Source organism: Rhinichthys klamathensis, unplaced genomic scaffold (genome assembly GCF_029890125.1).
Source record: "Rhinichthys klamathensis goyatoka isolate OS25496 unplaced genomic scaffold, OSU_Roscu_1.1 h1tg000786l_1, whole genome shotgun sequence".
Lineage (NCBI taxonomy): Eukaryota > Metazoa > Chordata > Actinopteri > Cypriniformes > Leuciscidae > Rhinichthys > Rhinichthys klamathensis.
In genome coordinates, this window is record NW_026607183.1 from 273,977 (window position 1) to 403,577 (window position 129,601).

At 42.3% G+C, this 129,601-nt stretch overlaps 3 protein-coding genes and 1 pseudogene across 9 annotated transcripts; 3 read left to right on the forward strand and 1 right to left on the reverse strand.

The window, feature by feature from the left end:
* The first annotated feature begins 27,801 nt into the window (after positions 1-27,801).
* si:dkey-23k10.5 (GTPase IMAP family member 8) lies at positions 27,802-34,609 on the forward strand. The gene is made up of 5 exons (XM_056243365.1): positions 27,802-28,000; positions 31,509-32,195; positions 32,608-33,435; positions 33,517-34,179; positions 34,258-34,609. Exons 1-5 carry the CDS (start codon positions 27,970-27,972, stop codon positions 34,404-34,406), a joined length of 2,358 nt encoding a protein of 785 aa, XP_056099340.1. The 5' UTR covers positions 27,802-27,969; the 3' UTR covers positions 34,407-34,609.
* Positions 34,610-40,171: 5,562 nt separating this feature from the next.
* Positions 40,172-46,712, forward strand: LOC130077927 (NLR family CARD domain-containing protein 3-like; annotated as a pseudogene).
* Positions 46,713-47,987: 1,275 nt separating this feature from the next.
* Positions 47,988-84,706, forward strand: LOC130077916 (NACHT, LRR and PYD domains-containing protein 3-like). 7 transcript variants are annotated; one of them, XM_056243335.1, is made up of 14 exons: positions 47,990-48,175; positions 48,483-48,541; positions 50,570-50,808; positions 51,035-51,130; positions 51,310-51,405; positions 71,777-71,872; positions 73,073-74,863; positions 75,724-75,897; positions 82,206-82,379; positions 82,526-82,699; positions 82,795-82,968; positions 83,054-83,227; positions 83,592-83,765; positions 83,989-84,706. In XM_056243335.1, exons 3-14 carry the CDS (start codon positions 50,789-50,791, stop codon positions 84,188-84,190), a joined length of 3,345 nt encoding a protein of 1,114 aa, XP_056099310.1. In that variant the 5' UTR covers positions 47,990-48,175; positions 48,483-48,541; positions 50,570-50,788; the 3' UTR covers positions 84,191-84,706. The 7 variants fall into 7 exon arrangements, with proteins under 7 accessions (XP_056099308.1, XP_056099307.1, XP_056099304.1 ...); XM_056243333.1 differs by lacking the exons at positions 51,310-51,405; positions 83,592-83,765; positions 83,989-84,706 and having other exon boundaries at positions 47,988-48,175; positions 82,795-83,220; XM_056243332.1 differs by lacking the exons at positions 51,035-51,130; positions 83,592-83,765; positions 83,989-84,706 and having other exon boundaries at positions 47,988-48,175; positions 82,795-83,220.
* Positions 84,707-106,760: 22,054 nt separating this feature from the next.
* gmnc (geminin coiled-coil domain containing) lies at positions 106,761-109,780 on the reverse strand. The gene is made up of 4 exons (XM_056243337.1): positions 109,577-109,780; positions 109,189-109,271; positions 108,987-109,103; positions 106,761-107,800 (listed from the first exon to the last, which is right to left on the reverse strand). Exons 1-4 carry the CDS (start codon positions 109,740-109,742, stop codon positions 107,006-107,008), a joined length of 1,161 nt encoding a protein of 386 aa, XP_056099312.1. The 5' UTR covers positions 109,743-109,780; the 3' UTR covers positions 106,761-107,005.
* Between the last annotated feature and the right edge of the window lie 19,821 nt (positions 109,781-129,601).

A 129,601-nucleotide genomic window follows, 5' to 3' on the forward strand; every position in this document is an offset into this window, starting at 1 on the left:
TCACAGAGGAAGGTCCCCTGGTGGAGGCTGAGCCTCCACGTGTGCATGAAGACCCAGTCCCCAACACGTTAGACAGAACAGAGCCAAATGAAGAGACCAAAGAACCAGCCAGAAGGAGTAAGCTGAAGTGGCCGAAGTCAAATGAAGCAGAGGCATGGCGCAATTTGGACTTGGACCTGATCAAGACCCTAGAGGGATCACTGCGAGGAGGGGGCGAGACTAAGCTTAACCTGATTGGAGACATAATATACCAGACCTGCAAAGACAAGTTTGGCGAAATTGTCCCCAAACAGAGGACCGCCAGGAGAGAGAAGGGAAGGAGGGAAAGGGAAATCCTCCAACTTGTGCAAAGGCGTCGGCAACTCCGCAAGAACTGGAGGAAGGCAACCCACGCAGAGAGAGAGGGTCTGAAAGTCCTGTGGGAGGAGGTCCGGAAAAGGCTAGCCGGGCTTCGCAGAGCTGAACGCATCCGCAAGCGCAACCAGCGGAAGCAGAGAGAGCGAGCCAACTTCTTCAAGGATCCCTTCAAGCATGCCAGACAACTATTGGAGGAAAAGAAGAGTGGCAGGCTCGAAACCACCAAGGAGAAACTGGAGCAGTATGTCAAAGAGCAGTACAGTGATCCACAAAGGAGCGTCCCTTTAGGAACTCCAGGATACGTGCCCCAGCCGGCAAAGCCAACAGTTGAGTTCAACATCATGCCCCTCAAGCTCAGCGAAGTCAGGCAAGTCGTGGAGAAGGCAAGGTCCTCTTCCGCACCTGGTCCCAATGGGGTCCCCTACAAGCTTTATAAGAACTGCCCCAAGGTACTAGAGCTACTATGGTATCTGATGAGAACTGCCTGGAAAAAGCAAATAATTCCATCTGAGTGGCAAAGAGCGGTAGCAGTCTTCATACCTAAGGAAACGAACTCCAAAGACATCAGCCAATTCCGGAACATTGCACTACTGAATGTAGAAGGAAAGATCTTCTTCTCAGTGCTAGCCAGGAGGATGACTAACTATCTGCTCGAGAATGGCTATGTTGACACCAACTGCCAGAAGGCAGGAGTTCCAGGTTTCCCAGGATGTGTAGAGCACTCCACTATGATCTGGGACCAGATCCAGAAGGCCAAGCGGGAGAAGACCGACCTGCATGTCATCTGGCTTGACCTTGCCAACGCGTACGGATCAGTTCCGCATCAGCTGGTCAACTATGCCATGGAATTCTTCCACATGCCCACCTGCGTCAAGAGCCTGGTAGCTCAGTACTATAGCAACTTGCAGATGTGTTTTTCCCTCCAGGACTTCACCACCGGATGGCAGCGGCTCGAAGTAGGAATTGCGATGGGGTGTACTATTTCTCCAATACTGTTTGTAGCAGCCTTTGAGATAATCCTCATCGGGGCAAGGCAAATGGTTGGGGGGATCAAACTGCCAACTGGCAAGAGGCTTCCCCCACTGAGGAGTTACATGGATGATGTCACCAGCCTCCTTCAGACAGCAGCATGCACATCAAGACTGCTGAAGAGGATGGACGAATTGATGTCATGGGCAAGAATGAAGATCAAGCCCTCCAAGTCTCGGAGCTTGTCCCTCAGGAGAGGAGTCAGAAATGACAATACCATCTTCGTCATTGGAGGGGAAAAAATCCCACTTCTATCAGAGCAACCGATCAAAAGCCTGGGGAGGCAGTACACTGCAGACCTATCTGACAAACAGATGGGGAAAACCGTCATGAAGCAGCTCTCCGACGGACTGGCAAGGATCGACCAAAGCCAACTCCCTGGGAAGTTTAAGGTCTGGTGCTACCAGTTTACACTCTACAGGAGGGTGATGTGGCCCCTGAAAATGAGTGAGATTCCCTCATCAACTGTAAGTAAGATGGATGGAAAAGCCAACTCATTCATCCGAAAGTGGTTGGGGTTGCCACGGTGCCTATCTGAAACCGGTCTATTTGGAAAAAACATGCTGCAGCTGCCACTGCAGTCCATACAGTTGGGCTACATGCAAGAAAAGACCAGGTTGGTTCTCGAGCTGAGGGAGTCCACAGACGAGTCAGTAAAGAACGCAAATGCCAAGGTTCCTACTGGCCGCAAGTGGAATGCCCAAACCGAGGTCGATCAAGCTGTCGGTCGGCTACAACACCGGGAGATCATGGGCAGAGTTCAGGTAGGAAGAGCAGGTCTAGGATGGGGAGAGACGCCACGCTTTTGGTCCAAGGCCAATCGCAAGCAAAGGAAGGAGATGGTGGTAGCAGAGGTGACGAGGATGGAGGAAGATCGCTACAAAATCAAGGCCGTGGCGCAGCGTCGACAAGGAAGCTGGACAACCTGGGAGGGAATCATGAACCGGAACATCAGTTGGTCAGACGTGTGGAAGATCCCACAGGCAAGACTTAGTTTCCTTATTCGTTCAACCTACGACACGCTTCCCTGCCCTCGGAACCTCCACCAGTGGTTTGGAAATGAAGAATCCTGCGTACTCTGCAATGCTCCCAACGCAAGTCTCCAGCACATCTTGGCAGGCTGTAAGATCGCTCTCTCACAGGGACGCTACAGATGGCGCCACGATCAGGTCCTGAGAAAGCTAGCCGAAGTACTTGAGGAGTGTCGACAGGGTGGCAACCAACCACCATCAGCAGAGGACCCCACCATCTTTGTGTCGGAAGGAGGGGTAAGGAGAAGCACCAGATCAAGAGAAACAGCAAGGCTCTTCTCCCCCAACCAGGAGTGGGACATGAGAGTTGACCTAGATAAGCAGCTCCGGTTCCCCACGGAGATAACCACCACATCTCTCCGGCCAGACATAGTGGTGTGGTCAACCAAGGCGAGATCGACGCACCTCATTGAGCTCACTGTACCACTGGAGGAGGGGATCGAGGCCGCCTTCGAACGGAAGAAGGCCAAGTACTCGGAGCTTGCTGCCGAGTGCCGGGAGGCTGGCTGGAAGACGACCATCCACCCAGTGGAGGTCGGATGCCGAGGTTTCCTTGGGGTGTCAACCATACGCCTCTTGAGGGAAGCAGGAGTGGCCGGAGGGAGGCTAAGGAGGGCAACAAAGGATCTGGCAGAGGAGGCAGAGAAAGGTAGCTTTTGGCTCTGGCTGAGGAGGAAAGATAGGTGTTGGGGGAAGAACATCTAACCCCAGATAACAGCAGCAGGGAGAACAGCTATCAGCTGCAGGGGGTGACAGGGAGACGTCCCTGTCACTGCTCCGCCACCTGGAGACGTTCCAGAATTAAAGGAGCGAAACGTCGGTGAACGGTGGTTTCTGGCTGATGACCCTGCAGCTGACCCATGGGCACTGGAGGAGGTGCGACAGGCAGCAATGCCCAGCAGGTGGTAACATCTTCCTGTGCAATTACTATTGGTAACGACGGAACTTGCGACCATAGTTGGCTAACGATGCTTTCGGGAAACGCACCCCTGAATAGTTATGCTCAGAGTGTCTCCCCCTCGATGTAACCCCTCCCCATTAAGCTCTATGATAATGTGATTGTGAAGGTATGGGTGATACAATCAGGCTGATTGGATTACCATCTATACCTGACACTGTTATGCTGATGAGATCAGGGCTGGGGAATTTCCGGTAACGAGCTGAATCCTATGCCTCATTTACATGCTTTGTTTGAAAGTGTTTACACCTCTATGTAACCCCTCCCCTTGTAAGGTATATGAACACAAAGTATTTTGCCTTTAGTTAGACTTGTCTAAGATTTTTGGACAAAGCAGTACTACAGCAATGCAACAGCAATAAAGAATCCTGCTTAAAAAGATACAACCGAGTCTCCTGGTCTTCGCTTCTGAGTTTCCTACACTTTAGAAGAAAAAGTTCACAACACTGGAAATGAAATAGGAACGTCAACAATGGAGCAGCTCTCAGCTCTTCAGGCTCTTCCAGATAATAATCTGAAAAAAAGTCAAGTGAGTTTCAATGGGATAGTTGACCCAAAACTAACTTTTATCGTTTACTTAACCACAGGAAACTCAAGAAATTCAAAACATTTTTAGAGGATGGTGAGTCATATTTTCAAGCTCAAAAACATTACAAAGTACCCAACTACTCCATACAACCAAGTCTTTTCTTAAGCCATAGTACAACTTATAAGAAACAAGACTGAAATTAAAGTAGTTATTTGCAAAAAAATCTATTGACCTGTACACTCAGTATTAATTTTATATATTTTAGAGATGTAATTTATTTGTCACTTGTCTTTGTCTCGTCTTTCAGTTTATCCATTTGGAGATCTGAACCTTTCACAGAAAACAATAATGATCCTGGTAATTCTCAGGAGCAACATTGATCCTGCTCCACATTTATATAGAAACTACTTGTACATCTGACACAAGTTGAGAAAGATTCACATTGGTCACAAGAATCAGCATTGAACTTTTCAGCATTCATTATTTTACTTTAAAACAACCCATTATGGAGTAGCCTTTTTGAAATATTTACATTCATAAAAGAGAGACAAAAGTGACCTGATAGATTTGAGCTCCTCTAGCAAACCGTAAAACATTTTAAAGTTTTCAGTTAGCACAATTTACAAATGCATGTTATAAATGAATGAATATACTGAAGGGCACGTGAAAATTAATGTATTACAAGGGTAATTTTTTTGAGTTATATAGTTTTTTTAATGTTTTTTTCTTCTGTGGTTATAGTTACCTGTTTTGGTTTCAACATTTTATGAACTTAGTCCAATAAACTAAAATGCTAATGTTACTTAAAGTGAACTCAATTCACATATGCATTAATTTATGTGATGGCCTAAATGTGTGTCATGCCCTAAACGCAATTAGGGTGCGAATCAAATAAAAAGTCCAATATGTGTTTTACACAGCCCAGGCTCATTGGAAAAACATACCTGTGGCAACATTTTTGCAAAACACAAAATATGTTGCGTTGTGCACATTTCACAACAGTTTCAAAGTGAATGGTCCAGTGAGTGGTGCTAAAAGAGTGTTTATTTCAAATCAAACGGGACTACACATTTATGGCAATTTTACCCACATATAGGCCTATTGCATAAACTAAAATGGTATATCAATTCATTCTGTTATTTGTTAACAGTTGATAATCATCATTATACAACGTTTGTTTTTGGTTAGAAAAAAAGAATCTTGAAACCTAAAAATGTATTGGTAAAAAAAAACCACATTGCTTTGCTTATACTGTACATGTCTTTTTATATATTTGTATTTTTTTTAAACAACTCCGTCCTGGTTTCCTCTAAAGAGAGCATAACATATGGATAATATAAGCGAGTTAGGAATTTAGCACTTCTGATTTCATCGTCCTGAAGTCAATGTGCCAATTGTGAATGGGGTTTTGGTTAAATGGCAGAAATAAGGTTTGTGGTGAACAAGCACAAGATATTTTAACGTTTTATTCCATGACATTAAATACATCAATATTAATCCACTTGAGATTTTTTTTTTAAGCTGTTATGTGTCTTGGCTGGGGAAACCCTGAGGAAAGGGACTTTTTTTTTTTTTTACGAGTATTACAACAATAAGGGTTTACTACACAATAGTTTCTGGCAAAACACGGCAATGGAGAAGAGTTTCTTGGTACCAAATACAAACCTCAATCAGGCCACAAAAAAAAAAAGATTTATTTGGTGATAAACGGAAAACATCCCATATAAACCAAGCACTGAATTGATCTGTAAAAGAACTCCAGTAGCTACAAATTACGCAAAAATCAATCTTGTGACGACTGACATTGGCCACACCGCTAATGCAGTATTACTAGTGCACTTTTCGGTTCGGCTTCAGGGTTCGACTGCAGGCTTTGGTGGTTCGGCTTCAGGGTTCGGTGGTTCGACTGCAGGCTTTGGTGGTTCGGCTTCAGGGTTCGGTGGTTCGACTGCAGGGTTCGGTGGTTCGACTGCAGGCTTTGGTTGTTCGGCTTCAGGTTCAGCTGCAGGCTTCACTGCATGGAAACAGATAGTCAGCTTTTGTCTGTCCTTTCAGCAGCATTCATACATCAACTCAAATCATGAATAGAAAGTTTTCCTTAGAGTAAATTGTAATTTAATGCATTCATCTTTTTTATTTTATTCATTTTGTAAAGCTATTCTGTGCTTGAAACTGCTATGAGCTGAATTATGGTAGGCCTACTTTTGTCATGGAGTAGGATATGATAAGTATAAAAGACAACCCAAAACCCTAATTTAATTAAAATACCTGTATATGGATCCATACACTGACGTTCACATCCATTGCTACAGCATTTCTCATTGTTCAGACAGTCACTGTCATAGTCACACAACTGGGCACACTCTCCTGCTTCTGGTTGGGCACTTGGACACTCTCCTGGCTTTGCTGTTATACAGACATGTCAGTGAAAACATCACTGAACGCTAAAAGGTCTCATTTACCGTTTAAATAGTGAGTGCGGGTATGTGCTGTCAAAATTAGTGCGTTAAAGCATGCGATTCACTCTCAATTTAACGTTAAAATTTAACTAACGCAGCATCCATTTTTTTTCTGTCATCCTTTGGCTAGAGTTACATTATATGATCACGCTCTTATTCATGCAAATGCTTTTATTCAAGTGGGACACAAAAGATAACACGCTGTTTCTGAATGTAACTTTTCGTGCTTGAACAAACAATTATGCCAAAATGTCCGTTGTTTTGTCGAGTATGCTCACAAAAGAGCAGTCTTAAATGAACTTAAAGAAAGAGTTGTAAGAAAATGAGTTGTCAGTTCTGCATCATGTGCAGCAGTGACAGGTCTTAAAGTTACAGCAGCCTAATAAACCAGTTGCTGTGATGTCTGCCATTTATGTTAATCAAAGAACAAAGGTAACAGAACATTGTAGCTTTAATAAGAATTAATCTACATTTAATTTATGTAGTTAAGACTGTAAAGTGTTTGACAAACTTATTCAACTGAACATTTCCTACCCGTTAGACCATTGGTAAATTACACTGGTTTGGGTTTATATGAAGATTGTTTTAATTTAGTTGTTATTTTTTAAAGCCTAATAAATGTTGAAATGTATAGCTTTGTAATAGCTACTGTAATGTTGAATGTCTATTATTGTTTAAAAATAAAAATCTATTTCACAGAGACATCAGTAGCCTAGAGTATCCGTGATACTGGCCTTCATTCATAAAAAGATGCAATGAAAACAAATATTTTAAATATGGCCTTTAAGTTGTTTCTACATTAATTTGGAGAGTAAATGTGAAATTACAACAATATAAAAATATTACTATAAGGCGTTTAATTAAATCACAATTAGCCTACATAAAAAAAATATGCTATTAATTAGTTTGTTTTTAATAGATTGACAGCACTTATATAGAGCCTATAGAAGAAGTTGTCAGATCAGAGTAGGTTTTACAAGAAAATACTAGTTCAGTCTTTCTACTTCAAAGTTTCAAGTTTAGGTCAATGAGATTTTGCAATTATTTGTGAAATTTACTAGCAATTTCTGAGTGAAAACTTTATTTTCAGTGTTTCCTTTGGAAGACCAATTGAAACTCACTGAAAACAAGCGGCACGCACGCGGACCCACGGGGAAACTGACAGCATTTGTGTCCTCCAGAGCAGTCTCCATCACAAGAACATCCTTGACGGGACGGCACGACCTTCAGCTTCGCCGGACACTGACCGGACACAACAGAAGAGGATTCAAGAGGATCTAGGGGACATCAGGGAGTGCTGTATTAGTTACAGCATTTGTAAGTCAGGGCAGGGGTCTTGCAATATGCATCTCAAACTTGAAAATATTAATATATATCTGCTTCAAATCAAGTAGAAATACCATTTATTCACTAAACTGTGTCAATTAGTTTCAAAGAGCGCTGTTATAACCTACCCAATAGGGTGTGGAACATATAGAAGACAGTTCATAGGTTTTCCATAAATTTACTATCGTAACTAAAGGTACTGTACCTAAAACAGAAGTCTCATTTTGAAAGGTATCTTCTTCCGGCTGTATGAAGCCAAAAGATCCAGCGTCTGTTGTGCTCAAACATGCAGACAGCCACAAAACAGCACTTAACGAGCAATACACCCGAGCTGTCATCCTCTCGACCTGCGATCTCAATGAACTCTGCTGGAAAACGCGCTGAATTAGTGTATCAGGAGGAATATCGACAAACACACAAACCTTCACTAAAATCAGGCCGCTGAATCCCGCAACATAGATCGCTATAAAGGATATTTGAAAACGCGTTTTTAAAGATCCAATGTGGTCTGGGTAAATAACTCCTGATCAAACTCACCTGCCTGTAGCTTTGAAGACCTTGATTAGCTTATTCAGGTGTGTTTGATTAAATTTGAAGGAGCAGAGCGATCACGCCAGTTCGGTATGCACCTTTGAAGTTGGTTCGCAACCCGCCATAAAACCAAAAGAAGAAGAAGAAGAAGATCACGCCAGTTGTCTAATATATCGTAAGGAGATGACTGTAGTTAATCCACGTGGACAGGACACTATGAACTTGCCTGTGTGGATAGAGAAGAAATATCAGAATATTCTCAGCAGAGTATGTGATTTTGTTTTTAATTCATCGTGAATCTGAGATGTGAACTTGAAGTAGTGCTCTTGTCTGCTGTAGGCTATAGCAGAAGTGAATGTCAGCAGTGAGGTTTTTATGAAAAGGAAAATGGAAATGTGAATTATTTAAAATAGAAATGTTTATTAACTTTATAAATCTTTAATGTCTTTTTAAAATTGAATGGCACATTTTCACATTTACAATGCAAGACAGGGAGCATAACTATCATGGCACACCCCACATCCAAAAAAGCAAGACTTCAATGCTAAATATTTTGACTTAAGTATAGAATTTTCATGCAAAACTAATCAATAACCAAGCATAGCAGACTTATGATTTGGGAAAGCTGTTAATAATTGGCCTATGCTGTCTATTTATCAACTGAATAATTTTAAAGAAATGGATTTTTAAATGGATTTTTAGCAAACAAATAGAATGGCAGGCAAGGATCAAAGGGTGAAATGCAGGTGAGAGTGCAATCAGTCCCAAGAATGAGGGCCTATCCAAATGAGAAACAGTCAATATTCGGGTGATGGCTTCCTCTGGTGGTGCAAAGGAGGCGGTGCAGGATCCTCACTTGTAACATATATGCTGTTGGTATGCTAATCCAAGATCAGCATAGACTAATAAGAATAAAGTGTCTCTTGTGCTTGTGAACTGTATTTGTTTTAATCAAGAGCTCCAAAGAAATTTAAATATTTGCATAATATCAGGTGTCTAAAGATTAAGATCCTAGTCATTCAATGTGTCTGAAGAAAGTAAGATTCCTGTCTGATGGGGCAATGTATCTCTGGTATCCTACTACCACTCCATCCTCTGGGTCAGCATCAGAATTTTGCTTATGGAATATATATGTATATGTATATGATATTGTTAGAATATTTCAAAGTGTAAAATAAGTGGAAATATTAGATAGAAAATTTCAGTAGTTCTCTGGGAAGTATTAAAAAAATGGTAGTTATTGATTAGTTAATAGTGAAGTACCACTTTCATCTGTGCGCTATTACTTACTAGTTCGTTAATCAGAGTTTCTTGTTAGTTAATAATACTTACTAGATTAATATTGTGTTACTCATTGTTCTTGTGTAGTTATTCATTACCGAAAGAACCGTATTCTAAAGTGTTACCCACTTTTGTATACAAAATCATTTGTATAACCACAGATTTACTACAAATACAATAGTTTAAAATATGGTTAGTGTAGCAAACTAACTACAATAACCATTTTTTTGTTTTATTTGTAGTAAAATGATGGTTAATTTTTCGTAAGGTAGGATAGCATCAGCCTCATCTAGCTCAATTTCTGTAGATTATGTAACGTTAACATTCATGTCATACAGGCATACAAAAACACTGAGTGTAGTTTGAGTTTGGTTTCATTTCATATCTCTTTTTGTGATTCACATTAGTTCATTTCAAACTTGACTGAGAATGACCGCCAAGCAACTATGTGTGTAAAGAGGTCTTTAAACTCTTCTAGTAATTGATTCACAGTGGGAACTTAAGCTGGTTGGTCAGACACTGCACAGGCTTTTTGAAGAATTCCAAGTTCTGTTGCGGTGTTGTAGCTGAGAACCAGAGTGACCATCAGTCACGTAGAATGTGGTTACTGTGTCTTTGTTGTTAAAGCTGATTCTGGCTTGAAATTTTCCTTTTAGTGGAAAAATGCGAAAATCTTTGCATCAGATGGTTTTAATGTGATGTTGCATTTTAGTTTGTGTCATCAACAATATTTACGGATTGCATCGATGATGACCTTCACTGGCACTCCACTTGTGACTGAGGTTGTAGCGAATTTTGAATTGTTTGTATGACATACATAGTCTTCATCTGAACTCGTTGACGCTTTAGGGTGTGTTTTGGATGCTTGTTGCATGCTGTGCAATTGTTGCATGTCGTGCTTTCAAACATAGTCTTTAGTTTAAAGTTCTCTTACGAGAGGTTCTCTCGTATTGCGTAAGTTTAGCTTACGCTACGGGTAAAGTTCATCTTTGCTCGAGATACTGAAGCCAAAATTATCCTTAATTTTGTATATATTGTCAACGCAGTGCAGCAGCTGCAGACCTAGAGCAGGCCGTGCTCATTGGCTGCCTTTCGGCAACTGCAGCAGCCTACCAGTGAGCCTGGCGTGACGTCACGCCCAATGGTGGCGCTTCGCGCCCACTACGCGTCACAACCCGCGCGAAGGGGTGTGGCTTAGCGTATAAAAACGGGGCTCAGAGGCTGCCACCCTGATTTTTCATCTCTTCAGCGAAGCTCTTCATTTCCGCTGGATCCGAGGGAAGCCGCCGCCGTTGAAACCAGCAACTGCAAGCAGAGGAAAGCGCCTGAGGAAGCCGGTCGACTTCTCGCCGCCTTCAGCCTTCCGTGCCAGCAACGCTATCCGGCGACAATATCCTTTTACTGCTCTTGTCTGTTTCTGTGTACTGTGCGACACACACTTCTACTAAAAGAGCACGAGCGTTCTTTTAAGAATGCCTCGCACGTCCTGTGGCTCGTGCCGAGCCCCGCTCAGCGCCGGAGACCGCCACGTGATTTGCGCTCTCTGCCTGGGCCAGGACCACGCAGCCCTCGCACTTTCGTCGGGAGGCTGCGTCCACTGCGAAGAGCTGTCCGTGGCGACCCTGCGGGCTCGTCTGGAACTCTTCAACGCTGAAGCTGTCACTCCGCCCTCCATTTCGCCGCGCAAGAAGAAGCGCCGTGCTCAGAGGATGCCGGAGCACCACGCGGAAGACAAACACTCGCCGGACAGGCTCCCTCGAGTGTCTCTTTCGCCTTCCCCTCCCCCCCTCACCGACGCGCAGATGCCGGCTTCCGCCCGCACTGCTGTTGCTTCAGAGGACGAGGCGGACAGGGGCGCCGCGGGCAACAGCTGTTCCATCCTGGCCTCGGACAGCGAGGAATGGCCTGGATCTCTCCACTCCTCCTCTGCTTCCATCTAGGAGTCCGGACGGACACGTTCGGGTGTGGATGCCGAGCTGATGCGTCTCCTGGTGAAGGCCGTCGACCGCCTCGGCCTCGAGTGGTCACCGCCCAAGGAGCCCGCGCTTAACCGCCTGGACGGCTGTTTTCTTCAGCGCCGCCATCAGCCACCGGCTTCAAGGCCTGCTCCTTTTCTGCCGGAGCTCCACGCCGAACTCTCTAAATCGTGGAATGCACCTTTCTCTGCGAGGCTCCACTCCAGTTTCTCCCGTGGCGCTCTCCCACGTGGACGGCGCCGCCGAGAGGGGGTATGTTTCCATTCCCCAAGTTGAAGAAGCGGTAGCAGCGCACCTTTGCCCGCCCTCCTCTGGATGGCGCTCAAAGTCTGCACTCCCCTCAAAAGCCTGCAGGACCACGTCAGCTCTCGTTGCCCGCGCCTTTTCCGCCGCCGGACAAGCTGCTTCCGCCCTGCACTCTATGGCCGTTCTGCAGATCCTGCAAGCCGACCTCCTCCGTGATGGGACGAGAAGGGCTCGGATCTAGCTGCGATCGCCGATCTAAGGAGCGCGACGGACCTTTCCCTCCGCGCCACGAAGACCGCAGCCCAGGCCATCGGCAGATCCATGGCTGCACTAACCGTCACAGAGAGGCACCTCTGGTTGACGCTCGCAGACATGAGGGAGTCTGAGCGCGCCACTTTCCTCAACGCGCCGCTCTCCCCCACCGGACTCTTCGGCCCAGCGGTCAACGGCATTGTGGATCGCTTCTCCGAAGTACAGAAGACCTCGCAGGCCATGAATTTGTTTCTGCCACGACGCTCTAGCTCAGCCACAGGCTGCTCACGTGACAAGCCGCCTGCTAGAAGCTCCACTCAGCGTCCAGTCAAGCCTGCCGCTTCGCAGCGTCGACAGGGCGGCCGCCCTAGATCGCGCTCGGACAGCCGCCGCAGGCCGCCTCTCCCGCGGGGACCCCGGCCGAGGATTGCGTTGAAGCCCGAGCAAGCGAAGCCCTCCTAACATCAGGGGAGAAAAGACGGGTGAGTCCCGCTGCGGCCGGACCACCGTCAAAACGCCATGCCTTGTCAGTCCCCCCACAGAGGGCTACTGCAGGAGATTATTTAGCAGCCAACAAACCGGTTATAATGCCCTCTCGCCTGCACAAAAACGCCGTCTGTTCATGGCACGCTCCCTGTTCACGGTAACCGGGTCGCCTCATGTAAAACAGCCAGCTGTTGCTGTCAGCGAGCCGCCGCATACAGACACCCATATGAGTCAGGCTGCGATTGTAAGTCACGTGCCCGCCCCAGCGCCCGCCAGTACTGGCGCTTGCCTGTAACCGGGACGTCACATATGAAACAGCGTGCCATCGCTGCCAGCGAGCCGCCGTGTCTAAGCACTCATACCGGTCAGACTGTGAATGTATGCTACGAACCCGCTCACGAGAGCTCGCGTGTACTATCAGTCGCTCCGCCTCAAGCGCCGCTCGCGCTTCAGAAAGCCATTGTAAAACGCTCCCCATTCAATGTAATCGGGTCGTTATGTGCGAACCAGCCCAAAGCGGCTGTCAGCGAGCCGCTTCGTCCAAGCACCAAGGGCGCGCTCCGTTTCAGTTCCCGAAGCCCACAGTGTGCGGGCCATTCTTGAGATTCACCTTCGACGGCCAGGTATATCAGTACACCGTCCTCCCGTTCGGCCTGTCCCTGGCACCCCGTACATTTACGAAGTGCATGGAAGCGGCGCTCGCCCCCCTCAGATATCAGGGTGTGCGAATTCTGAACTATTTGGACGATTGGCTGATTCTAGCACAGTCAGAGATAGAGCACGTATCTCACAGAACTATGCTTCTCAGTCACTTGGAAAGATTGGGTCTCACGGTCAACTGGACCAAGAGCTCATTACGGCCCAGCCAGTCAATCTCCTTTTTAGGGATGGAACTGGACTCCGTGGCTATGAAGGCTCAGCTGTCGACAGAGCGCGCACGCCGTGTTCGACACCTGGCCACATCTTTCCAGAAGGGCGGAACCGCCTCCCTGAAGAAATTTCAGAGGATGCTGGGCTGTATGGCCTCAGCTGCAGCCGTGCTTCAGCTGGGCTTACTGCGCATGCGCCCGCTACAACGCTGAAGCGCTTCCTCCCGTTCATACAGGACCAACACGTTCTAGTCCGCTCGGACAACATGTCGGTTGTGTCCTACGTGAACCGCCAGGGCGGTGTCAGGTCCAGGAGCCTCTGCGACCTGGCGGTACGCCTCCTCGTTTGGGCCCAGTGCTTCCTGTGTTCACTGAGAGCGACGCACGTGCCAGGGATCCTGAACGAGGGACCGGACAGATTGTCCAGGGACAATATCCCCCCCGGGGAGTGGTCATTACACCCCCAAACAGTCCAGCTGCTGTGGCGCCTCTTTGGCAGAGCGGAAGTCGACCTATTCGCGTCAAAGGACAACGCTCATTGCCCAGTGTTCTTTTCAAAGAACGAGGATGCCCTGGCCCAACTCTGGCCCAGACGCCCGCTATATGCCTTACCGCAGGTAATCAAGAGAATCAGGGAATCACACAGCCCGGTGCTCCTCATAGCCCCGCGATGGGAGAACCAAACCTGGTTCCCGGAACTAACACGGCTGTCACACACAGCCCCGTGGGCGATTCCGGTGAGGAGGGACCTCCTCTCTCAAGCCTGCGGTTCGATCTGGCATCCCCACCCAGAGCGCTGGTCTCTGCATGTGTGGTTGATCAACGGATACCCGTTATCCTGCCAGAAGGAGTTATGAACACGATCACGCAATCTAGAGCCCCCTCTACGAGACTGCTATATGCGTCTAAATGGTCTCCAAATGGTGCACCGACAAAAATCTGGACCCCAGAACGGGTGAGGTTTTGCAGGTGCTCAGTTTCCTTCAAGAGCTGCTGGATAAGGGCAGGTCCCCATCCACGCTCAAAGTTTACGTGGCGGCCGTCGCAGCCTTCGCTGAGTCGAAGCAAGGCCGGTCGCTAGGAAGGAATGAGCTGGTCATCCGCTTCTTGAGAGGTGCCAGAAGGATGAACCCTCCGCGCCCACCTTCGGTTCCTATTTGGGATCTCTCCGTGGTCCTAGAGGCCCTAAAGATGCATCCCTTCGAACCATTAGATTCAACGAATCTAAAATACCTCTCACTCAAAACCGTTTTTCTTTTGGCTCTGTCATCAGTTAAACGTGTGGGGGACTTACACGCGCTATCTGTTAGCGCAGCGGGCCTTGAGTTTGGCCCGAATGACTCTAAAGTCATCCTCAAACCGAGACATGGCTATGTCCCGAAGGTGATTGGCACTCCCTTCAGAGCCCAGGTCATTTCTCTGTCGGCTCTGCCAGCATCCGACAGCGCGGGCAGCGACAGTCTCCTATGCCCTGTCAGGGCACTGAGAGCTTACGTAACACGCTCAGCCCCTTTCAGACGCTCTGAGCAGCTTTTCGTTTCGTTTGGCGGGCGCACCAAAGGTCTCGCCGCCTCGAAACAGTCCCTATCCAGATGGATAGTGGACGCAATTTCTGATAGTGGATGCTGCATGGCCTCGTCGTGGGCATGGTCCTGTGGAATTTCCATTCACGACATCTGTATGGCGGCGGGCTGGGCCTCCCCGTCTACAATTTGTGAGATTCTATAATCTGGAAGTTCCTGCCTTGCAGGCCAGACTTCTATCAGTCTAATGCAGGGGTCTCAAACTCAACTTAACTGGGGGCCGCTGGAGGTAGAGTCTGGGTCAGGCGGGGCCGCATCAAGTATTCCACAAAAAAATAGTATTCAAGTATTCCAAAAAAGGAGCACAACTGATCCAATCTTCTCAATCTTTATTATTAACGTTTCTTCTGAACTTCCTCTGAATTTGAACATTCCTTTCTGTACATGATTGGTTCTTCATGAGCTGTCCTTCTGACAGTTGAAGTTCATTTTACAAACTTTCTTTGTCTTTTCCTTATACACAACATCTTTGTGATTCTTATATTTGCTCATGTCCTTTTTATTTTCAATATGATATTGAATGTTTTTTTGGAAGGCACATTTCCTTTTATTATACTTAGGAAAAACAATTATTGCTTTTGAAATACAAATATTTGCAGTCATGTCTGCCTGTCTTATTGAGTTCTTTCTACACATGTATAGTATCTCAGGCAAATTACTGACCTTGCACAAATCAAAGCAAACCTTCTTATCAACCTGTTGGACACATATTACAAGCTCAAAATGATTATTCTCACATTGTTTTAGAGCAGGGGTCTCCAACACGTCGCTCACGAGCTACCAGTAGCTCGAGGCCTGATTGGTGGTAGCTCGCCAAGGGGCCGTTCACATATCGCGCTCACATATTTTGCACGCTCAAGTTCGTTATTTCAAATGTAGGCGCGGCAAGCGCGCTCATAATTGAAGCGACGCGCTAATTTTTTCCAGGCGCAGTACGTATGTTTGTACTTCGCGGTTGTCTATGACAACTATTGACAACAAACCCACCGTAAGCTGTCACGAGACTATCTATGGTAGCCCATAAGGGATAAAAACAAACAAACAAAAAAACGTGGCACACGCAACGACGGGCCGCACTAACATTAAACTTTAAAGTCAAGTAGGGGGCCACAAAATATCACCCCGCGGGCAGCGAGTTTGAGACCACTGGTCTAATGTATGTATGTTCTGCCCACGTCACTGGTGCGCAGGCTACCTCAAAGTTAGCTCTCCTGGTTGAGCTGCACTAATATGGGGTGATTTACATGTACATGCAGCCCGGCGCCGCCGCTCTGCATTCCCCATGGGTGCTTATGCTTATACATGTGTCGGCCCGCTTGCTGGCCGCCTGAATTTCCCACTTTCACTGTTCCCCGGGTTGGGACTCATAGAGTGGATGCTGGGCGCGCACGGCGTTGACAAAGTGTTCCCGTAGCGTAAGCTAAACTTACGCAATACGAGAGAACCTCTCGTAAGAGAACGTACTCGGTTACCTAACGTAACCTCGGTTCTCTCTAGAGAGGGAACGAGTATTGCGTAACCGGCCGTGCTAAGCGCCACGAGCGATTTTCGCTTCAGATCATGAAAACCAGGGAAGCAGCCTCTGAGCCCCGTTTTTATACGCTAAGCCACACCCCTTCGCGCGGGCTGTGACGCGTTGTGGGCGCGAAGCACCACCATTGGGCGTGACGTCACGCCAGGCTCACTGGTAGGCTGCTGCAGTTGCCGCAAGGCAGCCAATGAGCACGCTAGGCAGCCTGCTCTAGGTTTGCAGCTGCTGCAATGCGTTGACAATATATACAAAATTAAGGATAATTTTGGCTTCAGTATCTCGAGCAAAGATGAACTTTACCCGTAGCGTAAGCTAAACTTTCGCAATAGGGCGATTCCACAGTTTAGGTCTAACTGCAAGGACAACAGCCTGCTAAATCAATCTTCATGGAGAAAGCCATTCTCCTCACGTTAACATCCTTAGAAAACCTGGGGTACAGCTGTGTAAAAGGCAGGATAAATCTGGCAATGGTAAACTAGTAAACTTTGATCAAAGTTGAGTTGATGTCAAATTTAACGTATGTAACATGGACGGAAAAACAGTGTAAGTTTAAGCAAAAAGTGTACTTAATCTAATTCGGTTTAATAAAATTCTGGTTGAATCCCAGTTCATGTTTTGCTTTGTTCCTAATTTGGTATAGTTATGAGTCATGTGTTGTGTATGGTTCACAAAACTGTTAATAGGACATCCATTGCGGCAGGGTGGCCATCTAATATTATCTGTTCTATAAACTTAAAGGTGCATTTTGAGTCTGGTATGTTCATTAACTGAAAGCCAGCAAAATGACTAACAAATACCACAGGTATATTTTTCAAATTTATTTGCCAAATGTAGAAGACAAAGGAACTCCTGCAAGTTATAACGTGTGTAACGTGGACGGAAAAAGTTAAACAATCCTGCAAGATTGCCTCTGTAACACAAAATAATACCATTTCATGAAAACTGGCAAAGAATAGAACAAGTTCATAACACATTAAAATAACCTGTTATCAAACCATCAAATTTAAAGATCGTACAGATTGTGTTAACGCACTATTAACGTGTTAACTTCGTCAGCCTAAGCTATATTCTTACGAACATTGGAGAGAAAAAAAATTATCAAAAAAAACAAAAACAGAAAAATGTCATTGACGATGTTGAATTTCATGAACAGCTTATTGAGTCAAAAATACGCCGAAAACAACGTTGGAAGTTGGACAGACTGAAAATTTCCGTCTAATTTACGAACAAGATGTGCAGAATCTGTCAAAATGTATAAAACCACCATTCATGCATGCTCTTTCACGGAGAACGACGCTTTCGGTCCGAAACCACTCGCAATCATCCGACTTGCACACTCTTTTATCCTTTCTCACCACAATGATCCTATTTAATGTTTACTTAACAAAAGTTTACCACGTTCGTAACATTTTAACGTTCGTAAACTTTTGGACAGAATCCACAAACCACATTCGTCGAAATCCGTGAAATCCTTTGAACTCTTCCTCCCACGCAGAGCGACCGTGACCTAGACAATCTTATTTCTGACAGGAGAACCGTTGAAACGTTAGGAGATGGAAATTCAGCGTCAGAATAAAATGTTCGAGCGTTATGATTTTTTGACAGAAAATCTCGGCCCCTGTTTCGTCCCGATTTATTAACAGTTTATCATGTAGCAGCGCATATGAGAATTTAACCCACACAAGATGTTTTTATCATTATGCTACTGATAGAATTACATGGAAAATGTATATCTCCGCTTCCTTTAGAATCATATTTTAACGTGCGTAACTGCTTGGAGAGAAAGTGTAACGAACGTTAGTAAATGTTTTCATTGCATCGTGGTGGATTAAGGGAATTATACTTTAAGTGTTAGTAGTAGTATTTTGTAGAAGACACACCAAAATAAATGTTATGCGACAAAATTCAGGATTTTATTAAAGGAAATGAAAGAAATGACTTAGGAAAAATCCAGATGCACTGAATGTCCCACCCTGACATCCGCAATTTCTGGGGACGGAAATAAAATAAAGTCTCATTACACGATAATGCCAAGGCTTAGTGGGATAAAAGTAACTTTATTATTTCTTACATCTATCTTTAACAAAATGGTGAACTAAAAATAAAAAATGACAATAACTGGGTATTATTCAATATATATTGTTCATCACACCCCTTGTGGACAGAAACTGTGGAATCGCCCAATACTCGTTCCCGCTCTAGAGAGAACCGAGGTTACGTTAGGTAACCGAGTACGTTTTCTTGCATGCATTGCTTCTATGCCAGCTGCTTGTTTATCTGCTGTTTCTTGAGCTCTTCCTTGAAGCGTCATTGTGCCGTCTCATAGTCCCATCTTGCGGAGACGCGATGAACTACAGCTTAGAATTAATATGATTTGATTTCTTTGTCCACATTGTGAACTCACATTTTGCTGCCATCTGTCTCAATCTAGTGTGATAGGCATCCAATGTTTCGTCTTCAAGTTTTGCATGTCTGAATAAATACGTTTTATATTCAGGAATCACTTTTGGACAGAAATAGGCATCTAGCTTTCTCACCACTGAGGTCTTCTCCTGTTTCTGGCAGCATATCATAAATGAACACCCTCAGGTCCCACGAGATGTAGTAAGAGTGCTCTTTTTTGCTTATCCACCTCAATGTTGAATGCTCATAGGAAGATATCGAATTTTCCATCACGAGCCGACTGAGCTGGGTTTGGAGTGACAATCGAACATATGAAAATGTGGGAGAGTCGTCATCTCGTGATCCGTGTGATCACTCATCGCCAAGTTGTAGCACCTTTCTTGTCTAATTAAAGAATGATTGAATAGACAGGAAGAGTTGATCTCAAACGTAGTTTAATTTTCATTTGCATTCACTTGTACCACATGACAATCACGCACGCTTTTCCTTTCCCATACGCGTTTACGTCACAGTCAGATGTATGAAGGTAAAATGATGCCTAAAAGAATCGCGTGCGCAGGGTAAGATTTGTGAAAGTGTACATAAGATTGCAAGCGTAAATTAAATTTGCGTGTACAAGAGAAGATTTGTAAGCGTGTAAATCGCATATCAAGTGTAAGAAAAAAATATTTGGAGCATTTTACTGTTATTGGTAAGTGTAATACATGTATTGTGAAACTGCAGCTTCATGCTAACGCAAAATAAATAGGATCTGTATTCTTCTGACTTCCATTTTTCCGCGCTTACACTTTTGGCACGGTTTTTGCGCACAAATGCGGCCAAAAGCATTGCAAGCCTGTGAACAGCTATTTGAACAGAAAACATGGAACAGGAGTTGCATACGAACCCCTATAGGCAGTTTCTCTCATTTTGCTGCTCTTAGAAATTCAGTCATAAAGTCTTTTGATACCCCTACTGAAGTAACTTGGAAACCATTCAAACATCTGAATCTAAAGACTGATCATTCAAAAAACAATGGACTCATGTAAATCATGTGAAGGCTGACATATTGTATGTTTCATGAAGACACTCACTTATTAACTAACTGATTTGAGAGTCATCTGAGCAGTTCTATCAAATCTTCAAATGAGTGGATCATGCTAAAATAGTGATTCATCGTGGAGCTATTCACCTTATTTTTAATTTAAAGGGGTCATATAATGGTACATGCACTTTTACAAGTTGATTGTACTGAAATGCGTGTTGGCAGTGGCTGTACACAACCATCATGAAATGATAAAAATCCATCCATTTTTTTTTTTTATCTCCTATGTTTTCCCCTGCCTCAAATCAAGCCGTTCGACCGTGTGACGTCACCCGCCGGAAGCCCCTCCCACGATTGTTGATTGACAGCAGCGTTTCAACACAGACCCGCCCTCGCTCGTGAGCGAGCTGTCAATCATAGTCTGCGCGGACCAGCTCGGTCATTGTTGATATGCTGGAGCACTGTCTATGAGCAGAATGGCGTCTAAGCGATTGTGGTGTTCTGTTCTTGAGTGTAATAACGAACACAGTCAGATGTTCCTAAATCTGAACCGCTGAAGACGCAGTGGCTGAGTTTTGTTTTCAAAGGGAATATTCCCCACGAGCAACGTCAATGCTTTCATGTTTGCACGAATCATTTCACACACCAGACTGCTTTATAAACGAGGGTCTGTATAAAGCGGGTTAGCTAAGAAGCTGCTCCTGAATAAAGGATCGGTACCAACTATTTGTGTTCCTGCTGAACCCCCAGAAGAACTGAAGTGAGCGTAACGTTTTATTAATCTTTATATTAATATTTATATTAATCTTTGCAAATCGCTAGCTGCACGCTTCACAATGAATGCGTCTAAGGTTTACACTCAGGGTACATTACGGCATGTTTTCTATGTACGACGTTCTCAATATAATTAATAATCCCACGTTTATACTGAACAACGCGTTATGGTTATTTTGTATTGTGTTACAAACGGTGTACGCACAGAACAGAGAGGCGGGGTGAGCAAAGCTCATTATCATTTAAAGTCATATGCACTGAAACGGCGTGCTGAAAACGGAGCTGTTTTTGACCAGGTAAAATAAGTGTTCTCTTACGAGAGTATCTCTCGTACTGCGTAATAGCTTACGCTAGGGGAAAAACTCTTTTCCACGAGATATTGAAGCCAAAAATTATCCTTAATTTTTTATTAATGTAAAACGCTTGGCAGCAGCAAGCAGACATAGGCGAAACAGCTCGCGCGCCTATTGGTTGCTCTTGCGGCAAATGCAGCAGCCTATCGAGAGAGACTCTGCGTGACGTAATGACCAATGGGGGCAATTCGCGCCCATATCGTCACGTCCCGCCAGAAAGGGCGTGGTCTCACCCTATAAATATGCTCGTTAGGCTGGTACAAGCTGATTTTTATCTCTTCAGCGACGCACACGCATCGCTGGATCCGGAGTGAGAAGCCGCGCCGTCGAAGCAAGCCTTTCAGCGGGACGAGCTCTGGAGTCGCTGGCCTCGCCGCCTTCAACTGCCGTACCTGCTGCGCTTTCCGGCGTTCTATATCCTTTTATACTCTGTGTATCTTTACTCTGCTGAGATTGTTTGCTCGCTTACTTGACGCGACTCACACTTCTCTTCACAAAAGAGCTGCATCTTTTTAAAGATGCCATCCTGTGGCTCGTGCAGCGCCCCGCTCAGCGACGGAGACCGGCACGTCATCTGTGTTTCCTGCCTGGGTGAGGATCACGCGGCTCTCGCGCTCGCTGACGGCGGATGCCCTCATTGCGAGCTTTTGCCTATGGTGACTCTGAGGACTCGCCTGGCATCATTCTCCGAGCCTTCACCACAGCCCGCCGTGGTGCCGCGCCGCAAGAAGCGCCGCGCCCAGCGCGCTCCCGAGCTTTCTCCAGCCCGCCAAAGCTCGCCCGTTCACCCGCCAGCTTCGCCGGCTTCGCTTGAGTCGCTCACTGACGGACAACGGCCGCCGCCTGCCGCCGCGTCCGTCCACGAGTTCGACGAACCCACCGAGGCGTGTTCTCTTCTGGCATCCGATAGCGAGGATTGGGCGAGCTCCGTGGACCTCCCCTCCGCTAGCGTTTCCCGCCAGAACACTGGTAAGAGAACCGGCATTGAGACTGAGCTGATGCGTCTGCTCTCTCTTAGGCCGTGGAAAGCATCGGCCTCGATTGGGAGGCGCCCGCGCAACCGCGGCACAACAGACTGGACGGACGCTTTCTCGGAAATGACGAGGCTCCGTCAAAGTCAAGGCCCGCGCCCTTTCCTCCCGGAACTTCACGAGGAAGTGACTAAATCGTGGAACGCCCCCTTCTCCGCCAGGCTGCGTACCTCTGCCTCTGCTGCTTTCTCCTCGGTGGATGGCGCGAAGGACAGAGGGTACCTTTCCGTTCCTCCTGTGGAACCAGCTGTAGCGTCTCATCTCTGCCCGCCCTCCGCTGGACGGCGCGCTCACACGACGCTACCATCTAAAGCCTGCCGAGTGACGTCAGCCATGCACGGACGCGCTTACACCGCCGCCGGGCAAGCAGTTTCAGCGCTGCACACTATGGCTATCCTGCAGATCTTCCAGGCCGACCTTCTCCTTAAATTGGACGAGGAAGGACCCGGAGCGATCTGCGTGGCGGACCTGAGAAGCGCTACAGACCTCGCTCTTCGCGCTGCTAAAGCCGCTGCGCAGGCCATAGGACGGAATATGGCCTCTCTCACCGTGGCTGAGAGACACTTATGGCTGACGCTGTCCGAGATGACGGAAGCCGAGCGCTCTGTGTTTCTCGACGCGCCCATTTCACCAGCGGGCCTCTTCGGATCTGCCGTCAAAGATTTCGCGGACAGATTCATGGAGGTGCAAAAGACTTCGCAGGCCATGAAGCACTTCCTTCCGAAGCGCTCGAGCTCCGCTGCAGGCCGCTCAAAACAGCCGTCTGCTCGCAGTTCTCAGCCGCAGCCTGCACCGCCCGCCGCCGCCGCTTCACAGCGCCGCCACGCCCGAGACCAAAGACCGCGCTCTCGCTCTGCTGGACGCCGCCCCCCTCAGCGCGGGCCCCGGCCGAGGATTGAGATCAAGCCCGAGGCCTCAAAATCTTCCTAGCCATTCTAGGAAAGCGACGGTGTTCAGATCCCGCTGCGGCCAGATTTCCACCAAAACTTCTCGCTCGGTCAGTTCCAAGCATCGCGACTGTCCCAGTGTATTTCGCAGTGAGCCAGCCGGTGTCTCAGCCCGTTTGCCTGCGCACAAAAGCCGTTTTTACGGCTACCCAGATAAATCCAATAAAGAGTGCATTTTCTGGTGTTCCGGCCACGGCCGATGGTGTTATGAGTGTTGTAAGAATGCCCACCCAGTGCCCATTCCCTCACCCAGACACAGCCCGCCACGGTGCAGGGCTAGCACAAATAAAATCGACTCAGGTCGGTTGTGCAAACAATGTAGTGAACGCGCCCATGTCACCATGCCCGCTCACACTGCATGCTGCGTGTCCCTTGGTTTCTGTAAAAACGAAACCAACACACATTCAGTCGGCTCTGACCGACAATGTTTTCAGTGTAATAAATGTGCCCGCAGTCCCGCGCCCACATTTTCTCACAGACACGCCGAATCCTACGGGATCTGCCCCGCTCACTTTTTCTGCACAATCTGCCATAAAAAAGCTGAGCGCGGCCAGGCCGCCCGCTGTGATCAGCGCGCCCCCCGCCTCGAACGCTGTAAACACGGTGTTGTGTTCCCAGTATACCAGGGCTCTCGAGCTGCCGTTTTGCCGCGACCAGAGCCCGGATTTCATTCTGCCTCTAGCTATTCACGCAGATGCGTGGTCAAAGCTTCCCGGGGTATCAGAATGGGTGCTGAACACTATAAAGAGAGGCTATTCGCTACAATTCGCTCGACGCCTGCGCCGTTATACGGCGCGTGTCGAAACTACGGTGAAAAACGAAGTGTCTCATCTACTTCGTGCCGAGATAGCGAAACTACTGAGCAAAGGGGCTATAGAACCTTTATCTCAGGCTCAGAGCGAAGGGGGCCTATACAGCAGATATTTTCTGGTACCGAAAAAGGATGGGGGTCTCAGACCCATTTTAGATCTATGACAGCTGAACAGAGTGCTTGTGAAACGCCAGTTCAGAATGCTTACGACCAGGAAAATCCTCGCGCAAGTGCGCCACGGGGACTGGTTTATGTCGATAGATCTGAAAGACGCCTATTTCCAAATACAAATAGCGTCCCATCACAGGCGATTCTTGAGATTCCCCTTCGAGGGCCAGGCATATCAATACACAGTCCTGCCGTTCGGCCTGTCCCTAGCACCTCGTACATTTACGAAGTGCATGGACGCGGCGCTCGCACCCCTGAGACTTCAGGGCATGCGAGTCCTGAACTACTTGGACGATTGGCTGATTCTAGCTCGATCACGATCGGAGCTCATAGAACACAGGGCCGCATTACTCGAGCACCTCGAGGAGCTGGGCCTCAGTCAATTGGGCGAAGAGCTCACTGTCTCCCAGTCAGAAAATTTCCTTTCTGGGAACAGTGTTGGACTCGCTGTCCATGACAGCACGCCTGTTACCAGAGCGCAGGCTAAATATTCAGCGTGTCGCGAAATCCTTCCGCCACGGCGCGATAGTTCCGCTCAAAAGGTTTCAGAAAATGCTGGGGCTGATGGCCTCAGCAGCCTCTGTACTCCAGTTGGGCTTGCTCCGCATGCGCCCACTGCAGATGTGGCTGAAAGCGCGGGTTCCACCCAGGGCATGGACAGCGGGTCTGTTTCGCCTCAGGGTCGACCTTCAGTGTGTTTCAGCTCTGGAACCTTGGAAAATAACAGACTGGTACCAGTCAGGTGTGAGTCTGGGGACCGCTTCGAGTGTGAAGGTGGTGTCTACGGACGCCTCCACCTCGGGGTGGGGAGCACTGCTTGAGGGCAGACCGCTAGCTGGCCTGTGGTCAGAACGGGAAAAGCTCCTTCACATAAACTGCTTGGAGATGATAGCAGTCGACAAAGCGCTACGGCGTTTTTGTCCCCAGATAACAGGCCACCACGTCTTGGTCCGGTCGGACAACATGTCAGTGGTGGCGTACATAAATCGCCAGGGCGGCGTCAGGTCACGAAACCTTCACAGGCTGACGGAACGCCTCATGGTCTGGGCTCAGCACAACCTGCTCTCACTGAGAGCAGCGCATGTGCCTGGTCACCTGAATGTGGGACCAGACAGACTGTCCAGGAACAATGTTCCAGCAGGGGAATGGTCGCTGCACCCGCAGACGGTCCAGCTGCTGTGGAAAACGTTCGGCAGAGCACAGGTGGACCTATTTGCGTCTCACGAAAACGCTCATTGCCCGGAGTTTTTCTCGAAAAGCAAGGACGCGCTGGCTCATGTTTGGCCCCGCTGCCCCTGTATGCTTTTCCTCCTGTCTCGCTCCTGCCTCAGGTGTTGGAACGAATCAGGGAGAACGGATGCCCAGTGCTGCTCGTAGCTCCGCTCTGGACAAACCAGACGTGGTTCCCTGCCCTGATTCAGCTGACCAGCACTGCCCCATGGCCTGTACCATTGAGGAGAGATCTCCTCTCTCAGGCGGAGGGCTCGATTTGGCACCCTCGCCCGGAGTTGTGGTCCCTGCATGCATGGGCTATCAACGGGTACCCGCTAGCCTCCCAGAAGGAGTGTTATACACGATCGCGCAGGCTAGAGCTCCGTCTACCAGGCGGCTCTACTCCTCGAAATGGTCTGTTTTCTCTGCATGGTGTCAAGCCCGGAGCTTTTCACCTGTGGAATGCGGGGTTTCGGAAGTGCTTTCCTTCCTTCAAGAGCTACTGGATAAGGGCAGGACCCCATCCACGCTCAAAGTATATGTGGCGGCCATAGCAACGTTTGCAAAACCGGTGTCTGGCCAGTCGCTGGGGAAAAACGACTTAGTCGTGCGTTTCCTTAGGAGAGCTCGGAGGCTGAACCCTCCCAGGCCCCCTTCAGTCCCGACGTGGGACCTTTCCACGGTCCTGGAGGCCATGAAAGGCGCCCCGTTCGAGCCAATCCAGCTGGTGGACATGAAAAACCTGTTGTTCAAAACAGTGTTTCTCATGGCTCTCGCTTCAGTGAAGCGCATAGGGGACTTGCAGGGGCTTTCAGTAAGCGCGTCGTGTTTGGGCCTAATGACTCGAAGGTCATTCTCAAACCTAAGCACGGGTATGTCCCGAAATCCCTCAATACACCGTTTAGGGCCCAGGTAATTTCCCTGTCCGCCCTTCCGGTTCTCAGTGAGGAGGAGGACGCGAGTCTCCTTTGCCCCGTCAGGGCATTGAGAGCTTATGTGTCACGCTCGTCTGTTTTCAGACAGACGGAGCAGCTTTTCGTTTTGTTTGGCGGGCGTTCCAAGGGACTCGCCGCCTCTAAACAGAGCCTATCCAGATGGATAGTGGATGCCATTGCGCTCGCTTACTCTGCAAAGGGCCTACAGTGCCCCTTGGGTGTCAGAGCGCACTCCACAAGAGGCGTGGCCTCTTCGTGGGCTTGGTCGAGCGGGGTTTCCCTGCACGATATCTGTACGGCCGCGGGCTGGGCCTCGCCGTCTACATTTATAAAATACTATAACCTGGAGGTACCCGCCTTACAAGCTAAGCTTTTGGCGGTCTAAAATTCAGTGCTATCTGCCCCGCTGTGCGGCCCAGATGCTGAGTTTACTGCAGCCCCATGAGTGTTGACACACATATGGCCACCCAGATCAGGCTGAAAGCTTTCACCCTGGCTGCGCGTTTTATTGTCATATGATAGCCCCGCTGGGTGCTTTTTTATAGGGAATGACGCTTCCAGCCTCTCTTCCTCCACTCTATGTGAGTTTATGGTGATTATGCACTACATGAGCCCTGGGCTTCGGCCCTTGGGACTTTGGTGTTGGATCCCTGTACGCACAGCGTGTTGCATTGTGTTCCCCTAGCGTAAGCTATTACGCAGTACGAGAGATACTCTCGTAAGAGAACGTACTCGGTTACTAACGTAACCTCGGTTCTCTCTAGAGAGGGAACGAGTACTGCGTATCTTGCCGTGCTTGGAATACGCTCTGGTTCGCTTCAGCGATAAAAACCAGCTTGTACCAGCCTAACGAGCATATTTATAGGGTGAGACCACGCCCCTTCTGGCGGGACGTGACGATATGGGCGCGAATTGCCCCCATTGGTCATTACGTCACGCAGAGTCTCTCTCGATAGGCTGCTGCATTTGCCGCAAGAGCAACCAATAGGCGCACGAGCTGTTTCGCCTATGTCTGCTTGCTGCTGCAAAGCGTTTTACATTAATAAAAAATTAAGGATAATTTTTGGCTTCAATATCTCGTGGAAAAGAGTTTTTCCCCTAGCGTAAGCTATTACGCAGTACTCGTTCCCTCTCTAGAGAGAACCGAGGTTACGTTAGTAACCGAGTACGTTTTCTAACAATACTAATGAGAATTTTTAATTAAAGTACATTACAAACTTTTAATTTAGACCCTAAAGAATCATATTAGCTTGTACAAAAATGGCATTATATGACCCCTTTAAGAGTTGGCGAACTTGATGGTTACTGGTCTCATCCCCATCCATTTATTTTAGCTGTACAAAAACTGTTCATTATGCTGCTTGATATTACAAACTGTTACTTATTATATTATTTTGATTCATTTTCATAATCGTAAACACTGGTTTGAAGCGTAAAAATATTTTACCATTTGCAGCATTTTGCTATTTTTCTTGTTATACCGGCAAATAATCAGAAGTCTCCACACGTTCACAGAAAAAAGCTAACCTGTTGAAGGTGAATAAATCTTTTTTGTTGTTGATTACATGTTGTATTTTGCATATTGATACCTTTGTTATGGATATATTCTTCTGGAATCGACACACCATACTGTTCTTTGCCCGTCGTATAAAATATATGGCTCAATAAAACAGCACCAATAAGGGAGCAAAGTTCTGCTGTTCTCTGTTATCAAGTCGTACAGTGCAACGCACACCATGTCTCTGACAATGCTTGTAGTATTAACTGTATATAACTGCAGTTAATGCATTATTTTAAAGGACTGGATCTAATATTTACCTGTTAATTAAGAATTTTGGAACCTGAGAAGAGGAATTTGAGTGTCGTCATGAATCGAAGCAGTTCACATAGCTCCTCAGGTGAGTGTGATACATTTTTATTATTGCACAGTTTGATCTAACCGGTTTAGTCACATTTGATTAATCAAACTTTGCTCTAGAAATGATGGCTGTCCGCTTATAATTGATTATTGCCTTTAATATTGTATCTATGATTAATGATTTTGATTAATTTGTTTAATACTTTTTTTTTTATGTAGCTATAGGTTTCACGTCCAAAACAAGCAGAGAACTGTTTAGTTTATTGCGGTTTTATGTTTCAGCAAATCAAGACAAAGTCAACATAGCAACAAGAAAAAACAAAACTTGATTATACAGAAAGCTACCAAAAGTGCTCCCTTTATTACATTGTCTAGCTCTCTGACTGAGTTCTGTACACTGCCTTTATTTTCCTGTTATAAACAATGAAGCTGACTACATTGCACAATGAATGTCATATATTGTGTCTGCAAACCTTATACTGAGAGCATTCACCAGAGTGAAGAACTCTGAACAAATATATAGCATTTATTTGTGGCATTGTGTGGATTTGTTCAGCAACTGCACCTGTGACTTAAAAGTCTCTGATTTGCCATTGCATTCAAATGCTCAAAATACATGTTTGTGATTGTCTACCATGTTCAACACTGCTGCTGCTACAAAAAAAAAACTTTTATAAATGGAAACCATTAAAGCAATGCTAGTAAACCAAAATAGAAAGGTTAATCAACACTTTTCGTGATTAGTTAATTGCTGCAGCCATTATTGTAATTCCATTTATTTTTATTTATTGTGCAAACCTACTAGTAATGTTATACTAACATAAACAGCTTGGTGTTTTATCTAGACTTATATAATATTATACACACAACAGTTCTTATAGTACATATAGGCCTGCCGCCTACTACATCAATTTCTGGTTCTCGAATCTGATTGGCTGAGAGCCTTTTCCAGCCGTGCTATATTCACACAGTAACAGCACTCTGACCGTTTCACTATGTATATCACTCCGCTTGCAGCGACTGACATGGCAGGCAAATACACCATCTTTAAAAAAAAAAAAATACTACTGTTTTTGTGTCAGGAAATGTAGTTTTAAGAGTTTTTTAAGGTGAGAAAGTTTATTTAGCCTCTTAGCCAGTCAGATTAGAGAACCAAAAAATAACTGTTGTATACATTATACACTCACCGGCCACTTTATTAGGTACCCCATGCTAGTAACGGGTTGGACCCCCTTTTGCCTTCAGAACTGCCTCAATTCTTCGTGGCATAGATTCAACAAGGTGCTGGAAGCATTCCTCAGGGAGTTTGGTCCATATTGACATGATGGCATCACACAGTTGCCGCAGATTTGTCGGCTGCACATCCATGATGCGAATCTCCCGTTCCACCACATCCCAAAGATGCTCTATTGGGTTGAGATCTGGTGACTGTGGAGGCCATTTTAGTACAGTGAACTCATTGTCATGTTCAAGAAACCAATTTGAAATGATTAGAGCTTTGTGACATGGTGGAAGTAGCCATCAGAGGATGGGTACATGGTGGCCATAAAGGGATGGACATGGTCAGAAACAATGCTCAGGTAGGCCGTGGCATTTAAACGATGCCCAATTGGCACTAAGGGGCCTAAAGTGTGCCAGGAAAACATCCCCCACACCATTACACCACCACCACCAGCCTGCACAGTGGTAACAAGGCATGATGGTTCCATGTTCTCATTCTGTTTACGCCAAATTCTGACTCTAACATCTGAATGTCTCAACAGAAATCGAGACTCATCAGACCAGACAACATTTTTCCAGTCTTCAACTGTTCAATTTTGGTGAGCTCTTGCAAATTGTAGCCTCTTTTTCCTATTTGTAGTGGAGATGAGTGGTACCCGGTGGAGTCTTCTGCTGTTGTAGCCCATCCGCCTCAAGGTTGTGCGTGTTGTGGCTTCACAAAGGCTTTGCTGCATACCTCGGTTGTAACGAGTGGTTATTTCAGTCACTGTTGCCCTTCTATCAGCTCGAACCAGTCTGGCCATTCTCCTCTGACCTCTGGCATCAACAAGGCATTTCCGCCCACAGAACTGCCGCTCACTGGATGTTTTTTCTTTTTCGGACCATTCTCTGTAAACCCTAGAGATGGTTGTGCGTGAAAATCCCAGTAGATTAGCAGTTTCTGAAATACTCAGACCAGCCCTTCTGGCACCAACAATCATGCCACGTTCAAAGTCACTCAAATCACCTTTCTTCCCCATACTGATGCTCGGTTTGAACTGCAGGAGATTGTCTTGACCATGTCTACATGCCTAAATGCACTGAGTTGCCGCCATGTGATTGGCTGCTTAGAAATTAAGTGTTAACGAGCAGTTGGACAGGTGTACCTAATAAAGTGGCCGGTGAGTGTATATATATATATATATATATATATATACACTACCGTTCAAAAGTTTGGGGTCGGTACGATTTTAAATACTTTTAAAAGAATTCTCTTCTGCTAACCATGGCTGCGCTTATTTGATTAAAAATACAACAAAAATCAGTTATAGTATTAAATATTATTCCAGTGTAAATCAGCTGTTTTCTGTGTGAATATATAGTAAAGTGTAATTTATTCCTGTGATCAAAGCTGAATTTTCAGCATCACCAGTGTCAGTGTCTTCAGTGTCAAATGATCCTTCACAAATCAGTATAATATGAGGATTTGATGCTCAAGAAACATTTATTATTATTATCAATGTTGAAACAGTTGTTGGTCTGTCAGTTGTACAGTTTTTGTTGTTGTTTTTTTTAGGATTCTTTGATGAATAGGAAGTTCAAAAGAACAGCATTTGTTTGATATAGAATCTTTTGTAACATTATAAATGTCTTTACTGTCCTTGATAAATAAAAGTATTGATTTCTTTCCTCCAAAAAATAAAAATAAAAATTCTCACTGACCCCAAACTTTTGAACGGTAGTGTATATATATATATACACCGTCAAATCAAAATTTATTCAGACACCTTCAACATTTCTCATTAGTTTATTCGCTATAGTTAGAAAAATGGTAATAAAATATTACAAGAACTCAGTATCAAATCAGTTGATATTTCACTGGTTTTGGCCATCCTTCTGTTAGACTGTCTCAGAAATTAATTAGGTTAAATAGCTGTCAGCCGGTAAATAAGTACACAAATAGACCATATTAGACCATAATAATACCAATTAAGCTCAACCAAATACCAGGCAATGCTTAATTTTGTTCAGTCTGTGGTGTAAAAAGGTCGCATTAGCAATTAAAGAAAAAACACTTAAGCAAAACATAGTCAGATCAAAGTGTCTAAATATTTTTTGGTCCCAAATTTGTATACATTTTGCCGGTAGTCCACTGTATGAAGAATTTTTGGGTATACTATGTCACAGTTTACTTTATTTTGCTATCCTCACTTACATAAATTAACTATATTGTCCCGCACCCACCATGAAAAATATATAAAATTATATCTGGTGAACAATTTTCAGTTTGACTGTGTATATAAATATAGTACATGCTCACATTCTCTGCCCTTATTTTCTCTTAACAGAGCTGAGGATTGTCCTTTTTGGTCCAAAAAATGATGAGAAATGTTCAGCAGGAAACACTATCCTGGGCAAAAACGAGTTTGACTTGAAGAAGACTTTGCACAGTATAAAAATATGCAGTGAAATAGCTGGTGCAAAGATCACTGTGGTTGATACTCCAGGCTGGTGGGGAAATTTACCCTTTGAAGAAAATCCTGAACTGTACAAACAGGAAATTGTCTTTAGTGTGACTAAATGTCCTCCAGGACCTCATGTCCTGCTCCTGGTCTTAAATGTGGACACACCATTTAAACAAAATGAAAAACACGTTCTGTGTGATAACATTAGATATTTTGGCGAGAAGGTATGGAGGCACACAATGGTGTTGTTCACCTGTACAGATCAACCTGGAGGTATAACAACACAACAGTTTATTGAGAATGAAAGTGAAACCCTTCAGTGGCTCATTGAGAAATGTGGGAACAGATATCATGAGCTCAATACTAAAAACTGGGGTGATGGATCTCAGGTGACAGAACTGCTTAAGAAAATACAGGAGATGGTGGAAGGAAACATGATATATGATATCGGCCATTATGAAATTGACAGACAGACTTTGCAACATGTGAAGGAGAAGAGGAGAGAACAGGAAAAGAGAGCAGAGGAAAGAAGGATGAAGAATCAGACAAGATGCAAGACAAGAACAAGCGGTGAGCTTTTTATATGTATATTGCTATTGCGTTTAACCAGAGACAGTTTAAGGGGCGAAAGAGCTTGGCCCAAATGAATGAGCAAGAGTAATTCTAACAATCAAAATGGTACCTATAAGAATAAAGTGCCAATTTTCAGTTAAAGGGCCCATCAAAACCTCTTTCTGATTCAATTCACTTTTGAACGCTCAGTTTCTTTAGTACAAATCATGCTAAAACTCAGTTAATGTGTCTATTTATTTTACCATTGTTCTCATAGTTATTTGCTCATTTGAAATATTATTGTACTAGTTAGGTAAACTTGCTATCTGCTTGAACAATAACATTTTATTTCAGGCTGCCTGAAAACATTATATGGCCATCTACTGACTTAACTTTAAGGGACTTTGACCTCTTTAATGTTTACTTATAGCCTACTCCATTTATGACAATGTTCCTTCTCAACAGAGAGGTCTTCGTATTAACTGGTCAGAATGCTATATTAACATAATGCTGACCTACAATACCATTTTAAAATATGTATGTCTGCCAACAGGAAATAAACATCCCCTCTCAGAGATGAGGATGGTGCTACTGGGTTATAATGGATCTGGGAAGAGTTCAGCAGGAAACACCATCCTGGGCAAATCTGCATTTGATTGCAAAAGATCACTTACATCTGCTGTAGGAGAAGGAGATTTTGCTGGATTTTGCATTACTGTGGTTGACACTCCAGGCCGAAGAAGAAATTACCACTCAAAATACACCCCTAGACTCTATAAAGATGAGGTTGTATTGAGTTCATCTCACTGTCCTCCAGGACCTCACGTCTTTCTCCTGGTCATACGAGTGGATGTTTCTTTCACTGAAGTGTACAAAAAGGCAGTAGAAGAACATGTTGCCTATCTTGGTCTAAATGTCTGGGATCACATGATTGTTCTCTTTACCTTTGGTGACTGGTTGAGAGACACAAGCATTGAGCTGTTCATTGAGAGTGAAGGAGAAGCTCTGCAGTCGATACTAGACAAATGTGGGAACCGGTATCATGTCTTCAACAACAGGAACAAAGATGATGGTAATCAAGTGACTGAGCTGTTAGAAAAGATAAAAGAGATGATAGCAGGAAACAAACGAAGCTTTTTTGAGATAAACAAAACAAATTTACAAGAGGTAAAAAACAGAAGGCTGGAAGTAGTTGAAAGAGCAAAACAAATAAAGGCTGGAGTGCAAAGAAAAAATGAACAGAGATGTTCAGCATCAGGTGAGTAAACAGTGGAAACATGGTTTCAATGGTGAAGTAATTGAGAATATTTATGTGTTCTGTCTTCTCTGTCTTTTTAAGGAGAACTTTTTGAAATGAGGTTGGTGTTGCTTGGACCACACTATTCTGGCAAGAGTTCAACAGGGAACACAATTTTGGGAAGGAAAGCGTTTGACAGAATAATAGAAGAGAATTTAAAAGAAAATGGGGAAGTTGCAGGAAGGAATCTCACTGTGGTTTATACACCAGGTTTTGAGAAAGATTACCTTATTGGAAAAAGACTTGAGGACATTAAACTCAACATCTTGAGAACTGTAGCAGAACAGTCTTCAGGAATACATGCTTTCATTGTAGTCCTTTGTGTTGAGTCTTCCTTTGCAGAGGAAGAGAAGAGCGCACTAGAGAAAATCATGGAGTCTCTCTTTGAAAGAATCTGGAATCACACGCTGGTTGTGTTCGCTGTTGGAGATGAACTAGTAGACACTCCCATAGAGTTATTCATTGCAAGTGAAGGTGACGCTCTCCAGTGGCTCATTGAGAAATGTGGGAACAGGTATCATGTTCTCAATACTAAAAACTGGGGTGACGGATCTCAGGTCACAGAACTGCTGGAGAAGATCGAGGAGATGGTGGCAGGAAACAGTGGACGCCTTTATGAAATGGACAGAGAGACTTTAGAGAGAGTTGAAAGGACAGTTGCTGTACCCATTAAAAGAGCACAGAGCATGGATAATCCAGTAAATAGTAAGTTGTTCTTTATTTACTTGCATATCGTGCAATATTTAAAGGGATTGTCTGATATATGAATTGCTTTCCTTGCAGTTGCCGAAGGTTGCAGTCCTTCCTCAGGGATCAGTTCAGCATATGTGTCCCAGAGATCGCAGGAAGCACCTGAAGAGAGGCGTTTCAAGTCAAGTTCAAAAAGGAGCTCTGGAGTGGAGTCTCTTGGCTCTATTCCTGAGTTTGATTAGTTGCTTTTCCACTGTCGAGTCAGTGCGAGTCAGGGCCAACACCGTGCCGGGCCAAAATCAAGTTGCGTTTCCGATGTTGGGCCAGTTGCCCCGCAGCGCTACCCTACAACCCAATAGGTCTCTGAATGTGTTTCAACTTGTCTATCAGCGAACTGTGACCGAATGTCTGTGAACGTATGCACACAATTTTAATGATTATTCAGTACTGAAGATAGTGTCATTTCAGTACATGCACATTTTGTTTGATTAATTGTAGCATGCTTCTCACCTTCTAAGTCGTTCGCTAATTGCTTGGAAATTTAGTTTTGACACCATGCTTGGGATTGGGATTTTTAAAATATGTTTTGTTTTATGTTAATATTTACACAAATTTTCAGTAACATGTATCTTGTATTTAATGAAAATTATAAATCTTCTCATTTTTTGAATATCAATTTAATTTGGTATCGGGCATGTTGATTCATTTGTGTCTGGGAATCTATTCTATTTTAATCAACACATGGTTTTTGACTGTTGGAAGATATGACGTTCAATAAAACTAGCAGTTCGGTAAGGAAATGATGGGTGCCACTGTCTGATCGGTTAAAGTCCAAAAACTTAGGCAGCTGAGCTGACTTGTTGCCTACTCGCTGCCTTATGCCACAGTCACACTAGACCAGGGGTGTCAAACTCAGTTCCTGAAGGGCCATTGACCTGCAGAGTTTAGCTCCAGCCCTAATTAAACACACCTGAACCAGCTAATCAAGTGCTGTGTTCAAAATCGCCAAATATACCCTCATTCACTATTCCATACATTACTCCACTAATATAGTCAATTTGAAGAAATTAATGAAAACGAGTGAGTGAATTACATTACATTACATGATACAATAGATTTGGAGTGGGCTAAAAGCATTAAAATGTGCTATTTACCCTAATGGTTTGTTGAAACTCTAAGCTATGTTTGTGGTCTGTGAATGCTGTTATTATTTATTTTTAATAAATAAATAAAAGTAAGACCTATTTTTTTCCTTTCGGATTCTTTATGTTCTTCTGAACTTTTCAGAAAGGCGTCTTTTATTGAGATTAAAGGTTAGGGATAGGGCTGGCGAACCGGTGAAGTCATGATGACGTCACTTATCTGCAATCCAGTGCACAGGTATTGTAATGTATTGTGCTGCCGCTAGAGCGCGCTGTTACGTTGGCTGGGTGAGTTCCCTTTTGTGTAAAACACCAGCAACGGAGAGTTCTGTGTTCTTCAGTAAAAACAGTTATCGTGCAGTCACACTCGCTGTCTTTATTGTCTCCAGTATCTTACATGGTGTCAGAAGTGTAGCATGGCTACCCCACAGTTTGAGCACCCGACGATTGACTGGGAGGCTGCGGATTTATATCAGGAATTTGATCGTTTTCGGAGCCACGTTACGTTCGTTTTTGATGGACCACTATCCGAACTAACTGCAAAGCAGCAAGCCGGCTGGCTGGGTACGTGGATAGGCGGACAAGGCAGAGAAATTTACAAAACGCTCACCTGGGCTGAAGGTGAGAAAGAGGATCCCGAAAAAGTGCTAGAAAAGTTTGAGAAGTATATTAGACCAAGGAAGAACAAGAGGATAGCACGCCATCGTTTCAAGCAGAGGAAACAAGACGTAAGTGAGAGCTTCGACCATTTCGTTAAAGATTTACGGCTACTGTTAATGGATTGCGCATATGCCGACCCTGACGACATGTTGATTGACGCGATTATCGCGGGCGTGCGTGAAAAACGAGTGCAAGAAAGACTTCTAGACAAAGGAGAGGAATTAACGCTAGCCAAAGCCATTGAAATCCCTCAGCAATATGAGATGTCTCAGAAACAATTGAAAATAGTCCGAGATGATGTTACATGCTCTCAGGTGTCCACTGTAGCAGAAAGTTTTCAACCTAAGCCTTCTGGCCAAAGCAGGAAAATTCGCTATTCAGATCGCAAGTTCACTCAGTCAAAGCCCTCAGCTTTCTGTGCTAGCTGCGGTAAACATCCTGATCACAAATGGAACGACGGCAAGTGCCCAGCCAAGGGCTCAACGTGCTCTTACTGCCACAGACCCAACCACTGGATGGCAGTGTGCCGTAAACGTGCTGTCCACACACTGAATGTAGAGGCGCTGGAGGAGACTGATGATGAAATACTGAACATTAGCCTAACAGACGTTGTGCTTCCGGCAGCTGCATTAACTGTGGACAAGTGGACTGTGTATTTGATGATACTTTCACAGAGAGTCCAGTTCAAAATAGATACTGGTGCCAAGTGTAACACTTTGACTCTTGACAGCTACCAGCAACTCGTGCACACTGGTGAATTGAAGCGTTCTAACAAGCTGTTGCGCTCCTACTCGAATCATAAGCTCAAACCAGTCGCTGCTGTAGATTTATCAGTGCACTACAAACAGTGTGCCACTGATGCAGAGTTTGAAATTGTGGATATTGCACAGGAAAGTGTGCTCAGCGGAGCCACGGCTGAAGCTTTAGGTTTGATAGCAAGGTTGAACTCCATACAAAATGCTGCTGAAGCTGAGGCTGACTCGCCTGTGGAGGGCATTCTCGAACAAGACGTTGTTCCTCAAGGCCTTCGTGACTTTCCTGAGCTAATACGCACCACAGGGACTCTACCAGGGAGGTACACAATCAAAATAGAGCCCAATGCTAAAGGTGTTGTCCACCCCGTGCGCAGACAGCCAGCTGCACTCAAGGGACAGATTGTCCAGAAACTGCATGAAATGGAGGAAAATGGCTATATAAAAAAAGTAGAGCAGCCCACTGAGTGGGTCAGTTCAATGGTGGCGGTCTCTCGGGGAGACAAGCTAAGAATTTGCATAGACCCCAGCGATTTAAATAAGGTAATCAAAAGAGAACATTACCCCATGCGCACCGTTGAAGAAGTCGTGTCATCTATGCCTGGAGCACGAATATTCTCAGTCCTCGATGCCAAGTCGGGATTCCTCCAGATTGAGTTAGATGAAGAATCATCATTCCTTACAACCTTCAACACACCCATTGGTAGGTTTAGGTGGTTGAGGCTACCGTTTGGAATAAAATGTGCCCCCGAGATCTATCAGCGGATCATGGATGGCATGCTAGAGGGCATTATGGGAGCAGTGGCCATTATGGATGACATCTTGATTGCGGCCCCCACTGTGAAGATGCACGATGAAATCCTACACAAAGTCATCGAGAGAGCAACAAGCTACAACCTAAAGCTTAATTTCAATAAGTGTCACATTCGGCAGAGCCAAGTTCCATATATTGGCCATTTACTGACTGCAGACGGTCTGAAGCCTGACCCAGCCAAGGTCCAAGCAGTCAGGGGCATGCCGGAACCCGTTGACAAGGAAGGAGTTCGCCGTTTTTTGGGGTTTGTGACTTATCTGTCAAAATTCATACCAAATCTCAGCGAGGAAGATGCGCCGCTGCGGCAGCTCCTGAAAAGCAATGTGGAGTTTGCGTGGCAACCGGCTCAGAAAATAGCTTTTGCAAGGCTCAAAGAACTGTGTTCACACCCCCCTGTACTGAAGTACTACGACCCATCAGAGCCAGTTGAAATTTTCTGTGATGCAAGCAGTAGTGGATTAGGTGCTGTGCTTTTGCAGGATAATCACCCTGTTGCATTCTCCTCCAGGTCTCTGACCGACGCTGAGACCCGCTATGCACAGATAGAAAAGGAGATGCTTTCTATCGTCCATGCATGCACAAAATTTCATCACTATATCTTTGGGAAGTCAGTCACTGTGTATAATGACCACAAACCACTGGAGGACATTTTTAAGAAATCACTGCTTTCCACACCCATGCGTATTCAGAGAATGCGCCTGCGCATCCAATGGTATGATTTGACTGTCCGGTACAGGAAAGGAAAGGATATGGAGCTGCCTGACACACTATCCAGGGCGCAACTGTCACACAATACTCCAGAATTGGAACATATGGAGTGTGTATCCATGTTGAACTATGTGGCTGTAAGCGAAGAGAAGTATGCTGAGCTACAGGAATGCACAAAAAAAGAACTGAGCTCCTTACAACACATCATCCAGCAAGGCTGGCCGGAGCACAGGAGAGATGCCCCAACTACTGTTCAGCCATATTGGGACTCAAAAAGTCAACTGACCATATGTGATGGAATAGTGTACAAAGGGCTACGTATAGTTATACCGCCCACTATGAGACAGCACATGTTAAAACTCATACACCAGTCTCATTTAGGGATTGTGAAAAGCAAGCAGAGAGCACGTGAAGTGCTCTACTGGCCGGGCATGAGTGCAGAGATAGAGGAGGTAGTGAAGAGTTGCAGCAAATGTGCCGATTTCCAAAACAAACTACCAAGATTGCCTCTAAAGCCAACTGAAACCCCAGAACTGCCGTTTGAGCTAGTGGCCTCAGATATCTTTGAATTTGATGGCAAGCACTTCATTCTTCTCGTGGATTACTTTTCAAAATACATTGAAGTGGACGAGCTTAAAGATCAGCGAAGCCGCACTGCCATTGAAATACTGAAATCACAGTTCAGTCGTCATGGGATTCCTACTGTCCTACGAACAGACAATGGGCCCCAGTATGCGTCAGAGGAGTTCAGAGACTTTTGTGAGAGCTATGGCATATCACATCTCACATCATCACCTCACACACCTCACTCAAATGGAGAGGCCGAGCGTGCAGTACAAACAGTGAAAAGACTTTGGAACAAAGCTCCAGACAGACATTTGGCATTGCTGGACTACAGAACAACCCCGCTAGAGACAGTAGAGTTGTCCCCAGCGCAGCTGCTCATGGGCAGAAGACCCAGAAACAAACTCCCTGCAGCTCAACAACTGCTTGCCCCAAAGGCCTACAACTCTTTGAAAGTCAGACACCTGCTCAATAGGTCCAAAGCTTCCCAGAAGTACTACTACGACAAAGGCAGGACGATGCATACTCGCCCTGCGCTGGTGCCAGGTGAAGAAGTCAGAATGCAGCCCTACCCCGGCCACTCCAAGTGGTCTCCAGCTGTTGTCGTCCAGCAACATAGCAGCACACCCAGGTCTTACATCGTAAACTCTGGTGGCACGGAGTTCCGCCGGAACTCTCAGCACCTTCGCAAAAGCACTGCAAGAGCGAATCAGTCCCGTCACCTCATGCAAGATGAGCCTTGGGAGGAGTTTCCCGATGTCCTTCCAGAAGAAGACGAACTGATTCCTCCCCTAGTTGGAACAACAGCATCACCTGCCAAGGAACCCCTGAATGTGGGTCAACCACAGCCCGCTCGGCCCTACACCACTAAGCATGGCAGAGTGGTTAAACCCCCTGAAAGACTGAATTTGTAGTTGCTACCTGTCAGGAGTCAGATGAGTCCAGTAGTGAAGCAATCCAGTTGGCCTACTGTTTGTTGATAGATTTCAATTGTTGGTAATGATCCCAAGTTGCTCCTGAATAGCTAAAGAAATATGTCAAGTGTGGTGCCCTTGTATAATGTCATTAATAAGTTGGAAGGTACCTTGAGGATTGCTTATTTTTGCCTTTAAATTTGCTTGAGAAACCTTCAGTTATTTAGTCCGCTATCTATGGGTTCCCCATAAATAAGCTGAAGAAGGGGAGATGTAATGTATTGTGCTGCCGCTAGAGCGCGCTGTTACGTTGGCTGGGTGAGTTCCCTTTTGTGTAAAACACCAGCAACGGAGAGTTCTGTGTTCTTCAGTAAAAACAGTTATCGTGCAGTCACACTCGCTGTCTTTATTGTCTCCAGTATCTTACAGGTATAGCCTACATTCAGTCTTGGACTTGGGATAGTGAGAGTCTCGTTGTCTCCCTCATTTTTGGATTAGGCCTATTTTTGACGAATGAACATTTTTCTTGATGTTGTTTCACCACAACATTGTACCTGAACTGTACTGACGCCGGTGTGCTGGATCGACAAACAACCGAGTCGGATCGAGATTCCCCTGACACAGGTGAGTGAGCAACTGTCACGATCATACAAACATTCTGTACAGCCTGAGGACAGGACAGGACAGATTTAGTGGTGTAGGGTGTCCCCGCTTGTTGGAGGGCCCCGCGATAGTGCCGATAGACGATGATCAATCATAGACGCGATGCCGCTGATACGAAGATGATGATGTTCAGCTATCGGCCTTTACAAGAGGATTTGACATTTCCAATTAACTACTATATAGCTAATATAACTACTAGGCTACTACTTTTATTATTAAATTAATATTACGATTAATTTAGCCTCGCAATAATTTTATAGCCTAACCGATGAGCTGCGAGAAAATAAAAGATTAGTTAGATTAGTTTAGGCCTAGTACTCCTCATTTCAAAAACAACTTGCTTGACATGAAATACGTATCTTATTATTTCACTACTTATGGGACACAAGAGAAATATTAAGAAAATAAATAGACAGTATGCTAAATTATCAGCTCGTTGAAGTAGATTCGTTCCTCACGCAGCGTCAGATGTTTACTTTCACTTTCTGTAGTGTATAATTGACTGTGGTTTGAGACTTCTTCACCAGCATTACTCTAGAGCAAAGTTTGCACATTGCTTGTGTGATAATACTGGATTGACTCCCACCTCATTCACAACACTTAGGAACAGTGTGGGTTTTAGGTTACAGAATGAAGCCCAGGTAATTGTTTCCCCTACAGATTGAGTAGGTGTTTTATATTACACTGGCAAGGCTCCTATTGTAAAACTTTGAGGAATAATATTTGTATGGTATGTTGTTGTAACATTTATTTCTTAAAACTTGCTAGTGCCTACTTTGTTACAGCTTGTTTTATTTGCCAGAAAGTCTTCGTGGTGACTTGTATCTTTTTCAATGTAACCTGTAACGCTTCATTAGATACTAATATAGTAATATATTTCTTATCTCACCAGTTAACTGTTATTTTTGTTTTTATGTAATGTCAAAATGGTCACTTGAATCAGTTTACTGCACAGAGATGCTATTAAAACATGATGTGATTTTTAAGTAATTTAATGCAGTTCAGTTTACCAAAAGTGGAACAGATCTATCTAGTAGATAATAAATACAATAAAGCTAAATATATAGTCATACATGGTATGACTTTCTGTAAAGCTGCTTTGAATCAATGTTAAGAGCTATACAAATAAACTTGTCTTACAATCTTACTACTAACAAATGGACACTTGTTTTTCTCAAGTCATATTAGTATATACGTAATAAATAAATACTGTGATGTTAGTTATTTTTGTTCAGTCATCATACGATTTACTAAGATTTATAGAATAAGTAAATGAAGAATCAGATATTTAAATTCAGTTAAGTCTTGAACACAAGTCTATATTAAGATGAAATGTGCTTGCAGTATAAGCCTTGATATAAATATTGCCAAGATGACAGTTTTGAAAGGAAAATTTTACATGCAAAGTGCCTTATTGGTTTGGTTACAGATCAATGGAGCCAGAGAGACCAGGTTCACCAAAGCCAAGCTGTGGGTCCCTAAAGAAGTCCCGGCCAATCAAACGTGAAACATGTTTTTGCAGGTAAAACAGAAATGGTTTAGAAAATCTGTAAATGTAAAGACAGATGAGGTCAGTTTTGAGATGGAGGCACTTTTGAATATTGCTTATTTATCGATAAAGTCTGATCTGAATAAAATAACATTTCATGATAAAATCAGTTCTGAACAAAATGATCATTCATTTATTTTGTTAAAGTTCAATGCAGGTTGAGAAACCAGACTCACCAGCTCCCAGCTGTCTGTCCATGAAGAGTGGCCAGTCAATAGAGCACCCAGTGTTCTTTAAGGATAGAGACACCTCTGTACACAGGTATGTTTAAAAATGAAGATGGAAACCATTTGAGGCATTTATAAAATGTAAACCCTGAATATTGACGTTTAATCTGTGTTATAATTACTCATAGTAATTACTGTCAACATGCTGAAGTCTGTAAAGTTTTCCAGTCACATGTGAAAAAACGGTGTCAGAGTTTGGATAGGACAAACCCAACACTACATGAGATCAGTACAGAGTGCAGGTATTTACACATATAAGTAAATTGAAGCCACTGTGAAAAAAAAGAAAAGTTCAAATAAACATTGATACGTTTTACAACATTTACTCTTATAAAGTAAGTTATATTGGGGTGTGTACAAATCTGTGCTTGCTAATTTGTGTATTTTCTAACGTGTGTTGTAGCTTTGACTGTCAACATGCTGAAGTCCACAACAAACTCAAATCAGACTTGAGGACAAAGTTTCAGTGTTTCTATGAGGGAATAGAAAAGCAAGGGACCCCAACACTCCTCAATGAGATTTACACTGAGCTCTACATCACAGAATATGGAGATGGAGAGATCAATAATGAACATGAGATCAGATGGATTGAAAAAGCTTCCAGGAAAGCCACAGTGGAGGACACCCCAATCAACTGCAATGACATCTTCAAACCCTTACCTGGAAAAAACCAACCCATCAGAGCTGTGCTGACCAAAGGAGTCGCTGGCATTGGAAAAACAGTCTCTGTGCAGAAGTTCATTCTAGACTGGACTGAAGGGAAAGTGAATCAGGACGTTCACCTCATATTTCCACTTCCTTTCAGAGAGCTCAATTTGCTGAAGGACCAAACATTCAGTCTTAAAGATCTTCTACAGTTCTTCATGGGCACAAAACAACTGGAAATCTCTCTAAATGAAGGTAAAATCATGTTTATCTTTGATGGTTTGGATGAGTGTCGTCTGTCTCTGGATTTTCAGAACTACGTGAGGTTGTGTGATGTGACTGAATCAGCTTCAGTGGACGTGCTGTTGATGAACCTCATTTTGGGGAATCTGCTTCCCTCTGCTCTCATCTGGATCACCTCCAGACCAGCAGCAGCTGATCTCATCCCCTCTGAGTGTGTTGATCGAGTGACAGAGGTACGAGGCTTCAATGACCCACAGAAGGAGGAATACTTCAGGAAGAGAATCACTGATCAGGGTCTGGCCAATAAAATCATCTCACACCTGAAGTCATCGAGGAGCCTCTACATCATGTGCCACATCCCAGTGTTCTGCTGGATCTCAGCCACTGTTCTAGAGAAGATGTTGAGTGGAGCAGAGAGTGGAGAGATTCCCAAGACTCTCACGCAAATGTACACACACTTCCTGATCCTTCAGACCAACATCAAACATGAGAAGGACTATGAGAAGAAATTGACAGATGAAGACATGATCCTAAAACTAGGGAAACTGGCTTTTCAAGAGCTTATGAAAGGCAATGTGATCTTCTATGAAGAAGATCTGAGAGAGTGTGGCATTGACGTGACAGAAGCATCAGTGTACTCAGGATTGTGCACTCAGATCTTCAGAGAGGAGTTTGGTGTGTGTCAGAGGAAAGTCTACTGCTTTGTTCACCTCAGCACGCAGGAACATCTGGCTGCTCTGTATGTGTTGTTTTCATTCAGTTTGAAATATGTAGATGTTCTTAGTGAATACCAGGGCTTAACATACAATGTTCAGTCCTCAGCATGCTTCACAGTATATGAGAGGTCTGTGGAAGAGGCTTTGCAAAGTAAGAATGGCCATCTTGACCTCTTCCTTCGCTTCCTTCTGGGTCTCTCGTTAGAGTCCAATCAAACTCTTTTTAAGTGCCTACGGACACAAACAGGAGGAATGTCTCACAACACAGATGAAATTATCCAGTACGTCAAGAAGAAGATTAGAGACAATCTTTCTCCTGGGAAATCCACCAATTTGTTTCACTGTCTGAATGAACTAGGTGATCATACTCTGGAAAAGGAAATCCAAGACTATCTCAGCACTGGGATGATAAGAGATGCCAATCTGTCTCCAGCACAGTGGTCAGCACTGGTTTTTGTGTTGCTTACGTCAGAGCAGCTGGGAGTGTTTGAATTAAAGGAATACATCAGGGATGAGTTCAACCAAAAAAAATATCACGCAGGATCAAGTTCTCCATAATCTTCTGCCTGTGGTTGAAGCATCCAGATCAGCTCAGTAAGTGAACAGCTCTTTCACCTTATCACCACAATAATAAAGAGAGTCTGCATTTTATGCTAAGAATATGTGAAGTGTTTATAGAGCTTCTGAATCACATTCTGATCTGTGTGATTGACAGTCTACATGAGTAGATGACATGATGTTTCTAGTAGTGCCCTGCAGTATGACATGCTATACTTATCTAAAACCATTTTTAATTTTTAAATTATATTTAAAATGTATATTTTAAATATACATATTCAGATCCTACACACAGATCCTTTGTTCTTTGATGTGTTTGTACAGATGTGTCCATTTGACTAGAATTTATTATTAAAAGCATTAAATTATATTTCCTGGTGTCATTTAAGTGCACTGATATTTTATTTAAAAGCTGCGGGTTCAAAGTATTGTTTGTATAAACTGATTAGCACATGCAAATACATAAAATACATGAAAACATAAAGGTGATCTTATTTTATTTCCAGGCTTGGCTGTTGTAGTCTCTCGGAGAATTGCTGTGCTGATCTGGCTTTAGCTCTCGGCTCAGAATCATCATGTTTGAGAGAACTGAACTTAAACTTCAATCATCTGAAGAGTTCAGGTGTGAAGTTACTTTCTGCTGGACTGAGAAGTCCTCACTGCAAATTGGAAACACTGTGGTAAGACTTATTTTAACTCTATTATAAACAATATTTAAACATTGACTTCAGATGTCCTCCATTTCTGAACTACGAATGCACACTACACAGTTTAAAATGTTTGTCTGAAGTTTTATAACCATCCTTGAAGTTTTATTAGTATTTTATTTTACATAGTGTATCATGCGCTGTATTCCTGAAATTAAGCAAACAGAATTGTTTGTTATTTGTCCGCAGGTTGTGGCGGTGTGGTATCACAGATGAAGGTTGTGCCGCTCTGGCTTTTGCCCTGAATTCAAACCATTCACACCTGAGAGAGCTGGATCTGTCTGAAAATGACCTAGGAGATCAAGGAATGAAGCTATTCTCTGATGCACTAAAAAATCCTCAGTGTAAACTGGAGACACTGAAGTAAGTTCTTCAAGACCCATAGATAATAAAAAAGTAAATGAAATGGTCTGATGTGTTGAATTTAATTAGTCCAGTTAAGAAGCTAGTCATATAGATGTTCCAAGAGTCACCACTGTCTGCTAACAAAATTATGTTACGTTAGCACATGATGTACTGTAGAGGAATCTAATTCATTGTAATGGTTTACCAGGAAAATTAGCACTTTAAAATGATCTATTTTCGTTTTTCATATACAACTTTTAAAAAATGTAAATCGAACACATCACACAATTCCAAATATATCCTACTGGTGTTTTCCCCTCTCTCCTAAGATATTAGTGGTGTTGTAACACTGCACATGTACTAGTTTCTTAATGAACTAATCAAATGTAAATAATTTAAAGAATGTCCCATTGTTCTCTCTGCAGGTTGAGATTTTGTAACTTGTCAGATGAAGGTTGTGCAGCTCTGACTTCAGCTTTGAGATCAAACCCCTCACACCTGAGAGAGTTGGATCTGTCTGAGAATGAATTTGGAGATGCAGGAGTACAATTTCTCTCTGACGAACTCTGGAGTCCTCTATTTAAACTGGAGAAATTGTGGTAAGATCAGTATTTAGGATTTGTGATCCTACTAAGGAAAAAGTATATAATAAAGTCGAGTGCATATAGTGAAGTAACTGCGTGTTCTGAAATGAGTGTAAATACTGTGTAATTGTTCTGTCTAAAGGCTAAGGGATTGTGATATAACAGATGAAGGTTGTGCTGCTCTGGCTTCAGCTCTAAGATCAAATCCCTCACACATGAAAGAGCTGGATATGACTAAAAATAAACTCACAGACACGGGCACTAATCTGCTCACTGCTATAAAGTTCAATCCACACTATAAACTGAAATACGGTGAGTTTGAGTTTTTTTTTTAAATGCAATTAATTAATATATGTTGCTTTTAACACTTTGAAAATGATATTTTCAACATACAGAAGAAATACATTTTATCTGAAATAAATGTAATTTATTTTTTTATTTTTTTAAGCTGCATTTGAAGAGTTCAGCTGAGAACTGACGGATGGGCCGCTTAGTGGATTTGTTGCTGCTGTACCAGTGACTGATACACAGTGTTTTAATTCCTCATTCATTTTCACCATTTACTTGCCAATGTAAATAATCTGTTAGTTTTGATCAGCTCCATTTTGATGGTTCTTTTGATTTAAACTGTCCAACACATTTTGATGGTGATGGATGTTTCAGATTCTCTCCAGCAGATGGCCACATTCATTATGAAAATGTAAACATGAACGTTCTCTATGAACTTCCCATGTGGGGGGCAGCCTCTATTAAATGATCTGGTCACTGGACTGGTGAACATGATTTCACCAAGTGCAACAAGTTATGTCAAGTTTAGGCTTAAATTAGGGTTATGTGCTTCTACACCAGTGTTATTCACCTGTCATTTCCCTCTGATGGGTAGGGTTATGGGTAGGGATAGGGTAAGGACTATGTTTACATACAGGAATGTTGTTTCAGGACCAACAAAATATGTTGACCCATGAACACGTCTTACTTGGCAAAATCATGGTGACCAAATTATCTTTAATATTTAGTTATTTATGCCTCTTTTTTAACCTAAATAGGCCTATATTTAGTTGTTTACAATATAGTTTTGATTAGGTTTTGTGCTTTTATATTGTAATTATATTGTAAATGTTGCAGATTGATATAAAGTCCAATGTGCAGCTAATCCCAATTGTTGTTAAAAAAAATGGTCTTACTATTATTATTGAAATATTTGTGTATAAACAAGACATGTTGAAGGAAAAAAATCCAGCTGTTTTTCTCTGGAATTTCAAATTATGTGAATTTAAGTGAAGATTTACGATCATTTTAAATTAAAATGAACTTCTCTAAAGGAGTCTGGTTTGTGGTTTGTCATATGATTTGTAATAGTGTACGCCCAACTAGCAAATATTTGAATGAGAAGTAGCCTATCTATAGCAATCAGAATGTAAAAAAAACAAAAAAAAACGTAACTCGTGCTCAGGAAGGACTTCTAGAAAAGGTAGGCTGTAAAAACCCCATTTAAATTAGTCCTACATATTCGCCTACTTGTTGATACTATCGCCAATAGGCATATTGACATACTGAATGACAATTATGGCCACATGTCAAGTATTACAGGAAGACAGGGTGAGTTGCAATAATTTGTTTCAAATTTATTTTAAGCCAATTCAATTTTGTTTTTATTTGTTTTTTAAATGCCGTTGGCGTCGTAGAAGAAAATTGTTTCAGTAACAGTTGCTAAGCAAACAAAAGCTGGCCTGGAGTGAGTGGAGCGGAGCGGAGCCACAGATTGTTTCCCTCTTGCGCTCAAACCGATCCGTGATCAGTGAAACTCACAAAACATTTTATCTTACCATTAGAGTTCTCCTAAGTTTGCAAGTAAGGAGCTTCTTTTAGCCTTAAGATGTTTTGTGAATATGGTCCGGGTTTTCAATGTTTCTACCTGAAACTGGTCTGTCCTGTTCGTAGCCTACTTCTTGCAGTTGTTTACCTGATAGGCTACTCTCGTGATCTCGGGGATGAGGGTGGGTGGTGCTCTGAGAGCTGTCAGACATTTCTGTGAAGTGAAAAGAAATGAAAGTTAGAAATTGCCTGAAAACATCTTAGTTGACTGATTTGCGTGGTTGTTGCCATCTGGGCTGGATAATATGTTTAGCTACTATAAAGATTGAAAGATTCAATAAGATCCAATTAAGATTGAAGTTCTGCTGTTCCTAAAGATAATGCTCTTAAAAACAGAATGCCAAAGTGAGTATAAACAAACTTTTGAATTTTACAATGTTGTTAATTCTTCTTACAAGATGTTTTTTATTATTATTGTTAGCTTGATATGAAACATTGTTCATCTATCAGCTTTTTACATGTCGATTTCTTTTGAATATACTTTGTATCTGTTATTTCCTCAAAAAACTCCAAAAGAAAAAAGAGTTGGTTCAGCCAGACTATAGTTAACACTATAAGTATGTATACATTGAATATTGTTTATATATAGGCCTACTGAAATGAGACTATGAATAGCTAAGTAATTTTTGGCTGGTTTTTATTTTACTTTCAGATGTGAATTTGGAATTTGAAAGCAGTCTTATTATCAGTTAACCTGTCTGAAAGAATTAGGTAAATACCACAAGGTACACAAGTAGTTTGGTTACATGTTTGTCTTTTACCGTGACAAAAACAACTGTTGTTTTGAGAGATAACTCTTGGTTAAAGCAAAAAACAATAGGAATGTTTACAGTACGTGACTACAGGCCAGTATTTTTCATTGCATTTTTATTTGTAGCTACTTGTTACTATGACTATTGTTTGGCTTATTTTCAGTCATTATAGCTGGATTGAGTTCTGAAAATGTTGTGACCGAATGCTCCACTAATACTGAGGCCAACTAGTAAGTGTTTTTATTTATTACAAAAAAAAAAAATATATATATTTTGGTAACGCTTTAGATTAGAGCATGGAAAGTACTGCGTAAGTAAAATTAATTTGCAGTGTACCTTTCAGTAATTATAGTGTACCTATAAAGTACATACGTGTAGGTATAAGGGAACAATATGTAAAATTTGGAAAATAAAGGGGTAAAGTTGTAAATATGTTTTCAAATAAGTTTTTTTTTTAAATTATTATTAAGGTTTCAGAGTCAGTGATATCAGATTGTATGTATTTTTATCGTACTTACCCTGTAACTTCAGGGAACAAGAGTATATTTCCTCAGTATTTAAGCAAAAATAAACTTGCAATAGTTTTAGTTTTACTTGGCTTTACCTGACATAGACTTTCCCGGGGAGGCTGAGAAGTGTAATCCCCCTGTAGTTGGAACACACCCTCCGGAGCCCTTCTTGAAAAGAGGGACCACCACCCTGGTCTGCCAGTCCAGACGTACTGTCCCCGACCGCCACGCGATACTGCAGAGGCGTGTCAGCCATGACAGCCCCACAACATCCAGAGACTTGAGGTAGTCAGGACGGATCCACTGTAAATAGTTTTGGTGGGGGACTGCTTCCCCGTCCTGAGGCGCCAGACAGTTTGCCAGAATCTCTTCCATGCCAACCGATAGTCCTTCTCCATGGCCTCACCGAACTCCTCCAAGGCCTGATTTTTTGTCTCCCTGACATTGGATCCAACTCACCGCCAGGTGGTGATCAGTTGACAGCCGTCCAAGACATGCGGCCGGAGGTCGGATAAAACAACCACAAAGTCGATCATCGACCTCCGGCCTCCGACCTTATGCTTGAACATGTTGTTCGTTATGGACAAACTGTGACTAGCATAGAAGTCCAATAACAGAACACCACTCGAATTCAGATCAGGGGGGCCGTTCCTCTCAATCACACCCCTCCAGGTGTCACTGTCGCTGCCCACGTGGGCGTTGAAGTCCCCCAGTAGAACGAGTCGGAGCACTTTCCAGCACTCCTCCCAGGGACTCGATTTTTCTTGCATCTAATGCACTTCTGAACCGCTCTTAGTCTGACCCATCACAAACGTTACATATTGTTACCTTATACTTACATGTACTCTAAGTACTTTATAGGTATACTATAATTACACAAAGTTATGCTGTAAATTCGTTTTACTTACGCAGTACTTTCCGGGCTGTAATCTAAAGCGGTACCAATATTTTTTGTAACTGATTCTTTATTTGCTGTCAAAAACATACAATCTTGGCTTATTATACACAGGTTGGCAACTAAATACACTGTTAAACTAAATATCATTAAGGCTGTGAAATTTGTTTCTTACTTTGTAAAAACTTAATAACTTAATATTATGTTACCACCATTTCTATTTCACTGAAACACAATCCAGCTGTTGGGAATCATCAGAATCAGTCAGGTCCATTTGCAACAAGTTTATTAAGAGAATGGTCGACAGACAAAGGTCAGGCACGGGCAAGATCAACAGAGCAGAGCAGGCACAAATGTGGTGAAAACCAGGCAAGGGTTCAGAGGCTGGCAGCGAGCGAGACAGAATCCAGATAGGCAGTGGGTCAATGAAGAGGATATATCTATAGGCAACAAGAGGATCAGTTCAGAAAGGGTCAAACACAGACAGGCAGGCAGAACACTGGAGATACTTTCAGAATTGTTCACAGCATTAAAACAAGACTTCACACTGGTTACAATGTGAGTGTGTTTTTTATGTGGGTAGGGAACGAGATGCAGGTGCGTGTGTGATCAGTGATAGCAGGTGGATGCGGGATTAGTCCAGGAATGATGTATCATGGGAATTGCAGTTCGTATCGGAAAGTCAGTATTCGGGCGAGGGTGCCCTCTGGCGGCCAGAGAGGGAGGTCATGGAGTCTGTGATCGTGACACCAGCAGGGGAGATCAGATTTAACCAGACCTGGTCATTAGAAGAAATCATTCAATGGATCAACTCGAGCCCAGGTAAATAATCATGATTTAGGTTTATGTAATAAAATTAAAGCGTCCTTCCTTCACTTTTTAGTTTATAAATTAGGCTATATGTTATTTTATATCTCACAATTTCACATTTATTTATTAATATTGACTCTTTCTCTCTCAATTGCACCTACTTAATTGTGCTGCACTTCAATCTGAATGACAGGAAGCTACGCTGAATTAATGTTGTAATGTCTCTGTTTCTCTGAAGCTCAGTGCAGATGGGGAGATCTTCTCCATGTCCCAGCCATGAGTCCACGAGCAGTGAACATTCAATGGATAAACCACCGGATTTAAAAGAATCCAGGTAAAATATTTAGATTACCGGTAATAAAAATTAAGCTTCATTTTTAGGTTTATGTAATGTCATGTAAAGCAACAAGATTCTAAAAAGAGATCATGTTCAAAAAAATAAATAATAATAAATAAATAAATAAATAAACACTGTTGGGACTATTAAATTGTAATGTCTCTGTTTCTCTGAAGCTCAATGCAGATGGGGAGATCTTCTCCATGTCCCAGCCATGAGTCCACGAGGAGTGATCAGTCAATGAATAAACCATTGGATTTAAAAGAATCCTGGTAAAAGATCATCAAAATTAAACCCTCCTTTATATATCTTTTCAGTCTTTAGTTCTACCATGAGAGCAAAAAAGCAAAAATGATAATGCCATGCACAGACATGTTCTCATATATAGCTTGCTGGTTATTTAATGTAGTCCCTTTTAAAGGGGTAGTTCACCCGGAAATGAAAATACTGATCATTTACTCACCCTCATGTTGTTTCAGACCCATAAGACTTTTGAGTAACACTTTATTTTAGAGTGTTCTTGTTACATGTAGATACTACAGTAATTACGATAAATTGTGTATACTTACATGTATAAATACTAGGGCTGCAACTAACGATTATTTTGATAATCGATTAATCGGACGATTATTTTTTCGATTAATCGGACAAAATTTCAATTAGATTTTTTGTTTATTATGACTAAATAAAACCCGGTTACACTTTATTTTAAGGTGTCCTTGTTACAGTGTAATTATATATTTAAGTACAGAGTAATATTAAGTAACTACATGTACTTACTATAGGAATAGGGTAGGATTAGGTTGAGGGTTAGTTGCATGTAATTATGCATAATTTACTGTTATTACTACAGTAAGTACATGTAACATATGTAACAAGGACACCGTAAAATAAAGTGTTACCTAAAACCCTCAATTAGGATATTTATGTGTAAAAGTGTACTTTAAAAAGTGCAAAAGCCACACATTGAGTTTTACAAATATCAATATTTGCATTGTTTTTAATGATAATTGCTGATGGCAAGTTGACAACCATGATTAATGTAAAAAAAAAAACATTTATATCCAACATATTGTTTTAACACAATTTTTGTTAAAACAAATTTACAGACATGTTGTTCAGATGTGAAGATATAAACTAAAAACATCTCAAATATATAATTCATTTAATGTTTTATTTAAAATTAATTGAATTATAAGGATAACTTGTAAAAAATAAATATAGAAAGCCGCAGTAGATCGCGTTTGAAAAACAATTAAAACTTAATAGTAGACAAATGCTATATAAAGAGAGCGGAATGGTACGCAGCAAGCTAACAGGCTTGATTAAAAAGAAAGGAAAAATGATGCATTAGTGCACAAACATTCGCTGAAAACCACTGAGTACAGTGACTAAAAAACAATAATTTACTGCTGGTGTTATTAACTGCCTTTATATTTAGTCCTTCGCTTTGTAAAGACCGTTTTAATTTAATATTTCTGCGGTAGCACTATTTTAATCCATCACTTATGTTGCGAGCGAACTGATTGCGCAACCTGATGCTCGAGACGCAAAATACAGACATCCCAAGTCTCCCGGAAGTTCTGGAAGTCACCCGCATATTGATAGCGGCTCGCAAATTAGTTCAAACTCCCGGGATTTGAGCACGCAAGCAAGAGCGCGCATGCGAGACAGAAGAGACTGTGCTCCAAACATAGACAGTAAAAGAAATGGACAGAGCGATCTCATTGGAACTCAGTTGAGACAGTTGAAGCCCACTTTTAGCGATTTTTGAGCACTTCCGTTCCTGACGCGCAGACTCAAACCGACTCAAACTAAGCTTGATGACGTGAGCAACCTGTCTGACAGACGTTAATCTTCTAGTAGCTGTGCGTGAAAACTGCCAACGTTAATCTTGCAGAGACGGGGAACTTGAGCAAAGAGTTCTTTGGCGTGAGTGAGCAGGAGTAAGAATTCCGTTGCTTTTATGGACTCATTATCTATGGGCTTCTCCCTTGACGGGACGTCCCCCCGATTGCCTGCGAGCTTCTCCTCCTGTCTGTACGGTAACTTCTGTACAGCGCGACAGAGAGTCGAGTGGTTATGACGCAATCGTTAGCCTATTTTTACTAAATCTGTTTCTACGGGGCCATAGTGTAACATAGAAGGTAATGGAGCCCTTTATACATTGTCGTGTTTCTTTAGAAATAAATAATGGACAAATGGAGTCTTTAAACGCCTCAGATGTAAAGTTATTCGCTGTCAAAGTGACGCAAAAATGAATGGGAGTCAATGGAAATGCTAACGCAATTGAAGTTCTGCTACAACATGGCGGCACCCGGCCGGCTTCAACTTCCGGTCGATGGATTACCCCCTTGGCTCCAAACCGTGTAGCGCGAGCGCGCGGCAGAGCAACGGAGGGAGAGAGACCTTGCGTGTGTGCCTCATGAAGCGCGTGTAAGACAGAGAGCATCCTGATTGGCCTGTTTCAACCAATCACCAGTAAACGCTCCCCGTGACGTAAGCAGACCAACTAATCGATAATGACATTCATTGACAACGATTTTCATAATCGATTATTATCGATTTTATCGATTAGTTGTTGCAGCCCTAATAAATACAACTAACCTTAACCACATCTTAATCCTAACCCTATAGTACATGTAGTCAATTATTATTACACAGTACTTAAGGCGAGACACTAAAGGTGAATAGGGTAATTTTTTTAACTAGCAGATATCACCTAGGGCCGGGACTCGATTAAAAAAATTAATCTAATTAATTAGAGGCTTTGTAATTAATTAATCGCATTTTAATCGCATACATTTTTGACCTGAGAACTGTGAGAAGTAATTTTTTTCACATGGATTTTTAGTATACCATTGAATAATGACTGCATACATAAGCTTAAGCAACAAAATATTGTTTATTTTTGTTCAACCAAGTCCAGCAGACCAGTGCAATTTTTGCCATTAAGTGTAGCAATAGCATATTGCAACAAAATAGCATATTGCTACACTACACTAATAGCACTACACTAATGGCGCTTTTCCACTACACAGTACCAGCTCGCCTCGGCTCGGCTCGGCTCGACTCGACTCGCCTTTGTTTGGTTTTCCACTGTGTAAAAGTTGTACCTGTACCTGCTTTCGGGTACTTTTTTTCGTACCACCTCCGGCGAGGTTCTAAGCGAGCTGAGGCGAGCTAAGCCGATACTAAAATGTGACGTGAAAACAATGCCGACTGCTGATTGGTCACAGAGAATCTGCGTCATCATTGCACGCGCCAGATGGAGTATCCAGAATAACCCCGCCATTTTTAAATAGTTTGGCCAGAGATAGTTACTAAACTTACTACTATTATTATGGCAACTCGGAAGAATACGCCGTGGTCAAACGAGGAGGTGCAGACATTCCTTTGTTTGGTTGCCGAAGAGAGGATCCAGCGAGAGCTTGATGGGGCAACGAGGAACGAAATGCGTCGCTATGACGACCGGGTACTATTTGTGGTGGTACTTTCTGCAATGGAAAACGGAGCGAAAAGCGAGCCGAGTCGAGGCGAGCCAAGGCGAGTCGAGTCGAGTCGAGTCGAGCTGGTACTGGTAATGGAAAAGCGCCATAATAGCCATAATAGCCATTAAGTGTAGCAATAGCATATTGCAACAAAATAGCATATTGCTACACTACACTAATAGCAATAGCGAATTCCTTGTTGCATAGACAACCATGCTCTTATCGACGCGTCCATCCGTTCGTTTTTTGTAACAACATTTCCCAGCCACCGGCCAACCAAAGCGATCTCGTCAGCTTCTTCGTCATGAACGCTAGTTGGTGCGCCAGTATAATCGGTCCGCCGAAACTCATCCAGTGAGAAACGTTCCGCGGTGCAAAATTTAAAATAATTTTTTGTGTAATTAATTAACGCGTTAAAGTGTGTAATTAATTAATCTTAATTAACGCGTTAAAGTCCCGGCCCTAATATCACCATGAAATTTTCCCAGTTGATTACCTACATTAAGATGAGAAAAAAATGTATTACAAGTTTTCTGTAATTTAATGTTTAAATATGCAAATTAGGCATTATCTAATTAAATATGTGCTAATTTGCATATATTTCAAAAAATGAAATCTGAGTATTGGATAAAGCCAGGTTTAAAATTCTTTTTTCATTGTGTTCACATATTAGATGGGGGAAAAAATCACAGAGGGATTTATGGATATCTACTTTTGTTATCCTATAAATCAGAATATACTGTCAATAGCCTTAATAAAATGATTTTTGCCATGTTTTTTTGAATAAAATGTTATATAAATCGGGCTAGGAATAATATATTTACAAATCCCTCTGTAAATGTCTTCATAATATAACTAGGTACAAGACTGGAAAGTTTGGTGTATATAGGTGCTACCGAAGTGGAGATTTCGGACTTTGAGTATGAGAGAAAGGTCATTTTGACAAAACGTCTCGGGTTATGACTATAACCCTTGTTCCCTGATAAGGGAACGAGACACTGCGTCGTTGAAAACCGACTCTTTGGGGACGCTCCCTTAGCGTGCGCCTCTGAAGTATGAATGAAACTAATCCAATCCTGATTGGTGTTGCGTCATGATGTAACATGTGACGGCACATAAAAGTTACGCCGGCACAAACACACATTAGCCTAGCGATGAAGCAAGCCGCTCTCAGGCATTGAGGGGCGGGGCAGGACGACGCAGTGTCTCGTTCCCTTCTCAGGGAACAAGGGTTATAGTCATAACCCGAGACGTTCCCTTTCGAGGGAACTCGCACTGCGTTGTTGAAAAACGACCCTTTGGGGAACGAATGCCCACTAGGCCACGCACTGAAAAAGGCCTGCCTTAGAGTGAAACTGATCTCAGGCACTCAGCTAGGACGAGAGCACATGTGCGCCAGGCGTACTAGGGAGGTGCAGACTATAAAACCTGATAAAAGTGTGTGGGGTAGCCCAACCGGCTGCCTCACAGATCTCCTGGAGGGGCACTCCCGAGAGGAGGGCCCTAGAGGACGCCATGCCTCTAGTAGAAAGATCCCTTGCGGTCAAAGGTGAAGACAAATTGCGCACCTTGTAGGCCTACTTATGGTTTGTATAGCCGGGAGCCCCTAATAGGTGACCCAAAACACAGTATGTCCGACCTCCTCCAAGAAGCTCTAACTGGCAGAGCAAGGAACCTCTCCTTTTCTGCCGACACATGAGGTGGAGGATGAAATACTTGCAGGACCATGGACCTAGCCATGTTAAATTGCACTTAAGGCACATAGCTGGGTCTCGGATGCAGGATGGCCTTAACTCCGCAGGGGGCACACCCCAAGCAAGCTGGCGATAATGCCAGGGCTTGGAGATCTCCCAGTCTCTTTAAAGAAATAGCTAAGAGAAAGGCTATCTTGAACGTGAGGTCCTAGGCGAAGCCGACTGGAGGTATTCGAAGGGAGCCAGGGATAGCCCTTCGAGAACCACCGACAGGTCCCAGGAAGGAACCCTGGACCTGACTGTCAGTCTCATCCTCCAAATACCATGGAGAAATAGTATGACCAGTTGGTACCTCCCCAAAGGCCCAACATTTAGTGGTGCATGGAACGCCGCAATGGCGGCCACGTACACCCTACGTGTAGATGGGGAGAGATTGGCAGAGAAATGATCTTGAAGAAACTCCAGAACTGCAGCCATTGGGCAGTTAACTGGACCTAACTCAAGTTCTCTACACCAAGTGGAAAAACATTCCACTTGAGGCCATATAATCTCCTAGTAGACGGAGCCCTAGAGATAAGTATGGTTTCGACCACCCCAGATGATAGACCAGCATCTAGGTACTGAGCCCCCTCAGAGGCCAGACCCACAATTTCCACAGCTCCGGACGAGGATGGAATATAGTGCCCTCCGCCTGAGACAACAGATCCCTCCTCAGAGGAAGCTGGCATGGCGGAGCTATCAGGAGTGAAATTAAGTCCGAAAACCATACTCGGGCCGGCCAAAACGGGGCTACCAGAAGAAGACTGATGCCCTCCTGACGGATCCTCTCCAGGACTCCCGGGAGCAGAGCGATCGGGGGAAACGCGTACAGGCAAAGCCTCGGCCAGGCCTGTACCATGGCATCCAACCAGAGCGGGCCTGGATGAGTGAGGGAGAACAGATCCACTTTAATTGGTCCAAACCTCTGCCATATCAACTCCACCACCTCTGGATGGAGTCTCCATCCCCCGGGCCTCAGCCCCTGCCTCGACAGGATGTCTGCTCCCTGATTCTGAACCCCCGGGACATATATTGCTCTTATAGATAATATTTTCCCTTAGGACCAAAAAAATAATCTGATGCGGGGGGGGGGGGGGGGCTCAAACCCCTTGGCTTTGAGCCACCACTGAAGGGGCCTCATGTGAAGCAGGCCCAACGGAATTATGTTGGATGCCGCTGTCATGAGGCCCAGCAGTCTTTGAAATTACTTTACAGTGATGGCCTGGCCTAGCTTTATGCCTGACACCATGGCCAGGATGGATTCGATACAAGCTGGAGACATACGTGCCCCCATCGTAACCGAATTCCATACCACGCCCAGAAGAGTAGTCTTCTGAGCTGGGTCCAACACATTATTCTTAGTGTTGAGTCTCAACCCCCGGTTCTGAATGTGGCCAAGGACGACATCTCAATGCCGAACTGCCATTTCTCGAGACTGGGCCAATATGAGCCAGTCGTCGATGTAATTCAGTATACGGATGCCCTGAAGCCTCAGTGGAGCCAGAGCCGCATCCATACACATAGTGAATGTGCGGGGAGAGAGTGCTAGGCCGAACGGAAGAACCCGATATTGGTATGCTTCGCCCCCGAAAGCGAACCTCAGGAACCTCCTGTGACATGGAAGGATGGAGACATGAAAATAAGCATCTTTTAGATCTATCGTGACAAACCAGTCCTCGGATCTGATTTGGTTCACGATAATGGGAATAGTAGGCCTTTTGAACCTGAATCTCCTCAAAGAACGATTCAAAAGCCTTAGATCTAAAATCGATCTCAGTCCGCCATCCTTCTTTGGAACTATAAAGTACCGGCTGTAAAACCCGGACTCTCTGTCTGGTAGGGGAACACTTTCTATGGCCCCTTAATTCCAGTAGAGTCTGTACCTCTTGTTCCATAACCCGAGCCTGTTCTGGAACCACTGCAGTCGGTTCCACCCCAGCAACTTGGGAGGTCGGTGACCGAACTGCAATCTGTACCCATATTTTATAATATTCAGGACCCATATAGATATATTTGGAAGGCATTGCCATTCTTCTACAAAATCTACTAAGGGAACCAGCCCCTCGAGACCGGCCTCGGGTGTTTTTCGAGTACTATTCTCGACTTCCTGAAGCGGAGGACCGGCAGGAAAAAATCGAGAAAGATTTTGTGACCATAGTCAGTGCCCTGTTGCAAGCTTTTGGGGCGAACGCCACAGTGTACGTTCTCTGGAAACCAATGTAGCCCGAAGCGTGCAAGACGGCGGGCAACATCTTTTTTCCCGAGGGCTCCTGCTGCTAGAACAACCTCTCGAGGGCTGCCTGTGTGTGCTGCGCCCCTAAACAATACACACACAACTGATGCGTGTCCTCACCCGTGAGATATATAGGGCAGGGGTGCACACACGTAGTGTATTGTTCACTCGCCATAATATAGAGCTTTGCACAGACAAAACAACACCAAATAAGACAGACAGTTTCACAGAGAGCGCTTGCTGAAGAGCGAAAGCTAATGTGTGTTTGTGCCGGTGTAACGCTTATGTGCCGTCACATGTTACGTCATAACGCAACACCAATCAGGATTGGATTAGTTTCATTCATACTTCAGAGGCGGACGCTAAGGGAGCGTCCCCAAAGAGTCGTTTTTCAACGACGCAGTGCGAGTTCCCTCGAAAGGGAACGGGCTTTAAAGATTTAGCATCAGCCAATGAGATTGCGCATTTGCGCCCTTATACTTTCACGATTGGTTGCTGATAAAAAGGAAATGACCATATTTGGATCCGACAAAATTGTACAAGAGAGAGAGAGCTTTCTAACGGTGTGTGTGATGACAAGGTGCAGATCGCGATCGCGGAGCAACGGATGATTTACAACGCCAACTTTTGATGAATTTATGAGAAATCTACTGACGCAAACAGACAAAGTGTAGTAAAATAAAGACCTAAATGTGTATTTCGGACTTTTTTTCACCACAAGTCTGAAAGAAGACATGTTTTTGAAGACAACTATCCCGAAATCTCAAAATTGACCAGTAAAAAAAAAAAAACTATGTTTTTGCCTGCCGTGTCTCGCCTTAAATGTATAATTACACTGTAATATGGACACCTTAACATAAGATGTAACCAACTTTTGTTCATCTTCGAAAAAAATAAGATATTAACGAAATTTGATAGATTTCTCTACCTCCATTGTGGCTACTTAACTACCACTTTGATGCTTCAAAAAGTTCATAAAGAAATCGTTAAACTAATCCATATGAATGGAGCGGTTTAGTCCAAATTTTCTGAAGAGACATGATCACTTTGTATGATGAAATCATTTAATTAAGGCTTTTTATTCACATATGAACATTCATCAACGCACACATCAGTTGTGGTAAACGGAAGTTCAAGCGCGCTTCCTTGATGTGCGAGAACCAATGAGGTTCATTATGTGCTACACAGCACGTTTGAGCTATAGGTAGAACGAATGAGGTTCATTCTCATGTTACGCAGCACGTTTGAGCTATAGGTAGAACCAATGAGGTTCATTCTCGTGTTACGCAGCACGTTTGAGCTTCAGCAAGAACCAATGAGGCTCATTCTCATGTTACGCAGCCCGTTTGAGCTTCAGCAAGAACCAATGAGGTCCATCCTCGTGTTAAGTAGCAAGTTTGAGCTTCAGCAAGAACCAATGAGGCTCATTCTCGTGTTACGCAGCACGCTTGAGCTTCAGCAAGAACCAATGAGACTCATTCTCGTGTTACGCAGCCTGTTTGAGCTTCAGCAAGAACCAATGAGGTTCATTCTCGTGTTACGCACTCCGTTTGAGCTCCAGCAAGAACCAATGAGGTTCATTCTCATGTTACGCAGTGCGTTCTAGCTTCAGCAAGAACCAATGAGGTTCATTCTCATGTTACGTAGAACGTTTTAGCTTCCGCAAGAACCAATGAGGTTCATTCTCGTGTTACGCAGCACGTTTGAGCTTCCGCAAGAACCAATGAGGTTCATTCTCGTGTTACGCAGCACGTTTGAGCTTCAGCAAGAACCAATGAGGTTCATTCTCGTGTTACGCAGCACGTTTGAGCTTCAGCAAGAACCAATGAGGTTCATTCTCGTGTTACGCAGCACGTTTGAGCTTCAGCAAGAACCAATGAGGTTCATTCTCGTGTTACGCAGCACGTTTGACCGTTTGAGCTTCAGCAAGAACCAGTGAGGTTCATTCTCGTGTTATGCAGCAAGTTTGAGCTTCAGCAAGAACCAATGAGGTTCATTCTCGTGTTACGCAGCACGTTTGAGCTTCAGCAAGAACCAATGAGGTGCATTCTCGTGTTACGCAGCACGTTTGAGCTTCAGCAAGAACCAATGAGGTTCATTCTCGTGTTACGCAACCCGTTTGAGCTTCAGCAAGAACCAATGAGGTTCATTCTCGTTTTACGAAGCATGTTTGAGCTTCAGCAAGAACCAATGAGGTTCATTCTCGTGTTACGCAGCACGTTTGACCGTTTGAGCTTCAGCAAGAACCAATGAGGTTCATTCTCGTGTTATGCAGCACGTTTGAGCTTCAGCAAGAACCAATGAGGTTCATTCTCGTGTTATGCAGCACGTTTGAGCTTCAGCAAGAACCAATGAGGTTCATTTTCGTGTTACGCAGTGCGTTTGAGCTTCAGCAAGAACCAATGAGGTTCATTCTCGTGTTACGCAGCACGTTTGAGCTTCAGCAAGAACCAATGAGGTTCATTCTCGTGTTACACAGCACATTTGAGCTTCCGCAAGAACCAATGAGGTTCATTCTCGTGTTACGCAGCACGTTTGAGCTTCAGTAAGAACCAATGAGGTTCATTCTCGTGTTACGCAGCACGTTTGAGCTTCCGCAAGAACCAATGAGGTTCATTCTCGTGTTACGCAGCACGTTTGAGCTTCGGCAAGAACCAATGAGGTTCATTCTCGTGTTACTAAGCACGTTTGAGCTTCAGCAAGAACCAATGAGGTTCATTCTCGTTTTACGAAGCATGTTTGAGCTTCAGCAAGAACCAATGAGGTTCATTCTCGTGTTACGCAGCACGTTTGACCGTTTGAGCTTCAGCAAGAACCAATGAGGTTCATTCTCGTTTTACGCAGCACGTTTGAGCTTCAGCAAGAACCAATGAGGTTCATTCTCGTGTTTCGCAGCCCGTTTGAGCTTCAGCAAGAACCAATGAGGTTCATTCTCGTGTTATGCAGCACGTTTGAGCTTCAGCAAGAACCAATGAGGTTCATTCTCGTGTTACGCAGCCCGTTTGAGCTTCAGCAAGAACCAATGAGACTCATTCTCGTGTTACGCAACACGTTTGAGCTTCAGCAAGAACCAATGAGGTTCATTCTCGTGTTACGCAGCGTGTTTGAGCTTCAGCAAGAACCAATGAGGTTCATTCTCGTGTTACGCAGCACGTTTGAGCTTCCGCAAGAACCAATGAGGTGCATTCTCGTGTTACGCAGTGTGTTTGAGCTTCAGCAAGAACCAATGAGGTTCATTCTCGTGTTACTCAGCACGTTTGAGCTTCAGCAAGAACCAATGAGGTTCATTCTCATGTTACGGAGCACACTTGAGCTTCTGCAAGAACCAATGAGGTTCATTCTCGTGTTATGCAGCACGTTTGAGCTTCAGCAAGAACCAATGAGGTTCATTCTCGTGTTACGCAGCGCGTTTGAGCTTCAGCAAGAACCAATGAGGTTCATTCTTGTGTTACGCAGCACGTTTGAGCTACAGCAAGAACCAATGAGGTGCATTCTCGTGTTACGCAGCACGTTTGAGCTTCGGCAAGAACCAATGAGGTTCATTCTCGTGTTACTAAGCACGTTTGAGCTTCAGCAAGAACCAATGAGGTTCATTCTCGTTTTACGAAGCATGTTTGAGCTTCAGCAAGAACCAATGAGGTTCATTCTCGTGTTACGCAGCACGTTTGACCGTTTGAGCTTCAGCAAGAACCAATGAGGTTCATTCTCGTTTTACGCAGCACGTTTGAGCTTCAGCAAGAACCAATGAGGTTCATTCTCGTGTTTCGCAGCCCGTTTGAGCTTCAGCAAGAACCAATGAGGTTCATTCTCGTGTTATGCAGCACGTTTGAGCTTCAGCAAGAACCAATGAGGTTCATTCTCGTGTTACGCAGCCCGTTTGAGCTTCAGCAAGAACCAATGAGACTCATTCTCGTGTTACGCAACACGTTTGAGCTTCAGCAAGAACCAATGAGGTTCATTCTCGTGTTACGCAGCGTGTTTGAGCTTCAGCAAGAACCAATGAGGTTCATTCTCGTGTTACGCAGCACGTTTGAGCTTCCGCAAGAACCAATGAGGTGCATTCTCGTGTTACGCAGTGTGTTTGAGCTTCAGCAAGAACCAATGAGGTTCATTCTCGTGTTACTCAGCACGTTTGAGCTTCAGCAAGAACCAATGAGGTTCATTCTCATGTTACGGAGCACACTTGAGCTTCTGCAAGAACCAATGAGGTTCATTCTCGTGTTATGCAGCACGTTTGAGCTTCAGCAAGAACCAATGAGGTTCATTCTCGTGTTACGCAGCGCGTTTGAGCTTCAGCAAGAACCAATGAGGTTCATTCTTGTGTTACGCAGCACGTTTGAGCTACAGCAAGAACCAATGAGGTGCATTCTCGTGTTACGCAGCACGTTTGAGCTTCAGCAAGAACCAATGAGGTTCATTCTCGTGTTACGCAGCACGTTTGAGCTTCAGTAAGAACCAATGAGGTTCATTCTCGTGTTACGCAGCACGTTTGAGCTTCAGCAAGAACCAAGGAGGTGCATTCTCGTGTTACGCAGCACGTTTGAGCTTCAGCAAGAACCAATGAGGTGCAATCTCGTGTTACGCAGCACGTTTGAGCTTCAGCAAGAACCAATGAGGTTCATTCTCGTGTTACGCAGCACGTTTGACCGTTTGAGCTTCAGCAAGAACCAATGAGACTCATTCTCGTGTTACGCAGCACGTTTGAGCTTCAGCAAGAACCAATGAGGTTCATTCTCGTGTTACGCAGCGCGTTTGAGCCTCAGCAAGAACCAATGAGGTTCATTCTCGTGTTACGCAGTGCGTTTGAGCTTCAACAAGAACCAATGAGGTTCATTCTCGTTTTACGCAGCACGTTTGAGCTTCAGCAAGAACCAATGAGGTTCCTTCTCGTGTTACGCAGTGCGTTTGAGCTTCTGCAAGAACCAATGAGGTTCATTCTTGTGTTACGCAGCACGTTTGAGCTTCCGCAAGAAACAATGAGGTTCATTCTCGTGTTACGGAGCACGTTTGAGCTTCAGCAAGAACCAATGAGGTTCATTCTCGTGTTACGCAGCACGTTTGAGCTTCAGCAAGAACCAATGAGGTTCATTCTCATGTTACGCAGCAAGTTTGAGCTTCAGCAAGAACCAATGAGGTTCATTCTCGTGTTACGCAGCACGTTTGAGCTTCAGCAAGAACCAATGAGGTGCATTCTCGTGTTACGCAGCACGTTTGAGCTTCAGCAAGAACCAATGAGGTTCATTCTCGTGTTACGCAACCCGTTTGAGCTTCAGCAAGAACCAATGAGGTTCATTCTCGTTTTACGAAGCATGTTTGAGCTTCCGCAAGAACCAATGAGGTTCATTCTCGTGTTACGCAGCACGTTTGAGCTTCAGCAAGAACCAATGAGGTTCATTCTTGTGTTACGCAGCACGTTTGAGCTTCAGCAAGAACCAATGAGACTCATTCTCGTGTTACGCAGCACGTTTGAGCTTCAGCAAGAACCAATGAGGTTCATTCTCATGTTACGCAGCACGTTTGAGCTTCTGCAAGAACCAATGAGGTTCATTCTTGTGTTACGCAGTGCGTTTGAGCTTCAGCAAGAACCAATGAGGTTCATTCTCGTGTTACGCAGCACGTTTGAGCTTCAGCAAGAACCAATGAGGTGCAATCTCGTGTTACGCAGCACGTTTGAGCTTCAGCAAGAACCAATGAGGTTCATTCTCGTGTTACGCAGCACGTTTGACCGTTTGAGCTTCAGCAAGAACCAATGAGGTGCAATCTCGTGTTACGCAGCACGTTTGAGCTTCAGCAAGAACCAATGAGGTGCAATCTCGTGTTACGCAGCACGTTTGACCGTTTGAGCTTCAGCAAGAACCAATGAGACTCATTCTCGTGTTACGCAGCACATTTGAGCTTCAGCAAGAACCAATGAGGTTCTTTCTCGTGTTAAGCAGCGCGTTTGAGCTTCAGCAAGAACCAATGAGGTTCATTCTCGTGTTACGCAGTGCGTTTGAGCTTCAGCAAGAACCAATGAGGTTCATTCTCGTTTTACGCAGCACGTTTGAGCTTCAGCAAGAACCAATGAGGTTCCTTCTCGTGTTACGCAGTGTGTTTGAGCTTCTGCAAGAACCAATGAGGTTCATTCTTGTGTTACGCAGCACGTTTGAGCTTCCGCAAGAAACAATGAGGTTCATTCTCGTGTTACGCAGCACGTTTGAGCTTCAGCAAGAACCAATGAGGTTCATTCTCGTGTTACGCAGCACGTTTGAGCTTCAGCAAGAACCAATGAGGTTCATTCTCATGTTACGCAGCACGTTTGAGCTTCTGCAAGAACCAATGAGGTTCATTCTTGTGTTACGCAGTGCGTTTGAGCTTCTGCAAGAACCAATGAGGTTCATTCTTGTGTTACGCAGCACGTTTGAGCTTCCGCAAGAACCAATGAGGTTCATTCTCGTGTTACGCAGCACGTTTGAGCTTCAGCAAGAACCAATGAGGTTCATTCTTGTGTTACGCAGCACGTTTGAGCTTCAGCAAGAACCAATGAGACTCATTCTCGTGTTACGCAGCACGTTTGAGCTTCAGCAAGAACCATTGAGGTTCATTCTCGTGTTACGCAGCACGTTTGAGCTTCTGCAAGAACCAATGAGGTTCAATTCTTGTGTTACGCAGCACGTTTGAGCTTCAGCAAGAACCAATGAGGTTCATTCTTGTGTTACGCAGCACGTTTGAGCTTCAGCAAGAACCAATGAGACTCATTCTTGTGTTACGCAGCACGTTTGAGCTTTAGCAAGAACCAATGAGGTTCATTCTCGTGTTACGCAGCGCGTTTGAGCTTCAGCAAGAACCAATGAGGTTCCTTCTCGTGTTACGCAGCACGTTTGAGCTTCAGCAAGAACCAATGAGGTGCATTCTCGTGTTACGCAGCAAGTTTGAGCTTCAGCAAGAACCAATGAGGCTCCTTCTCGTGTTACGCAGCACGTTTGAGCTTCAGCAAGATCCAATGAGGTGCATTCTCGTGTTACGCAGCACGTTTGAGCTTCAGCAAGAACCAATGAGGTTCATTCTCGTGTTACGCAGCACGTTTGAGCTTCAGCAAGAACCAATGAGGTGCATTCTCGTGTTACGCAGCACGTTTGAGCTTCAGCAAGAACCAATGAGGTTCATTCTCGTGTTACGCAACCCGTTTGAGCTTCAGCAAGCACCAATGGAAAGAACCAATGAGGTTAATTCTCGCGTGTCAAGCAAGTACAGTTGAGCTTCTATTTATGTTCGCGGACCAATGTTTATGTGTTTATTATGTGAATAAAAGCCTAAATTAAATCTGTTCAGCATATAAAGTGATTGAGTCTCTTCATAAAGTTTGGACTAAACCACTCAATTCATATGGATTAGTTTTAAAATCTCTGTATGAACTTTTTGAAGCAATAAAGTAGTAGTTGCATGTAGTTGCATAGCTGTCAATAAAGGGACAGAAATCTCGCAGATTTCATTTAAAATATCTTAAGTTGTGTTTTAAAGATGAACAAAAGTTGGAACGACATGAGGGTGAGTAATTGATGACAATTTATTTCTTTTTGGGTGAACCCTTTTATATCTATTAACAAGACCTGGGGCCTCATTTATAAAACTTTGCGTAGGATTTGCGTCAGAAGTGGCGTACGGATGAAACATAGGACGTGCGTACGCACAGAAATATTCGGATTTATAAAACCGTGCGCACGCACATCCTACGCATTTTTCCCTTAATAAATCACAATCAATTCTAAATCTAGCGCAGCTTTTGCAGCTTCATGTCACGCCCAAAGTTGCCCATAAATAGTCCGTGAAACGCCCATAAGTTAATATTCATCGATTGCGAAATCATGGCAAACATAGAGAGGAAATCAAAAAAACTTAACTTCACTCAATGTGAAGTAGACGTTATCGTTGGAGAGGTGGAAAAGAGGAGAAAAATGTTGTTTGGAGGGCACAGTGTGGGCATTATAATGCCAAAAAGGCACTTGAGTGGCAAAAGGTTGCAGACGCCGTAAGTGCTGTAGCCTCACAACCTCGGACTGTGGCCGAAATAAAAAAGAAATGACAAGCTACAGATGTCGATTATAATCTACTTGGAAATGGGAAATAGTTCAGCGCAAATGTAATTTCTTGCAGCTTTCTGAATGATTGAGACATACGTCATACGTTATTTTATCAAAAATAAAACAAACTAAAGGCATATGCATGAATACCATGATTCCGTAGCTGATAAAGACATTTTACTATCTATCTATCTATCTATCTATCTATCTATCTATCTATCTATCTATCTATCTATCTATCTATCTATCTCCCTAATTATCTATCTATCTAATTGCATCTATATCTGCTCCGCCTGACGGACACATTGTCGAGAATATCAGTTCTCTCACGAGAGTATCTCTCGTACTGCGTAATAGCTTTACGCTAGGGGAAAAACTCTTTTCCACGAGATATTGAAGCCAAAAATTATCCTTAATTTTTTATTAATGTAAAACGCTTTGCAGCAGCAAGCAGACATAGGCGAAACAGCTCGCGCGCCTATTGGTTGCTCTGCAGCAAATGCAGCAGCCTATCGAGAGAGACTCTGCGTGACGTAATGACCAATGGGGGCAATTCGCGCCCATATCGTCACGTCCCGCCAGAAGGGGCGTGGTCTCACCCTATAAATATGCTCGTTAGGCTGATACAAGCTGATTTTTACCTCTTTAGCGAAGCACACGCATCGCTGGATCCGAAGTGAGAAGCCGCGCCGTCGAAGCAAGCCTTTCAGCGGGACGAGCTCTGGAGTCGCTGGCCTCGCCGCCTTCAACTGCCGTACCTGCTGCGCTTTCCGGCGTTCTATATCCTTTCATACTCTGTGTGTATTTACTCTGTTGAGAGTGTTTGCTCGCTTACTTGACGCGACTCACACTTCTCTCACAAAAAGAGCTGCGTCTTTTTAAAGATGCCTTCCTGTGGCTCGTGCCGCGCCCCGCTCAGCGATGGAGACCGGCACGTCATCTGTGTTTCCTGCCTGGGTGAGGATCACGCGGCTCTCGCGCTCGCTGACGGCGGATGCCCTCATTGCGAGCTTTTGCCCATGGTGACTCTGAGGACTCGCCTGGCATCATTCTCCGAGCCTTCACCGCAGCCCGCCGTGGTGCCGCGCCGCAAGAAGCGCCGCGCCCAGCGCGCTCCCGAGCTTTCTCCAGCCCGCCAAAGCTCGCCGGTTCGCCCGCCAGCTTCGCCGGCTTCGCTCGAGTCGCTCACTGACGGACAACGGCCGCCGCCTGCCGCCGCGTCCATCCACGAGTTTGACGAACCCACCGAGGCGCGTTCTCTTCTGGCATCCGATAGTGAGGATTGGGCGAGCTCCGTGGACCTCCCCTCCGCTAGCGTTTCCCGCCAGACCACTGGTAAGAGAGCCGGCATTGAGACTGAGCTGATGCGTCTGCTCTCTCAGGCCGTGGAAAGCATCGGCCTCGATTGGGAGGCGCCCGCGCAACCGCCGCGCAACAGGCGAGCTCTGTGGACCTCCGCCTTCTGTCCGCGAGTCGTCAAGGAAACGGGCCAGCATCAAGACCGCGAGCCCTAAAACCGCGGCTAGCTTTCTTTACGTTATAAGAAATCTACCCCGCCCCCCATGGGCGTGCGTCACCGGCAAATGAGAAAAGAGTGTGTTTTAGTCCCCGCCGAGGCCGGACTAATCTCCATTTCTTAAACATTTCTCAGCTCCTAGTTTGAGCGGCTGAAAATGTCATTATTGCAGCAATGAGCCTGTTGTATAACACGCACACCTGCATACAAACGCCGACACACACAAAACTGTGATGACACTCTCTTATCTGCTTGCGCTAGTGTAGTTCTCCCTGTGGCCCAGTGGCGGAACCCAAAGCTTTCACGCGAGAGACCCGTGTTCGATCCCGGCTCTCGCAGCAGATAAAAATTTAGTCTCGCCGCGGCCAGACTTCCACCAAAAACTTTTCGCTCGTTCAGTTCCAGAAAATGTGACTGTTCCAGTGTATTTTGCAGTAAACAAGCTGGTACCACGGCCCGCTTGCCTGCACATAAAGGCCGTTTCCACGGCGACCTAGAAAAATCATGTGATCATTGTATTTCTGGTTTTCCGGCCACAGCCGATGGTGTTATAAGTGTAATAAAATGCTCACAGCCCAGTGTTCATTTCTACACACAAACACAGCCCGCCACGGTACAGGGCTCGCACAAATGAAATCGACGCATGTCAATTTAGGCATTAAATGTAGTGAATGTGCCCACAACCCAGTGCCCACAAACACTACCACGGTTTCTGTAAAACGAAACCAACACAAGTCTTCCTAGCCTCCTAGGAAATCGACGGTGTTTCAGTCTCGCCGTGGCCAGACTTCTACTGAAATTTTCGCTCGTTCAGTTCCAGAAAATGTGACTGTTCCAGTGTATTTTGCAGTAAGCAAGCCAGTACCATGCCCGCTTGCCTGCACACAAATGCTGTTCCCACGGCGACCCAGATAAATCACATAAATGGTGTATTTTCTGGTATAAACACAGTGTCTGCGTTACAGCACGCCGGAGCTCTCTTGCCGTCACTATGTCTCGGCCAGAGCCCAGATCTCATTCTACCCCTAGCTATTCATGCGAAAGTGTGGGCACAGCTTCCTGGGGTATCAGAATGGGTGCTGAACACTATAAAAAGAGGCTATTCGCTACAGTTCGCTCGACGTCCCCGCCGTTATACGGCGCGCGTCGAGACGACGGTGGAAAACGAAGTATCTCATCTACTTCGAGCCGAGATAGCGAAACTACTGAGCAAAGGTGCTATAGAACCTTTATCTCAAGCTCAGAGCAAAGGGGGCCTACACAGCAGATATTTTCTGGTACCGAAAAAAGATGGAGGTCTCAGACCCATTTTAGATCTGCGACAGCTGAACAGAGCGCTTGTGAAGCGCCAGTTCAGAATGCTTACGACCAGGAAAATCCTCGCGCAAGTGCGCCACGGGGACTGGACCCCTTCAGTCCCGACGTGGGACCTTTCCACGGTCCTGGAGGCCATGAAAGGCGCCCCGTTCGAGCCAATCCAGCTGGTGGACATGAAACACCTGTCGTTCAAAACAGTGTTTCTCATGGCTCTCGCTTCAGTGAAGCGCATAGGGGACTTACAGGCGCTTTCAGTAAGCGCGTCGTGTATGGAGTTTGGGCCTAATGACTCGAAGGTCATTCTCAAACCAAAGCACGGGTATGTCCCGAAATCCCTCAATACACCGTTCAGGGCCCAGGTAATTTCCCTGTCCGCCCTTCCGGTTCTCAGTGAGGAGGAGGATGCGAGTCTCCTTTGCCCCGTCAGGGCATTGAGAGCTTATGTGTCACGCTCGTCTGTTTTCAGACAGACGGAGCAGCTTTTTGTTTTGCGGGCGTTCCAAGGGACTCGCCGCCTCAAAACAGAGCCTATCCAGATGGATAGTGGATGCCATTGCGCTCGCTTACTCTGCGAAGGGCCTACAGTGCCCCTTGGGTGTCAGGGCGCACTCCACGAGAGGCGTGGCCTCTTCGTGGGCGTGGTCGAGCGGGGTTTCCCTGCAAGATATCTGTACGGCCGCGGGCTGGGCCTCGCCGTCTACATTTATAAAATACTATAACCTGGAGGTACCCGCCTTACAAGCTAAGCTTTTGGCGGTCTAAAATTCAGTGCTATCTGCCCCGCTGTGCGGCCCAGATGCTGAGTTTACTGCAGCCCCATGAGTGTTGACACACGTATGGCCACCCAGATCAGGCTGAAAGCTTTCACCCTGGCTGCGCGTTTTATTGTCATATAATAGCCCCGCTGGGTGCTTTTTTATAGGGAATGACGCTTCCAGCCTCTCTTCCTCCACTCTATGTGAGTTTATGGTGATTATGCACTACATGAGCCCTGGGCTTCGGCCCCCGGGACTTTGGTGTTGGATCCCTGTACGCACGGCGTGTTGCATTGTGTTCCCCTAGCGTAAAGCTATTACGCAGTACGAGAGATACTCTCGTAAGAGAACGTACTCGGTTACTAACGTAACCTCGGTTCTCTCTAGAGAGGGAACGAGTACTGCGTATCTTGCCGTGCTTGGAATACGCTCTGGTTCGCTTCAGTGATAAAAACCAGCTTGTATCAGCCTAACGAGCATATTTATAGGGTGAGACCACGCCCCTTCTGGCGGGACGTGACGATATGGGCGCGAATTGCCCCCATTTGTCATTACGTCACGCAGAGTCTCTCTCGATAGGCTGCTGCATTTGCTGCAGAGCAACCAATAGGCGCGCGAGCTGTTTCGCCTATGTCTGCTTGCTGCTGCAAAGTGTTTTACATTAATAAAAAATTAAGGATAATTTTTGGCTTCAATATCTCGTGGAAAAGAGTTTTTCCTCTAGCGTAAAGCTATTACGCAGTACTCGTTCCCTCTCTAGAGAGAACCGAGGTTACGTTAGTAACCGAGTACGTTTTGTACATTATTTCGTTCTGTTTACCATCTTATTTATGAGGATGAATTGTATAACATGCCAATATTATTGCAGAACATATTTCACTTTTCTTTTTGCAAATATGTGTTAATTTGCATTTCTGTTGCAGATCGATCAAACGGGTGTTCGTGTAGGCTGTTAATTGTAATACTTGCTTTGTGAAGTCTTCGTGTTATTTATGAGAGGCAGTATTGCCATTACACAACGGTCTACAGTTTCACACACTTTCACGTGTTTCTTCCATCTGCTGACGGTGTCGCCATTTCTCATTTCACCCGTTTTTGTGCGTACGCCTGGGTCAGAGCTTGCGTGAAGGACCGCACATTTTACCGTCAAGTTTGCTTTTTATAAATACCAATTATTGCGTAGAGAGCGGCGTACGCCTTCTTTTGTGCGTACGCAACGTTTATAAATGAGGCCCCAGATCATTAAGTAATCATTTAATGGATCAACTCAAGCTTAAAAATACTTTTCTTGAGCCCAGGTAAATGATCATGATCAAACCCCCTTTTAGCTAGTTTTAAAGACTTTGTTGGTCTTTAGTTTTATGTAATAAAATTAAAACCTCCTTCCTTCACTTTTTAGTTTTTAAATTTATTTTTACATTATACAATTGCTCACTTATTTTATTAATATTAACTTTTCTCTCACAATTGCAACTACCTAATTGTGCCACACTTAAATCTGAACGGGAAGCTACTGAATTAATGCTGTTTCTCTGAAGCTCAGTGCAGATGGGGAGATCTTCTCCATGTCCCAGCCATAATTTCATGAGCAGTGAACATTCAATGGATAAACCACCGGATTTAAAAGAATCTAGGTAATATATTTATATTAAAAAATGTTTTGCTTCGCTCTCTATCACTCTTTGGGTTTTTAGTTTGCTGTAACGTCATGCAAAACAATACGATTTTAAAAAGAGATTTAAAAAGGCCTTTATTTTAAAAACTGCAATAAATATGAAGAATCATGGAAGATTGGTAGAAACCTCAGTTTTTTTTCATGCCAAGAGTTCAAAAGATAACACCAATTCAATTTTATGAGAAAAAAAAGGATTATGGATTCTCGATTTGTGATGCGGCTGCAAGCTATAACGCACATAAGTGCTCTTTTTATGCGTTTATTAGAGGTTGAATTCAAATCAAATACCAAACCACCCATACTACTTCTGAATAGGATACCTACTTCATAAATTGTATGAAAATTATGGAAATACATGGTTCAGATCACTCAAAACATATATGAAAATGGTCAGTATATGGTCAGTAAGGAAGTTTGGCTTTGGTACTGAGTTTGGTACTGCGCCCAAATAAAATCTCACTGAAAGCTCATTTTTTGAGATCTCAACCTAACATTTGGAACACAACTTGTTCAGATTTTTGGCTTTCATTTTCTTGCAGTTTTAGAGTAAAATATATTTTGTAATATATATAAATGGTAAATGGACTGCATTTATATAGCGCTTTCACAGACCCAATGGCCACCAAAGCGCTTTACATAAAGGGTTAAAGGGTTAAAAAATATATTTTATCTTTCATTTTGAATTTATATCTCACGCTTGTGAATGTTTCACATTTGGGACTATTAAATTGTTACATCTCTGTTTCTCTGAAGCTCATTGCAGATGGGGAGATCTTCTCTTCTCCATGTCCCAGGAGTCCACGAGGAGTGATCAGTCAATGAATAAACCATTGAATTTAAAAGAATCCAGGTAAAACCCTCCTTTATATATCTTTTCAGTCTTTAGTTCTACCATGAGAGAAAAAAAAAGGGATTCTCAAAAAAGATGATTTCACAGACATGTTTTCAGCTGTAGTTTACTATTTATTGTTTGCAGTCCCTTTTAATCGGTTTATTTTTCTTTAGTTTACATTTTAAGTATTAAAAGTATCAATGTACAAGTATTATAAATCTCCTAATTAAATAATTGTATATATATTAAAGTAAGTAAATGGTCTGTTCTGTGAGTAATGGTTTAAAATGAATTTAAAGAATAACAGGTTTTATTTTGGATTTCCAGTAATGCCTCACTCCTTGATAAAATCCGAGATGCATTCCAATCAAAAATGAGGAGCAGTTTTCAGTGTTTGCATGAAGGGATATCAAAAAACAGTGCCCCCATACCTCTCAATGAGATTTACACTGAGCTCTACATCACAGAATATGGAGGTGGAGAGATCAATAATGAACATGAGATCAGATGGATTGAAAAAGCTTCCAGGAAAGCCACAATGGAGGACACCACAATCAACTGCAATGACATCTTCAAACCCTTACCTGGACAAAACCAACCCATCAGAGCTGTGCTGACCAAAGGAGTCGCTGGCATTGGAAAAACAGTCTCTGTGCAGAAGTTTATTCTAGACTGGGCTGAAGGGAAAGTGAATCAGGACGTCTACCTCATATTTCCACTTCCTTTCAGAGAGCTCAATTTGAAAAAGGACAAACTCAGTCTTTCAGATCTTCTCCATGTTTTTTTCCCTGAAACTATGGAAATGGACATTTTCAGTGATACATATAAAGTGTTGTTCATCTTTGATGGTTTGGACGAGTGCCGGTTTCACTTAAATTTTCACAGCAATGAGAATCTACGTGATGCAACCAAAGAGACATCAGTAGACCTGCTGCTGACGAACCTCATTTTGGGGAATCTGCTTCCCTCTGCTCTCATCTGGATCACCTCCAGACCAGCAGCAGCTGATCTCATCCCCTCTGAGTGTGTTGATCGAGTGACAGAGGTACGAGGCTTCAATGACCCACAGAAGGAGGAATACTTCAGGAAGAGAATCACTGATCAGAGTCTGGCCAATAAAATCATCTCACACCTGAAGTCATCGAGGAGCCTCTACATCATGTGCCACATCCCAGTGTTCTGCTGGATCTCAGCCACTGTTCTAGAGAAGATGTTGAGTGGAGCAGAGAGTGGAGAGATTCCCAAGACTCTCACGCAAATGTACACACACTTCCTGATCCTTCAGACCAACATCAAACATGAGAAGTACTATGAGAAGAAATTAAAAGCTGAGGACATGGTTTTCAAACTGGGTAAACTAGCTTTTCAGCAGCTCGAGAAACATAATCTGATCTTCTATGAGGAAGATCTTAGAGAATTTGGCATTAACGTGCAAGAAGCTGCTGTGTACTCAGGATTGTGCACTCAGATCTTCAGAGAAGAATCAGGCCTGTTTCAGGGGAAAGTCTACTGCTTTGTTCATCTGAGCATTCAGGAACATCTAGCAGCGTTATATGTGTACCTCTCCTTTGTGAATCAAAACACAAATGAATTAGACCAACCAAGTCTTCTACTCAAAGGTCTGCTTTGTGCTGCACAGGGTTCAATATTTTACCTCCATCAGACAGCTGTGAAGAAAGCTCTGCAGAGTACCACTGGACATCTGGACCTTTTCCTTCGCTTCCTTCTGGGCTTCTCACTGGAGTCCAATCAGACTCTCTTAGGAGAGCTACTGAAACAGACAGAAGGCAGCTCTGACAACAAAGAGCGAATAGTTAGGTTCATAAAGGGGAAGATCAAAGAGAATCCTTCTCCAGAGAAATCGATCAATCTGTTCCACTGCCTGAGTGAACTGAATGATCATTCCCTAGTGGAGGAAATCCAGCATTATCTAAAATCAGGGTCAAGAATAAATACAACACTGACAGCCTCGCAATGGTCAGCAATGGTCTATGTATTGCTAACCTCAGGGCAAAAACTAGATGTGTTTGATTTAAATGAATACGTTGGGACACATGTCTTGCCAGATGAAAGTCTTCAAAGGCTACAGCCGGTGCTTGAAGCATCCAGAACTGCAATGTAAGTCATACTGGTAGTAATTAAGTTATATATATATATATATATATATATATATATATATATATATATATATATATATATATATATATACTACCATTCAAAAGTTTGGGGTCAGTGAGAATTTTATTTTTATTTTTTGGAGGAAAGAAATCAATACTTTTATTTATCAAGGACAGTAAAGACATTTATAATGTTACAAAAGATTCTATTTCAAACAAATGCTGTTCTTTTGAACTTCCTATTCATCAAAGAATCCAAAAAAAAAAAAAACTGTACAACTGACAGACCAACAACTGTTTCAACATTGATAATAATAATAAATGTTTCTTGAGCATCAAATCCTCATATTATACTGATTTGTGAAGGATCATTTGACACTGAAGACACTGACACTGGTGATGCTGAAAATTCAGCTTTGATCACAGGAATAAATTACACTTTACTATATATTCACACAGAAAACAGCTGATTTACACTGGAGTAATATTTAATACTATAACTGATTTTTGTTGTATTTTTAATCAAATAAGCGCAGCCATGGTTAGCAGAAGAGAATTCTTTTAAAAGTATTTCAAATCGTACCGACCCCAAACTTTTGAACGGTAGTGTATATATATATATATATATATATATATATATATATATATATATAATGGAATTGTATTTCTGTTTTGTGTTAAATATGGCAAAAGATTATTCTTGCATTGAGTTATTTCAATGAATTTAGAAGTATTTCGATTATTTTAATTAAAACAGTGTAATCTAAAAGATTCATGTAATTCCAGAGATAATTTACCCAACATTGTCTATACATGCACATGCTGAAATTACTATAAAAAACTCTTTTTTTTTTCTTGCAGACTTTGTGAGCATAACCTGACAAGGAAAGGCTATACAACCTTAGGTTCTGTTCTCAGCTCAAAGACTTGCTGTCTGAAAGAGTTAAACCTGACTAGGAGTACTGTGAATGATTCAGGACTGAAGCTACTCTGTGCTGGACTGGAAAATCCTCATTGTCAGTTGGAGAGGCTGAGGTAAGTTCATCTTTTTGTTTTTGTTTTTTATCCCCATGTTTTTTCCTTTCTTTTCTTATTGGTTTATTCAGCTGTTTATATTAATAAAATGAAATATTGAATTATTACATGTAAGCCCTGTTTTACAGACAAGGTTTAGACTAAACGAGGATTAGGACTTAGTTCAATTAGGACTTTTAAGTATAGCTTTTATAAACATACCTTAGAAAAAAAAAACATTACTGGTGTGCATCTTGAGACAAAACAATGGCACTGATATATTTTAACCTCTTACAATCCTTGCCATTTTTGGGGATTTCCACCTGGATTTGGCCTACCCAAATTAAAAAGCTTCCCATTCCCACATACTTTGGCCTAAATACACAGTTTTGGTGTCATTTTACAGGAAACCCTTTGCAGTTTCATAAAACAGGGCTAAAAGTGATAAACATTTAAGTATATGTTGTCTGAGCTTTAATGAACACAAAAAAGAGGCGCTTTTTGATTTTTAAATTTTAAATTCATTTTTGAAAGTGTATAACTCAGGCCCTGTGGGCTCTAGCAACATGCAGACAAGTATGGCTATTTCCTCTAGATGACAGCAAACACTGGAAAAAATAATTTTTTCTATGATAAAAAATGAAAAAGATATTAAAATAAATCTGAAGGGAGGAATATTACCTTTTTTTATGTAATTTCCACCTACCCAAATCTAAACTCTGCTCATACCCATACTCAGTGGTACATATGCAATATTCCAGTGTAATTTTACTGAAAACCCATTGAAATTATATAAAACACTGCTGAATGTGATAAATATTATAGTATATGTTGTCTGTGCTATAGTAAACAAAAAGAAAAAAATAGGCGCTTTATGATTTTGATCATTTTATTCTTTCAGAAGATACAAGACTTATCATTTGACAAATTATTTGCCTAAAATCTGTGGTCTATTACAATCTAGAACAGGATCCTCATCCTCCAGATTTATGTCATTCATTATATGGGCATCAGTTTTGTCACCTGTGTTGTGCATCACCTCAACATCACCGGCCAGCCTCCTGGAGATGTGATGCCAGCTGTGCCAACACTGTGCCAACAGTGCCACATCTTCAATCTCCAATAGAACCTGAAACAAAGAAATCACTGTTTATACATAGTTTCTGCACTGTAATAATATCCATTTCACAATATCAGAATGTAGATTTACTGAAATGACCATTTTATTCAACTTATGCAAAGTTGGAAACTATTGCGCAATCATACTTACCATATCCAAAACATTTGATATTTATTTTCAGATTATAGTTTATCAGATTGGTTGCTGTGCTTTCACATTTCAAACTAACAATAACTTTATGTTAGTAAAAATGTATATAAACATTGTAAATGCTGAAAATCCATAGGGTGTACGTAACTTACCCAAACGCAGTCTTGAGAATGTGCACTCAAAACTTCTCCAAATCGTCCATTTAGAAACCAGTTGCACTTCCAAAGATCGCTTTTATCAATGCCATTGATGCTTTTATCTTTCTAGATGCAATTATAGAAATCAAAACAGTTCATAAACTATAATAACACACGCGAACTCGCAGATATTTCACTTTCGGTCAACAGAGTGGACATCGAAGCAGGAATGTGATACTTTTATCTGTCACCTCTGTTTGATTTTATTTCACTGCGCGATTATTTTGAAGATATTTCGATCTATGATTGTCTCACAATGTAATAACCTACATTGACAAATTCCTTAGAATGAGAGCTTTATTGTAATATATGACTTGACTGTTTTGTGAAATATATAAAAAATAAATATTTGTAGAAAGATTTCTTCGCAATCATAAAGCGGAAATATTTGCCTGGGACCAATGCATATTTAAGCTAGGGGTGTCCCCGACTAAGGATTTTCATAGTCGAATCAGATTCGTCAAGTCCTGCCTATAGTCGACTAATAGTCGAATCATGTGTGCAGTGTTGGGGAGGGGGCGGGGCTTTAACATTTTAAAGCCGCGATCTACAGAACATCACACAAAGATATAGAAGAAAATGTATAAAAACATTTTGGATCAATAAAACTAAGAAATAACATAAATAACTGCAGAAAGGCCACACTGCAGATAGGATTTGCATTTCACATGCAAATCAAATTAAATCGGCTGAATTGCCTGTACGAGCATGCTCTAAGTAAGCCTACAGTGCAATATCCAGGGTTCTCAAGTCTCACGCATTGGCCGTGAGACACACGCAATTCAACCAGTTCACACGCTCACACGCCACACCGTGTATTTCTCACGCTGAAAAGGCAATACCAACCAAGTTGTCCTGCAAGCTTTATATATAACGTTGTATACGAGGCGCATGCACACAAAGATAAGTTTCCTGCCGCCAGCGCGTCCACATCTCGGCCAGATTGCGTTCGTTACTAGGCAACTTATAGACGCGCGAAGTCCGCGAACACACACGGAAGTTCAGCCACCGCGACATCGCGCGAACACACGTCGTGATGGAGAAAGTAATTTGGAAGAAAGCTCGCCTAACATTTTTAGACTAGAACATTTAATATATAGCCCATCGTATACATTATTGATGCAGTCAAAAACTCTACAACTGCTTTGCAACCAGGCCAAAAGCTTTGGCTCGGTTTGGCTAAGGAAATGTTATTGGGTATGGGAAGGAATGAAGATGTATTTCTTTAGTTTATTTTAAATTCTATATTATACTGTATTAATAGTATTTCTAGTTACATTAAGGCTAAAGCAGAGTGCTCTTGATAATATTGTATATCCTGTCAAAACATACATTAGCCTAATCATTGCCATTGCATTTGTATTTTTCAAAGATGTCAGGGAAAAATGCAAAAATATTTGTTTTTCCAAACATTGGAGCAATTTGTTATATATTTATAGCCTAATTTTGAAATATAACATTAAAGAGTAGGCCTATATTTGATGTGATGAATTGCTCTGTCATTTATCAGATTTACCAATTGTTATAATTTAAATTTTTGCTGGTTAATTATGAACAATGGGTAAAATTGGGGGCGGGGATAGGCGGGGGCGGGGCTCCATTTAGGCTCCTCCCCTAACCGCATGTGATCTCACTCCAAGCTTTTAATAAAACTTGAGAACCCTGGCAATATCGATGCACTGAAAAATAATCAACAATTAAGAACACAATATACATTTATAATAAATAAAAATACAAAACGAAATAAGTCAGAATCAAGTCACAAGAAGCAGAACAAATGTGTGCAAATGCCTAAAGTGCAAGGGAACAAATATTCAAAACACAAGTCACAAATAGTTAAATTAGATCACCCTGAGTGATCAATTAATAAAATAAAAATAAAGACATTATTGAAAATAACGAAAGTATGGCCAGTATTGTCAACGTTGTCTTTTTAACTGCAGAAACAACAATAAACGCTAAACTGGAGCGGCAGTCTTTTTAGCTAAACGTGTTCACAGTATCCAAAAATCAAATTAGAACCGGCTGAAATGTTTTGAAATCACTTGTACCCATTCCTGATCGAAAAAACTAAATCCAGTCTTTCACTCGGCCTGTGTCCGTTTCAGTCTTTTCAAATTGTGTGCGCAGATAAAATACATTCTAAAATGCTTAAAGTCCCACTCCGATCATATTTTGAGCTATTTTTAAACATTCCCAGTGGTCTTTAAATTATGATTATGCCATTTTTAGCCAAAATCACAAAACCTGTGCCGTTTTCTGGGACTTCGCTTCAGCAGAGCGGCAGTAGCTCATTAGCAATTCGCCTCTGCGTTGTGGGCGGAGCCGTTGGCACGGAGACGACCCTCCCCCTGCCCGTTGCTGAGAGCTCTGTCTCTCCCGCTAGCTTACACCCCCAATACCGGTGGGGCAACAGTATTATATACACGTTAATTATTATTATCCGAAGTTAATCAAAGTTATCACCGATCACCGATCATTATTTCACTCCAAGACGTCGCGTGTGGAGACGCCCAGTGTTACTACGTCACAACTCCAGTCTATTTTAGCCGGCATTTTAGCGTCTGCTACTGATTCACAGCCATTTGAATGTAGAAATACAACTTTGAGCTTATTTTTCTCAAGATATGTCCTCTAACATCAGAAAAATGCCACAAGAACATGTTAACACCTAGAAAAACATTATTTTCATCGGAGTGGGTCTTTAACGTGAAAAACGCTTAACGACTTTGTCCTAAAACTGTTATATTAAAAGATCAAATTCTGTACACACCTTATTAATAAAGCATATAGCCTACAGAAAAGCAGATGAGCCCAGAATATGAATATGCGTTTTATTATAGGCTACGACTACGTTAAGCATTTTCCTCCCATAGAAAACCGTTAAAGAAAAAGCTTTACGTGACTTTCTATCTGAGAAACGCGTTGCGTTCATATTCTGGGTTCATCTGCTTATCTGCACATGGAATGGTTTCTTAAGGTGTGTAGCCTACTGTGTACATACATTAAGCACGTAAAAGTGCCATTTAAGCGTTTTAAAAGCTTTTAAGCGTTTTAGAACGTCCCGAGGAAAACCAACCTGTTAACGTTGGCCGGCAGAAGTGCGATCATGGTTTTCCTGATGCTAAATCCAGCCTTGGAGAATATCCTTTCTGATGGTGTGCATCTTTAGATTTTCTTATTCCAGACATTTTTAAAGATTTAAATCCCTGCCGACAAGACGCTCCTCTGTTGGCCACGGATCGAAAGTGAAACTTAAATCTGTCACGGGGTGTTTGGATTTATTCACGCTGCACGCACGTTAAAAAATATTTATTAAAAGCTTCTTTCTTTGCACATTTTTATTGACAGCATTATCATAATAGGCTGTATATTAACGTATTGACAGAAAACCAGTAGTTCTATGTGAAATCAGACATTGAGCACACTCAGCCAAAATGACATAATCCTCGTTTAACCCTTTAGGCGCCAGAGGTTTTTTCCTAAAACGTTCGATTTTGACATCATAATTTCTAAAGGCTATATCTTAAAAGTGATAAAAGATAGAGACTTTCTGTAAATTAGAGAAATATTAAGGAAGACCCAAAGTTTATGTAGGGATTACATTTTCCCATCGAATTTGCATATTATGACATCATATGGTGGTCATATCTTGTATTATAGAATTTTCATGAAAAGTCACATGTTTAAATGATAAAATGCAGCACTTCTTTTCCCCCAAAATGTCCATCACCTTCTGTATGTTATATTGCACAATACTGAATGCTCAGGTATATAGTAAGTAGTAAACAAACTGTGTAAATCATTACTAATAAATGGTAGAAACAAACCGAATGCATGTAGTGATTGGCCTTTTGCTGTAGAGATTTTCCATTTACTAAATACAGTAGGCACTCTGATTCCATGTATGGGGCAAATATATTTTATTCATATGACATACAAACACAAGTAGACACGACCTGTTTAGTTCAAACGCTCACTCGCCATGGCAAGGCACAGATCATGAGTGAGATGATACGAGCAGCGCGCCCAGATCTGCCTCGCGCGAGCGCGCCGAGTGTGCACAGCTCGGACTGCTGTCATTGTCATTGCGACTCCTGACCCTGCCTCCACGTTGTCTCCTAACTCTCCTATGAATACTTCGACCTCGTCTAACATACCCAGTGGCATTAGACAAAGTCTCCACCACAATACTGTCGCCGCGATTGCGGAGAGGATCTGATAACATGGCTCACTCGCACACTAGCTCCGCTTTTGATCGCACTGATTCAATGCGCTCTAATTCGAACATTTTGTATAGAAACATGACGTTTTTTTGATTTGGGGATGAAGTATGACATGTCTGCCATCCAGTGGAAGGGAGGACGAACGAAATTTGACACCCAATTTGACAAAATCGGCCGTTTTATTCAGAGCCGCATCTCGTCGAGTAAACTCGACCGTGGCGCCTAGAGGGTTAATAACACATCTGCGAAGATTCGACCGTGAGATTGGTAGTCGAATCAGGCTCCTCCTATCGAAGCATCGAATCTTCGACTATTCGGGGTCACCCCTAATTTAAGCTAATATTTCATTTGATATGTATCATAAAGTGATGGTATTCTTTGTAAAGTATATTCTAAGCTTTCAAATGATACCAAGAATTGGGTGATACCTTATAGGGAAGCCTATAAAAAGAACGTACGAACATCATAACAAAGATTTTTTGTCCCGGTACCGGGATCGTGGATTTTATACAGTATCAGTGCAAATTGCTTTCAGCTAAATCAGCTCGAACATGCATTTTAGTCTGGGACTAGGCTTAAGCCTTGTCTGTGAAACCAGGAGGTAACGTTAAAGTCTTAAACTTATTTTTTATGCAGGCTGGAGTTTTGTAGTGTTTCTGATAAAGGTTGCACTTTTCTGGCTTTGGCTCTGAGATTAAACCCCTCACATTTGAAAGAGCTGGATCTGTCCGGAAATAAACTCAGTAACTCTGGATTGAAGAATCTTTCTGCTGAATTGCAGAATCCTCACTGTAAACTAGAGAAACTGTGGTGAGATAACTTCTCGAATTATCCTCACTAAAACATTACATTACGTGAAATTACTAACTGTACCTTTAGCTAAGGAATAGCATATATATATATATTTTTTTTTTTTTTTTTTTTTTTTTTTGTCCTTTAACCTATTTTCTCTGTAGGATGAGACTTTGTGGTGTTACAGATGAAGGTTGTGCTGCTCTGGCTTTGGTTCTTAAATCAAACCCCTCACACCTGAGAGAGCTGAATCTGTCTGGGAATAAACTGAAAGATTTAGGAATGAAGGTCCTTGCTGATGGACTAGAGAATCCTCACTGTAAACTGGAGATACTGAGGTAAGGTTGTGTCACAGAGAGTAATAAATGTCACAGTCAATAAAGAGTCTATAATTGTTTTGTTTTATTTTGTTATTTGTTGTTTTTTTCTGCAGGTTGGGAGACTGTGGTATCACAGATGAAGGTTGTTCAGCTCTGGCCTCAGCTCTAAGATCAAACCCCTCACATCTGAGAGATCTGGATTTGTCTGGTAATAAACTCACAAACCTTGGTCTAAAGAGGCTCTCTGTTGAATTGGAACATTCTGACTGTAATCTTGAGATGCTCAGGCAAGATCAGCACTCACCACTTTTGTCAAATAAGTTTTGTGTGCCAAAGCTTGGGACAGAAATGAGTGTGTCATTCTCTCAGCAGGTTAATGAATTGTGGCGTCACTAGTGAAGGCTGTGCTGCTCTGGCCAAAGCTTTGAAATCAAATCCTTTAAACCTGAAAGAGCTGGATCTTGGTTGGAATAAACTGGGTGACTCCGGTGTGCAGCAACTTTTTGTTGTATTGGAAAATCCAAACTGTAAATTAGAAGTTCTGCGGTAAGCAAAATGAAAATACTGATTTCAATACGAGTCATCATATTAACAAAAAGTCAGAATATCAGAATAGATACTGGTATCTTTCACATTAATTCCTTTTTTTCTGCAGTATTGCTTCTATATATTCAATCAGTTGCATTTATTTGTAATACAACTGAGGACAATTCATGGGAAATGTGACCTTTTGTACAATTTTCACAAATGTTCTTATTTCTTACTTTGAATTATTTTAGAATCGTAAAACTTTATTTCCAGGTTTAAATTAAAAAACAATCTAGATTTTTAATGTCATCCTAGACATTGGACCCCACTGTACATTTAGACAATTTTCCACAACATTATTAGGATTTTTTTTTCTTTACAGACTGAGAGATTGCAACATTGCAGAGGAAGGTTGTGCTGCTCTGGCTTCAACATTGAAATCAAACCCGTCACACCTGAGAGAGCTGGATCTGTCTCAAAATAAACCAAGAACATTAGGGGTGAAAATGCTCTGTACCGCTATGGAAAAGCCTGACTGTAAACTTGAGATACTGCGGTAAGAACATGATGTGGTCTCACTTTGTTTTGATGGCCCCTTCAACACATTCTGTTGACTATAAATAACCTTGCACCTACATGTCTACTAACTCTCATTAGATATTAGACATTAGGTGACAAGTACAGTAGTTGCAGAGTTACTTATAGTCAACAGAATGTTCAAAAGGGACACTGAGACTTCTTTTCTAATATTTTTTTATTTTATTTTTTTGTCTTTGCAGTTTGGAATATTGTGGTCTTACAGATGAAGCTTGTGCTGTTCTGGCATCAGCTCTAAGATCGAACCCCTCACACCTTAGAGAGTTGGATCTGTACATGAACAATCTAGGAGATTTAACAAGGCAGCTGTTGTCTGCTATGAAGGATGACCCAAACTTTAAACTGGAAAAACTACAACTGCAAATGCAAACACTACAATATTAATCACATCATTATTCTTAAATATCCAGTTTTTTTAAAAGAAATAAGCTTTTGTTATTCTTCTGTAGGTCTACTGAAATGATCCTCGCATGTCTTAAAATGTAAAGAGATTGATTATGAGTCTTTGCACTCAGTTTAATTTTGATAAGTAGATAAGTTGTCTCCACTCAACTTTATCTTTGGTTAAGACTAAACACTATCAGATTTCCACATTCTTCTTCATGCTACAAGGCCACAGACAAATCGTGAGAAATGGATGTGAAACATGGACTAGGTGCAAGTTGTATGTGAGTCTTCACAATGGGAAGGATGAATCAAGAAAGGCCTGTAGCTAGCTAGATAATATTGGACTTTACTGTTTATTACAATACATTTTATTGTTTACCTTTTTATGTTTCTGGTGCAGTATTGCTATTTTTACTGGAAATGCAAGCTACATTACAAACTGTTAATTTGTCTATGTAAAAGTTAAGCAGTTATGTGTGTAATGGTGCTTACATTAAAAATCATGTATACAAAGCTGTTTGTCAACAGGCAAAAAATATTTTTGTGCAAAAGAAGAGAACGTTATCCTGGCAGAAGTTGGCAATGGCAAGCGTAGTGAAAGTATTGCTTTATGGAATCGACGAGTGTCAATTTCAACACTACCCAAAATTATACCTGTTACCAGACATCCCACCTCTCCCGGAAGTTCCTTGAGTCTCCCGCATATAAACCCACAAATTATATACAATATCCTGGAAATTAAGTGAGTATGAGAGAACAATAGGTTACTTGCGTAACCCCGGGCCTCTGATAACATTAAGTGCATACGCATATATTAAGCAACATACGTTTAAGTTTCTCACTAAAGGGGATATCCTAACTCCAGTATTGACACAGACCTCGAAGTCTCCTGCCAACCACAAACACCACATCCAGGGCTGGACGAGTCATGACACAGTTCTGTTGAATAGAAGAATAGAATAGAATGAGGCATTTATATAGCGCTTTCATATGTACTACTGTACACCCAAAGTGCTTTACAATCATATCAGGGGGTCTCTCCTCAACCACCACCAGTGTGCAGCATCCACTTGGATGATGCGACAGCAGCCACAGTACAACGGCGCCAGTGCGCTCACCACACACCAGCTATAGGTGGAGAGGAGAGAGAGTGATAGAGCCAATTCAATGGATGGGGGTTATTAGGAGGCCATGATTGGCAAGGGCCAATGGGTGGAATGTGGCCTGGACACCGGGGTTACACCCCTACTCTTTTTTAATGACCACAGAGAGTCAGGACCTTGGTTTAACGTCTCATCCGAAGGACGGTGCTCTTTGACAGTCACCGTCACTATACTGGGGTGTTAGGACCCACACAGACCACAGGGTGAGCACCCCCTGCTGGCCTCACTAACACCTCTTCCAGCAGCAACCTGGTTTTCTACGGAGGTCTCCCATCCAGGTACTAACCAGGCTCAGCCCTGCGTAGCTTCAGTGGGCAACCAGTCTTGGGCTACAAGGTGATATGGCTGCTGACTTTGACTATGGTTGCCATCGTGTGGATGAGTCGTGAACAAGTTTGTGGTCTGTATTACACATGAGTGTGCACTTAGTGCTTGGACAGAGTCAATCTCCCTGAGGGGGTGTTATACTGTGTTCTGTTAATATGTTTTGCAAAAACTTTCAACATTTCCTGTGAGGTACAGTGAAAACTCTCCTTGGGGAAGACCCCATAAAACGGCCGCCTTCTCCCTTCTCGCCCCCTGACGATGAGGAGCTGCCTGGACCGTCTGAGCTCTTGCAGGCGGATAATTCTGCCTAGGGCAGGCAGTTTTCTGCTCTGGTATTCCGCTCTGACCAGCTGCATTCACGTTCTGTCTCTGCAGTCTAGGAATGCGAAAGCTGGGGGGTGGGTGGCAGATTATGTGAGCGAAGCGGAACGTTGTAACGCTCTGCTCAATATTCCGCTCTATGCTAGCGCGCTCCACTCAATCGGTCATGTCTCAAGCGAACGCTCCACTCATGAACAGCTTACACTCACCAAAACGACGTTCGCTCAAATCCAGCTCTGACATGAAATTTCTCTGTACTGTAGCCTACTATGTGTTGTAGCCATTAAATAAAACGTATTAAGTTTTATATTTATGTTTAAAAATGATAATAGGCTATTGGCAAGGTAGACGCTTTATCCTGAAGCATTGCTTGGTATGTGTTCACATAGGTCGCATTTAGAGCCCTGACTAGGGTTGGGTATCGGTTGGGTTTTATCCGATACCAGTACCTACTTGGTATTTTTTAAACGGTTCCGGTGCTTAAACGGTTCTTGAAACGGTACTTAAGAAAACGAAACCGCACACATTTTGTCAAAAAATAATACCCTTTTATTTACAGGGCCAAACTGGTCACAATATTAACTTAAATCTTTAAACAATATAAATACAAGTAACATATGGTAATAATAAATAAACCAATAAAAAATAGAAATTCACATTTACATAATATCAAATAAAACAATATTGTATCAAACAATGTAATAATACTGGAGATTAATAGAGATTACTACCAGGGTAATCTAATATCGACATGGCTACAGGTTCCCATGTTTTGTCTGCTTGAACCAGTCATGTAAGTTATCTGGTCATTGTACTAGTCACGCAGCGCTTAGCTTGGCGAGTTTGGTATTTCCTTCCCACTGCGTCTTAGTTACGCAGCGTTGAGTAAACCTATGAAAGAGAATGTCTCTGGTTACTGGTGTAACCCATGTTCTCTGAATAGGGAACGAGACGCTCCGTTCGCTGCCAAACTCCTCGCGCTGCCGACAAGCTTCCTTTTTCAGCAGAGAAATCTGAGGAGCAGATGATGCGCGTGCTAATATAATATGACAACGTAAGAGCGTCAATGCGGCGCCCGCGCCATCAGCCAATGGATTGGCGTGATTCTATATGGGCTTCAGACAATCGGCACACCTAGAGGGCGTTCTGACGCGTAATTTTACACGTGAAATTCAGCTAAACCTTGGAGCGTTTTGTCTTCGGTATCTTCATTAATCCCCTCACTATCAGCAGACGTTCCGGGAGTCTCCCGCATATTGATAACTGCTCCCTGATGCCCGCAAATTAGTTAAAATCTCCTGGAATCTAGAGCGAGCGAGCAAGAGCGCGCATGCGAGACAGAACAGACTGTGCTCCAAACCGTATAGTGCGCGCACGGTGGAGAGGGAGAGAGCGAGAGACTTTGCGTGTGTGCGCCTCATGACACAGAGACTCAGGCACCGAAATCAGGTACCGAAATTTTCTGTCTGGTTACTACCGTTTACGTCGGAACCGGTTCCCTATTGGCACCGCGTTTCGGTACCCAACCCTAGCCCTGACTGAGAAAGACTGCTAAGTGCGTACCATCATGCTTAACTGGAATTAGTCCGCTTTAGATGGCATTGTCAGATTTGCAGGCGCCGTGCGCTTTAGGTGCTAGTGCGTGGCATCTAATGGCTCCATACGGGGCATGCAGTGAATTTCTCCACCCCCTCTACATCTAGACTGGATCCACCCAGCACAGACAGCTTACTGGTGAACGCTTTGTCCTTCCAGGTAACCGCAACCTCCTCCAGGAGCTCTGGAAATACTGGAAGGAGCTGTCTTGCAGCCCATTTCGCTCTCTGAAGAATCTTACCCTCTTAGAGTGACTTTGCAGTCTATGCTACCACAGTCGGACACAGAATATTTTATTTATTTCCAGTGTGTTTGCACACATCTTGCAGATTAACTTTGAGAAGCGGAGAGAACAGTCCCCTGGTCGCCTCCTCTATGGATCCTGCCGCAGCGAGGAGTTGTGCCGGGTGTTCAGGGGTAAGGAAAGGGGAGTCCTCAAAATCTTCTGCTTCTTCAGAGAGAAGAAAGTCCAATTGCCCATCTTCCTCGAAATCAAGCGTGTCCTCTTTTTCATCCGTGCTGAGCACACTGGGCAGAGGGAGGCATGCATCAAGCAGTCCACCTCAGTATACAGTTTCTGTGGTGGGCAACTCTACATGAATGGATACCTGTGGAGTGACAGCTGGAGCAGGGCTAGGTGACATGAGGGGATCCTGGCCCGACAGGCTAGCTTGGCGTGATAGCCTGTGATGAAGACTTTTCATGGCAAGGCACCACACTGTGCTCACAGGAACCAGGATTCTTGATCGCCAATTGGGCATGTTTCAGCCCAAGACATGCAGAGTAGACCTGGTGTGTGTCTTTGCATGAAATCTTGTTCCTGCATGAGCAAAGCTGCAAATGAATTCCCTCACTAGCCAGGATAGTCTGCATGACTGCCATCATTGAGGTACCAAACAATCCTTGCAATCAGCTGGAATGCAAATTGAAGGAGCCAGGCGAAAAATGGTGTGGTGGCCAGTTCATCCAGAAGGATAGTACCAGAATAACTAGCCAGCAACCAGCAAGGAAGCTAGTTGTTAACTTAAAAAACCTTAAGAGGTTTATGAATGTCTTATTACTTTCCGTGCGTCTCCGCTTCTGATGATGCACAACTTCGAAGTGAATCTGGCCGAGCATGTACGTCTCACCACACCGGCACCCAGTTTGAGCGTCTAAATTAGTTGCTTACATTTGCAAAATGAGCCTACAATAGCTAAAATAATTCCTTTTAATGAAAATAAAGGTCCGTGTTTAATAAAAATGTTCACGAAATTAAAAATGTTTTGTGAAATTAGAAAATATTAATTAATTTTGTAAATTAATTTTGTTGTAATTTACATGTTCTCATATCCATATTGTTACGGAACTGCTCAGAGACAAGACATTGAGATCCAAATGCAGCTTTATTAGGATTCATCCAGACACGTAATCCAAGAAACAGGCAATGGTCGAAACACAGGTAAGCAGTCCAAACAAAAAAAAACAAGAAAACACAGGCAGGGGTCAGAGGCAGGAGAATAATCCGAGGAACAGGCAGGGGATCCAGGAAACGGGAAACCATGAAGAGACGCTCAGGAGTGCAGTGTAACAACATACAACATTTCTCAGTGAGTGAATGAGTGAACATGGTATAAATAGGCTGAGACTGGGTAATGAGACACAGGTGAATGCAATCAGTGATGAGTCTGGGCAGTGAGTTATGGGAAATGTAGTTTGTAATGGAGTGATAAAAGTCTGGTGTGGAGTAGCCTACCCTCTGGTGGCTCTCAAGGGCACTTCAGCTGGTGACCTTTACACATTTTGTTCTAATGTCACAACAGTAATACAAGGTTTACTGGGTTTTACACATTTTTTTTGTAGTTTTGGTGAAGTGTACTAAAACAAACATCATCACGTGTGAACCTTACATCTCACCGCTGACTCCTGATGGTTTAGAGGAAAATTACTCAGAGTTGCCCCCTGTCGTTTCAAAGTATAGTACAACGACGATTGCATCAAGTATAAATGCCTTGTCCATTTGGGGAGGTGCGCGTGCAGTCAGCGGAGGTATAAGGCCAGGCAAAAGTATAAATCAGGCTAAATTGCGTGCACACCGTCACACGAAATGGGGTCATGCATTTTCACTTGCGTCGCTATGACGTCATTTTGCCACGCGCACCTAAAGCCTAGTTCACACTACAGGATTATAAGCCCGATTTAAGCCCGATTTGCAAATCGTTGAGCTCGCCGACCGGTCAGGGTGTTATCGCGTGCAAATCGCGGGGGATTAGCGGACGATGGTCGCTCGCCAATCTGTTAGTATGAAAGAGCCAACAACGCATCAAAGACGCTCGCAGACGCCTCGCAGACGCGTCGCCGAGCCCAGAAAAATATCTAGCATGCTAGATATCCAGAGCTGTCGCCCGACTCAACCTCAGTGATGTCATGAGCTACAGCCAATCAGAGCAAGGCATGGGTTGCTCCAATCAGAGCAAGGCATGGGTCTTCGTCTTCTTCGCTGGGTATTAGCGCGCGTGATGTTTCGCGTCATTTCCGGTTCGTTTTATCGCGTGATTTTTTGTGACAAAACGTGGTTTGTAGACAAGATTGAATCGTTGGGTGACAGAGTTGTTGTCAACTCGTGTAGTGCGTTACCTCCTGTTGCGGATCAATCACGTTATGTCGTGTGGTGTGAACAGCTCAACAACTTGAACACTCCTGATTTCACAGAGAGCAAGTAATGTAGTGTGAACCGGACAGTTCAGCCCGACGTTTTAAAATCATGTAGTGTGAACTAGGCTTAAGCGAACTTGTGAACTCATTAGCTGTTCAATCCCAATTCAAAGGCTGCATCTATGGAAGGACTCAGACTCAGGCGATGTTAGAGACTGATCGGTGTTAAAAGGGACAATCTTGCCTTACGGAGGACTGTTCTTGTCGCATAGCTACTGTGACCGTAATAAATGACAGTAACATTTGTACTAGACTTTTCTGAAAGTTATATTAAACTATCTGAAAACAAAACAGGGATCACAAACTGTCTATGTTCACTATGGTCCATTTCTGTATATGATTATAAACTATATATACTCACATCTTGGTAAGATATGTCAACATTTGAACCACTTTAAAGTTTTTCTTATATTATTTATTTATGAAATATTATTTATACATTTGAGTAAGTTGAAACCCAAAACTTACGTTTAAAAGTGTAATTCTGCAATTTCTCTCCAAGAAATACTGCTGTCACTGGCACACAATGAATCCTGGGGTAGGCATGACCATGAAGGATCCATCTGTTGTATCCTTCATTTGGAAACGAAGGAGGCATTTGAAGGAGCCTTCGCATTGGGACTGCCTTTGCTACGTTGTACCGCGGTGACGCAATCTGCCTTCAAATGTGCCCTCGAAGGATGCAGCCTCCGAACTGGGATGCAGCAGTCAAGGATAAATCAGCCTTGGATGTCCTTAGTTTTCTCTAGTTCTGTTGTGGAAGAAACGGTGCAGGATTACTGCTACAGACTTTGCAGTAACAGACAATGTTTTAAGCAGTACATAAAGTATTGAATGAAAATGTCTCTGAAATGTCTTTGTATTTGGCAAATATTGCATTTATTTCACTTCAGATGTGATAAAGTATGCAAACGCCGCGCGATTGCACTACGGCAAGCAGAAAGTGTCCGACTTCACGTCTCCGTTTTCAGCTCTTCCCCGCCTGCACACGGTAACTCTTGCCGATTGGTTACATCCAGCCACTGCCGATGTCGAACACACCTATTAATAAATATGCCCATTGGTCCGGAAAACAGATACCCCCGCCCTAAACTCACGCTGTTCCGGGTTATGTTAAGTGAGTTTCTTTATCAAGGACTTTTAGGTTGCTCATCTTTGTTTCCTGTTTCCTGTGTTCTCTGTTCTTGTCTGACCGTTGGTTGCTTTGACAGTTCATTAAAAATAAGCACACACATGTTTGCCATCCAGTTCATTATCACTGTGTATTTAAGTTCCTCTTGTGTTGCGGTTCAGTTGTCCATTATTGTTTGTGTTTAGCGCACACTGTTGCGCTAAACACTCACTGTGGATTATGCTCATTAAAATTATCTTCGTTTTGGAACTTGCATCTTCATCTTTGAAACTTGCAATTTGTGACATACAATTGGTTGAAACCATTATGTTTCCCTTCGGAATGGTTGATGATTCGGTTGATCCAGTAAAATGTACCACAAAGCCGCAGGGTTGATTCGATTTAGCGTACTTGTTGTCTCATATTAATACATTTAATTATTAATATTATTTTAATTTAATTAAAATTATATTATATCATTTTTATTTTATTTATAGTATTATTATTAATTCATTTTCTGTGTTATAAATATGATGATATAGTGCTATGGATTACAAAGGCAGTAAAAGCAATGTGAGTACATATGTGAGCACTGTTGATGAACAGTTGATGGCATAATGTGATGTGGTACATGGTCAGCAGTAAAATATGAGCTAACTTTCTTTCTTTCTAGCACTCATTAATAATAATTGTTGCTGTATCCATTATTTCATTGACAGAATTTGAAGCAATTACATATGATTCCACTAGAGGGAGATGTTTATCAAACTGTAAGAGTTGTAAATCTTAACTTCTATCTTAAGAGGAAACTCATTCTAACTTGACCATTAGCTTTAAAAAGACAACAGCTCTGTACAATTAGTAATCACTTATTTGCGATGCTAATATTTGTAAATAACACCTCAGTAAAGTAATTTGAACCTAGGTGTAACATAGATTACTGAGGATTACACAATCAGTGATATTTAATGGTTGCAAAGGATCAGGATGATAAATTGTGTAAAAAGGGGATTATGAGCAAATAGAATGGATGCATATGTGTGTTGTGTATGACAGGTGTATGTAGCCAACCCTAAGCATGTGTGAGTTAAGGAATGTAAATGTCAAAGGTCATATTTAAATTAGGGTCTCTTGTGTCTCATTCCAGTGTAATGTGTAAGATGTTTGTGTAAAACGCAAGTGATAATAAGCAGATAGGAGGGATACAGGGTGCTTGAAACCATGCTTCTCCGTGGTTTATATATATATAAGATTTATATTAGAATTGTGCGTTTTAAGTTCAGTGTAGTGCAAAAGTCCCCTGTATACTGTAAATTACTGTTTTTTTCATTACAATTATCATTATATTATAATATGAATGAAAAGTTTGATTAAAAACTGTACAAGTCTCAATGCCACTAATTTGAGTATTGTATTGAAATATATACATATAAATACATATAAAATATTTCTTATTCAAATTCTCATAGCATTTCTTTGTATTACATTTGTCAAAACCCTAAAACTCTGTTTTTGTGATCTTAAATCCCAGATTGTCAGTGTACTGAAATGTTTTGGCAAAACAAAAAGTGCAATAAGATATATTTGCATGGGCAATGATCTGGTAAGTTTGGGAAGGATCACAAAATGCACACAGATACTCAGATCAATGCATGTCTTATCGTTGCTCAGTAAAATGATTATTCAAAATGCCTTTTTTCCTGAGGCTCTTGGTTTGCATCCGTTTCCTCTCCTCCACTTCCTCTCTGTCAATCAGAACCTATAAATGTTTATTGAAGCATTGAATGTGTGTGTAAATGTGCATGCACTTGCTTTATGACTTGCTTGTGTCTACGCAAATACCAACAGCTTTGTCCCATCACGATCTATGTAACATTTATCCCATGGGACTCTCAGTACAGATATACAATATGAGCGTGTCCTTAAAATTTGCCGGCTGAATGAACAGCAGTGACTCATCTAAACTAATAGCAGAACACTGAATATGATAACATCCAGGATTTATAAAACAACTGAATGTCAGTGAGACGTATCTGTGTTTCCTCAACTACAGTCACTGTATGTCACAGATAACTTTGTTATCTGAAGGTCACATTAAAACAGTTTTGGAAACATTCTACTATGCAATCATTTATTTCTGGTAATTTTTTTTACATTTTTGGTATAGAATCACCAGACCCAAACTTTTCATCTTAAAATATAAAAACCCTAAACAAAAATATAAAAATTAACAACAAATAGTGATATAAACACAAACAATTTCAATATTTATTGTGTTAAAAAATATTAACATATTGTTATACAATCATTACTGTAAAGTGTCATATGACCAAAATGTTTGTATCAATAAAGTTTTTTCAAAAGTTCTTAGTAACCATGCAGTGGATGCTTCATTCAGAATGCATAGGCACAAAAGTGTGAAAAATAAATACAAAAAGTGTGAAAATGTTTAATTCTCTGTATTCTGGACAAAATAAATGCCAGCTGTGAAATTAGCATTAGCAAACCAAAAGGGTAAGTCATTTTATTTATTCCAAACATGTTTAAAATTTCATTTCAAATACAAAATGAAAGGTGATTTGAAATGTGGTGGAAATGACATTTGTTCATAACAGCTCAGGGAGAAAAGAAACTGACAGCTTAATTCCCCTGTGCTTGAAAGTGTAAATCCACTGTTGGACATTGTTTATAGTCAGATTAAGTAAACTAGCATGTCTTCAAATTGTTTTAAGGAACTTTCACAGGGTCAAATGTGCCTTTGGTTTTTGTCTATAAATATATGTAGTAAGTGTGTGTGGTCTGTGTGGAGTTTGCTTAAGGTTGATAGTTGATATTATAAGCTGCCACTATTGTGCAATAGACTCTCTGTGGCAGTTAAGGATGAACGATTTGATTGACACCTGAATGGTTAAGGATTGATGATCAAGGCTGCAAATGTCTTTCTGCAACGGCCATTCATTGACTATATACTGTACAGTGATGAAGGCCTCAGTTGCACAATGCCACTTTCTTGCTTTTTTATGTAATATATTTTTTTATCCATGCAATTGCAGTGGTTCTATGAATATAAAATGTTTGTATTTGCGAATATGTGTTAAATTGAGTATGATAGGCTATAAGCTCTCCAGCAGGGTGAGGGGTCGAGTAATGTGGTCACGTCACATTCCAGACACACTTGCCACGCGACAGCAGCAACACGATCCTCCGAGCGGAACACTACATACACCCACCAACACACACAATAGTTTAACTGTTCTCTGTCACGCTTTCTCTGCGCGTTTCATTATATTACAGCTACACCTCTTTTCTGTTTTGTGTTGTCAGCTAAACGCCTCCATCTTTCACCAACGTTGTGTCTTTCTTTCTCACTTCCTCGTCGGCCTCGGCTTCGGCCTCTCCTAATCAAAGTGCTGTTTTATTCTGTTCCTTGACGGCCTCGGCCTCTCCTAATCAAAGTGCTGTTTTATTCTGTATTTTATACTTGCTCAAGATAACCTTGTTTCAGAGTTTTGCTGGTAGTTTTGCTGTGTGGAACTGTGTCCAGTAGGTGGAGCTGTGAGCCGGACACTCAAATTGTTATGCCATTGTAATTGTTATTACTGATGCATATTAGTATATAGTATGTATTTTAATAGCATTTTTTTATCAATATACATCAAATGAGGCAAAACAAGATACAAGATACAAAGTACAATGACATTTTAAATAATGCATGAAAATGTGAAATGTTAAATATGTGCATTCATGTAACGTACATATACACATACACATTTTAATGTATCAAACAAATGAAAAATCTAAATAAATATAAAAAAATTATACTAACAAAATAAAAAAAAATAAAAAAAAAATAAACAAACATGTTAAAAAAATAGGTATTAGAATGCAACAGTCGGGTTTCGGAGTAAAAACTACATTCATTTTCCCTATAGGGAAATTGATTTTGAACGATAACTTGTAAACCTATGAGGTGGTTAATCCATGGTATTTGCTTCTGCTGGCAGCATGCATTATTTCATTTTATTTTTAAAATAATCGTGTTTAACAGCAGAATTCCTGGTGAAAAATGCACTGGTTACTAACACAACCTCGTTTCCCTGAGATAACGGGAACGAGCATTGCGTCAATGTTTCTGACGCATATAGGTGAAAATCCGTTTTTTCCGAATACTGAAGTCTGATTGGTTCAAGTCTGTGCACCTGCACAGACAAATAGCTTTTCAGGCCACCAAAACGGGAAGGGCCGACTGCCTATTTAGGTCGTGCTAAAAGCCATTTCGAGTCAGATTTTTCCAACTGAGTAGCAGTAGCGTTGACTGGCCCACATGCACTGTACGATGGTAAGCTACGCAATGCTCATTCCAGTTATGTCAGGGACCCGAGGTTACGTTGATAACTGGAGCATTCCATTTCGATACGGTTAATTCGCATTACGTCAATGTTTCTGATGCATATGGGAAACGCACTGCAAAACTCAGTGCTTCTAGTGCAGGACAGTTTGAGGCCGTAGCCTGGGGGCGCTTGATGACAAGAGCCCCAGGCAGGCTACTAGAGTTGAGGACCTAGAATGTGTCCAATAAGGCAGGCTCGGGTTCAGGACCAGAGCTTGTGGGTATAATGTCTCCTAGATAAAACCCCTGAGGTTGGAGGCCGACTAGGCAGAAAGGATCTGTGCCTGAAGGGTATGGACGTCTAGGTTATAGAACCTGGAAAAGGTGGATGGCAAGGACCAACTGGCCACCGCACAGATATCAGCGATAGATATTCCACTAGACCAAGCCCAAGAGGAGGCTATTCTCCTGGTGGAATGGGACCTTACCTCAATACAATAGGGCACTGCAAGTCCAAGGACTTGTAAGCTAGTGTTATCACGTCACTATCCAGTGGAACAGTCTCTGTTTAGTAACTGGCAGCCCTTTAGAGCAGCCTCCGAAGCATACAAACAGCTGCTCTGTTTGCCTGAAATGGTCACCCAAAGGGCCCGAACCGGGCAAAGTGGGTGTGGCGTTTACTCACCTTCGGTAGAGGGGAGAGCAGAGAGCAGATGACTTGTCCCCTAAAGGGCGTGGAAAGCACCTTGGGCACATAGCCTCGTCTGGGTTCAAGGGATATTTTGCTGCCATTGGGCCCAAACTCGAGGCAGGAAGCATCCACTGAAAGAGCTTGCAGGTCACCAATTCGCTTGACCGATGTCAGAACCAGCAGAAGGGCGGTCTTTAGCGAGAGAAGCCGAAGGTCGGCTGCCATGAGCAGCTCAAACAGAGGGCAGCTGAGTGCCCTCAGGACAATGGACAGGTCCAAGAAAGGGACTGTGTTAAGGCGAAGCGGATTTAGCCTCCTGGCCCCTCTGAGAAATCTGGCTATAGGGGGATGGTACGCCATGATAGCTGGAGTGTATACTTTGAGTGTGGACGGGGTGCGCCCACCATCTAAAAGCTCCTGCAGAAATCAAAAACAATGGAAGTGATCTCACCAGACATGGGGTCTATACGCCGAGCTAAGCTGTCCACCAGCGGAAAAGATAGACCATTTTTGTGCATAAAGGCACCTGGCAGAAGGTGCCCCAGCCTTAGAGACCCTGGAGATACATGAAGGGTCCAGTCGAGCGGCCATTGATGGAGGCTCCACAACTCGGGTTGGGGATGCCAGATTGACCCCTCTGCCTGAAAAAGGAGGTCCCTCCTCAGCGGGATTGGCCATGGTGCTGCTGACAGCAGCTGAACTATTCCCAGGAACCACGGCTGGTTCTGCCAGAGTGGTGCCACAAATAAGACTGAGCATCTGTCCTCCCTGATTCAGCTGATGACCTGAGGGAGCAGTGCTACCGGAGGGAAGCGGCATAAATGTGCAGAGAGTGCAACCTGTGGGCTAATGCATCCTTTTCCTTCGAAAAGAATATCGGGCAGTGGGTGCTCTCTTTCTATGCAAAGAGGTCCACTTCCGCCTTGCCGAAAATACTACAAATCATGCGGACATTCTGGATGTGGAGTCTCCACTTCCCCGGAGGAGGTCCGTACCGGGACAGAATAACTGCTCCCGTGTTCATGGAGCCCAGCACATGTATAGCTCTCACTGAGCGAAAATTGTCCTGTGCCCACAGGAGGAGGCAGCGTGCAAGTCTGTTCAGAAGATGGGACTTGAGACCCCCCTGGGGATTTAGATAGGCTACCACTGGTACATTGTCTGACATGTCCAGGACATGGTGCCCTCTGAGTTCTGACTGGAGCTCTCTGTTGGCCAGAAGTACTACCATAATTTCCAGGCTTGTCCAAGAGCCAAAGGCCGGCCTGCCGTTGCAGAGGGCGCCTTAACCAGTCTTGGAAGCGTATGTAGGGACTACTTTCCTTCTGGAAACTGATCCCAGCTCCATTCTTATATTATACAGATGGGGTGATTTCCAGGGGACCAGGGCTCGTGGCTCACCCTGAGAAAACTGCGGCTCTCACGCTACGCTCAATGTGGGACGCAGACCTTCAACCGCATTTGTTATAGGCCAAAGGGAACTACTGAGGAGGCTGCTGCCATGAGGCCCAGTAGCTTCGGAAACGTTTTCAAGGGGAGGTTGCTCCCCGCTTTGAATACTGCCGCTAACTTCTGAATTTTCAGGGAGTTTTCCAGCAAAATCCATGCCCGCATTTGGGACGAATCGGATACTGCCCCCTAGGGATGTGACGGTGAGGATTTTTTCACACCGGTTAATCGACGTGTTACAACACCGGTAATACCGGTATCACCGGCGGGGGCTTTTAAATCGCTAATTTAAAGGCACATGTAAAATGCGCGCGTTTGCACGGGCATGCATAATGGTGGTAGTGCGGAGCAACACTGTTTTGTTATTGTGCGCTGAATTGCCGCTCATTTGAAAACGAAACAATTTTTTTTTACATCGGGGTGCTACTGCAGCAGTGTGCACTTCACTGTCACTTATACATTAGCGTCAATTCATCCATCGCAGGGAGTTTGATGTGATCTGACAAATCAAAATCCAGCATTTTTGTCCGACAAAGCAGTCAGGAGAGTAGTAGTTTAGTAGTCTAGATTAGCAGATTAACGTCGGTGGATTTGAACTTGTCTTTAACTGAGGCAATCTCTCACGACACAGAGCCTCAAAACGGTAGGCCTATTGTTTAATTTTCTTTGACTGACCATATTTGAAAGTTGAGACTTTGTTTCATATTAAATATTACCTGCTCGGTCCTGTCTGTCAGCACGTACAGTGTCCTTATGCTACGTGAGTTGCACGTATAAAATTAAGTTAACGAACAACCTCGATCCATCAGGAAACGTCAGGTCGCTGAATTCCACTGCGCTTCATGAGGAGTTTTTCTTTTGCGTGAAGAAGCAGTTCGCCGGAGATGTGTTAAAGATAGCAGTGCATTCATGATTATTAGGCTACCGGTTTAATAATCCTCCTGGCTCCGGGTTTGAGTGAGTCATTTACTCTCTTACCTTTGTTCTTTGATTTACTTTAATTACACTTTAAGACCAGCCGCTGCTGACAGAGACGCGATCAACACACGCCCCATTTTCTCACAAATCTCTACGTTAATTTAAGACTGTATTTAAATCATTTAAGACTGCTCTTATGAGGACACTGGTCAAAACTGACATTTTGGCATAATTTGTGTGTGTTATGGTTTGTTCAGGCCCGAAAGAGAACTCGATACTGACGCGCGTCTTTTCTGTGGGTCGGGCGCAAGCGCGCGTGTGTGTAGACACTAGGCAGGACAGCGCGGTCTCGTCTTGTCGCGCTCAGAGGTGGGTAGAGTATCCAAAAACTGTACTCAAGTAAAAGTACAAGTACTTATAGAAATATTTACTCAAAGTAAAAGTAAAAGTAATAATCTTAAAAGTTACTTGAGTAAGAGTAAAAAAGTATCCAATGAAAAAACTACTCAAGTAGTTAGTTACTAGTTACTTTGGAACACATAGGCCTATATAGTATATATATATATATATATATACTGTATATGTAACATGATATTATTTTTTCATTTAAATGACTATTATTATCATAATCAGATAAGCTATCTTTGCAACAAAAACATTATTTCTGTATATCTGTATTATATCTGTAGCCTGAAAACCATTGCCTGTCCTTTGGTTTGTATAGTATAGTAACTTATGCAACTACATTTGGATTATTAGACAATGTCGGAATAAAGTGACTCTATGGAGTTTTGCATTCATAGGGGTGGTAACCATTGAGACAGATTAGAAAGTGTTAAAACTCTTCACATGGGCTCGCAGTCATGTCATGCCCAACACAAACAACGATCAAATGCACGGATCTTCTTCTGTCTGTTCTCCAAAATGTATTTAAATCTAGGCTATATTTATGAAAGCATCTTTAAACTGGTTGACTGAGTCTAATAAGGCAGGCAAAGGCATTCGTTTTCAAGTCGAGTTCGCACGCCACTGCACAATACACACACATTGGGTGTACAAAACATTCATAAACTGGACGATGATAGCTTATTTAACGTTTAACTATAAAGTAATGTAGGCTATATGTCCAAAAAAAGGGTAATGTCATTCTTTGTAGTAGTGCTGTAGGGTTGCCAACTTCCGAAAAGAAAAAAGCGGGACATAAGCTACTATATTTTGGCGATTTCGGTTTTGTTGACGGGGGTGGGGGGGTTTAAAGATGAACTGAACTGAAAAAAATCGACGTTGATAACGTGTTGTTTATGACAATTAAAAGTAAATTACACTAAAAAAAATTCTTAAAAATATCAATATAGCTTTTTTTAAGCAACACAAAAATTGCGCTTGTTACGCTGGCAGTTTCGATGACGTCACTGGCATGGTAGGACACGCAAAGGTGCATAGGCAACAGCTGCAGGTCCTAATACACAGACGAAAATGAGCACTTTTAACGGCATGGGTTACGCATTTGAACCTGTGAGGGACAGTCCAGTTGTTTCTGACTACCACCACCACATGGAGGATCAGTTTCAGGCTCCACATAGCCTACAGCACAGGATTGTTTGGGGCGAAGTGACTGGTGTGGGTGTGTGAGCTGCCGGAGCATGGACACTGCACCGGAGTCAATCTGTTGCAGAGAACAGTCTCTGTTACAAAAAATGTGTATCTTAAATGATTTCTTGAACGCAATGGCCGATCAGAAGCAAAACATATAACTGTGATTGGCTACATCACTCAACGCGATGTTAAACCGTTGTTATGAATAGAATGTTATGAATAGAAACTCTGGCTTGTAAATCGTTTCTATTTTGTTTTAGTTGTTCTTGTTGCTTTTCTGCAACAGATGAATACAAATCTATTATTTTTTATTCATAGATATTTCTAGTTCGCGGGAGCCCCGCGAATCGTTTTATTTATAACCCGCACACACAGAGTGAGTGCATATCCGCCCGCGCTCGCACTCGGAGTCTCGGCCATCAGATCTAGTCCCGCGCGGCCGCACTCTATTGCGTTGGGAGTGCACGTCTCAAGGATAGTGTCGGGAAATATCGCTCGGGCAGAATAAGCTCTAGTTCACTCTTCCTACGCTAAGGAACCGAGAGTTGTCATCCAGTCTCTTTGCTAGAGAGAGACGAGGAAAAAAAACAAGCATGCAAATGGAAATTATCGCGGCCGGAAAAATTATCGAGCCAATTTTTTTATCGTGCGATTAATTTATTTATTGACTATCGTGACAGGCCTACTAAATAGTCTGTCACTAAAACATGCTCACTACAGACTCGAAATCCAGGGGCTGTCGGAGGGCTAGACAGTTTTAAGGCAGCTAGCCTTGACTTGAGGGCTGGTTTCCTTGTCAAAGGTACCCTGTGAAAATGTATCGTAACCCCAGCTGCCTTAGCCCTATACAATTCATTACTACAGCCAGGGGCAATACAGTATGAACCCCCCCTAGATCTGTTGGTTTCTGTTTCCCCAGCCATGTCAGCTAGCCTCAGACTATTTACATACTATGGCTGCTCTGCTGGTGTTGGTTGGCAACGGAGTAGCCTACCATGCCAGTGACGTAGCCGAATGTTGAAATCCAAGATGGCGGCGCCCATGTAACAAAAACAACATTTTCAACGTACAGTTTTATCCCTTTTAACCAATTCTGCCATTTTAATAATTGTACCAATGATAATAAATAAAATAGATCTGTTATATCACCGTTTTTCAAATTTCAGTTCAGTTCATCTTTAAGGTCTCGCAGGCAAGGTCTCTCGCTCTCTCCCTCTCTCTCTCCGCGCTACACGGTTTGGCGCTGACGCACATACAGCTATGTTCTGTCTCGCATGCGCAGCTCTAGATTCTAGGAGATTTGAACTAATTTACTCGTCGTGCTGCTGTTGTATCAGCCAGATCAGCGTAGCACTCAATAATCGGGACAAGAGAGGTCCCGATCGGGACAAATAAATTAGGCCCAAAAATCGGGACGTCCCGGCTAATTCGGGACAGTTGGCAACCCTAGCTATATGGCGTAATAATCTGTTTGGTTGTAAAATGTATTACCTGAATGAAATCGAATGTATCGTCGTGTGGAATAATTCATTCACAGACAGCTTATGAAGATGTTCAACTAATAAAGATCTTCATCGCTGGCAAAAAATATGATGCATTTGCAGATTTACTTTCTAGACTGACTGTGGACCGCCACTTCATACAACGCTCTTGATGTTTTTAAATCTTCCTGTTACGACTCCGAGACGATTCAGTGCGTGAGGAAACTGAACAGATCATTCAAACTGATTCGCGAACCGATTTAGACAGATCTGCCCAACTTGTTTGATGAAGTCTTTGAACAGAATCGACTCAAAAGAGTGATTCATTTGTGAATTGAGCATCGCTCATGCCCAGAAAAAAGAGAGAGCGCGCGCTTAGAATAAACGCTTTTAACAACATTGCATTAAAATAAAGTAACGAGAGGAACGTCGCCAAACGTAACGAAGTAAAAGTACAGTTTTTTCATTAGAAATCTACTCGAGTTAAAGTAAAAGTACCCACAATTAAATCTACTCTTAAAAGTACAAATTTTCCAAAAAAATACTCAAGTAAATGTAACGAAGTAAATGTACTTCGTTACTACCCACCTCTGGTCGTGCTTAATATCATTCACATTAATAAGAGCGTGATCATACAACGGTAGTCAACGGGTGACAGAAAAAAAACGGATAGCCTACTGCGTAATTGCGTTAAATATGTAAATATATGCCTATATTTCTATATTATTTTTTTTGCGGTGTCGCGGTGGACAAGTGATGAAACCGGTGTTGCGCCTGAACACCGGTAACACCGGTAACACCGACTACCGTAGCAAGCCTACTGCCCCCAGGAACATGATGCGTTGGCTGGGGGACAGCGAGCTCTAGCTCAAGTTTATCCTTATCCCCAGACTCTTTAGATGGACTTTCTAGACTGTAACAGGTCTGGGCACCCATACTACAGGCAGGGGGACCCAGTACTGGCATTAAACACCTCCAATGCCCGGAACTGGACAGGGGGTTGGGATGTAAACCCATGGACGTTTTGTTGACGGTCCGGCCTCAGCGGGGCCTAGCCTCCTCCTCCTTGTGCCTGAGATATCAGGGCTGCTTAGGTGGCTCAGGGATCAGTTCTAGCTTAAGGCGGCGCCCTGGCGCCTAGGAAACAGGTAGCGCTTTGCTGGACTGAACGCTGCTTCACCTTGGGTTCCACCTTTTTTTCAGGAGCCAACTTGGCTTGCCAACTAGTCGAGGATGATTTAGGGCGACTTAAAGCAGCAGAGGAACTCGCTCGCTTTGGCAGAAAATGGCGCATCTTTTGTGATGCCGATTGCTTGGGCAATCGACTTAGTGGCAAGCAGGGCAAGGTCAGTTGCGCTGCGCAGCTCCTTGAAGGCCGCCGGTTCAGAGCCACTCTCGTCCTTGTCACGGATGAGTTTAGCCTGGTAAACTTGGAGGACCACCATTGTGTAAAGGGTGGAGCCAGCTGTGGCCGCTTGTGTCGTCCGCTCTCGGCCACAAGCGCAGATGTCGCTCTGCATGGCTAGGACGGGTGGGAGGCTTTACCAGCTGAGGGCCGTGGGTGGGCAGAGATGTGTAGCGACGGCCTCCTCAAGCGGGGGAAGTTGAGTGTATCCTTTATCCTCCGCACTGTCAACCGTAGTGAGGGGCGCTGAATGTATTCGGCGCACACCATAATGTCGGGCTCTTCTGGTGCTGACCCGCCTAAACCCAACACACTCACTGTCTTGGTAAGGATGCAGATGAGCTCTGAGTCTTGCCAAGGTCTGGCTGAGTCGGACTCTTTAGGTGGTGGGTGGGTGGAGTCATCGCCTCAGTTCGCCCAGTTTTCTGCATCAGATGCCGCCATAGACAAATATTTAAAAGTATAGCCTACAGTATGCAAATTTTGCATTTGCCAAAGTGTGCAGTTTTCAGAGAAAACTGAGTGGAATACTATGTCCCATAATGCACTGCACTTAACTGGATGTCTACTGTTTCACTTACTATTCAAAAACTAAAGAAGTCAATATACAGTCTATTCTGCACAGTATTCAGTATGTAGTAAAACATAGCTTAAACATAGCCAAGATCCTAATCCCTCATGCAGGAACACGTAAATCTTCTGGTGTGCATGTGTGAACCAAGCCTGTGTCAACTGAGGAAATTTTGATATGTATCCAATGAGACCCTAATGAGAGAAAATAACTATTTGAAGAGATTTTACAGCTGCAGTTTACAGTGTACAGTTACTCAAGCTTCACAGTCATAGATACACATTAACCATCACACCAGGCAGAGCAGCATTCCGGCATACTCTCTCTACCTTATACATCATGTATTACTGCAGACCTATTAGAGATCAAGATAACAGGGCTTCCTTAATTAGAGAGGCACACACGGCCTGTTTAAACATTAACTTTATCTCTGTCGAGTATTCTCCTAATGTCTAACGCCTACAACCCACTTTAACATTGTATAGGTACAGTTATGATTTATTATTTTCTTATGCTCAAATATATAAGCATAGCTGTTGCTTCTGAATTAGTTTGCCTAACAACAGCTAAGTGATTCTAGGAGTTGTACAACAGTTTAGTTATATCATGTCAGCCAAAGGGAAACTTAGTTTGACAGCATAATCTGAAGTAGAGTTATTGAGTACTTTTTGTTTTATGGCTCCTGAAGATTAAATGGTGTTCTTGGTTATAATAGAAGTGGTGCAAGGAACAGCCGGGAGCCTGCATATAATGAATAACCATCGAGAGCCACCATGTATGTGGTTGACCTCGCTATCGTTTGGGGGTTTTTGAATTGCCCCCAGAAGTTAGCTAAATATAAAAAATAAATAATGTTTTATTTTATTCAGATATGTGAAAAAGTTTTCTTTTAGGTATAGGGTTTGGGCAAGTCTTGGTGGGTTTTATTTTACCGCCTCTTCTTCTGTATTTGTGTGTAAATTTGTGTGAGGCCTGCTGTTAATGTTACACTTCTCTGTCTACCTAGTTAACCAGAGGCTGTCTTTTCTTTTTTTCTTTTTTTCTTTTTTTAACCTTAAAATTACTCATAATGATATACGTTCCATTTCTTTTTCCTTTTTGTTATTTGGGCAGGTTAAGCTGATCGTCTTGTAATGAAATGGTCCCACATAACCAAATTCAAAAACAGGCAATCTTTTAGTTTCCCAACTCGAATGCTTGAATGATTGTTTCAAACTTCAAACACATCTTTATCCACCCCATCTTTGCAAATAAACTTTGAAGTTACCAAGACCCAAGACCATCAGTACCAGTTGGCTTGTAGTGTTTTACATATCTGTTGTATAGAGGACTGCAGTGATGCTTATTTTTGTAGGCCGGAACGGAAGCAACCTGGAAGTTAGCATCACACTGGTTCCTTCGACAAAAAACCCAACAGGATTTCCCAGTGGCTTTTGGATTATTGCAGTAATTAAGCTCTGTGACCAACAAAAGTGTATGATTCTTACACGATGTGTTCATCATAATGATCTTCTCAAATAAACATTCAGAAGGCATAAGTAAAAATCTAAACGTAAGTTATAAAATAACTACACAATGATCGTATGACTTCAAGCTATTAAGCTAAAAGTTTGTATTTCACTAAGCTTGAGTTTGCAAGAGCTTGAATATAAGCAAAACGAGGCTGTATAAGTGGACTAGTGGGTAGATGAGTTTAGCTTTTCAACTAATGATGTTTTCCTCATTTTCCAAGACAAGTTAAATCTTTTAAAAATCACAAGAGGGTATTACTGATGTATTTTATGTCACAGAATAAAACGTGAAAATATCTTGAACTTGTGTTCAACACAGACCTTATTTCAGGCATTTAGCCAAAAACCCATTCAAAACATCAATTGACTTCGAGAGGATGGAAAAAGAAGTACTAAAATGTTTACTTGTTAATGGGTTTTTGCCTACAAAAATACATAATCTCTGCAGTGCTTTATTTTCCATTGAACTTCACAGAATTGAGTGTTCAGATTAAAAGGGAGGCTATTGTTTGATCTGAGACCAAATATAAGACCTAAAATGTTATATATATAATATTGAATTGCAGACTGACAATCTCTGAATTAGGTCATTGTTATTCTTTAAACCACAACCTGTTGATTGTTTAACGCATCCTGCCAAATTCCCTTTCCGTCACCCCCATCCATGTATCATCTCCTTTTCCTTGTTCTTTCACCTGTACCCGTTATTTTCCAGACTCCTGTACCTCTCAAGGTGCTCTTTCCTGTCAACCCCTCAATCTGGAGGCCATCTGCAGGGGGCTTAACCGTGTCATTAGATATAGACCACTCACCCTGGCTTCTCCATGGCTAACTCAAGGCCCAAACTTTCCCTGCCGTCCCCAGCTCCCTGAGGGCAGAGCAGAGAGTGAGAGGCTGGGCAGAGGGGAGGGATAGAGAGGTGTAAGTATCCCATGTTGGACCCCCATGGGGGTCTCAGACCTGCGGGGCGGGTCGGGGAGGAAGTCTCCCTCGAGACCAGCCGGCCCTCTCTTTTGTCTCACAGTGGCGGGAGAATGGAGAAGACGTACCGGAGAGAAACAGAGGGAGGGAAAGTGATAGGGGAAGGGAAGCGGGACAGCTGTGGGAATGACAGGTTAGGACTAACGGTGTAGCACAAGAAAATTTGGAACTCACAACATTGTTACTTACACTGCGTCAGTTCACAATTAAAGAGACTAGTGGTGAGCTAGTATTTTCAATAGAAGACATATGCAAACTGTATTTGATCCAGGTGTCTTATAGCTAGTGACATATGCTGTGTTAGGGAATTAGTTCGCATTGTAACTTCAAGGTGGGTGGTGGCAATCTTCATTTAAGGGCCAAAACTTAATATTTTCTTGTACAATTTGAAAGTAACAAACATTTTTTTGTGTGTGTGTGATTTTAATGAATTCAGTCATGATCCTGCATCTAAAATCGAAGACAAAGTCTTTCAATCACAATGAATAAAAACATTATATACAAATTCATAAATGACATAAACAATACCACAAAGCTATACAATGATTATATATAAACATAACCCGTAAAATTGAAGAGTTGTTGCAATTATGGGGCGTATTGCGTTATTAGTCCTCAAAAAATGGCTAAAATGGCTGTTGTTCTCCCACAGTTCTCAAACATTTCTCTATGAACATTGTTTAGGCACCCAGGTGAAGTTCCACCCCCCTTGTGCATCTCTGCATGTGAAAGCTTGTCCTTGAGAGAAACTGTGCGTCTTCACACTGTTTTGTGGACTTAGTGACATGCTAAAAGCTACATCTGTCCTGTTACGTGACATACGAGGTGTGGAGAAAAGTTGACCATCGCCCCCTGGTGGACTGGATGAACCACAGCCTGGTGTGTTGTAGTATGGTCCAGGGCTTATGTCTTGGGGCCGATATGGAGTGGAGGCAGCTCGTGGTGGCGTGAAGTGTTGAGCAGTGGTCATCGCTGGTGGAGAGCTGACTAGTGACCCAGTAGATGTGATGGTGTACAGAGCTGAGGGGTCAAGAGTTGAATAATTTGAACCCAAGCTCTGGGAGGTGCTGTAGCCACTGGAGGTGTCCAGACTGCAATTGCTGGATGAGTCTATGATGCTGCTGTAATCGCAGCGTGTCTCTGCATTAGGGCTGAAGCCAATGTCAACATTTGCCATGCTGTAATGATCTTCTGTAGGAAGTGGACAGCTGAAAGAAGGGGTGTTGAAACTGCGTGCAGGGTCGACGGTGTTCTCGTCTTGCAGACCGAGAGTCTCTAGAATCCATGAGTCTAGAGGTGGGGTGGCCGCCAGCTCTTCTGCAGAGCAAAACTCCAAAGAGAGATTGCGGCAGGTCTGCTTCCCCGCGCCGCTGTGAAGCAACTGGCTCAGGTTCCGGAAATCACCGTGTGTTCTTTTCCGGTGTCTTGACCCATCTGGAACCTTGCGGCTAGAAAGAAGTTTCTGCAATTTGAAGAAGGGAGAAAGCGGTAAAACGAATGTGAGCAAAGTTGATTGTACATATATTTTGAGGAAAGATCTGACATGAGCGACAGTAAAGGGCCATTCACACCAAGAACCATAACTATAAAGATAACTAGAACTATTTTAGCATCCACACCAAAGCATAATATAAACAAGCATTGCAGTTATTTTATTTGTCGCTTTAAATGCTTGAGCTTTATTTAGATAGTTTACCTTATATAGCGCCTTTCCATAGCTTAAGGACACTTTATAATTGAGATATAAATAAATAATATAGAGAGATATGTTTTTAATATATATATATATTACATAGTTTTATAGATTACCCTTCTCTGTTTCATTTGGATAAGGAGAATGTATTTCAATATGAAAAAAAAAAAATCACACGCATCACACACACACATCACACGTTTTTGAGGAAAACATTGCTGGACTTTTCTCCATATAGTGGATTTCAACGGGAACCAACGGGTGGAAAGTCCAAATTGCAGTTTCAATGCAGCTTCACGATCCCAGCCGAGGAATAAACATTTATATACTTGTAACCACAAATGCTTGTCTTGCACTAGCTGTGATGCGGCACACATTACGTAATCACGTTGAAAGGTCACGCGTGATGTAGGCGGAAGTACCGACCTAGTGTTTACAAACCGAAAGTGCAAAGACTAAGTCAAACGCCCTTTACAAAAAAAAGTAAATAAATAAAGGGTAAAACAACGATGTCGAACGATTTTGAAGTTGGAGGAGAAAATGAGATGGAGTTTTTTCACCCTACCCTACATTTTCCACCTACATCAGGTTACCGCCTGACCTTTCCAACGTGATTACGTAATGCGTGAAGTCGTGGACGTGCAAGACGAGCATTTATGGTTAAAAAGTATTTTTATTTATTTTATTTTTTTAGAAAAAGACAGATCGTTTCTCTAGAAAATACCCTTATTCCTCGGCTGGGATCGTGTAGAGCCCTTTAAAGCTGCATTGAAACTGCAATTTGGACTTTAAACCCGTTGGTTCCCGTTGAAGTCCACTATATGGAGAAAACCTTAATTTATTTACGACTGAAGGAAGAAAGACATGAACATCTTGGATGACATGGGGTTGAGTAAATTATCAATACATTTTATTTCTGAAGTGAACTACTCCTTTAAGATGTGAGATTTCTTACCTTAGTTTTTTCCTCCAAAGACTTCACATTTGATGAGTTTAAAAACTCTTTGAGTTTGTTGTTCTCTTCTTGCAGTCTGGCCAGCTCTTCTTCTCTTTGCATCAGGGTGTCTTGGAGCTTTATGGGACAAATGTTTTCACAATCATTAACAATATGTCAGCAGATTCGGCGGAGTTTAGGATATGATAATCTTTTTAAATACCTGCTTGTTTCGTTGAAGTTGAGGTGACAGCTGATCTGGCCAGGTGGGTTGATGTCCAATATGCTCAGACACAGGCAGTGAATCTAAAACAAATGGAACATTTGAAATAAAGGTCATCATCCTGATTAGTAATGGTCTAGGGATAATTGCAAGCTGAAAAGTGAAAAGAAAAGAAAAACATGAATGAAATAAATAGGCTACTTTGAAAACAAAAGAAAGAGCCCAAAAGAACTAACAATTTGGAGGTGGCCAGATACTCCACAGTCCATTGCTACTCTAACAAAACACGAAAAAAAAAGAAGAAAAAAAAGTACGAGATGGAAAAATTCCAGTTTGCCAAGGCGGGAAGCCTCTCGCGCCGCTGATCCCGGCATATTGCAGGACTTACCCCGCCGCGGCGGCTCGTGCTGGCGGGCTGCGTTGTCCAGGGGACCGGCGTCCCAGAGGGAGACGAGCGTCGCTGTGGAAACGTCAACACTACCATCAGCTGACGTCGGGGCGGGGTACTCGTAGCGCTGCCCTCCTGCAAAGCTCAGATCTTGGCAGGACAGCATGGTGCTCTAAAAAAAAATCCATCATAACAGTGTGAGGGGACAATTATTTAATTATTTAATCTCATTATTATTTTGAATGAGAAATAATTGTATATTTAATCTCGCGTCCACTTTACAAATAGACAGGGTAGCTAATGAATATGGATAACGGACACCTTTTTAGAAAAGGTGTCAACCAGTCAGAAAGTTAGTAAACCAGTCAGAATCAAGTATTCAGCATCCCCTTGTATAAAATCTTACATAAAATGTGTCCTTAACAGTGACAGTATTTTTCTTTTGTAATGTGTTCCATATGGTTCCTAGCGGAAAGCGCTCGATGCAGTCCAACGTAACTTCTGTTTAGTTGCTCTGTAACTTGTAATCTAACTTTTACTAAAATATTGTTTGAAAACCGTGTTGAGACAGGCTATAGGTTAAATGCATAATATGGGTTACTTGTTTTTGCACGATACCTTTCAGCCTGCTATTGTGGTGCGAAATGTTCAACCTGCAGAAATCCATGTTTGTTCCATGCACAAATATAGGCTGTATATTCTGTCAAGAAAATATGTGCAACTTTTCTGCAAAAATGAGGCAAAAATCCCAACTAACTTAGAGCAATACTCTCCATCTTCTGCGTCATCATTCAATTATTTATTGAAATTGACAATCATTCTGTGTTATGCCCTCACAGTAGCCTACCCACGTGTTGCGCTCACTGCAACAAACTAAGCTACTCTCCTTGCTTCATCATTGGCGCTGGCATTGCTTTTGTGTGCTAATTACGCATGTCAAATAACTGTCAATGTATCAGTCACATCTAAACATCAAGATATATGCACATGGCACTCGGTGACCTGATAAAACACCAACTGACAGGTGCGCGTAAAGCCAGCTCGCCATGAGGATTCTCGAGTGTTAAAATGTTTTAAAATAACATGTGATAGAAACATTTAGTTACCTAATAATCAGAACATTTAGAGAGACACTTACCAATTCTTGGGGTAGGGTGACACGGGTAGGTGCGAGCTCTCCAAAGACCTAGAGAAGCAAGTGCGCTAAACTTCATTCAAATTGCTTTGACGCTCGCTCAAGCGCGGCTCTCCAGAGCGCAGCAGCAAACCTGATTCGGTGCGAAGCTGTCAGATTAGTGACGTGACACTTTTACTGTTGGATCGCAGATGCGCAATCAGCGAGTGCTCGAGCAGAAGGCAATGCGCGTGATTTGTTCACCTTAAGAGGAGATTGTAGTATTTAATGCAACACGCACAAGGTTTTATTGCTTTAGGATGGAGAGGTAGATGGTTCCTCTGCGCATCTGGGTGCTGTGCGCTGTCCAGTGGGTTAATGTATAATTGCTCAACTGATAGTTTAGAAGCATGATGAATTAATTTAACCAAACGAGCAAAGGGACATGCTCATGACCCCCTCTCAGAGTTAAATGAAAGGTGCATACCACAGAGTGACACATTAACATACTTTTGTGAATTTCTGTCAGTCTGTGTTTGTTTTTTCACCAAAGAACTGAAAGATTATAATTTTAATACTCACTTGGCTTTTTGTACTTTGCACTTCATTTGGAAGACATCACCAAATGCAGCCATGTCTAGAAAGCTGTCTGATGGTACTCTGTGATAAGCCCAATCATATGGAAATAAATAGCCCAAATATTAACTTTATACATGTTAGATGTCAGGAATGAACTTAATTAATGGGTGAAATTTGAATCCTGGAATTGATTTTCAAGTGCATTTTTCCATGTTATATATCACAATATGTCAGAATGCAGATGTCAAATGTCTTTTTCAAGGCATTAGTAATGTGATGATGAGCAGAACATTATGACATTTTGAACTTAAAAATCATTTACTAAGTGATTAGTGCAAGTGCTCATTTTAATGGCAAATATTTATCCTACAATGTTGTCAAAAGTAAACATTTTGTTTTAATAAAATGGGAAAAAAAACAGTAACAATTAGTCATTTTCAGTTGTCTTTGGCAATCATCTTTGATAGAGAAAAAAATTCTTCTTTGTTATATTTTGACTGATTTCAATTACACAGATTGACTTTAGGGTAAAACCTTATCTTGCTAGATCCACTAAACGTACAGAGGGCATTAACAAACATCAATAATCCCCTTTTGTCATTTTGATCAGATTTATCCAGCAGTGAACACTGTGCTGTAAACTCTGAGGTCTTCTTTCAGTTATAAATTATAATAATTGGGTTGCAAAATGTCTTTGAATGCAGTGTTTATTTGGGTAATTGCATTTTTTTTTTAAACTATTAAGTTTAACTATTTATAAGGACTTGCTGCTATGTGTGAAAGTAGCTATGATTTGGAAACAAAAAAGTATAAATGTGCAAAATCTGACAAAACTTCCTTTTGGGACATCCAGGGACGTGCATAATTGAAAAAAATATATATTTTATAATATATAATGTACATACAAATGTAAGTATTGCTATACTTACTATTGGGTAATAACCCTGAACCTACACCTAAACCTAACCTAATCCATGCAGTTACCTTATATTACGTGTATACTTTCTTGGTTAAGGACACTGTAATACACGTACTGTAAAATAAAGTGTAACCTGTTTTCTTTTAGGAGTAGTGTTTTGGGTTTGGTTTAGTCTGTAGAGTCTTTATGAAGTCTATGGTATGTCCCCATTTGGATGTATGGGGCCTGTGGGCACTAATTGCAGGGTTTTAGAATGACTTTGTATAGGTTTCGGAGGCCGCTTTGCCTGTCTATAGAAAGGAGCTGAGAGGCGGAGGTATAGGAGAGGACGGATATGGTGATAGTGTTTAATCCAGTACACTATAACTGCCAATTAAACAGGTCATTTCACCTGAAACCTCTGCCCAGGCTCACTCACACTCTCTGTCTTTCTTTCCTAGTCCTCTCACCTGATACCAGAGATATAGAAACCCAGTAACATTTGGGGTGAACTTTTTGAACTTGAACTTTTGAAAATAGCGTGCTATGATCACAGATATTGATGTTAGAACTTTTAGAACTTGTTTTAAACAAAGTCTTTCATAACCTGCAAACACATTGAGCAATCAACTTATCTTAAAAAGTTTTTTTTTTTTTTTAAAGATATTAACACTTTTATTCAGCAAGGACACGTTGAATTGAAAGTGACAGTAAACACATGTATAATGTCACAAAAGATTTCTTTTTCAAGTGAATACAGTTCTTTGGATTTTTCTATTTATTTAAAAATCCTGAAAAAGAATGTATCATGGTTTCCACAAAAAATATTAAGCAGCTGATTATAATAATAAATGTTTCTTGAGCAGCAAATCGCCATATTATAATGATTTCTGAAGGATCATGTGACACTGAAGACTGGAGTAATGATGCTGAAAATTCAGCTTTGACATCACATGAATAAATTACATTTTAAAATATTTTAACAGGTATTTTAAATTGTAATTATATTTCACAATATTACTTTATTTTTAATCAAATAAATTCAGATTTGAGCATAAGAGACTTTAAAAAAATCGTACTGACCCCAAACTTTAGAACGGTAGTGTAAGTACAGTGAACCTTCATGATGGATGATCATTTTGATAATCTTACATGAATGCTGCTTCAGGACGTGCACTTTGATGTTATAAAACATCCTATAAAGTGATAAGGTCCCATCCATGAACACACTGTGCGTGATGTATTAAATGAACCCATGGACTCATCAATACATATAAAGAATACAAACCATAGAATATATTAATTTAAGTGTGTGTGGTATAATATGCGGGAATCTATTGAAGAAAGCCCGCTCTTGAAGAGTGTGAAATGGGTGTGTGTGTCCATGCACCCCTCTATGTGCTAACTAAACTCAGAGGTGGCAGCTTGGGTAATTAGGAGCGGAGCTGTTGTCAGGTGCCTCATTATGACATGAATGGCAGTTTGTCACTCTCCTCCTACCTCTATTAAACAGCCTCTGTCCTTTGCTGTCAGCTGCTTTGACTGTTTATCAATCTGTCTGCTGGCGGAGCTGACTTCTTTTGCAGGTCTAACGGTCTGTCTGTTGACAGGTCTGATCGTACAGCTCTCTTTCTGTAGATGAATCATGAGCACTGAATCATTAGCATGAATTATGTCTGATGAGCTAAATATCAATTATGCCGAAGCATCGAATGAAAGAGAAAATGCTTTCGCTTTTGTTAGTGAGCGAATCAGGCTTATGAAAAGCATAAGAAGCATCCAATAAGACAAATGATTAATATATTACTATAGAAATTATTACTGTAAGACAAACTATTACTATATATTATTTTTTTTTTAAAAACATTTTCTGATAATCACTCTAAATTGTAATGTAGACATGCATTTTCTGTAAAGCTGCTTTGAAACGATATGTATTGTGAAAAGCGTTATACAAAAATATATATATATATATATTACAACTGACAAACTAGCATATGAATCAAAACATTTTAACGTTCACTTGTTGATTTTAAATGGTCCTGGTGAAAAAAATATATATTTTGAAAGTACAAATATACAATGTAATCTGTCAACTAATATGGTTTAGTTAAAAACATGAATATCATTTGTGCCTACCAAAGCAAAATGATGTTTAAAATAGTCAGCTTCCCAAAAGTATGTTATGCCAAGTACTTGCTTGGACTTTTTAAAGCAATTATGGAAGTTTGTATTGATTCCATGATAGGTTCTAAGAATGTTTGTTGTTTCATTTCCAAATAATTTTGGATAAAAGTATCTTCCAAATGAATGTCAATGTATAAGAGGAGCATGTATAGGAGCAAAGAGTGTGTGGGTGTGTATGACCAGTGCCGCTGCTAGCCATTTTGGTGCCCTAAGCATAATTCCTTTATGATGCCCCCCCGCCCCCCCCTAAAAAAAAAACATTTTCATTTAGGGGGGCTAAGCCCCCAATGAGGGTATGATTTATAAAAAAATTAAAAAGCTAAAAAGTAACACTTTAGATTAGGGTCTAATGCTTACTATTAACTAGTTTCATTACCATGCAATGGCATGGTTTTATAATCACTGGGATCCCGAATTTGAGGCAGGTTAGTTAGGGGTGTTCGGGGGAAATTTTGGATTTTTCTGAACTACAGATGTGCATTTTAAGATGTTGTGAAGGCAAAAAAAAAAAATCGATAACAACAGCTTTAAAACCATGTCAGTGGGCAGCTGATTATTTTTCTCTCCTCATCAGCATCACACTCTTTTTCTCTTTGTTTTTATCTTGCCCTGTCTCTTCCCCTCCTAAAGTTGGCTTTTTTAATTTACTAAAGGTTACAATTTGTATTTTATTCTCAATATGTACACATTCATTATAAATCCTGTGCCTAACATGATGAAAACGGCTTTGTTCATGTTTCTTGTCCCCTCACAATGACAGTAGCCTAAACTATTACACTAGGCTACATGTTAAATAGGCCTATTTTCAGTTCAAAATGGCGAAATTAGACAAAACTATATTAGTTTGCCTAATTATTTTTTGTCATTCGTTTAACATTTATGACCTAAAAAAAACTGTCAAATAAAGTTAAGTTTAGCTACTTACATCTTATCTCGCACTTGACCGTACACTGAAGCGTCGAGTTGCACTGTTGAAATTCGCGCTCAGCGTCTGTGAACATAAAGCCCGCCTACTTTGATTTGATTGGTCATCTCAAATATTCTGACATTGACGAGCAGTGACAGACCAATGAGGCTCAGATGAACACACACATGGACACACACACCCACACACACCCTGTCCTGTGTTTCTGACGTGCTCTCTGTCTCTGCTCGGCGCCGCTGCGGAATGAAGAGGAAGAACGCGCTGAATCTGATTATAACAAGAAGTTTGATGATTGGTTTTTCATTAGGCTATTTTTAGTGCCCCCTCAGCACTTGGTGCCCTACGCACAGCGCGTGATGCGCGTGGTGGGAGCGGCGGCGCTGTGTATGACCCCTGCTGACACGGCGCAGACAGTGGGAGTGAAGAGGAGGGTCAGGGGGCTTAAGAAATCAAGACTTTCGCACAACACACAAAACCTGTTCTGGCTCATTCAGACACATCCCAACCAAGTCCCTTAAGTTGATACAGAACTGATATGCATTGATATTCACTTCTCTAAACACTCAAATATAATAATTCATCCTCTTTCTATTCACACACACACACACACACCATCTGACCCCCCACCACCATAGACACTACTCTCTCCCTCCCTCTTTCAGCAGTTGGAGAATTAATTGCCTTCTCTCAGGGCCGGTGATGATGGTACAGGTGGAGGTACCTGGGCGTCTAACCCCTCTGCCCCCGGCCCAGCTGTCTCTGAGTCCCGGCCCTTTTTTCTTGTGGAGCTCCCCACCGAGGGCTCTAATAACCAGCCACTGCTGCTCAGGATTTGTTGGCCAACAAACTGGACTCATGGGGGCTTGCAAACCTGTTAGATATGTTAAGTGGTTGCTAAACTAGTTAAAGGCTAAATGTTTGTGTGTGTGTGTGCATTTGTTTGTGAGTGTTGGTAGTACCCACATACATGAAGGCAAAGTCTTGAAACTCACCAAGATCAATGATAAAAAGCTCATAAAAGCAGTTAGAAGTGTGCAAGGGAAGATGATATCCAGAGATATAAATATTTACAATGCTATTAAAATGTTTTTTTTGTACATGTACCATAGTCTTCGAAGTACATACCATGGTATAAAACTTGTTATGCTAGGGATCAATATATCCCAAAGGAAAAGTTTAACAGTCAGGTTTTGGTCTTTCATGGAGGAGGAGATGTTTTTCCTAAAACTGAATGAAAACCATAAGAAAAATTTTAATTCATAATGAGATCTATTACTTTTGATTTGAGACTTTGGTATATTGGCTAATCTGAGCACATTTTGATGCATTATTCATGTATTTTCAAAATGTATACACTAACATTTAAAAGTTTGGGCTCGGAAATATTTTTTATGTTTTTGAAAGAAGTCTCTTATACCTACCAAGACGGCATTTAGTTGTTCAAAAATACAGTAAAATTGTAAAATATTATTACAATAACTGTTAGATATATGGTTTCTATTTTAATACATAAAACAGACTTTAATAAATCTAAAAGGAACACGTTTGAGAAAATCAGATTATGGGTTAATAATAAAAGACAATCACCTAATACTAATACAACACGTACCAATCAACAGAAGAAACTGAGGGCTTAATTATACAAAGATAATAAGGTAACTAAATGAACAACAGGAGAAGGTAATCAGTAACTAAGGGAACTAAGTAGCAAAGAGAACGGTCTGATCAGGACAGGGTCCACAATGAAAACAAAACCAAATGCAATGAAACTAAACAGACTAAGAATGTTAAAGTAGCTCCCCCTCCCGAAAGGCGCATCCTCGCACCAATAAGAGTCCAACTAAGAGGCGGGGGCATCAGGTAGGATACAATAGTAGATGATGGCGGGCAAAACCAGGGCAGCAATGATGGTGGGAGGAGCCGAGAGCAGGAAGAGCCAGGTTGGAACTTGCAACCCAGAGCACAGCTAGGGCGAAGGCCCATGGCAGAGTCAAGAGAGGGAGGAGCTATGGTGGAGATTTGGCAGGCAGACCCTGGAGAACGAATGAGACAGAGACGATGGAGGTGGAGCCGAAGAGCCGATGAGCCTGGACGACACCGCTGGATCTGGAGCCGCTGCAATGAGTGTCTGAGGAGGAGCCAGGGTGCCAGAGGACCAAGGCAGAGATGGAGAGAAAGTTTAATGGAGCCGAAGGGTTGAAAGGATGAAGTTTAAGGCCCAGAAGTCCGTGGCACAGGCAGAGCAGCGACTGACCAAGGTGGAGTCAGAGGGAGGGAGGAGCCAAGGTGGAGCCGACTGGTTGACGAGTCGAGGTGGAGTGACGGGCTCGGCGGCTGGAAGTGGAGTGAGGGGATCCATGTGCCTAGGCAGAGCTGGAGACCGGAATACCTGAGGCGGATCTGCGCAGGAGAGTGAAGTAAACAGAGGCGCTGAGTAACTGAAGGGAACGGAGGTGGGAAAAAAAAGAAAAATGCAGCAAAAAAATCATAATAAATATACAGAGATAATAAGGTAACTAAATGAACAACAGGTGAAGGTAATCAGTAACTAAGTTGCAAACAGAACTGTCTGATTGGGACAGGGAACACAATGAACACAAAAACAAAACACAATACAATACAACTAAACAGACTAAGATCATTAGTGCTCATGAAACATGTCTTATCAATGTAGAAAACAGTTGTGCTGCTTAATATTTTTGTGGAAAATGTTACTTAAATTGAGTAAAAAAAATATCTTACTGATACCAACATTTTGAAAGGTAGTGTATATCTTAGCCATTGTTTTGAGAATCTTTTTATTTATGTATCTGTTTTAAAGGTTTTTAAGAGGTCTCATTTGTGATTTTTATTTCCAATGGGCAGGAACTGTTGTAAAGCACTGTTGTGATATAAAACTCACTGTACAGTAAGTAAGTGCCTTGTTTCTGATCTAAGAGTCTTCCTCGGGCCTCTGGAAAACTGATGGGCCAATTAACTGAGAATCACATGTCGATGTAAAGTCAAAACAAAGTCAACAGAGCCATTGACTTCTTCACGGGGGTCCTCAGTCCCCTCCCCGGTTTACCCTATCTCATTATTACCAGCCCCCTCCATCGAGAAAATTGCCCCCCTTCCAACGAGATTAAGCTCCATACACGTGTCAAAGCAGACTCTGTGTGCTGTTAGCGTGCTGCGATGCTAAGCCTCTTTTACCTGAACAATGGTCTCCAGCCAAGCACACGCTGCCAATTAAGCCCAGGGCTCTCTCCTGCATCCCCGCCCGCCGTGGCTGCCCATGTTCCGGCCCGATCTCGAACGCCCCTTCCCTTACTGCAGGCACATGTAGGACAGCCCTAAGCAGGGGTCCTTTTGTGTGGCGTGAGCAAAGCCATATTGGTTTCGGCAGGATATATACAGACCCCCTCACAGGCCAAACCTGACGCCATGTAGATGAAAGTACCGCCGACGGTGTCTGTGCCACAGCGTCCCTTTACCCCGCTAACATCCGTTTAATGGTCAACCCTCTTTTCCCACTGCCAGGCCTGATTTCATCTGTGTTTCCAGTGACTTGCACCTCCTTCCATTTTTAAGTGCCTTTAGATTTGGGCCGAAGTTGGTGACAGTTAGTTTGTTTTAACCGGACCAGAAGACGAGCAGAAATCCCATTTATAAAAGCTCCAACATATCTTCCATGCAGTCAAAAAGTTGCAAAAGTACTATAGTAACAAGAAATGTAATGTTACTTTTTAATTTAAACCACAATACCCGAGTTACTTGTTGTTATAGTGTTAGTTTTTCTATTTATTCTGTGCATTTAATGGATTTCGTAGAGTAAATCTGTCAATCAGACATTTTATTGCTAAAGTCTCTAATGCATCACAAATATTAGGTCACATTTCATAAAAAGAAACAATGTTACTTAAATTATTTGTTTATTTTTATTAGGAGTAATGTATGGAAGACTTAAAATACCATGCATTTTTACTTTTTGCCTTGCATGATCAAATTTTCTTCACTTAAAAAGTAGTTTTCTTTTCAATTTGATTTTCTTGCTTTTAGTGTGTTTTATAATTAAAAAAAAATAAAACCATAAAGATGCATGGGCTCTTGAGGTTTCCGTAGTAATGGAATATGTAGCACATTACATTTGAAAGTAACATTCTCAAGCACTTCTCATGCTCTGCATTTTCACATTGTCTCTTAAAATTATAGCTTATAACTGAAAAATTCTGATATATGTCGTTCCTAGATGTATGTTAGACTGAATCCTCTTGCGAAACCTTGTGTCACGTGTGCATAACTGTCTTTTGGGTTAAGATCTGAATTAAAATGATTCATAAATTGGAATCTGAGACTTCATTTTATCTGAGTAACCAATCCATTTCAGCAGACAAACTTGTTTTGCTGGTGCTGAGTAATATATCGACTTGTACAATGCATTTACAAAAGGTTAAACACATTATACAGACAAAAAGGTTAAAGCATGCCAATTAAACAAGTTTAGCCTTAAAGTGTCAAATTACTAATCTCAAACAAGATATATGTGGGTTTTTTTTTCAGAATTTATCTTAAATTTTAATAATATTTCACAATAGTACTGTTTTTGCTGTATTTTGGATCAAATAAATGCAGCTTTGGTGAGAGAATAAGAGACATCTATAAAGTATTACAAAATCTTTCCCAAAGTTTTGAAGTATACTGTATAGACAAAAATGCAGTGTACAATCAGAAGTATTTTTTTCTGTCTCTGGTAGACTTGTGTACAAAAATTATTTCTAACCCACTTTTAACTACTCACTTCACCTTTCTTTCATAACGCAATTGCTCTTGGCTTCCGGCAGGTATTGATGTGTGTAGAGGGTTGTTTAAGTGCGGAATGTGAGCATTACCGAAACGCAACCCGCCCCTGTGCACTGCCTCTGATTATGTGCTTGTGTTTCATTTCTTCTCTTTATTCTAATGAAACTATTATATGATCAATGAAAAGACAGATTACGGTAGAATTCCTAATACCTGCCCCCAGTCTGGTACCTACAAGATAAACTTCACAGAGAACACACCTGATCTCAGGTGACACCCAGTGTCCGAAAACACCTCCGCTCGCCCACTTGGTTCCCCTCAAACACAATGGGCCTGCCGCCTAACCATAACCGAATCCCCTCCTCGGCCTCTGATTGGCTGCCGAGCAGATCATGTGATGTAGTAAAGAAAGGAAAGTTGCAGGTTAAGATTTTTGCTAGACAAAGTGTTCTACAGGAGCAGCGAAGCGAGAGGAATAGAAAAGTTCCTGGAGGACTTGAAAGGCAGTAGAGCACGACCGGAGTGATGTCTTTGTCTTTAATACACTGCTGAGTGTGTGTCAAGTGTGTGTGTGTGTGTTTAGGTTACAGTGTTCCTCTTCTAGGGTCATTCAATTTGGCATTTAGTAAAAAAATATGTGGATGTAGGTCGGCCAAAGATATAATAGGGGAGAAAAAATGAAGGGGCATAATGTTCTGACTGTTCAAAAACACCAGAGGAAAGCTGTCTGGCAGGTCAGTATGAAATATGAGCAATATCACACATTCAGTTCATATCACTTTAGCTGCAAACACACTGTAGTTTATGAAATGCTGAAGGCCTCAGTTGCTCTGGCATGTTAAAATGATTTGTTGTGTTATCAGGCACCAGGTTGGCGCGTGCTTTTGAGAAGGAAATAACCAATGCATTTGGCAAAAGTTTGTTTGTGGCATCAGAGGGTGTGTTCACACTTGTAGTTCGGTTCTCTTGGTTCTTTTGATCCGGACCAAAAAGAAAATGATAAATGTAGTCCTAATTTGATTAGTGTTTACATTAAACCTAAAGATACATAAAAAATTATATTTTGCAAAAAAAAAAAAATCCAAACTAATGCTGTCTGCTGGGCTAAATGAGCGTGTTGCATAATGTGCATAAATATGATGGTATTTTTACCAGCTAAGAACTCATTAAGTGCTTATAAAGTGTGTAAAGAAGTCAAAACAGGCAGGAATTCCTCTGCAAGGAGAATGCATTTCTGAGACCAGTACCGAAGTGTAATTGGCAACAAAGCTCCTATGATGTGAAGAACCAAGTATCCTTGAGCATTCTGTCCTTTTTAGGGTCGCATCTTGTGACATCACGTCCTGTTATTGGTTCGTTTAGATGTCTGTGGTCTGTGTTACGTTAATATTTTGGTCGAACCCAACCAGATTTAGATTGGAAGTGGATCAAGACCCACCTCAGCGGTCTCTGTACGCTTATTTGGTGCGCACCAGGATTCAGTGGTAGCGTTCACACTTATTCAAATGAACCGCACTGACAGAGCAATCGCACCAGAGCTCGTTTGGAAGCGGACTGAAGGCCTGGTCACACCGGGACGAATTTCGCGCGCGATATTCGCCGACGTTTAACGCCTCGTGACTAAACAAAGGGCGCCAATGTGAGTGTGCACACCGACGCGGAAAACGCCACGCGTAAAAGCATAATTTTTTTAAAAACACCTTGGGTTCGTTTATTTTATTTGACGCACCGCGTCAAAAACTATCCGACCAATGAGATTGGCGCTTTTGCTCACGTGTCTGGAGCTTTTGAAGTTACAGTAAAACACAACTTGGGGGCGCTCAAACACAAAACGGTCTTGCCGAGCAGAAGATATACGCCAAGTAGCGTCTACACTGCCGGGAAGAAATAAGACGAGGAAGATGCAAGGCCAGATGAATGTGGAGCTGCTGGTCTTGTTGGTGTCGGAACATAAAGAACTATATGACTAACGCGACAGCGACTACAAAATAGGACTATTTCTGTTTTACATTAAGCGCCATCTAATGTCAGGGAATGAATTTGCGTTTTCACTCGGCTCATCGTCAGCGAAAATCGCTTGGGTGTGAACACAAAAAACGCGCTGAAAAACGCTGGCGAATAACACGCGCCGATATTCGTCCGCGCGTTATTCAACTGCACCGCACTGACAGAGCAATCGCACCAGAGTTTGTTTTAATCAAACCAAACCTGCCAAGTATGAACACACCCAGAGTTTTACATTTAGTAGCAAATAAACTAGATACCAATGAGCAAACCTGTATATTGTGCATTGTTGTCTTACAAAGTCTGCTATACACATTTTTTCTTTTTAAATGATGCAAGTCAACTGTTCACACCATTATTGAAATGATTTTTCCATGCCAGTTGATTATCGTAAAAAACAACAAAAAAAATAAAACAGAAGAGATGGTGGTTCTTAGCTAGAATAAGCTGTAATGATGACCAGACTTTTATGACTTTTATATGACGAGACTGTTTTATTTTGCATGACCAGAAAGTGCATACAGCTGTATTCAATGCAATCCTAAGGAAAGTTCAAATGCATGATCTACACAGCATGCATTTGTATGGAAGATCACGTAATTTTTTACTGCCGTATCTGTATTTATGGTTCTGTGCCTGAGTCAATACATCACAATACTACAGAGCTCTTCGACATATACCTTAAAGGTATCGCCTATACCTTTCAAAAGTCAGTACAATTTTTCTGAAAGAAATGAATATTATTCAGCAAGCATGCATAACATTGGTCAGAAGTGAAGGTAAAGACATTTACTGACTGTAGTGTTGAGCATAAATAGAGTGATGCTGAACAAGACAATGAGCTTGTCGTTACAACTGCCAACAGCTCAGGCCATGAACTAGCCGTTAGATCACCATGCCAACAAAGACACATGTGTAGGCAGAAGCTTGTGATTATTTGAACAAATGTACCAATAACTCAAACAAGTTTCCAACACACGGCACAGAGCTGGAGACATTGGCCACATGCACACTATACAATTTCAAGTTTAACAGCCGCATTTAAATGCGGGAGTGAATCCCTTAAGTTTTTGGCTCCATGTGTGTAAAGAACATGACTCACTCTCGAAACTGTGATGATTGACACCGTAATCAAAGCAGCGTTCTGCCGTCTCGCGTGTTTGTTCTCCACTATTTGTTATCTTATTAGAAAATATATTTTCAAAAAATAAGCATAACTGCTTCAAAATACCCGTGTTCAGTAGAGATGTGTGCAGTTTACGTTTGTAGAGCATTTGTTGATATTTTGTTGATATATCAAGTGCAATTTTAATTGTGGCTTAAGTGTATGAGGTTATAAGGATGCTAGATATTTATCTACTCAACGTTGCATGTAACGGCAAATTATGTTTTTGAAAACTGCCATGGTGCTATCTTTTACTGAGAGTCTGATTGTTTTATTGTTTTTTATTGATTGTTTTAGTCGGTATGTGTCTGTGGCTTGAATAAAAAAAATACACTGAGATTCAGGATCCGCCGGGTTCTTGATTATTTATTTATTTTATCTTCTATGTCATGAGCAATGAACTTTCTCAACTTAAAAGAATAACCTTTGCACCCCAATGGGGAGGACTTGCACTGCTTCTGAGGTTTGTTTTATTTCGGTTAACCTTTTAACAACCCTTGCCATTTGAGCAACTTGTTGAAGAGTCTGTTTTTCCTGAATGGTCATACACACAGTCTTGGGACGTGAGCACTTGAGATGCACTTGATCTCCTGTCATGTATCTGATCTCCGGGAGTGTCTCCGGGACCTAATGACAGAGAAATCCTTCAATCAGATAATCTGACATAACAAAAGATTTCAGACTGCATGTATGGAACGTCTTGGAGAAAACATGATCACATAATTGATAGCTTGTAAATCCCACACACTTTACACTGAACATTAAAGCAAAGCAAATGATGCAGAATGTGTCTTGACAGGGGGAGGATGAAGGTTTAACTGTCTCATCTTTCTAATCTTCCATCAGCATCCATCTTGGCTTACCAGACCCTCTCTCTCTCTCTCTCTCTCTCTCTCGTCTCCATCCTCTTCTAAAGTCTGAACCCTCTGAATGTTTGTCTTGAACGTAAATGCTATGTTGGAAAACTGGAAGTGAGGTTTCAAACAGTTAAACGGCACACGCTTTCGAACAACGACAACTCTATAATTCTGTAAGGACTCCACCCATGATGTTTGAAATATAAAGCTAATTCTCCAGTGTTGGTTTACACCTTTTATGGATCATATGTTTCAATGGTTTGTTGACATAACATAATAATGTTTTGAGATGCAAAGGGTTTGGAACAAAGCACAGGATTAATATTGTTTCAAAAGTTATCTAAATGATGTTCTAAATGGTTCGACTTGAGTTTAACTAGTTTTGCTCAAACAGGAGATGTCATATCAGACTAATTATTGGCCTCTTTTATTGAGAGAGAAAGAGAACATACATGTGACAGGTGAGGTATTGCAGGGACTTAGCCCTCTTTTCTAACCATTGAATATTTGCTCCTTAATTTTTTTTTATTATTATTATTTTTTTTTACATCTAAACAATTTAACAGACAAAGAATAGGATGTTTTTGGAAATGATTCCATATGAAAACTATCAAATAATGCAAAATACTCAAACACTTTAAAAAAGCATTAATTAAATCAAATTAGTCATGTTATAAATGTATATATATTTATATTCTTGGTACAATTACAAACAGTCAGTTTGAGTGAATAATGTATCCTTAAAAGCTGAGGTAATCCTCAATGTTATTTAAAGCTGTGCTTTTTTCTTACCATTTGTATAGAGAACATAACTAAATTAATTTCTTCTGAAAACATGAAATGTAACTCATAATTGTGTTCAATGCGTACAGTAAAGTGATAGTTCACCCCAAAAAATGAAAATTTTGTAACTAACATGCAAACATGCGTCAAAAGTGTGGCGGTGCAAAACCACTCAGCCACTGAGTCTTATGACATTTTCTAGTGACCACCACCATATCGTTCCAAATTATTGCATGTCACAGATGTTTTACAAATGTTTGTGTAATGTAAATAAGTGTTATCATTGAATCAGATTTGACCTGATTTTTCTATACCTCAAGTTTTGCAGTTTTTAAAGCACAGTTCTTGAGGAAATCTGCAGTATGTATCAATGTGTATCTGTGTTTCTGCAGTCTGTTAAAAATGTTGTGCAATAAGGTTGATTATAAATATGATTTTAAAATACATTGGGTAATGGACAAATAAGCTGCGTTGGGTGTGGATGGATCATTTCTGGTCTACTGACCTCAGGTGACCTACCTTTATAGTTCAATGTATTTGTACAGTATAAAAATCATTATGTCTATGGAATGTCCCCATAAAACACGACAACCCAACATGTGTGAATGTTGGGAAGTAGAAAGGGAGGGGGATAGGAGGGGAGAAAGTTGAGAGAGTTCAATCTTTTGGGGGTCTTTTGAAGGGGACCCCCTTTTATACCCCTTCTCTGAACACATACAAACAGAATTTGTGTAGTTGTAATTATTGTTTTCCCTAAAAAGTTCTTATTTCTGTTTATATTTCTACCTATATTATCTAGGTGTGTGCGTGTGTGTGTGTGTGTGTGTGTGTGTGTGTGTGTGTGCGTGTGTGTGTGTGTGTGTGTTTATCTCCTAAAGAATCCTAAAGTTATTCTTCCTACATACTGGTATGTAAATGTGCAGTTAAATAAATCGTGTTTGTGATTGAAAGAAAGAAAGAAAGAAAGAAAGAAAGAAAGAAAGAAAGAAAGAAAGAAAGAAAGAAAGAAAGAAAGAAAGAAAGAAAGAAAGAAAGAAAGGTACATAGAGACACAAGGAGTTTGCGTGTGGCTCTTTGCCGGCTGTAAGCGTTGCTCGGATGATGACCCTATTGTCCAATCAGAGCTCCTGATTGTTGTGTACTTTTTGCTTTGAGGGGGCCCTGGCATGGACCCCAGCTGCACCCCCATTACCCCCAAGAAATAACCCCCTCTCCAGTCCATAATGAGACCCAAAACCAGTCCAAATCTCAACCATCCCTCCTCCAAATGAAGACTAAAGCTTCACGCTGTTGGGCTTCCTCAATCTGCCATGAAGAGCCCTAGTCCGCAACATCTTCAAACACGAAACAATCAGGCCTAAAATGGCAACAACAACATCTTAAATAACTTATTATTTAAGGAAGACTAGTTTAACAGTCACACATAGCATAGTTTTCAGACTATAGTTAGTTCAACTATAATGGCTCACTCTGCTTTATTGTTTCAATTTGTTTAAAAGGCAAAAATATACACTAATGATAGTTTCAGATGTGCAAGTGACAGTCTGTGTCTGTTGTGTATGCCCTAACTTGATATGTGGGGCTTATTTGAATTTGAACCTTATAGTGTGTTTGTGTGCATGTTTGTTTTTCTACATGGCTTGGACCCTAACATTTTTTTGTATTTCTCTGTCTGTGTGTGTGTGTGTGTGTGTGTGTGTTTGGACACAGAGTGTGCCCGTTTTAAAAGGGTTAGATCTGGACAGGGGCCAAGCCTGAAGGGGTGACATGATAAAGAGAAGGACAAAAAAGATTCAAAGAAGGAAAAAGGAACCAATCCAAAAATGACAAGCCTTTTACAAACCTTATGGGAAACGTTCCCGACACATGCACGCGTACACACTCACTCACTCAACATTCATGAAATGGCATCATGAGGTAGCAATATGGCGCCATCTGCTAGCGGAAAAAAGTTCTACAGCCAGATCCCTGACAAAATAAAAGAGTGCAGTAGGCTACCTTCAGAAATGTATTTTGCAATTTAGCAGACATTTTTAACGAGCAATATATTATATCAATAGATTGTGCCAACTTATATTAGCATCGAACGAAAACAGACTAGCCTACTTTCCTCATCCTGGTGCCACATTTCCGGTTACGAATTCTGGAGGGGTTGTTGGATCTGAACTGCTTAAGTTTAAACCTTAATGAAGGTTGGGGTGCCATTTTTTTATACAACTATGCTGTATTTTTCGGAAGAAAGAAAATAGGCTGACTTACTAGTCAGCCTATTTTCTTTCTTCCGAAAAATACAGCATAGTTGTATAAAATAACTAAGAGCGCACACTTGAGTAGAATACCAGTAGCCTAAGACTCGATCGCTTTCGATGGGATCTATATCGGACATCATTATCCTAAGAAAAGTAGGCCTACTATTCATCACTTTATTGTAGCCTACACCTACATGTGGAAAGAATATTTTCAAAAAAGTGTTTTGTTTAAAAAGGTTTAGATAGTTGACGTTTGCCACAATAATTCACACATTTCGACTAATTTCAATCCCCTGAATATCTAAACTGTGTTATAGGTGTAACCATTAGGGGGCGCCAAAAGCCGTTTTCCAAACTGAGTGATGAAATGCAGTGTTTAAATCAGGGGTGTCTGGTCCTGCTAGTGGAGGACAACAGTCCTGCAGAGTTAGCTCAAACTACAATTAAAGTCCCCATGAAATCAAAATGTTTTTTGATGAAATTATTATTTTTTGGCTTATAATATGAATATGTTAACCTTAAGGTTATCTATAAGCTAGTGTGCTCCAAAACAATGACAAATAGATTCACATTTAGAAGATATAAACATTCAAAACTTACAGTCTCTCACTTCCATCCAATAGCCTATGGATGAACGATTTCGATGAGATCAGGAGAAGAAATGGTTAGACAGACTCAGCATTAGAAACAGCACTGATGAGTAGAAGAGAAAACACCGGTGGCATTATGCACCAACACAACTTACACACATCCTCAGCATGATTATGTTCACTGTTTTGCTTTATAGCAGTTTCATATTAATCTATTAGACTGTGGCTGTCATAAGCTGTCAAAAGCGACTTTGCAGAGCTCAGAGGCTCTGTGCGAGCTGTGATATAAATGAAACGCTATTGGCCATTTTAAAAAAGGGGAGGAGCTGCTCGGCATGTCCCACCCCCCAACTGCGCCATGTTGGAGCTTAAAGGCACATTATGCAGAAATTGTGTTTTAGTCAAACAGTGACCCCTATAGTCGCTGTGGAACACTTACACTGTCGTTAATAGCTATCTAGACATATGTGGACATTTTTGGACTGGTCTAATTATCAACAATGGATGAATGAACAGCATCGTAAAAAAATGGCATACTACAAGCAAGCGCAACAACATAGAACGCAATCAAGTTTAGAAATAAGAGATTTAGGCTACTTAATCCATCAACAAGATCGCCAGGTCAGCATCGCGGTCGAATCCAGTGCTGCTTTTTAGCTCTCGCCAACTAGTGATACGCCGACAGTAATTTATTGAGCACAATACTAGATATCCGTGTGGGTCAAAATGGAAGCAGACAGAAGAAGACTCAGGCTCGGCAACGCAGGGACGCAGTGGGCAGACACAGATGCAGGAACAGGTAGAAATTCCTCCGGGAAAATCTCAGGAAACCACAGCATGGTACAGGAGTGGAATGCAGGAGAACACGGCGAGTAGAACCCTGGTAGCCTCAACAACCAACTCCCAAAGACAGGACGAGGTAACAAACAATATATCGGACATCCTCATTCAAAACAGCTGGCGCTGATCAGCTCATCAGCCGCGCCCGCCCTCGCGCTCACTCACACAACACGCACACACATAGCGAGGGCGAATCAGGGACTCTTTTCCGGTTCCTCACGCGGTCAGATTCTCTTTTCCTTTTCCAAGTCTCTTCCGACCGCGTTTTCTTTGCTTTTTCCATCGTCAAGTATCACGTCTGAAATGCGCGCAAGTGTCTTCGTGCTTCATATGTGGTTGTTGATGTGTGTGACGTCGTTGCCGTAAAGCAAGTCGTGATTCTCGCGAGATTTGTCGGGGGCGCTCCTCTCAAACTTGCATTGCTGGTTTTTCCAGCGGCGACCCCGCCAAGCTTTATTACCAGGATGATTCGCCCTACTATGAGTTTGTTTACCACCGAAATGACTTTGAAGCTGTTATATCAAGGTACAATTCTTGCATAGTGTGCCTTTAACTCTGCAGGAAAGTGGTCCTCCAGGAGCAGGATATTGGAAACCCATGGTTTAAGTTATTCTTTACAAACCTAGGCTAATTGTTTCATAGTGTTTTGTAATTAACAAATACACCACTTGGACATGCAAGACATTGCTTTTGACTCACAGCATAACCCTCTGGATTCTTATTTTTGTAATAATTTATAGAATTGTATTCTTTTTCTTTCTTTCTCATTATTTTAATCTTATTTTCCTTATTAAAATATGAATTTACTTCATAATCTTAAGAATTTTCTACTGAAATAGCCAGGTCTCTAAACAAATATTTAATTCAGGCTATTTATTTTAGAGATTTGCTTTTACATATTGAACAAAACGGCAATATGTATTGTATTTGGACATGTATTTTAGTATGTCTTCAAGTATGTGTGCGTGTGAGTGAGACTCTGAGAATGATTGGCAGTGCTGTGAGGGCTTTAACACACTTTATAAATTATAACATGTGTCAGTAAAGCTGTT

Coding starts and splice junctions, on each gene's coding strand:
- LOC130077916 (XM_056243335.1), top strand. CDS start 50,789: ATGGATCAACTCGAGCCCAG. Junction 82,969..83,053: donor TGTAATCTTGAGATGCTCAG/GCAAGATCAGCA, acceptor TTCTCTCAGCAG/GTTAATGAATTGTGGCGTCA. Junction 83,766..83,988: donor TGTAAACTTGAGATACTGCG/GTAAGAACATGA, acceptor TTGTCTTTGCAG/TTTGGAATATTGTGGTCTTA.
- si:dkey-23k10.5 (XM_056243365.1), top strand. CDS start 27,970: ATGAATCGAAGCAGTTCACATAGCTCCTCAG. Junction 33,436..33,516: donor ACAGAGATGTTCAGCATCAG/GTGAGTAAACAG, acceptor TGTCTTTTTAAG/GAGAACTTTTTGAAATGAGG. Junction 34,180..34,257: donor CATGGATAATCCAGTAAATA/GTAAGTTGTTCT, acceptor CTTTCCTTGCAG/TTGCCGAAGGTTGCAGTCCT.
- gmnc (XM_056243337.1), bottom strand. CDS start 109,742: ATGCTGTCCTGCCAAGATCTGAGCTTTGCAGGAGGGCAGCGCTACGAG. Junction 109,272..109,576: donor GCACGAGCCGCCGCGGCGGG/GTAAGTCCTGCA, acceptor CATTTGTTTTAG/ATTCACTGCCTGTGTCTGAG. Junction 107,801..108,986: donor CTTTGGAGGAAAAAACTAAG/GTAAGAAATCTC, acceptor TTCAAATTGCAG/AAACTTCTTTCTAGCCGCAA.